The sequence below is a fragment of the Larimichthys crocea genome, chromosome X (assembly GCF_000972845.2).
Source record: "Larimichthys crocea isolate SSNF chromosome X, L_crocea_2.0, whole genome shotgun sequence".
Classification (NCBI taxonomy): domain Eukaryota; kingdom Metazoa; phylum Chordata; class Actinopteri; family Sciaenidae; genus Larimichthys; species Larimichthys crocea.
Window position 1 is genome coordinate 2526261 of NC_040020.1, and position 143063 is coordinate 2669323.

Genomic DNA, 143063 nt, shown 5'->3' on the forward strand with positions numbered 1-143063 from the left:
TCAATGCTTTGATGCTTTTGTATTTCATTACTTTAGACTCTCCACTGAGGCATGAGTGAAGCCAAAAAAAGCCAAACAATTCATTACATAAAGCCGGGGATCCAGTTTAGTCTTCTACTGCATAAAACAATGTTTTTGTGTAATGTCTAATGTAATTCAGTGCAGAAAATGCACATCTATATTGATAAAGGCAGTGTTGTTTGGATATGTCTTACTCTTTTTACCAGATAAAATATTGGACATGGTTGTCACTGTGTTTTTAGTGAAGAGTTTGTGTGTTCTCCCCATGTCTGCAAGGATTCAAGTACTCTCGCTTCCTCCCCGACAGTCCAAAGACATCACTTCATAGGTTAAATGGTGACTCTAAAGCACCCGAGTGCGAATGCTTGTTTGTCTCTATGTGTTTGCCCTGTGATGAACTGACGACTGACTTGTCCTGGGTGTACCCTGCCACTGGCCCAGTGTCAGCTGGGATCGGTACCAGCCCCCTGTGACCCTGATGAGGATAAGCAGTTATTGAAAATACCAATATCCACACAGAAATATCAATTATGGAAAAGGACTCTGCATGTTTGTTTGTTTTTTTTTTGTGTGGTCATCACTTATCCTGGACTTTACTTTTTCTGTAGAGAATCATTCAGTCAGTGTATGTAACAGGTAGCGGACAGGAAAGATGAGCTGTGTGTTTTTTGTTGGCATCAACTCAGCCCCAATACCTTTTCTCTCTCCCTCTTTGTCTCTCTCTCTCCACACATAGACACACACTGCAGGCCTCTACGCTCTCCATCATTACATAGCAATGGCATGTAATCACTTGGTATGAGTCATCACCCTCAGATACCCCCGCCTCTCCTCTCTCCCTCCCGCCGCCGTCCCTCGACTCGCGATCCCTGCCTGACTGCGCAGTGACACATTTCAACTTAATGGTATTTTTCCAGAGTTTTCACCTCTTGCCTGATATCCACGTAGAAAGATAGGTAGGAAAAATGAGGTGAAATTAAACACCAGCCAAAGCAAGCAGCCAGAAACATTTGCCTTAAATAATGAGAATAAAGAACGCCACAGGTTAGACGAGGTTAAAAACACAGTTACAAAAGAGAAAAATGCCTCCTGCCGCAACATTATAGATACTAATCTAACTCTCGCTCGGTCCTCGAGTGTTACGGCTTAGAAATACACTCAGAGCTTGTGTATTTCACAGATATGCAGGGTGATGTATGGAGCACTACCTGGAGAACTTTATTTAGCAGAATCAGGCGCACGTGTTCTACATTTGTGTACCGAGCTCTGTTTAAGATGAGATCTCTGAGTCTTTTCTGAATCGCACCCTTTATAAATCAACGTCTTCAATTCACTTGATTCTCCCCTTTCATATCCTCCCTTTGAATATGCGCCTCTTCATGTGTTTCATCAGTGATTTCATTTCCTCTCCACTTTGTGTCTTACGCTGCCTCTTCGCTCTTTTCCTCTCTCTGGCCTGCCTGTTTATAGTTTGTATAGTTTGTATAGTTTGTATAGTTTGTGTGTGTCTGTGAGCGTGAGAAGGTCAGCAGCGACAGAGATAAACACTCTCCTCTGTACTGCTGATCGACATCATTCACACAAGTGGACTGTGACAGACTGCAGACTGGAGACACTGTTGTGAAAGCTGGAGCTCAAGCATTAAAGACTTGTACTGACAGGGTACTGGGAAATATTAAGCATGAACGCATTACACATATATTTATGACGCACATTGCCGAACAGAGGCTGACATTTATCTATCTACAAATGACTCAAATGATTCTGACATTACAACAGATAAAAAAAGGTTAGATGAATAAACAATTCAGAGTTCTGTGTTTTCATGAGGTTAGTGGTGTCATAGTGGGAGTAAAGAGTGATGTAAAGGTTAACAAAACCACAGATGCAGAATGTTTTAAGTTGGCAAAAACATTAAATAACAAATGTGAAGCTCAATGTCATTACCCCGCTAAACTGGATAATCAATTAAAATTGTGAATAGATACAACTGTTCAACACATTATTTGCAAAAGCGTATTGTCACCATTCTTAGTTTGATTGATATTCCCTGGAGTGCACGATTAAAAAAAAAAGAAGAAAAATAATAAAAATGGAAATATGTTGTTTTTGCAAATGAAGTCATCAGTGTCGTTCGCAGCATGATATCTTACCTTCAAGCTTCATTAATGCGATAATTTCAGTCTTTGTCTCCGAAAACAAAACTGTGGATACGGACAGATGCATCGATGAAACATGGGACTGAAACTTAGATCAGTTTTTTTTCCCAAAGCACAAAGTGAAAGAGCTGCGCTCCTCTGTATTTCAAATAGAAATGAATAATAAGAAGAATGTAGCAAACCAGATCAGAGATTAAAGTAATCAACACCTTACAGCACACAGTGTCCAAAAGTAGTTCAGCTTCAACACTCTTTGGGTGTTGACTCGTTCCTGTTGTACAATTAGCAGATGCAGTTTGTGCTGATGTTCTCAACTTAAATTAAAGTTTAAATGATTTAATATACTACCGTGGCATTGGCTTACACAAAAGTGATCCAGGCTGCCTGTTTCTGTTAATGAGCTCCTGTGAGACAAAATTTCAAATTCCACTGCACTCATATTGTTCTACAAACATTATCTGCATATATCTATGGAGTATGATTGCTCTCGAGATATACATAAAGCTTGTAAATTATTGTTGTTCATTTAAAATGCAGATTTTCTGTAATGATACAAGTTTGCTTTTGTTGTGTATAAAGGAGGTGGAGAGCTGAGGAGTTTTCAGACCACTGTGGCAAAAAATGTACGGCATGTTTCATGCACATACATGTAATAACCCCCATCATCTGCCATTGAAAGGTATATTCCTGTTAAAACTGAAGTGCAAACTAGAGACTGAATTTCAGTTTATTAAAAACACAAAGAGAATGTGCAGGTGGGGAAGCCAGTGGCAGGGTATCTCGGGTGGTGCAGAGCTGGTGGTGACAAGAATCCCAGAGTGCAAAAATGTGGCAGGAGGATGGCAGGTGGGGTTTTCTTGAAGCACGGGGGGCGGGAAATAAAACACAATTAGTCAAAAATCTCTTAAGAAAACAAAACACACAAAATTAGTGCTGTTAGTTGATGAGGCATCAGGTGCAGTAATCAGACAGGTGATGAATGGAGGCCACGTCCAGAGACTCACAAACACAGAGAGACAGGCAAAACAGAAACACAAGGGAGGGGAAAACACTATGAGGGAAGGAGGTGGACAGACTCTCCTTAACAATTAGCTTTGCATGATGCTGTCAGATGCTTTCAATCTGAGAGAGGTCCACCTCATTAAATGCAAAATATTTCATTACTATGTTCAGTCTATTTCAAGCATTCTGCATCACATTATCAACAATGCATGAAAAATGTCCCCGCTTACTGCAGTGAATGTCCTCTATGTGGATATTTTGTGTCTGCGTGTAGAAATCTTCCCTGTCAGGCAAACAGGGCAGGATATGGTGGATAACAACAAGCTGAAGGAAAATCTCTTGGACTAGAAAAAAAACAAGACATCTCGACACGTGGGAAGAATGTAGAATATACATGCAAACATTTCATTTATAATGTATGTTGTTGTTCGTGGCATATTCTAAGTGAAGAATTGAGTCCATACAAAGTAAAAGCTGGTCTTTTAACTGAAAAGATAACAATATACACAGTATAAAGAGCTTAAAGAGTACATACACATACAGAAAACTTAGTTTAAAATTGTCTGTCACCTGAAAACTGGGCCAAGAAGATTCTTCTTTCGTCGAAGGCTCATGTCATGCAGTTCACTGCAGAAATGCCTATCATTTTTTAAAGTTTGTAATCCAATTACCAAGATGTAATATACACTAATGCACTCCTGCATCCAGTAACATGTTCAGGTTCATACTGACTTTATGATTATGAATTTGACTCTCTCTTCAGCCTGAATGAAGAAGGATCACTAAAAGGTATGTCAAGGCGGCTCCACAAAGACTCACTCTGTAATCTCTTTTTTCAAAATGAGTCAGTGACTTCAAGCAATAATCTTTATTAAACCAAGATACATTGCTGACAAAATGTCGCTGGATTTATATGAGCTCCGGGAACTTCAGGATAAAATGTTTTCATAGCATTTAAATCAATGCTATGAAAATATTCCTCATTTGAAAGAAAAGGCTGTTATCATTACTATTGCATATAGTAATACACAAACTGGATAGTCAAAGCTCTTGAATAAAGCTCTAGGAATTAGTCTGCTCATTTGGTCTACCACGCTGGTCCAGACTGAAATATCTTTCTACGCATTTGGCAGGAGGGCAGGCACTAATGTCAAGTCTCATTCATGTCCCTTTATGATAATTTGTAATAACCATGGTAAGCCCGTAACTTCTTCTCTATGATCATTACCTGGATTTAATTTGCCCAATACTTTTTTTTAATTTCATGGCCAAATTCTTGCAGAACAAAAGACATTCTCATCAGCCTTGGCTCTATTAGATAGATAGATAGATAGATAGATAGATAGATAGATAGATAGATAGATAGATAGATAGATAGATAGATAGATAGATAGATAGATAGATAGATAGTCTATTATTTGTAATGCAATGTAGACACCCTTGCACAAGTATAAAAGTTCACAACAGCATAGGTCACTGGCATAGGCTATGGCGGAGGCTCTACATGTAACTATACTGTAAATCAGGCTTCAGTCTTGTTGAATTACAAGTAGCTTAGAGAAGCCAAGTCTTTGGGGGTCTTGACATGGGTCACCAGTTCAAGTCCAGCACAGACCAGGAGTGTGAACTGGTAGCTGGAGCGATGCCAGTTTGCCTCCTGGGCACAATCAAAGTACCCTTAAGCTTGGCCCCGAATCTCACAACTACTCTGGGAGCCATGCTAAGAGGCGACACTCTCGCTCTGACATCTCTCCATGCATTAATTATATAGGTCTTGTTTTTATTCAGAAATGACCATTGGTGGGGTTAGGGTAGATGATAATAACCTGCATGTGTTTACATGATGTCTAAGAGTTTGGAGAAATAGGAAAAGAGATAAGAAAACTACATGTGAGGGAATGTGTGAAAACAGTTTTATCAACCAAGTGAGACATCTTGGCAAGTCCCATCTACTGTAGAAAGAACAGGTAATTTGACATCTAAAATTGCAGCCATTTCCTGCAAACATTAGGCAGTGTATTACACAATTACACACATTATGCTGCAATGGTAAGTGGAGCTCAGAGAAATTCAGGGTAATATTGAGAAGAGTGCCAGAAGAAACGGTCAAGGTCACGTTTTATCTACATTCAGGGGCAGGATCCGTTCAACTGATCGCACGAAAGTGCTGACTGGGGAAGACATTGTCTGAATGTATATTAGAGCTTTTAAAGCACAGGACATTCATCTAGTGGGGTGGATTCAAAGGGCCAAGGGCCAGATACATTCTTCCAAAATACAGTCTGGTTAAATGCGGCTGAAAAAATGCAAAACTTTAAAAAACAACGCTACAAATTTGCATCAAATCCCACAGAGGGAACAGTTAGAAAATAGTGATTTATACTGTTCCACTATGAGAGATAGCTGTATTGCTTTGAAGTTACTTCTGTAGAATTTGTCATATCTGTCAGGGAGACGTTGCTGTCACAGCAGAAGAGCTGAATAAAACTGTGTTGTAGGGCTCAAAGCACTGAAAACTTAAATTTGAAAAACCAGCACGCAACAGCAGGAAGTCATTTGAGAAATGATGCCATGGTTACTCAGGATAATCCACAGACCATGATGTGGCAAGTTTTCACTATTTTCTAATGAAAGTTATTGAAGCTTGCAGATCAATGAAAGGCTTTTTCAGTAATTCAAAGTTTGGGGCCCATTTGAGACTTTTCTTAAGTGTGACTTAAGTGTGATCTCGCTTCAAAAGGTCCACAGAGTTTTGAGTTTTTAACCACATCTCCCAGCCTTCAGATGAGTTGCGTCAACACAAGCCAGATCTACCAGAAATTTCACTGCTGTTGTGCAAAATTATTGAATTATGTTGTAGTAGGAAACATATTCCCTGGTTGGATTATTTTCAGAAGCAACTTGTTTTGAGTTTTGACATTTGAGAACTGAGTAGCCAGGAGGTATTTGCCATGTATAGAAGCTTAAGACTTTTGAAGATATTGAAGAATTGTCTGGTCAAATAACATCCTATAACTACAAATGAAACGTTCTGTCTGATTTCTATTTGGTGTGCTGTCATGCAGAGAACATGTTAGAAGTCTCCTACTTGCCAAGATAAGCAGCAGATGATGTGAACACACTGTTTCAACCAGTTTCATGAACTGCAATATCTTGTCTTGTAAATTCAGCAGTAAATTCAATACATTAAGTCGTTTCTTTCATAAATGTACCATGTCTGATGTGAATCTTACCTGCTACACTGATTATATGGTGAAACCAATTTTATGGTGAAAACTGCCAAACCATAACAGTAAAAGGCGTAATCATTTACAGAGTGAAACAATCATATTTCAACATATTTAAGGGCGGTTTTGTCTTTTCCATTTCACGGTTTGGCAGTTTTCACCGTAAAATCTACAGACATTTTAAAATATGGAATAAAAAGGCAACCTTCAATGTAAAACCAATGGTACTAATTTCCTATTACCATAATATTAGCAACTATTTTTTTTGTACAGTGAAACATTTAGCACTGTTTCAACTGATTTCACAATTTAGACTGAATTTAAAGCATTTTACGACACTGATTTCTAACATGTCAAATGTTACAAATACAGTTAAAAAGAGACAAAACAGTAACTTAAGTTTCTACTTTCAGACAACTCTCGCAATTTTGTAAGTTGTTGAGTTCGGAGAAACTTTGTGAAACACTGTCTTTGGGAAATCCTTAGTTATTTGGACCATATTATAAGTTCAGCAAATGTTATACATTAAAATGTTTCTTTTTGTGTGTCCATTTGTCCCAGTGTGTTGGCTACTAGAGCTAGAAAGCGAGATCTAATCACAAGAGGTCACTTGAGACGCATGTGGAGACACATCCTAGTGTGTGAACTCACGTACTTAGAGCTGTCCACTGGTGATACGATCAGCAAAGATGGATGTTAATGCCAGGTATGAACAGGCTCTTTGACACCGACGCCTGGGGTTCACAACCAGATGTCAACAATGTCATGATTAGGCAACAAAAACACTTATTATTGAGAAATGGTAATCATAACACTGTGTTTTGTGATTCAAGAAAAATTTCCTGTATTAAATCAGACCCTGATGTGTCCCTGACCTTAACTAAGTCCAGGGATAATCATAAACATGTTTTGTACTGCTGTAATCACTGCAATCAGATATTGTACTGCAAAATCAGATAATTTGATAGAAAACAAATCAAATACCTTGTCATTGAACAAGTGATTTCATGTACAGTCACATTTTGATGATTATAATTTGCTTTTTCGGGAATACAAAACATTAAATCACCAAATATAATAACTACAAAACGCACTGAGAGGAAGACCCCTGGAAGACCCTTTAGCTCAGATAAGAAACCACAACAAAAACAACTTCTATGTCCTTTTCATTCTCTGTTAATGAGACTACTCATCTGACACTGTAATAACCTCCCATTCACAGCCTTCACATCTTCCTCGAGACACCCCCATCTTCCTTTCATCCACCTCCAGCTCTCTCTGCCCTCCAGACCCCGTAATCAGTCAGGTGTAGAGCCTCGGATGTCGACCTCCACACTGACACACACAGTGACGCATGGCCCTGCTTACATTCAGGTCGCACTCTGTCTTGCATAACTCATGTCTGTGAAACTGCCACTCTCTATCAGCCATTGTCTGGCTGCACACCATCCAGAAGGCAAAGGAGCCGCTTTAAGCTATTGAACATAGTAGAGGAATCCTGATTGAAATGCTGCTCGCTTGCAGCAACTGTGCAGCAGACTGTGATATGAATTAATGGCAGTAATGGCCATGATAGCTTGCCAGTGCTTGGTTTGTTCCCGAGTTGTTCCTAAATTGTGTTTAGAGTACTTTAAGATCTTGGAGAGATGTGTGTTGTCTGTAAAGTTTAAACCATCTATAGCGATTTCTGTCAGAAAAAACACCCATAGTGTAACAGATAACAATTTACGGTATGTGCCTGTGGAAATATGATTTGTAAAACAAAGTAAAAACACAAGAAATATGATCTATCTATGAAGTAAAGCCCAGTCTGGAACAAGATTATGATGGAAGATCCCAAGGAGCCCAGAAAACACACTACCAAAGTTAAATTCAACTCTATTTCTGGATTAAAAACATTCCAGCTTTCACAGTGTGCCACAATGTTATTCCAGAGTGAACAATGTTTATTTTATAAACAGTAGCAAAAACATCTCTTTCTTTCATATTAGCATTTGGATAATAAAAGGCTGATTCATAGCCAGGTAATAGCTAAAAGCACACACTCTGTCTTCAGTGTCACACTAATCACTGATTTGATTTCGTACATGGGGGAACAGAGCCACTCATCAAAAGCTGAGTAGAAACTGTTTTGGAACATTTGCTATTATCCAGATGTTTAAAATGATCTCTGTATATTTGCGTTAACAAGCATCATATGGACAAAAACATTTTTGATATGCGTGCTTCTGAAACTAATTAGCGTGATGGAGGATATCTGCTTTCAACTGACCCTTAAGACGGTCCAACAGTCAACCAGAAATCCACTTGAGCATCTGCTGAAGATCCATTACAGTGTAGAAAAAGCATATTGGCTATTTAGTCTCTCTATCTGTCTCGGGACACAGCATGATGTTAAGTGTATTTGCGAATGACTTGTGACTTATTGTAGGGACACGGACATCTGCAGAAAGGCCCTTGTCTTGTTTTGCCTCTGTGATATAAGATCATGCATTAAAACTGCGTGGACTACCTCCACGGATAATTGAAAATGAAAGTGAACATGCAGATACTGTGTATGTTGCTAAGTGCTATATTTATTACCGTAAGATAACAACAGGAGCAAAAACTTGTTTATATCAGAATAACATTGTGCATTTAAGACAAGACCTTGGAAAGAAAACCCTGAGCTTCTCTGGTTCTTCTCAACAGAAGGTGCATTTAATAATTCACACCTTAATAACTGTCTTGCACCGCAGAGTATTCCTAAACTGGAGCGAAAGAAGGAATATGCTGGAGGAGGTGGAGCTGAGAAATCTGCCTTCCAGTTGCTCCACACAGCTACTGCCCATGATGGAATTTATCACATAAATTAACACACTGAGTCAACCTGAGATGACTGTTTGCCTCTTTAAGGATTCAAGCTCTTAGCACACTCTCAAGGTTTTTATTTTCTTGGAGAAAATCTGTGTTTTCTTTTTTGTCATACAGCTTATCTTTTCGGTTGATGATTTTTTTTCTGCAGCCAATCGATAAAAGACAGTATAAGCCTCAAGTTAAATGACAATCAGTGTCGGAAAGAGTACTATTTCACTCAGGTAAAAGTAGAATTACAGCTGTAAAAATGTACTTGGACAAATGTAAAAATTTAAATATGCTCATAACATATTAAGAAGTGCAGTAACATGCCAGTGTACACACCACAGAACCCTCAACAAACTCAACAAACAAACACAAGTGAAATATAATTCTGAATACATAAATATATATAAAGAACCATGGAACTAAAGATGCATACAAAGACAAGACTGCACAGTTTTTTGTACACGATCCTACTTTGGCTCTGATTGTTGACATTCTGCTCACTGCTCATTGTTGTTCTGTTCCTTGTGCATCAGTCCAATCCTCTGTGTCACACTGCAGAATGAGTCAGAACATCTGTTGGACACATCATGGGTGTAATTTGTTTCACTTCTGTCAATGTGGTAGATGCATTTTTTTTTAAACCTACAACCTACCTATATATATATTTTTTTTTAAATTATATTGCATCTATGTACTGTTCTCAAGAGTTGCTGTACCTCTCTCACCTCCTGACACTCCTGCTGACTGACATTGACTGGTGTGGAGTGGTGTCCATTGGCTACTTGATACTTGATAAAAAACTACTACTAAAAGTTCTAAAAGTAGAAGTATTAAAAGTAAAATGACTATTAAAAAAAAATCTGCCTACCATATACATAATCTACTGGTACAAGGTATAACATTTATTCTATCTTTTGTTTGACCATAACCTTAACTTCTTTTCCTGTGACAAACTGACTTTTGACAGTTGGGTATGGAGGCCACAAGTCTGAAAAAAAAAAAAAACCTCAGGGTCTGCCCGAGGCTACATTACCTGCTACTGGTAAAGATAATCTAACTAAAAATTGCTTGCCTGGGTTTGCATTGCACATGATTCTTAGTGTTTCCCCTCAGGCCCACCGTATGTGTCCCTGCTTTTCTAGACTCCAGGAAAGTTTCACGAATATAAAAGCCCCATGGATTCAAAATAATAATAAATAATAACAATACAATAATCGAGTAATAATAAAGCTTGTTTGTAGTCCAATGTGTCCTGTGGATGTTTTTACAGGTGTCTCTTTTGTAATGGTGGTCTATGATGAAAATGTTTTGTGCGTTACAATACTGTGAGTGGCCACTAGGAAAGATTATCGTGATTGAATTGAGCCACAATATCCAGTATGAATGAATCTCCAACCAAACCGAGTTGCGCTGTAGGGAATGTTATTTCTTCTCATATCAGTATGGGAATCTATGCCCCCACAAAACTATTTCAAAGAAGACATACTTATTGGTTTTTCCCTGAGACATCGCTGAGATTTAATTTCTTAAACTAACAGTAAATACATATTTGGCACAGCTCAAGCAATTTTAAAGACTGCTGTGCTTGGCAAAGACTTGGCACTTTATGGCAATCTGATGATGTCTTAAGTACTTAAGTACTAACCCTAACCCATAAGACAGTGAGTGATGACCAGTGACATGATACTTGAAGGTGGTTTTGGTCCCACTTTTCAATACCAACACAGTTTCCTTATGTCAGATAGAAAGTTAATAAATAAATGTTTCTGACAGGATGAAAAGTTTCACAAATGTTAGTCAAAGTTAGCCATACAGACAACCAGTCACATTTAATCTAAATTTAATCTGCACTTTAATGAATAGCTTATGAAACTAGATCTGCCCTGTGGACTCCCCTCCTGATGTTGTCTGAGAAGTTGTCTGTGAACCAGGAGTCTCATATTGCAGATTGTCAAGCACAAGTTCCAGACAGGGTCTCGGGGGATTCCTTGCAAATAAAGAATAGTTTAATTTCACGGGTTATAGCATTTTCGATGTAGAGGGCTACGACAGGAGCATGTCACTGTGAGTCCTGCAAGACAAAACACAAATGTCATGGATGCGGTCACTGTAGCAAAGTGTGGAACATAGTCGTCTCCAGAGAAAAATAAAATATGATTTATGGATGTGTTTCTCCTTTTATGCAGGATCCCAATTAGCCTGGACATTGATATGAGCATGATAGCTCCCTACCCTGGCAGCTATTAAATCCAGACACTTATTTGATGGTCGACTACTTTCACAGTGATTTCACCCACAGCAAAATGCACCATAAAAAGTTTTTGAATGTGTCAAAGAAAGTTTATTTGTACTTGTAAATGTATTTTTTTTAAATAGTTGAATAAATATAAATTGTTGGTATTTCAAATAAAAAAAAATGGCTACATATTTGTGTTGTGGTTTTGGGCTTCTTGTTTAGTGTTTCCTGTTTTATTTTGTATTTTTCTTTTTGTCTGTGACTTCCTGCCTTTGTTGTTTTTCCCACCCGTTTTTATTGTCTATTCCTTCCCACGTCTTGTTTTCTTGTCTTCACTTATGTATTTACTCCCTGGGTTGCTTGGTGTCAGGGTCAGTCTTGTGTTTGTTCTGTCCTAATGCTTCTCCCCATGTTTCTATTCCTGCTACCAGTGTAGAATGATGGATTTAGTTTGTTTTAGCTTTGACTTCTCAGTCGCTTTTTTGTTATTTTGTCTTTACCTGCCTCTTAAGTGTGTTATGGAATTTTTTATCCTTAGGTTACACATGGTCACGTGTGGGCCTTGAGGTCCTCAGTATTAATTGTTTGGCTTTGACTGGGTGCCAGTCTATCTCAACACTGAGACCTATTGCTGCCTTTCTAGACATAATAGCTTGCCGTTGACGTTCAAATCTGCGTAAACAGACATCTGTGTCTCCAGACTAGAATGTGTTGACAATAACACCTCCATGAATAAAGGCATTCTCTTTGACTTATTCTGGGGCGTGTAGTATTTCTGGTGTTATCTTGGGGTTTGAAGTCGATCCACCAGGACGAGTTTGGCAGAATGTGAGACCGGCTCAGGCACTTCTGATGAACTTTGAGAGTGTCTCTAATTCTCCTTGGCACAATTTAGGTGAGTAAAAGATATATTCCCCAGTACCCGTGTGTTAATAAGCATTTATGTGCAGGTACACATGCGACAAATATCAATAATGCACATCAATTCTGTCACTAGCCTGTTTTTGCTCACCACTTGCGTTTTTTGTTTGAGTACACACTGCTGTGCACAGTGCACACACTGCACACGCAAAGTCATCTGATGCGGATCGCAAAGTCATCTGATGCGGATTTGCTCCTTGATCAAGTGACATTTGTCCGGATTTTTGGCAAGAGTGCCATCAGATCATCACCGCAGCTGGATGGCCCGATTTACATACCCAGCGCAGCTGATAATCACCAGAAAAATTTACTAAAATTATATACACTTCTGTTATTAAGTCCAGTTCAGTCTGTTAATGTTGATAACCGTTCAAACAATTCAACAATATAACATATTTGACCACTTTTAATTGATTTTTCTAACTTTAATACATTGAAGTTAAGGCTATATAGCTAATTTCTAGTAAGTGGCCCACCCCCTCCTATATGTTTATATATGTGGCCCTCATTGAAAAAAGTTTGGACACCCCTGGCATAAGACATCAGAGGCTTCTGAACACTTTATGAACTCCTGACCTCACCATTGACCTTTGACTTCAGCAATTTCTCCACAACAAAGTGCATCATTAAAGTTACCTTAGTTTCATGTCTGCATTTGAGTTTATTTCTAGAACTGAAATGTGACAATACGTGTATATTCATTTTAATTTGCCTGTGCCAATTGCTGGGCCTGCCAATATCAGACTAGTCTTCAATGTATTATAATTTATGTTTCACACATATAAGCACATTTGACACTCAATAATGCAAAAACACTACATATTAAGACGACATTGACATCATCGTGTTTCCTTGCAATAGTGCAGGTGTCCTTTTGTCCAGGTAAACCATACAACAAAAGTAACCGTGCTCTGCAGTGTCAGAGACCTGATGTTTTAGGTCTCTTTTTGAGACAGAATAAAAGTCCTACAGCTTTTTAGTGCCATTAAAGGTTACATTCCTATGTCAATAGTTCATAGTATCACACACATCATCTTGTTTTTGATGTCATGTCTTGTTTGATGCGGCTTTTCTTCCCTAACAACTCAATTCTGGACCTTGTACAACATCATTCTGTATGGCTTATTCCCAACATCCACATCCACACATGAAGGCTCTGTGCATACACTTCCCTTTCCCCCCCAGAGCTACACACCATGACACAGTAGCTGTCTTTACTCTATTAATTCTCCTATAGCATATTTCGTCATTCACCAACAGAGGCATTCTGGCACTTTATTCGGAGTACTGCTTTTCTTCCTGGCTCCAGGAATAACCTCAAGATCTCAATTCAAGAATCCCCTGAGTGGAGGATTTGCTGTCACATTGCAGTTTAGTTTCTCTCATGTGTGTATCCTGGCTCATGTTATACCATATTTTGCTATTTTTCTCTCGTTTTAATGAAAATTATAGCCATCTGAAACCTCTCAAGGTTGGCCAAGTCAAGTGCCCCGTGTTTGTGCTCTATTAGCGTAGAGGGTCTTGGCGGGATCAGACCACAACAGCACTCGGTTGCCTTGGTGCTGCTCTGTAATCAGATAGGGTCTAATGGTCCGCTCTGTGTTAACTCCTACGGCAGCTCATTCACCACACATGCAGCGACCATATTGACTGTGTGATGAACTCATTATTAACTCATTTCAAGATCGAAGCCGTATCCAGACATTTTTATAGGATGGAAATCATAAGCTGCAGATGTTTGGAATGGCATGGTAAAAAAGCAAAAGAAGATGCATTTCCTAAAAACGTATACTTAGGCACATTTTTTGGCCAGACATTCGAGGCATGAGCCAAAGCAATGAGACAGAAGTTTAACCTTCACCTGGCATCAATACTTCATTATTGCCAATTTGTAATGGAACGAAATTGCTTTGAAATTGTTCCTTAATGACTTTGTGCTTTTTTGCCACGAGAAGTTTTATGGGTATGAGCAAAAGACATCAACTTCAGAATGAAAATCGAAGCGAGCACATCATCTCTATTCAAGCCTTTCACCGCGTCTTTAAAAGGCAAAAAGAAGAGATGTTGGTTCTGTTTGTTTCAAAGTTTGACTCTATTGGGCCAAAAACACTTTTGCAGTGTCTCTTTCCTCTCCCCCCCACCCTTTTCCTGAAAAAAATGGAGTTTTAATCATCATCTCAGTGGGTGTAATAGCTGCTTTCCTGTACAGGAAATTTCATCCAGCATGGCATGACATAATATACATGTTTTTTTCATTTGAAAACCAATGCTGCGGGGAGACCAGTGTTGGCTGGACAGACTGAACTTGTACACTGTTACGTGCCAGGCAGGGGCAAAGCATTTGTGTGTTTTTCTTCCTTCTTTTCTTTCATTCTTCCCATCCCCTGTTTGTTCTCCAGGTGCTAACCACTTAATTGGTTTCCACTTGTGCGGTCTGTTGATGCCATTCATTGGTTCCCTCAGAGTTAAAGCTGGTCAAACATCATTTGGGGCGCTCAATAAAGAAACATGCCTGAAGCGTTCACTTTTTGTGTGATCTGCAAAAACTCCTTTGAAAGGGGACGTAACATGCTCAAGATGACTTTTTATCTTCATTATTGCTATTGTCTTTTCACTCACTGCCTGCCTTGAAGCATCTCTCTGATTCGACTGCAGTCGCGCTATAAAAGCAAGAGTAAACAAACTAAACAAGAAGTCAATTCCATTCACTCTCAAACTGACTCTCAACATTTCACGGTCAAAGTTCAACCGCGTGAAACTTTATGCAGAGACAAACGATGTGGGGATCTATTCACGGCGGCAGAGAGCAAATGCATCTTGTCACCTCACGTCATTGAAATGAATGGGGTGTGCCTCCACACATAAGGGGAATTCAATACTGCTGCTATGTGCACTGGCAGCATTAAGCGCATTAGTATGCGATTAACAGCGAGATCAGCAGAAAGAAAGTGCTTGCACCTATTTGGTGGTGTGTTATGTAATTTTGGAATATGTTTGTTCTTTCTAATTTTAGGAAAAGCCGGTCGCCTGAGATGACTGTATATGGAGTGGAACTCTAATCAGTTTCTTTTATAAGTTATTTAATTTTTTTATCTTTTTATTTTGCTGATTAGACCTATTCTCTCGATGCTGGCACTGTGCTGCAGATTTGCAAAGGTTGTACCCTCATAAGAAAAACAAGAACAAAAATGTAATCCAGCTTTTATAGTGAAAACACAGGTCACGAGATGTTTAATAAAACTTTGGGATGATGTGCAGTATGCAGGCTAAAACTCAATATGAAGCAGAGGCTGATTAATGCTTGTTTGTGGAAACTATCGGTCCATTACTGTGTCCATTGTTAATGTTTTATATCTACTACGGATTGCAGATGGAAAATCGTACTTCCCGGTAGCATCGATGAATCCTCACATCTGATTATTGTCACTCTGTGCTACAAACAGACCCACAGCAGCGGTGCAAATTGATTTATGTTTGTTGTCTGTCAATATGGTGCCCGGTCACAAGCACAGGCAAGCACACTGGAGACGCTGATTATCTGTTATCAATCAGATGTTTCTTGCTCTGATCTGAATATGACGAGGTCAAGGTGTGCCGTCATCTCAAAACAAGGACAAAAAAAAGCTCTTTAGCAATTCTTCTCCAAACCTTAACAAACTAATTTAAACCGCAGCAGTGTGTTTTGGAAAGCACTGACAAATTATGCCGTCCTGTTGAAAGGGATACTAGATCAACTCAAGAGCGTATGTATTGTTTTGGAGGGCAGTGACAAGCTGCTGATTTATATGTTCAGTTTGGAAGGCTGAAAGATAAGAGTGTTCAGTCGAAGGCAGAAAGTTTGAACTCATTTCAAATGGCACTATTTGTAGAATGTTATGATGCTGACAGAATGCATTAAACGGAAAGCACCTTTCCCCAAATTAGTCTGATCTCTTAGGATAATTTATTTCATTTAGATCAATATTAATGTCAATTAACTGTGTATTGCATTTGCCAGATGTGACATTGGGTCAGATGGACAGATGTGGATAATATAAAGATTGGCAGACAGCTGCAGAAACACCAGCGTAGAGCTGTGAATGATTGTGACATGTGCATGTATGGTTTTTCAGACTGCTGTGGATGGAGGTCACAAGGTTGTTGTTTTTTTGGCACCCCGAACCTGCTGCTTGGAAAGCTAAAAACTTGGGGGATGTTAGTTGAGTTTCCTGACACTTTCTATGTATGGCCGGAAGGAGGAAGCTTCCCCTCATGACATCTATGGAATTTTCCCACAGCTGAAGGAGAGGGCAGCCAAGGGATTAATCACTTTTAGATGTTTGGACCGGGACAGGATGATGATGATCCCCAGTGCTCTTACCACCTCCCAGTCCTGGAGGTCACTGCCATTTTTTCACCTCTTCCCGTTGTTTGTTTTGTTTATGGAAAAATTTGGCGTCTGGTTCGTTGTATAGTGTCGTAAGGTCGACCGAAAATGTGATATTTATCTTTAACTTTCAGGGCCATCAGGGAAGAAATTCTTCCCTTTCAGTTTATTCCCAGAAAATATAGGTTCAGACAACTTCATCCGGATGAATAAGGTCTTAATAATAACACTTCAAAGCGAATGTTGAAACTCAGATTTGGCTCCTGGACAACACATGAGAGGTAAAGGGGCGATATGTTGATCTCTTTAAAACATGTTTTTCTTGGTGTCTGCCTGTCTGTGAGTCTTCCCCCTGGTCTATCAAGTACTTGGCAAGACGTTTCGTTTAGATTACCTTGGCCGTGTAGAAAAACCCCAGGCTTTATTTTTCTCTTGTAATCCATGTTTGCGTAAAGGAAAAGAGGAACAGAAACAGAACATGTGGGGTTCTCCCGCAGTGACTAAATGAAGCACATAGGGAGGTCGTTTCATGCTTCACATATCGTACAAACTACATACGGGTCGCTTGAGCTGCCTTACTGCGCGGCGTGTTTAGCCCCTGTGCCAGATGTTGAACTGAAGAGCATTCCCTCCACACAAACAACTCAAATCATCATTATTGTGCTCTCACTGTTTACTGTATATATTATGTGGGTCCTTATACGTAGGAATAATACTGATCCTATTGCAGGTTACAATCTTTTAAATGTCAATGAGCTTCATCGTTAGAGGTGATTTATTTTATTCACAGCAAAGGGCACATTCAGTTAAAATTACTTGCCTTCAATTAAATTGAATTCGCCTGAATCTATTAATTTAAAAGGTTCTGTGCTAACCTCAGACTAAACTATTTGCAGCCCTGTTAGATCCATTTCAATTGCACAGCATCTGTGAGGATAGCGGACGTGTCTGGCACTGATTATAAGTCATTGGCATAGACCTGGAACATTCACTGGAAACCTCTCCACCCTCACTTTCCTCTTTCCCGCGGGAGGCTTCCACTGCCTCAGAAGTACCTGTATCTGAGGAACTTATTTGCAAACAAACGGCTCCTGGATTTACTGTCAGCTATGGCCATTGATCTGACAGTTAATATTGCCAGCATCCCAGACAAATCTTTTCCATGGTTTGTCTGAACCCTCAGACTGCATTTAACCGAGATGATGAAAATCAACAAGCTATTCTCTCTGGTAAGCTCCCGACTCTCTGCAGAGCTGCCTGAGGCTGCAGCTCTCCCACTGCTGTGGACCTTATCTGAACCATATCCTCTTCCGCATTGCACTAATTTCACCGCTGGCAGCGCATCACAATACTCACACATGTGGCCCACACACACAAGGTGAAGTGAACTGGTATAATAAAGAGCACCCAGTCTGCCAATATGACGAATGCACTAATTAAATCACGATAAAGCGGAGACTTGTTTGCACTGGAGGTTGTTCAAGGAAAGAAACTCCGAAAATTGTAGTTAATCCTGTTCAAAAGAAATTTGCATGCAGTCTGTAATGCACCGTTCAGCATAAAAGGCTTATAGTGCATGTAAGGAGAATATGATGGGGTATGTGTATATATGCTAGCACCAAGATTTTAATAATTTATATTCTTGTAATGCAGCCTTTTATGTTTATGATGTCTGTATAGGGTAAAATATGAAAAAAAATACAATCAGTGAAAGATACTATATATAGTAAACTTGTAATTTTCAGTTTTAAAAGTACTTCACAAGAAAAGGGAATGATAGAGAGATCAATAAAGAAGAATCAAACAGACAATATAATCGTTTGCTTCTTTATTGTCTCTACTTTGTCGAGGAAAAATGACACAATCAGGTCATAAATGAGAAAACAAGCAATAACCAGAAGAAATTGGTTTTAAGTTGTACCTACCTCTGTTTATGAGACTTTGCAGTTTTTGTATTTCTGCAGTTCAGAAGATTTTTCTGATGCCGAACAGCTCATGGAGTGACCACAATTACACCCTTAAAAATAAAGATTTGAGTCAGAACCTATAGTGGTTCTTCATGGTGATGCCATAAGGGAACTTTTGCATCTGCAAAGAACCTTTATTACCTATATTTACCATTTATTATTACAGTAAGTTAAGTTTAGTTAAAAGGCTAGGCATATAGCAGCCATTAATGACAGCCACACATACAAATAAGGTTTTCTAAGGTGTCTCTTTAATTGTTTCTATCAAAACCAGATTATTTAACATAAAAAGGTTCTTATAATCACCAAAGGTGCCGCAATTGTGACTTTTTTTGCTTTCAGTTTCACAAAGAACCTTAGATAAAAATTCACCAACTCAAAGTGCTCCAGAGCCCCTATCAAGAACCTATTTTTCCTAGAGTATACATATACCTCAATCGCATATTCATCAACCCTCTGGGTTCCTATCAATTGCTTTTGCAGTCATGGGTGATTGCTCAGAACCCAGAGGGTTAATTCTGGTTGTTTGTGGTCATAAGAAGAGATGTCTAAAGAGGACACACTGAGCCAGCATCATTGGCTCACCTCATCTCTGCAATACTGCTGAACTGTCAACAGGATTTGAGCTAATTTTGCAGTTTTGAGTCAATGGCACTGTGTGTGTTTTTTGATTCCTCTGCAGGTTCTCACTTCAGCAAACGAGGACACACTAAAGGGCACTTTGTGCATGTTTCACAGGTTTCAAATTAAACACACAAACAGGAGCGCAAATAACAGCTCATTTCAGGGACTCAAAGGACTGCTGGGAAGGAACGGACATGTAAACACAAACACAGCTTTTTCTAGTACGAAGATATTAAAATGGGCTTTGCAGACAATTTCAAAAATAAATAAGACGTTGCAGATAATATGTTGACAAAAGATGACACATCACAGCAGCCATTGTCTTGCTGCAGGGAAATGTAGATGGACTGTGACAACTGTATATCTTATTGTTGAAATACATCAAAAAAGAATAAATGTGATAGAAAAATGTTGACATTGTTGTTTTTTTTGTGTGTGTGTGGTTGTGTCAGTGACCCTCAAGCAATGGAATATTTTTAGGTACATATACATATACAAATCCAGTGTAGAACATGGTATAGTTGTATAAAATAAACTCTTAGTATGGAGAGCTTCTCCAAACAGGATAAATGAGCCTAATTTGGGAGTTCTGATAACAGAGCTTACAGAAAAAATAAAGAAGTATTTCTCTGAATTTCTCTTTTTTTCCTGGTTTTATTCTAATGTGTTTTTTCTTCTTCATTGGTATGGACGTGAGGTAGTGTACTCTGAAGTGTCCCTGAAGTGAGAAGTTCATGGAATATCAATCAATACCTCCACATCATTTATTTAAACTTCACCCACAGCGGCAGGCACCATGGGACAAGTGATCACCACAGAATGACAGTCCATTGTGGTGCCTCTGTGCTGCAAATGAGGGATATAGAATAAAAAGAATTTAAAAAATAAAATAGGTGTAGAAGAAAACACACACATCTGTAATCACACTCACTGTTAACAAGGTTCAAGTCCTGCTGATGGATCAGCTCATCAAAGATTTGTAAAATCATCTCATTTTGAAAGTCGCTGTTACGTCCAGCATAAACTTAAACTTAAACTTTGATAATCAACTTTGCACTGTTAAATAATCATAGCAAATCATCTGAAAAGTGCATTCACCTATAGCATATATAACCCTACTGTCAGGGTATAAACAGTTACACAAAAGAGGCATGCTCTGTCGACATTTAAGAGATGGATGCAACTAAACTAGCTACTAATGTGACTTCAAATCTTCCTGGTTGAATGGCACGTTCTGTATGATTTCTTTGAAACCTTTGACCATCTGACAATCAACCAATCAAACCTGGTTGTTTCACATTAGCTAACCTTTGTTGATTAAGTTTGTCATGGTTTGGTGTTTCCTGTTTTATGTTGAAAGAGTTTTTCCTTGGGTGTCATGTGTTACGTTACTTCCTGCCTTTGTCTCACTTTGCTTGTTTTCTTTCACTTGTTTAATTAGTTAATTCGTTCTCTTGTATTTAGTCTACATCTCTTTCCTCTTATCAGGTTGTAACTTGTTTGGGTTTATTTTGGATGATTGGATTTAGTATGCGTTTTAGTTCTTTTGTGTTCGCATGCCTGTTCTATAAGTGATTAAAGTTGTCTTTTGTTCACTTCACCTTCACGTCTGCATTTGGCTTCACTTAGAACTAAACCATAACGTAGACCTGCTGTCATAGTCACTGTATTACTATAATGATGCGCCTGTCCTAATCTGGGTGAACAAGAACATGTATGAGTTGACCAGCATACAAAACATGTTCAAGGGCCTGTAACAGTACAACGTGTAACCTTCCTCAAGGGTCTGACTTTAGGAGAGCTTGCTGATTATAAATCTATCACAACAAAAACATGGTGAAAAATGGACATTTTGATGCTCGATAAGTGTCCAAAATGACCGTGAACACACCTCATGTAAGTTTCTCATGTCACTGTCAAACAGGACCACCAATTTTTTTCTTTACCATGTCTCTCTACAGACTAAAAGTGTTTTCCCAAAAGTGGTTATGTTCCTTCCGTTTGTCACAGAGAGTCTGAACTGACTCCAAAACGATTTCAAAGTGTGTGTTTATTACCTCCACCGAAGACTACTAAGGACAAACTTTTCCCTCTCCTATCTGATGTGGCTCCTCACAGTCGCTCTCTCTTTCTGTTTGACAAAATATTCAATCACAGTTCAGCTGCAATCACATCTCTGCCAGCTTCTTTTTTTTTCAAGACTCTGTGTCATTATTCAACGAGAGTACTGCGGAAATTGAAAGTTTATTGTTTTCAGCTCGGCTTTTTTTTTTTTTTTTGCCGCATCTCTCGGCTTCTCTGACTGACGACACCTAATTATACAAAGTGCTGTTTCATTATTGTTTCTGGTGCAGAAATGAAACATAGTCTTGGTGAGTTCATTCCTCTGCTACATGTCCATTAAAGCTGGAGCGGTGCCATGTGGAATTTCAATGACTGACCTGTGCTATTTTTAGTAACACTTTGACTGATTTGTCTTTACCACTTAAGTGTAACACTAAAGAATTATACACACGCACTCACACACACAGCTGCCTGTATATAAGAAGCATGGTCAATTACCTGTCAAGACTTATGAAGCAGACAGAGCCGGTCGATCCTTCAGCATATGTAATCCTGTTTCTCCTGTCTCGCAGACCTTTATTATGCATGTCTTATCAACTGCAGGTCTACAATAAAAGGAACTGGATTTAAGTCAGGAGGGGAGTACTGCTTTAAACCAGGGAGACAAATGCTCCTTTTAGCTTCTGTGCAAAGCTCCTCAGTCAAAGATGCATGGCTGTTTAATGGAAAGCTAAAATGAGCTACGTAGATTAACAGAGCAGCAGCTCAGAGTTAATGTACTTGCCAACTCTCTTGGATAAAAACATTACTCCAGTCCAGTTTGCTGAGATTTCCAAAGTGAATCTCCAAAAGTGCTAAATGCACAGACGCAAACATAGATAACAGCTCGGAGCTGCAACCACATGCGGCTACGAAGGGAAGGAAAACATCACTGACGAGTTCCTCTGCACAAAGCCGAGGGTTATGTGAACCGACCTGTGTGAACACTCTAAGGCCAAGATACAGCGACCACAAAGGCTTTCTTCTTCCTCTGTAGGCTGAGGTTAGAGTGGCTAATTAGTGTGTTTGTTATTGTAAATGTTGCACGGCCGATAAAAGCAAACTGCTGGTTGGAACAAAAAGAAAGGAGCGGTGATTTCCCATAAGCGGGAAGTCCTTGTTATAAAACGTTTATCTTAACCTACAAAGATAAACTGTGAATTTATGAGAAAGGCCTCCCTGTAGCTCGCATCACAAGCACATGCATCTGTCAGTGAAACAATATCAAACGCCTTCGTCCAAATAAACATGTGACTGACAATATTAAAATCTTCAGGGCTGCAGTTTAAAGGAGGTTATGGGGCGGTTGGTAGCGTAGTGGGTTAAGCGGCCGCCCCGTGTGTAGAGGCTATAGTCCTCGCTGCAGCTGGCCCCGGTTCGAATCCCGCATCGGACGGCCATTTACTACGTGTCACTCTGCCCCCTGCTTCCTGTCTATCTTCAGCTGTCCTATCATAAAAGGCCAAAAAAATAATCTTAAAAAAAAAAGAAGGATATAATGAACAAAAAACACAAATAAAAGTTTCATAGCATCAATAAATCAAATGAAAAGACCAAAACCAGTGCCACAGGGCTGTACTGTTGACCAAAATCTATTAGAAACACATCAGCGAGCTGCAGCACTGCACTGCGTAACATGTTCCTACATTGTGATGAGCATGGCAGTGTAGTTCAGGATCAGATTACAGCAAAATTACAGCATCTTGCTGCTGTAAATACTCACTAGAGCGCTAAATGTGTGTTCGTCTGAAGGCATCTCCAACAGATGCATTTATTTTTTACTCCTTTTTGTTTGGAAGCATGATGTTTCTGTAAATTATTCAGTCTTTTATATAAAAAAAAGAAACTCTACATACTTGTGAGATGTTTTTAAAGATGTGTGCTTTCAGCAGAAACAAATGGAATTGAGGCTGAGCGAAGAGTTGGAAAGTATTGAGATGGATGGTTTTAGCCTTTTCATTGGACGTGTTTACAAAAAGAAAAATCACCAGTCGTACCATATAACTCTAACAAGAACGAGGTTTTTTTTCTCTCCATTTCAAACACGTCTAAACTTATTCTGACGCTTTGGCACGTTTGTTTATACTCTCGCAGTTAGTTAGGTAATGCAATTTCGGAAGCATTTTTTTTGTTATATTTGTTGAAATGATCCTTGCATTCTGACAGCGATAATAAATCAAATGTTCTGGAAAAAAAAAAGAGAAAAGAATCTGTGTATCTGTGGCTGTCGCAAGCCTGCAATGAGCCCTGGCAAAGATTTTCATTTGTGTATTCATTGCACATGAAAATGTGTTTTGGTGGAGTGGCTTTAGATGGAGGCTTGAAGGGAGAAGGGGTGGGATTCTTCGGTTGGATAAAAATCTAGCTGTCTGTTCCAATGTAGGCTACCCTATTTATCATTAAACCATTTATTGTTTGACTATGATTTCTTATATTTGTGACAAATTGTGACACAAATTAAAACATCCATAAAACTTGATAATGAAACACAGAAATGTGGAGTTATTAAAATGATAAATAGTTTGATTTAGAGCAGAGCCGACTGGGAAACTGCACTCCAGATTCCAAGTATTTCGGATGCTCTATGGAAAAAAAGCCTTGGAAGCTGTTAACTCCTCCTCTAGCTGTGCCAGACTTTCTGTTATCCAATTTAAAGTACTCTTTAGACTGCACTATAGCAGAGACAAACTCTTCAAACTCTATCCAGACAAGACTACTGAAGCTTGTGACAGATGCTCCCAGAGGCCCTGCAATCTGCCACACATGATCTGGACATGCTCTAAACTGTCTAACTACTGGCAATCATTTTTTAAATCTATTTCTGACAGCCTAGGCATATCTGTTAGTCCTTCACTACAGATAGCTATTTGTGCCTCCCGATGAACTATGCAGGAAAATGTTATAGCTTCTGCGTCCTTGATTGCACACAGAAAAATTATAGAATTCTTATATAGAAAAATGGAAATGTGACTCTTTTATTGTTTACAGATACTGTGAATCAATAAAAAAAAGACAGTTTGATTTAACTTTTTATAAAATATGTGTCTCATCTGTTTTCAGAGCATGCACTTCAGTCTGGAGATAGCTCTAACTATCGTGAGCTCGGGCTTGACAGCAAATTGGGAGGATTAATAATTTTGCCGTTACATAACTGTCATGGCTTCTTACACATGTCACTCTTCCTAGTCGGGTGTGAGAGTACGGGAGGAGAAATTTATTTTCAGGCAATCAGCAAAGGGCTGAGGAGAAATGTAATCATCGAATGAAAACACACATCCGTCCACCCATGAGTTCAAAAAGTCACAGTTCTATTTTTACCCTCGAATTTAGATGATTAAAATGAAATCTCTTATTAAATCTCTTCTGTCTACAAAATACAGCTATAGTTTGTGGCTCCACAGTCACGTCAGGAATAATCAGACAAGCACGTCAGTCTTCATCAGAGTGTCAGTAGGAGCAGACGCTGGAAGGCTGAGGGACGTTTGTCCTCCTACTTCTCTCCTAACCACTAATTACTGACTAATCAGAAATTGTTCTTTGTCTAATTACAGTGACAGCATGGCTAAATTTAGGATAATTACTTGATTACTTGATGATGTCGGTATGTTGTCTTTCATTTTTACTTTAAAGCCCTAAAAAAAAAAGTATTCACTGCTTTGTAGACAAAAACTAGACAAAACTTTAAAATTTCAAACGGATCCGAAGTGCTGATTCTGGATCAGTTCTGGGTTCTCATTGATAATCTGATCTAATTCTGTTAGTGGCAGCAATCTCTCAACACGTTCTCATCCCAGGTTGTCAAACACTGACATTGCTTTGTTCACCAAAGGCTGCCTTAAGACGCCTTTGGTGCTGGTTTAGGCAACAAAATGACTTGGCAAGGTTTAGGAAAAGATCATGACTTTATGTGACAACAAGTCATGAGATACAAGTATACAATGTTATCTAACTGAAACTTGACTTTCACATGGGACACGAGCCCTATCCACCTCAACCAGCCTCCTTATACAGACTTATTACTGTACGAACTGTACTGTATTATTTGGTACCCTTTTTACCATCCAGTTAAGACTCTGAAGGCCGACTGCTCCCTTTAACCTTACAGGTGTGCTTATCGTTATACCTCACCTGTCTTTTTGCATCAGATTTCAGATGTAAAGTCTTTAAGATACCAAAAAGCAACCACTATGGTGGTATGTGAATCCTCTCTATGCTTTTAGTTAATATAAATGTAGTTGTGATGTATTGTTGTGATGTAATGACTAGTATGTTTTTTTAAAAACTGGAAATATAATTACTTGTTTTTGCACTATGCTGTTATTCTCTCAGAAATATGCAACTTCCAACATTATTAGAGCATGTTAATGTATGTTAAAGGCAAACAGAGGTAAGCAGCCGTGTCATTTTTCCTGCCTACGCCTTTCACTGCCTGCAGGATTATCCAAATTCAAATCATAAGAGACTCTCTAAGACTGATCTATGCGTCAGTCAAACTACAAAGACATTTACCAGCTAAATGTCACTTGCCTTGTCCTTGCTGATCTCATTTTTGTGACACCTTTTGGCTGCAGCATGTAATGAATTCAATCTTGTATCAAAGGAAAACATATTCAGCTTTTTATATGGACTTTCAAAGCTGCATCTCTTTAATCGTGCTGACAGGATATTTGCTTATAATAAAAACACTGCTGGTTTGTCCAGGGCTGAGAGAAAAATGTATGTTCTGCTTTAACACAAGTTGCATGGGAGAATACAATCTATTTCAACCAAGCTGGAGTTTGCATGTCATATGTGAGGGAGATAGCAACTATTCTCACAAAAGAAATATTTGGAGGAAGTAGATGAGTCATAGTTGAGTTTTGCTTGGTATGAACTTTGACTCTGTGCAGAGCTTTACTCATCAGCATCTCCATGAGCTTCAGAGACTAGTCTTTATGTTCCATTGATCCCATGGGACAGATTGTACAGTTTAAACCAGGATGAATATACATACTGTTTGCCTTACATCTGACTGACATGTGACGCAACTCTGGATTACATTACATCCTGATTAAGATGAAAGAAATCCCCACGTTTTGTTCTTTTTGTCTTGTTTTTTACTTACTTACTACTTACTTTACTGTCTTAAATGGTTCCCATGTCTAGAGGCAAGCATCTTTCAAGGGAACAGAAGTTAATCAAATCTTTTTGTTTCTCAGCATCAGGCCTCAAAGACACTTCTTGTAGGTTCAAGAAAAAACTCCTTTCAGTTTTGCTGAGTAGTCAGCGCAAGGATCTAACAACATCCTAATTTATCTGCCCACAGGCTTCCTTCAACTTTCTCCTCAAACAAACAGCAGTTGTACGGCAATACTGAAGTTTTTTGTCTTCTCCGGCAATGTTTTTCTCATCATAGCAGAGATCAGTTTCAGCCAGTGTCTGCCCTTTCTCAACATTATCCACCCTGTTGGGCATTGGTTTTTGCCCTCTCTTGCCCTTGCCCCAACTCTTTTCAGTGTCATTTCAGTCAAGTTCCGACACACAGTTTGTTCTGCTATCTGACCCTCATGGCTTGTTGCAGTCCTGTTACACTAACATTCAGTTCGCCAGTGAGAAATGTGAAAAACACAATATGAACAGCTACTAATTGTGCCACCGATTTAAAACTGCTTTAAGCGTGCTGGTGACAATGGTGTCGTGACATTACATAAGCCGGCTGCTAGAGCAAATGTGTCATGAGTTCTCAAAGACAGAGAGTGCAATTGTTTGTCAGACAATTGCCTCAATTAGAAGTTAAAATTGTAGAAGATATAAAAATCACTGTCATGTCCGTTCTTAACTCTTACAAACTGTTCATATTCAGTGGCTTCACAGTATGGTCGTCTGAGAAAATCCTCATAAAAAGTATCTATACCAAATTCTGAACTACAGATCTTTTTAGAACATATAAATAGCCTATCTGACATTAATAAATTCATTGTTAATCCTTAATTTATGATTCAGATAGCATAAGAGCGTATGTTTTTAGGTTCTTCACCACTCGTTGTTGGAGAAAAAGAACATTCTGGAACTGTTAAAATATAACCACATATAACCATTGCAACCATTAGACACCGTCCTTTCTTGCTGACACATCCTCCCCAAAATCACTATCATATAGAGTTTCACTGTTACAAGATTCCCTAGAACAATCATTTACCTTGATTTAACTAAAATCCATCTTAATAGATCCAGATCAAATTTGACCCAGTACAGCCTCAATGTACAAAAATTTGTAGCATGTGTGCAAAAGTATAACATTTCAAAATATTTTCCAGTATTTTGTGTCACAAGTTATCAAATTTCAGGTTACAAGAATGACATGTAGGGTATTTTTTTTTACTGCTGTCAAATGACAAAATGGGTCATTTTGACCTGAACAGTATGTAAGCGTTAAGCTGTCTGTTGTCCCAGACAGAGAAAATATGCATAAAGATCAACATGTTACCCATAATAGCGTAATTGTCCAAAATCATTTCAGAAATGTCAAGCTGTTATTTTCGTGGCAACCAGCCCTGCTGTTGATATGACCACAGTGACAGGACAAATAGGCGAGCGCAGATTTTAAATGTTACATGTAAATCAGCGTTGATCCGCAGTCAGATGTGGCACCTGGGTGAGGCAGGGGGTAAACCATCTCAGATCTTAAAAGCTTAGCATTAATTACTAGCTGCTGGTATTAATGGTACTAATAACCAAGACGTGACACAAGTGAAGAAAAAAGGAAGCGCTGTTTTATTGCATTGTCCATTTTTGCATTCGCTTTCTTACTGTGAATGCACAGGAAAGTGGTGATGGATATTTTACACAAGCACTCATTCCTGCCCTTTAAAATCACAGTGATCGCTGACACCGATGATGGATCACTTGCATTTTGTTTTTCAGTCAAACCACGATGCCATAACGACATATATGTAAGTTGAGGTGTCAGACACACAGTTTCAAAACATGATTATGTTAATGAATTATCTGATGAGATCCTATAGTTGGATTTTTTTTAGTTTTGTCTCTATTTTGTCTTTCATCACCGCAAACACCCTCCTTTTGTATCTGCTTTCCTGAGATGTAGTAAGGAGTAGGTGCCTGCAGATTTTGGTATATAACGCATAAAGCGTAGAAATTGCTGAAACAATGTGGATTGCTTTTTGAGCTCTGGATCTCAATATGCTACTTGACCCAAATAAATAAACCTTATTTGGTTCCAGCTTCTCAAATTTCAGCATTTTCTGCTTTTCATATCAGTGAACTGAATATATTTGGGTTTCAGACTCTTATAAGCTTGGCTTCCGATAAATTATGATGGGTGTACTTTTTATCATTTCATAAACTAAATGATTCATCAATTAAGCATGAAAGCCAAGTAAGCTGCTGTTATTTTTACTAAACTTGCTTGTCCTGCCAGAACTGATATTGACGGGAAAAGAGGAAAATGGAAAATATTACCATATGTTGATCTTCACTCGTGAACAAGACCCCGAGATACTTGAACTTCGCTTGGGGCAGCAAATCACTTCCAACCCGGAGGGAGCGTTCAACCATTTTCTGGCATAGAACCATGGCCTCAGGCTTGGAGGTGCTGACTCTCATCTCGGCTGCAAACCACCCCAGTGCGTGTTGAAGGTCATGGCCTGATGAAGCCAACTGAACCACATCATCTGCAAAATGCAGAAATTTCGGAAGATATTGTCCCTTCTTCCTGTGTTCTCTGTCTTCATGCTATGCCGTTATATAAATATCGATTTTCTTTAGATGCTTTTATGGAGCTAATTTATTCCCTCTTTCTAGGGAAGATGAACTGGTGTGCGTGGTGTTGTGTTTAAATTTTGGTTTAGATTTTAAGAGAAGAGGGTCTATCTACGTTCTGACCCTCACCTATGGTCATGAGCTTTGGGTAGTGACCAAAAGAATAAAATCGTGGACACACAAAAACGCCAAAATGAGTTTCCTCCACAGGGTGACTGGACAGACCAAGATCTTGGGTGTCTGGAGAAAACCCAGAGAAGAACTGCAGCTCCTTTGTGACAAAAGGAGCCAGCTTAAGACATCTGGTTACAGTAAGATGCCTCCTGGGAGCCTTCTTTTGTGTCCCTGGGGTAGACCCAAAACCCATACAGCCTGAACTGAGATTAAAATTCTCCAAGAATAATGCAACGTTGCTAATATTATAAACAAAAATACAATAAATCATATTGATGAAATGTAATGAATTTAGAAAACAGATGTTAGCTGTGGGTCAGGTGATTCTTCATTCAGCACAGAAAGGAATATGTATGAAGCTATTTAAACTTTTGCTGCACCTCGTACAAAATGTCTCTAATGTAAGATGTGTTTGTTTTTCTCCATTTGGAAAATGAGGGAGATGTAAAAAATAAGAGTCCGTCTGAAAAATGTTCGTAGTCATCATCTCTGCCACATGTCAAACTGTTTTATACCTTACACCTCTAATATATATTAAACTGTCAAACCAATACTGCTGCCACCTGTGACGCAAAGTTCAAATCAAGTCACTGCAAGTCAATTTTATTTATGGACCAATATAACAAATCACAAATTTGTCTCAAGGGGTTTTACAATCTGTGTATATGACACCATCTGTCTCAGTAAAAAATAAAAACGTCAAAGAAACGCTTCAACGGGGAAGACGTCCCTCAGAATGAAAAGATGTCATGTCTACAGAAAAGCATAGCAGAATTAAAGAACTATACGCTATGTCATATCCACTTTCTGAACAGCTGCTTGTCGAAGAGCTGATATTTTAATAATGTGACAACATTTTGAGCCAAAGATTGTTAAAGGAATTAATTTCTGCCATGAGGAGAAAATGACCCCGGGCAACACGACTGTGTTTGTAATTAGGCAGGAAGGATGAATTCTAATTATGGAAGAGGTGATTAAACTACAAGACAGAACTGTAATGGATGTAAATAGGAGATGAGTATCCCCTCATTGCATTGCAGTCTTCAGAAAGTGAGCACACACACACACACACACACACACACACACACACACACACAAGAAAGATTTATCATGGTAAACTGGGTCCGTGGTGAGCAATCAAATGAGATTTAAGCTGAGTGCTGGCCAAGAGGATATGAGAGTGTGCTGTGTTTAACAGTATTTTAGCATGGATCAGTGTTGATTTCATCTGTCCACACACACACACACACACACACACACACACACACACACACTTCTCTGAACAAAGTGCACGTAGCGTGAGAAAGACGCCGGAGGGTCTCTGTGTTTTGGAGGAGACTCAGAGTACGCAGAGCAGATCTCAGGGGAGTTGACTCAGTAAACTCAGTCAGTAGCTCATAATTACGTGAGATTCAAACAGTGTCAGGCAGGGGCCAGCAGAACACGCCGTTGTTTTAGTTACAGTAAATGTGTGTTTGCGTAATTTCCATTTATGTGTATGTGTCTTAGACAGAAAGGAGGCAGAGATTTCCATTGTATGTTAGGTTTATTATTTAATAAAACAAAACAGGGATAGCGATGCATGAATATTAAGAACCTAATATAGAGTATGTGTGCTTTTTGCCCTGAGACCAGGTTACTCAGAGTCGCTCAGTCTCTTTATAAAATATTTTTGGTAGTCTGAAATTTATTTCTTAAATTCTCTTTGTTTGTTTTCAGATCCTTGCATGTCCTTGCTTCTGGCTATATTTCACAACTTCTGAACCAGCCTCAGCATCGTTAGCCCCCTCAGATCCACCTCACAAAGACAGCTGGTAATCCCAAAGTCTCAGCTGTAAAAATTGCAGGAAAGAAGCTTTTTTCTTTTTTTTCTATAGCACTGCTGAGACTTCAGGATCGTCTAATTAGCCCACTCTGTTCTGTCTTTTAAGAATTGCCTGAAAACACATTTTTGCTATGTTGAGACGTGTATTGTTTCAATCCCGTGCATTTTTAAAAAGCTTACATTGATGTTTATGAGCATCTCTCTCTGTTTATGAAGAAGATTCCTCTATGTGAGGCCCTTTCCGTGGCCTTTTCGCCTTTTTGTTTTGAGACGTTACAAACATTAGAATAACTTTCGATAGACGTGTTTGTTGGTTTTCAAAGCTCTGAAGTTTAGAGTGACATTTTTAATTAGCACTGTGAAGACCTGTTATGACCCTTTCTTCACACACGGGTCCTTCTATGATTTGCAGTCCTTGCAGAAGTCATTTGTGTTCCTAATATCTGCCATATTTCTCCGGCTGAAGAAATGAATTGAATGTTAATTTTTTTTTAAAGAAATGGCTGTAAGTGTCACGGCTTCAGCCTCCACTTAGTTTTGTTTTTGTACATTCTCCTCACATCCCACACATGCTTTTCCTAGTACTGAGTCTTTTCTCATTTCAAGCCTTGCTATTCCTCATCTGTCCTTCCTGCTGTTCCCCACATACCTGCCCCCTATCACCTAATCCAGAGATTTACAAAGTGTGAGCTGAAGGTGGGAGAGTCGAGACAGACCTCAGGCAAACGTACTGCCTGGGGAAGTTAGTTATTGTAGTTTGGCCGGCTTATCAACGCAGTAAAAAGTTGGAGCTGCAGCAGCTGCTGTGACACAAAGCTCATGGAGGCAGTTAAGGTATTTAAGAAACCCTTAGCGCCTCAAACAGATTAGATTTGGAAGTGTGAGTTACACTTCCAAAGGATATCTCCAATGTCCATCGTGACTATAAATCTGCACAGTAGCTCTTTATGACTCCAGAACATATCATCACATTTTTCTTTTTTTTTTTTTGTATCACTTGTAATAAGCCTAAAGATAATATGAGGTGCTTAATGTCTACTCACATGACTGAAAGTGATAATAATACCATCATTAACATATTTAATGTTAGATATAGTTACATATATATAGTCAACTGTTAATAAACGCATACTTAGATTCTTAAGCAGTCTATAAACTATTAAGTTTTTCATAAGAGCTTATAAATGTCTTATAATCTAACAATAAATCGGTTTATTGTGCTATTATTATTAGCACTTATATAGCCTTATTAACATATATAATATTGTGTCTTAAAAACATTTTAATATAAAGTGTCACATTTTTCTTTAATTAAAAGTAATCCAGCAATAGTTGTTGTTATTGTTCTTGTACATCCATGCTGCTAGTTTAGATTAATATAGGATAAAAACACTGAAAAAACTCATGTTGGTCCCTTAATTTTATGCTGTGGAGTAGTTTGTGTGTTTGTGTGTGTGTGTAGTCTTCCTGATGATCACGCCTGATCATCTTTTCCGCTTCAGGCTTCACATTCCAGCCTTCGTCCCCGTCTGCTTGTCCTGACCTCGACCTGCTCTAAGTTAATTCCAGACCGTCCCTTTGCGCCTCTTTTGGACCAATTTGATGCAACTGATTAACTAATCCAGGCAAAATCTCTGCTGCAGTTAAGATACAACTCACGCCATGAATGGCCAACCCTGTTGTGTCCCTTACCCTCTCCATCCAAGCATGGAGGAGAAACTATGGTGACAAGTGAATGTGCAAAAAAGTCACTCCAGACAACAGTTTAGCATAGCAGTGTAGATATAAAAGTTCATGCAAAGGTAATAAAAATATGATTCTTATTTTCAGGGGATTACCAATGACAGTAAAAAGAACAGACAGTGCATGCGTGAAATACCCATAAATTTCCAAAGCTTTTGAAGTTGAAAATATGTGGTGCTAGCTGGCACCATGTTGTCCTGACTCTTCCGCCCTCTGGCTAATATAAACATTGGAACAGACATGAATCAACAGTGGACTTAAGGCTGGCGTCTAGACTATTATTACTAGTATACTACTATTATCTAGTAATGACGTCTGGGTGCTCAAACTATCTCTAGCATCATCCACCTGTCAGTCAAAGCGGCCATGCGGTTAATTATGCGTAACTTTAAGCCTTAACATCATTCGAACAGGTGAGTTTAAAAAAAAAAAATCATACCCGGTACACTACAATTATTTATAGAGACCAAAACCATATTTTTCTACCACGCTGTAAACATGTTTATTTCTGTTGTTAAGTTGGCGCTCATGGAGGTTGCTGTCTAGAGATAAGACACTATTTAAAAACATATTTATACATATTATATTTCATTTATGGCATGTTCTGTGAAGAGCCCCCTAAATCTGAGATGCTGGACCTTTAAGCCTATCCATCTCTAATTCTTGAACACTTAAATGAAAGAAAAACACCACATTTACTTCAAGTAGACCTAATATCTAAATGCTAATCTATCTAAATTATTTCTTAGCAATACATTTATAGTTTTCAAACATATCTGTAGAAATTCTTCAATTGGATCATAAAATACAATATTAATAATAATAATACAAATTTACTACTTGCTGTTATGTGCTTTCAACTTCATTGCTAAATTATAGTGGATGCACTGTTTGGGTACTAAATGTTTCACAGGGGCTGTTATAGTGATTTACAACTCCCTGTTTTGATTTCCTGTTCCAGGTTGCACTGAATCACCAACATATTCCCTGAACTATAATCTACAAAGTATAAAGATTTACCGCATGTCTCCGAATAAGAAAATTCAAGGACTATTTCACCTGCAAGCTGCCAGCACTGGTTTTATCTAGATGGGAATCTGAGAGGACAGAACCCCACAGTGCCGTTTCTATTATTTATAGTGGAGTTGTGTGAACAGAAACAAATTAGGTTCAGGTTAGATGTCTAAGTCTAAAACAAGGAGGTTGCTCCATTTTTCATCACTCTGTGTTGGTATTTTTCTTTCATCACACTTCAATCTTTTCTGCTTCTCCACTTTTTCATTATCAGTGTGGTACCAAAGTTTAAAAAAGTGCACCCACACAGAGAGAACATAGCATGTGTAGTAACAGTGTCCTTTTGTTATACATCCTTCATTATCATCTGTCATTTTTTTGGTTGAGGAACATTCTGCTACCTTCTCCCTTTGTGTCAACATATCCAAGTGGAAGCTGTTCCCAATTCTGGGCAAGATTTTATTCTGTACAACCATCATGAGTCACCTTATTCCAGGTGCATTTTAAAACAGCATGAATTTCCAATTATCCAGGTATCCTGACCTCAAGATACACTTGTTTGTACAGCCTCAATCAATTAGCAATAGCCCAGGGTGAAAATTAAAAGCTCCATCTGGGAGAAAATACGAATGCATATATACCGGCCTTTAAAAAATGTGAGCATGCAGCAGTAAATAGTCTAGGAAAAATACATCTGTTTCAACAAGCTGTAGTGCAATCTGAGATTTTTCAGAAAAAACATTTCAATCAAAAAGCACTCATTTTGCCATAGGTGCATCAAGCTGTCAACAGGACGCCAAAGTCAAGCTTAACAACATAAATCAGCATTTTGAGTAAATATCTGCCAAGCACTGTCTGACAGCACTTACCCCCCAACTTGTCCTTCTTTAAACTCAACTACGGGGGACCATGGCAGATTGTATGTGCTGGTAGATTTATGTGACATGGCTGTTTTCCAGTAAACAGATGGTGTCTCACCTGTGTATCACGGACTGTCCAGTCTGCTCTCTAGAGGAAACTGACCTAAGATAATAGCAGTGTGTGTGTATCATGGCAGACAGTGATGAGCTATGATCTACCGCACACTCGCCTCACCTGTTGTGTCTGCTAGTGTTAAAGTAGTATCCATGTTTAAGTACCCCCACCCCACACACACACACACATCCTAATGGTCCCATTAAATGTGCTGGACTGCTACCACCAGCCGTATGATTAAATAACCCTCCCCCACCTGAGCCACAGCTGCCCCATGTGTTTATTAGCCAAGATTTATTTCGAGCAAGCCATGGCCAGAGGAAGCTGGCAATCCAACCCGAGACCATCAATGAGGTGCAGGCTATCACCGCCTACTGACTTTATGGAGTTTCATACATTCCCTGTCAGAGCAACATTGTAGGCTGAAGACCACCAATTGTCAAAACCCCAGGGGCCTCGAGGAGAAATGCTTTTTTCTTTTTCTTTACTTTAGGACGTGTGTGTGTGTGTGAGTTTATTCAGCAGACTGTTGGATGTTTATGGCCATATCTTCCTTAAGTGTGCTATGATGATAGGCTACTTATTACCAGTAGAGGGAAGCAATATTTTTCTCTAAAGTATGTACTAAGTATTACATACAAGATACTATATGTTTTTTAACGAAATTGCACAATAATGGGAGGGATACCATGAGGTGTCCCTATAACATTCTTTGGATTTATCCCAAGCACACAGAGCTTGGCATTTAAGGGGACTGACAGAAATTTTATGGCATCCTTCCAGACGTTTTGGATCTTTGAACAGTCCCATAAACAGTGAAAACAGTAGCTTTGTCATTCAACCATTTAATCAGGACTATTTTGGATAGATATATTGTATGAGCATAATCTTATTTATGTCCCTGACGATATCTGTTATCTGCCAGACAACTAGCAGAGCAATCACCCTCTGAATTGTCATATTAAGAATTAATTCTAGTGTATTTATTTATATTTTTGCAGCCTGTATTTCTCCATGTCCTTAACATTGTAACATATTCAATCCCCCAACTACATTTGGCCTGTGGTTACATGTGCAATGGTTACATGTGCAATGTGACTTCCCAGATAATATCTAAAACAGTGTTACCTCATTGCTAATGCTTAAAGAATATGACTCCAAAAATGATTCAGACTCTCCCCTGTGTGCGTGCTGGTACTCTGGTCTATCTCAGGTCCAGTGCCATGGCCTCTACAACTCCTACACAAACAGAATAATCTCATAACATGCCAATCCAAACGGACGACCTAACTATAAGCTCTATCAAAAAGGAAAGTCTTAAGTCTACTCTTAAAGGTGAACAACCGTGTCTGCCTCCTGAACCCAAAATAGTTTGTACCACAGAAGAGGAGCCTGATAGCTGAAAGCTCTGGCTCCCAATCTACTTTTGGAGACTATAGGAACCACAAGGAACCCAGCGTCCTGAGAGCGCAGTGTTCTAGAGGGGTAGTAAGGTGCTATGAGCTCTTTTAGATATGATGGTGCCTGACCATGAAGAGCTTTGTAAGTAAGAAGAAGAATTTTAAATTCTATTCTAGATTTAACAGGTAGCCAATGCAAGGAAGCCAGAATGGGAGAGATGTGATCTCTGATCTTGGTTCCTGTCAGAACACGTGCAGCAGCATTCTGAATTAACTGCAAAGTCCTAAGAGACTTATTAGAGCAGCCTGATAACAAAGAGTTACAATAGTCCAGCCTAGAAGTAACAAATGCGTGGACTAGTTTTGAGACATGATGCGTCTGATTTTGGCGATTTTACGTAAGTGGAAGAATGCAGTCCTTGAAATTTGTTTTATGTGGACGTTAAAAGACAAATCCTGATTAAAAACAACTCCAAGATTCTTTACGGTGGAGCTGGAGGCCAGGGTGATCCCGTCTAAAGTAACTAAGTCTCTAGAAAGAGAGTTTCTGAGGTGTTTGGGTCCAATTACAAGAACTTCAGTTTAGTCTGTGTGACGGAGCAGCGCCGTCACTGACTGCGGCCAGCGCACACACACAGACACACACACACACCACACAAAACAACACACCTGTCCCGTTCCCTTCTGCTCTCCGCCCTAAACTAAACATAACAAAACACACATCCCTCTTCCCCTCACCGGACAATAGCACAGCCAGGGTGCACACTTGGCAGCGCTAATTCAATGTATTCATACACACGCAGATGAATAACTTACGGGGTGTGTGGAAATCGCCCGGCACCCACTTACCTGTCCGCTTCCGGCGGAAAACAGGGCGTGCGCATCACCGTATTATAAAGGAGGATGACGCGCGTATGGACACCACGTGATGCGGAGAAATATGTTGTTTATAATGTCGATTATCTGAGTACAGGAGTCCTTTCTATGGAAAAAAAACAGTGAACATACTGATATAATTTTTACAATTGTTGTCATGATCACTGCATATGAAATGGCTGTCATAATGGGGAAAAGATGTTGATGTTGTTTTTTAGAAAGGTAGTTGTTCCGAGTGGGAGGGGCTACCCACTATAAAAGGGGCTGCCTGGGCCCTATCGGGGAAAGTGTGTGGTTGGTTACAGACAGCGCTGGTCCTGGCCACATTTGCGCCCTGGGCCTAACTGACTGGTGTGGTGTCTGTGCTGATGCACTCTAAATCCTGACTGAAAATCCTCAAATACACTGTTCTTTATGAGAGAGAAGTCACACAGCTGACTGGCTACACAGCTTTCTCAAGTAATCTTAGAGAGGAAAAGGGAAGGTTTGAATATCGTCTGTCAATTGGCTAATGCCTCGGATCTAAAGTGAGCTTTTTAAGAAGAGGTTTGTAATTACAGCTACCTTACAAGGACTGGGGTAGCGGTGGTTCCCTGAAGAGAAACACTGGGGTTAATTCTTCAATGATCATAAATACAATAATAAAAATAATAATAAAATTTAACTACTCTATACTACAGAGATCCTTTGTTTAGTGCTTTCAAATTCATTGCTTAAATTATCAGGGATGCACTGTTTGGGTCTAAATGTTTCACAGGGGCTGTTTTGAGGCACGATAGCAACAAAATATTACCAGAACAAGTTTTGCAACATGAAACAACACATGCGGTTGTCAATCTGAAGATAAAATAGAATGAACAAGAGTTTTCTAGCTGAAATAGACTGTCCTTTTTTTTAACTTTAAATGTTTTTTTATGATCAGTGTGGATTTTTTATTTTTTTTTTTTTTGGTTCTTTTTTTTAAAATATGTAGTAAAGAGGAAGACGACAGAGAGGATGAGAGAGAGAGTGTTGTGTGTGTGTGTGTGTGTGGTTGTGTGTGTGTGAGGCTAAATTTGTAACTATTATTTATACCACTACTGACCTTTATTTTTTTTATGAAATACAGAAGAAAGTGTCCACGCAGTGCATGAATGTAAAAAAACTGGTTTTTAAAAGAAAAAGACAAAATCTCGACGGCGAGGAGACACAAAACGAGCACAGTCTGAACGAACCCAGGTTTTACCAGAAACTCCACGTTAATAAAGTAAGTACAAAACCGAAGTACAGAACAAACTGAAGCTGAAGAAACCCTAACCGGAACGGAAAAGACATGCGAACCTGAGGGACCTGAGGAGAGACAGAGAAGCGAGGAGTTGTGGGTGAGTGGGCAGAGTGGGACCAGCACCAAAACAGATCGGCGGGTGGGTAGGGGGGGCGCGCGGTGTACTATCCTATCACAGGACCAGACACATGTCAGACCCAAGGGAGGATAGTGACCGGTATTTACGTCATAAAAGGTGACGCTGCGAAAGTGCGTTAGTCCAAACCGGATGACGTCGGCGGGAAAGCGGTACAGCAGCACGTATACAGTCATCTCCAGCGCAGCAGATGGCGCAGTCAGCTCATCCAGATCATCATCAGTCATTCAATTCATCCATCCTCATCTCATGTCATCGGCTCAACATCATTATCATCATCATCAGCACAGGTCACAGTCATCAGTCAGCATCCTCATCACTATCATCCTTCATATCAGTCAGTCATCAGCACTCACATCATCATGTCATCATCCCGTCAGCAGCATATCCATCAGCAGTCACTCAGCTCGCGCATGTCACTCAGCATCCACATCTGAGCACCATCGTCATCATCAGCTAAATCTTCCAATCATCATCGTCATCCTCATCATCCTCCGGTCATCGTATGCCATCATCATCATCATCTTATCATTCCATCATTGTCAGCAGTCATCTCATAATCTTAATCATTTCCATCATCGTCATCATCATCATTCATCGTCATCACATTCATCATCCATCCTCAGCTAAATCATTCCATCATATCAGCATAATTCACATCGTCCTATCATTCTTTCATTCCATCATCACGCTCAGTCATCTACAGTCGTCATCCATTCATCATCATCATCACCATCCATCATCCTATCTCAGTCCGCGTCATCATCACATCATCATATCGATCACATCATCATATTCACCAGATCATCATCCACATCATGTATCTCATCGTCATTCCATCATCCATCCAGTCTCTCATCATATCAAGCATCATCGTACGAGCAGCGTCATTCGCATCACTGCATCAACCAATCGAGCATCATCTTCCAGGCTCATCATCGGCATATCATCTATCATCATTCGATCAACTGGATCTTGATCACAAACATCCATAACTTCATCTCCATCATCATCATCAATCCTCATCAGGTAAATCATTCCTCAGCATCGTCAGCATGTTCCAGTCAGCGTCAGTCATGCATCATCATCATCTTAGACAGCCAGTCATCGTATCATACATCAGATCAGAGCTCGCATCATAGCAGCGTCATGCCATCACGCATTCATCAGCATCAGCATCACAGTTAATCAAATCATCATATGATTAAACTGATCAGGCGTAGATAGGTAATGATCATACGATACGTTGAGTTGCATCATCATCATCCGATCAGTCAGCAAGTCATCACAGTCATCAGCATCAGCAAGTGTGCATCCCAGCCACGGCAGAATCCATCAGCTCATCATCATCATCAGTCACAGCAGTCATCCGACAATCGCCAATTCTCGATCATCATCACATCATCATCATCGCCATCATCATCCCATAGCATCCATCATATGGTCTCATCTCATCGTTCATCACTCATCGGTCAGCTCAGTAGCAGCGTCAGTCCACTAAGCGCGGCACAGCAGTGAACACACATCAGTCAGCGCCATGGCACAGGCTAGAGAAGGCAGCGCGGAGCGGGCAATAGCACCAGCAAGGACGCAGCCGCGGCAGGACAAGACACAAGTGAGCCAGACAGAAGGAGGCCCTGAGAGCTGAGTCATCCGTATTCGCAACACAGGGTAACAGCAGCGGTCATTCGCACATCAGCATCCACGCACAGCGTGAAAGTCAGGCCGCGGCATCATCATCGCTCAGCATCGTTCAGTCAGCATCACATAGTCAGCATGCAGCACACACTTATGCAGCGCAGTCATACTAATCAAGGGTCACTCATCATCATCATCACATCTAGCATTCGCAGTCATGCATCATCATCATAAACATCATCAGCAATCATCACTCCATCCATCATCATCAATCATCATCACTTTCATCTCTCTCATCCATGTCATCCATCGTCATTCCATATCAGTAGCTACTCATCGCTAATCGATCATATACATCATCATCATCATGCATTCATCATCCTATCAGTCATGACAATCATCATCTCATCGTATTCATCTTATCATTCATCATCATACATACTCAGCCATCATCCATTCAATCTCACCATATCACCTCATTGCATGCAATCCAGTGATAGTCTTTAGTATCTTGTATTATGAAGACCAGCACGCATCACGACCTTTTCTTGTTCATACACACAAATCTTCAGCGCAGAAGCATGCATATAGCAAAGCCTTTCTGTTTTACACCCGATGAGGTTTTCTTCGATAAGCAGTGCTCTTTGAGTCTCGTTACAGTACACAGGTGTGATAGCATCTCTTTTGATATGCAAAGAGGCTGCGAGGATGATTTGCTCGCTTTCATAATCGACCCTCCAGGGAATTTCACCAAATAGCAGTGCAATAATGTTGAATTTAAACATTTGGTGAGCGTGCATGATGTGTTCGTTTATGTAATCACACACCTTGCTGGTCACATTGTCTCGTGTTTACAAAAGCCAAGGCGCAGTAATGAGAAACTTTCTGAACGTTGACCTTTTCTAACATGTGAGCCTTGGAACAGTCATGTATACAGTGGATATCAAAGACCCACGTGACTTGTGCTGAATCCCAGCGCTTTGCTGAGGACTGATAAGATGGTCACACAGTCACCAAGTTCGGGTAGATTACCATATGGAGAGCTTGAGGGCGGAGAGTGAGTGACGAGAGAGCAAGAATGAATATGTGTGTGTGTGTGATGTTCAAAATCTGGGTTAGGACCACAACAAACGGAACCAACATATGAGAATCACAAATGCCTCTCCTTCCGTCAGCTCCTTAAGACACTGATGACCAGCTTTTTGATAAATAGCATATACAGAAAGCTTTAAGCAAAGTTTTGGAGGGTTTTGTTTTTCTTGATTGTACCTATATACAGTACCTATCAAAGAATATTACCAGGCTTTTTGATGGAAGGTCGAAACCTTGTTGTGAGTGGTAGTCCAGACTGGGAGAAGGCTGTTGTTATGATACAGAATTTCTGTTTACAAATGATGATACACAAAAATCTAACTGTGTGGAAATGTGGTGTGGACGACATGTGGGACTTCCCCATTCCTTCACACTGAAACATACCAATATGATAAATACACAAAAGGACCGAATACTACAAATACACATTACTACCCTTTGTGAACTTCCTTTTACAGCTTTTTTGGGAAACCTCGATTTGACCATTTGTAATTATGTTTTCTGAGTATTTTTTAATAACGTGTGAGTCAGTCATACTGCTGGGAATGAACAGCGTTCACAAAAAGGGGAAAATGTGTTCAAAAAGTTTCGTGTTTGGCGCTCAGTATAATAAAGAAAACTAAGCACATGGTACACTAAGATTAAAGTCTGGGTTACGTGTCACTACCAGGTTTACCGTGAACACTGTTTGATCCATCAATTTTAGAGGACACGATGTGCAATCACTTTTTTGCAATCAGTCACCACCCGCTGTCCTAATCGAGAAGTACCCTATGTTTGCACAAGACTTGAATAGCAGCCTAACTACACATCTTGTTTGTTTGATTGGTTTTTTTTTTTCTTTCTCTTTACCATTCAAAAGAGAACTCTCTTTTGCCTCACAATACGTGTGTGACTATTATAAGAAAAATGAGGTTACCAGCCCTACACAATTTACCCAATATGCAATGTGTGGACACCATGCAAACAACCTTAAAAGCAGAGAGTCTGAATTTAAAAGTGGCCCATATGTCAACTATTAAAGTAAATAACAAGGGATTGACAAAAAAAGGGTCACTTGTATTGTAGAATGGCGGCACAGTTATAGTTTCAACCTAAACCACAAACAACAAAGGAACAGTAATGAGCGTGTTGTCCTAAAAGCTTATTTTCGGAAAACATGTCTTAGAAGGTTAAGTCGGAGCTCGAAGTATTCAAATCAAGAGTACAGACAGGAGTGCATAAATCTTAACACTTGCCATTAGCGACCTCCACCTCTACAATTCATCTCACATATTATCTGAAACATCCTTGTCTTTGAACACGTCCAGGCTCTGTGCCATCAAAAAGTGTCTCCTGTTATGGGTGGTGACCTATTAAAGCTGGCTCGGCATGACTGCAGATTTGGCCCGCTCTTCTCATAAATAGGGAGCAAGGTGGGGCTGGATGAGGTTGTTAGCTTTTTCCTAACTCCAATAAATGAGGATCGGCTCTGACAGCTGAGGCAGACGCAACCATGGACTAGAAAACATAAGTGTGCTCCAAACAGCCCACAGCACTGACTCCATATTAGACCCGTTTTAGTGATTATATATCTCTGTGCTTTTAGCAAATGAGTGCAGTGGCATGGTTTGTTGGAGATACTTATGAAGCGCCTAAATGGACCATTTGTCATTTACCATAACCGTAAACTCTGCTCCATTTACTGGTTCAGCTCAAGTCGTAAAAGCTGACTAACTGACTGATAAAAGGTGAGCCAGGTTTTACCAGCCAAGCTCAGTCATCGTCTTGGACTGACATCCACATTTGACACAAAACAAGATCGTCCATCTATAGTGGCAACTTTCAAACACAAAAAAGTCGGACGCTGGTGGCCAACCAAATCTCTTAACTTTTTCTAAATGTAACCATGCCAGATAGAGTGTAGAAAACAAGAATATAAAACTAATCTATATACATTTCAGGCCACGATATTTAAAATTTGTGCTTCTTGTTCTTTTGCCTAATGCTCTTTTGGCTGTCACGACCACCATTTAGCAAAACTCAGTGCTTGAAATGAAGCCAATGGAATGCAGATAAAATCCAAAAACCAATGCCACTATGCTGGCAGAGAATGATGTCAATCTCCATCAAGTTGCATGTTAAAATGTCTAATTTCACAAGCCCAAATAAACACGTTTACAGCCTGGTACAAAAGGGTTGGTTCGGTTTTGGTCTCTATAGCTAATTTCCCCTTTATGAACAAATTTAATAGAGTCTCAGATGTTGAATTTGCCACAATAAGGCAGGGCGCTCTGATTGGACAGGTGGGTGCCTCACCACGGCTGTTCGTGCCTCGCTCCACCCACACGTCCATTGTTGTTGGCCATTTGGATATCTGGGGAGGACTCGCCAAGACAAAGTATGAGCTTCTGAACTTGGGTGGTGACATCATGGATTTACTATGTCCAGTTTTTACCGTCTATGGCTTGACCATCCTTCAGTGTTGTCTACCCGATATAGGTATAAACTTAGCTCTATGTTAACGACTAAAAAACTAATAAGAAGATATAAATGCGAGACTTTGTGTTGCACTCTCAGTAGTAATCATGGAGCGGAAGTGGAAGCTTAATGGTCGTGGTTGATATCCACCAATAGACATGTATTACTACACAACAGGTTTTACGGTCGGTAGATAATTTTAAACAAGTGGATTAGCATAAAAACTGTAACTGCCCACTGGCTCAGAGAATTTAGATCATTTCATTCAATCAAAATGAAATTGTGATGGTGCAAACCAATAATTAACATGGAAACAATCAGTATGAGGTTTGCAACGCAGGAACTATAGAACTTCTTGCTGTTCATTGGATTTCACCCTCCGTACACATTGTAAATGATTGGAACACGACTGTCAGAATATTTGTTATCTTTAACATCACATGTTTTAAACATTCATCATACTGGATGTTAATGTATAGGTATACACACGTTGGATGTATGTCATAACACCACTGTGTTGCTGCAGACAAAGTAGTCATTTTTGCATCCGGCTGTGTTTTCCCATGCAGGGATGTTCGTCCTCTCTGTGACTCTGCCTTTTGACCTTTCCTCTCCTCCGGGCTCCCTGGTGGTTTGCACAGCTGTCTTTCTACTTTAAGTTATGCACTGAGATTGTGGGAGATGGCAGCTCTGGTTGTCACTGGCAAAATGTCACAGCTTTGCCTGAAGGCAACTCACAGAGGTGAGTGCCGGCTTGTGGTGCCCTGTTGGCTGCTTTAGATGCTCTGACGATGCAGCTTTGCCTCACCTTTTGCAGGCTTATGAAAGAGAGGTTACGCTGTTTATAGAGGGTTGTGTTTTTTTTCCTTTATTTTCCATGAGGGTATTTAAGCACATCAATCTTATACAATGCATCAGATACCAGAAAATCCAAGACACATTAACCACTGTTTGTCAATGAAAAAAGTGTCTTTAGTGCTAGTTAGGTCCTCTTATAGGCCTAGAAAATCGTGACCAGATTACGTGACGCTCTCTTGTGGAGACGGTGAACGCAACAGTAAGTATGGACGTGTGGGGTGGAGCTGGTAGGGTTCAGACCTTGCGGTACCAGTCTGACTCTGCTGGATTCACTTAGAAAGGCGATGCCATCAGTGGCAAACCAAATGATTGAAGAAATGCGTGGAAATGGAGCTGAATATATTGATTAGTTTTGTTATTATTATTGTATACAATGATAACTTTGAATTCATCCCGAACAAAAAACTCTTTTTTTTGAGTGAGAATATTTATCATTTTTAAACTAATCAATGCATGTGTGGTGATTAAATGGACTTTTCTTTTTTTCATTTTGTAGTTTTCGCTTGAAATGTTGAAACTGTTAGGGCGCCTGCCTTGCTTATCTTGCAGGAAAACAGAGACTGAAAACAATGTCCGACACGCTGATTGAATTAGCTGCAAAGTCCTAAGAGACTTATTAGAGCAGCCTGATAACAAAGAGTTACAATAGTCCAGCCTAGAAGTAACAAATGCATGGACTAGTTTTGAGACATGATGCGTCTGATTTTGGCGATGTTACGTAAGTGGAAGAATGCAGTCCTCGAAATTTGTTTTATGTGGACGTTAAAGGACAAATCCTGATCAAAAACAACTCCCAAGATTCTTCATGGTGGAGCTGGAGGCCAGGGTGATCCCATCTAAAGTAACTAAGTCTCTAGAAAGAGAGTTTCTGAGGTGTTTGGGTCCAATTACAAGAACTTCAGTTTTGTCTGTGTGAAGGAGCAGCGCCGTCACTGACTGCAGCCAGCGCACACACGGAGCGCACACACACAAACAACACACCTGTCCCGTTCCCTTCTGCTCCGCGCTAACAATAGCACAGCCAAGGGTGCACACTTGGCAGCGCTAATTCAATGTGTTCATACACACGCAGATGATAACTTACGGGGTGTGTGGAAATACGCCCGGCACCACTTACCTGTCCGCTTCCGGCGGAAAAACAGGGCGTGCGCATCACCGTCATCATATAGGAGGATGACGCGCGTAATTGGACACCATGTGATGCGGAGAAATATGTGGTTTTTAATAATGTCGATTTATCTGAGTACCAGGCAGTCTTCTATGGAAGATAAACAGTGAACATACTGATATAATTTTTATACAATTGTTGTCATGATCACTGCATATGAAATTGCTGTCATAATGGGGAAAAGATGTTGATGTTGTTTTTAGAAAGGTAGTAGTCCGAGTGGGAGGGGCTACCACTATAAAAGGGGCTGCCTGGGCCCTAATCGGGGAGAGTGTGTGGTTGGTTACAGAGGAGGTAACAGTGGTTGATTTGTTGTTTGCGAGCTGAGTTATTGAAGAACTTTGTTTTTCCTTTCTTTTGTTTTTTTGAAATTGTATATAGAGCATTTTTGGTCCATTCACTTTATTTTTTTGGTTTGTACATATTGGCACTGTTTGCACCTGGTGAGGTGGAGAATAAAAACCCAGAAAACCATCATTTTCCGACTAAGCCTGGATTTTTGGAACGAAAGACGAGGTTAGCAGAAGAACCCCGCAACAGAATTTAACATAAGAAAATAAGTTTATATCCTTAAGGCATTCTTGTAGTTTAGTTAACTGATTGGTTTCATTAGGCTTGATCGATTAATATAATTGGGTGTCATCAACATAACAATGAAAATTGATAGAGTGATTCCTAATAATATTCCCTAAAGGAAGTATATATAAACTGAATATAAGTGGTCCTAGTACAGAACTTTGTGGGACTCCGTGACAAACTTTGATATGCATGGAGGATTCATCATTAACGTGAACAAACTGAGATCGATCTAAGAAATACGACATAAACCAGCTTAGGGCGGTTCCTCTGATGCCAATTTGATATGTGTGTGTGTGTGTGTGTGTAGCTTAATTTGTAATATTATTTATACCACTACTACCTTTATTTTTTTTATGAAATACAGCAAGAAAGTGTCAGACACTCAGTGCATGAAGTAAAAAAAAAAACTGGTTAAAAAAGAAAAAGAAAAAATCTCAGACAGGCAGAGACACAAAACGAGCACGTCTGAACGAACCCACGTTTACCAGAACTCCACTGGTTAATAAGTAAGTACAAACTGAAGGAAGAACAAACCTGAAGCTGAAGAAACCCTAAACGTTAACGGAAAAGACCTGCGAACCTGAGTGACTGAGGGAGAGACAGAGAGCTGTTCTGTGTGTGAGTGGGCAGAGTGGGACCCAGCAACACAGTACATCTGTATGTGTGTAGGGGAGGGGCGCTGTACTAGCCTATCACAGGACGCAGACACAGTCAGCTACCCAATGAGGATATTGACTCGTATTACTCATATAATACTTGTACTCTGCGAAAGTGCTTTATCTGTACCGGATACTCGGCTGAAACGAGTAATCATCATCAACATCATCATCATCATCATCATTATCATAATCATCATCATCATCATCATCCTCATCATCATCATCATTCTCATCATCCTCCTCATCGTCATCATCGTCATCATCATCCTCATCGTCATCATCGTCATCATCATCATCATCCTCATCATTATCAACATCATCATCATCATCCTCATCATCATCCTCATCATCATCATCGTCATCATCATCATCATCATCGTCATCATCATCATCCTCATCATCGTCATCATCGTCATCATCATCGTCATTGTCATCATCATCCTCATCGTTATCATCATCATCATCATCCTCATCATCATCATCGTCATCATCATCATCCTCATCATCATCTTAATCATTCCATCATCGTCGTCATTATCATCATCCTCATCATTATCATCATCATCATCATCTTAATCATTCCATCATCGTCGTCATCATCATCATCATCCTCATCATCATCATCATCATCATCATCATCATCATCCTCATCATCATCATCATCATTAGCTAAATCATTCCATCATCATCATCATCATCATTATCATCATCATCCTCATCATCATCCTCATCATTATCATCATCATCATCATCATCATCATCATTCCATCATCATCATCATTCCATCATCATCATCATTGTCGTCATCATCATCATTATCATCATCATCATCATCATCATCATCATCATCATCCTCATCATTATCATCCTCATCATCATCATCATCATCATCATCATCCTCATCATCATCATCGTCATCATCCTCGTCATCGTCATTCCATCATCATCATCATCATCTTAATCATTCCATCATCGTCATCATCAGCTAAATCATTCCATCATCATCGTCATCATCATCATCCTCGTCATGGTCATTCCATCATCATCATCATCTTAATCATTCCATCATTGTCATCATCATCATCGTCGTCATCATCATCGTCATTCCATCATCATCATCATCATCATCATCATCATCATCATCATCAGCTAAATCATTCCATCATCATCATCGTCATCATCATCATCGTCATTCCATCATCATCATCATCATCATCGTCATTCCATCATCATCACCATCATCATCATCATCGTCATCATCGTCATCATCATCGTCATTCCATCATCATCATCATCCTCATCATCATCATCATTATCATCATCATCATCTTTATCATTGTATCATCAACATCATAATCATTCAATCTCCATTATCATCATCATCATCATCAGGTAAATCATTCCATCATCATCGTCATCATTTTCATCATCATCATTATCATCATCATCATCATCATCATCTTAATCATTCCATCATCATCATCATCATCATCCTCATCATCATCATCATCATCATCATCATCATCATCATCATCATCTTAATCATTTCATCATCATCATCATCGTCATCATCATCGTCATTCCATCATCATCATCATCTTAATCATTCCATCATCATCATCCTCAGCATCATCATCATCATCATCATCATCCACATCATCATCATCATCATCGTCATTCCATCATCATCATCATCATCGTCATCATCATCTTAATCATTCCATCATCATCATCCTCAGCATCATCATCATCATCATCATCATCCACATCATCATCATCATCCTCATCATCATCATCATCATCATCTTTCCATCATCATCTTTATTATTGTATCATTGTCATCATCATAATCATTCCATCATCATCGTCATCATCATCATCATCTTTATCATTGTATCATCAACATCACAATCATTCTGTCTCCATCATCATCATGAATCCAGTGAAGTTCTTTATTTGAGCAGAGCCTTTTCTGTTTAAACAAACCAGCGAATGCAACAGGTTTTCCCTGTCTGATAAGAGTGCTCTTTGTTACAGTACAAGGTGTGAATCATCTCTTTTGAATGCAAAGAGGCTGAGAGATGATGCTGCTGCTTTCATAATCGGAACCTCCAGGGAATTTTCACCAAAATGCAGTGCAATAATGTTGACATTTAAACATTTGTGAGCGTGCATGATGTTTCTTTTATGTAAATCACACACCTGCTGGTCAATTGTCTTCGTGGTTACAAAGCCAAGGAGCAGTATGAGAAACTTCTGACCGTTTGACCTTTTCTAACATTTGAGCCTTTGAACAGTCATGTATGAAGTGATATCAAAGCACAACGTGACTTGTGGCTGAATCCCAGCGCTCTGCTGAGGACTGATAAGATGGCACACAGTCAAAGTCTCGGGTAGATTACCATATTGAGAGTCTGAGGGGAGAGAGTGAGTGAGAGAGAGAAAGAATGAATGTGTGTGATGTTCAAATATCTGGGTTAGGACCACAACAAACGGAACCCAAAATATTAGCAAGCAACAGAATGCCTCTCCTTCCGTCAGTCTTAAGACACTGATGACAGACTTTTTGATAAATAGCATATACAGAAAGCTTTAAGCGAATGTTTTGGAGGGGTTTTCTTTTTCTTGATTGTACATATACAGTACACTATCACAGGAAATACCAGGCATTTTGATGGAGGTCGAAAGCCTCTGTTGTGAGTGGAGTCCAGCCTGGGGAGAAGGCTGTGTATGATACAGATTTACTTTTTTACAAATGATGATAACACAAAAATCTAACTGTGTGAAGTTGTGGAACTACACTGTGCTGACTTCCCATTCCTTCATCACTGAATACATACCAATATGATAAATAACACAAAGGCCGAATACTACAAATACACATTACTACCTTTGTGAAATTCCTTTGTACAGGTTTGGGAAACCTCGATTTGACCATTTGTAACTTATGTTTCTGAGTATTTTTAATAACGTGTGAGTCAGTCACACTGCTGGGATGAACAGCTGCACAAAAAAGGGAAAATGGTTCAATACGTTTCGTGTTTGGCGCTCAGTATAATAGAAACTAAGCAATGGCACTAAGATTAAAGCTCTGGGTTACGTGTCAATACCAGGTTACCAGTGCAACACTGTTGATTCCATCAATTTTAGAGGACCACGATGTTGCAATCACTTTTTTGCAATCAGTCACCACCCGCAGTCTAATAGAAAGACCCTATGTTGCACAAGACTTGAATAGCAGCTAACTACACATCTTGTTTGTTTTGGAGGGTTTTTTTTTTTTACTTTCTTCTTTACCTTCAAAAGAGAACTTCTCTTTTGCCTCCAATAAGTGGTTGACTATATAAGAAAAATGGGTTACCAGCCCTACACAATTTACCCAATATGAATGTGGACACCATCAAACACCCTTAAAGCAGAGAGTCTGAATTTAAAGTGGCCATATTCAATATTAAAGTAATAACAAGAGATGAAATAAAAGGGTTCACTTGTATTGTAGAATCGGCAGCTATAGTTCAACTCAAAAAGTAATGAGAGTGTTGTCCTAAAAGCTTATTTTCGAAAACATGTCATTAGAAGGTTAAGACAGGAGCTCGAAGTAATAAATCAAGAGTACAGACAGGAGTAGAATGAAATCTTAAACATTGCCATTAGCGACCTCCACCTCTACAATTCATCTCACATATTATCTGAAACATCCTTGTCTTTGACACGTCCATGCTCTGTGCCATCAAAAAGTGTCTCCTGTATGGTGTGACCTATAAAGCTGGCTCTGCATGACTGCAGATTTGGCCCGCTCTTCTCATAAAGAGGAGCAGGTGGGCTGGATGAGGTTGTAGCTTTTTTATAAATCCAATAATGAGGATGTGCTCTGACAGCTGAGCAGACTCACCATGACTAGAAACAGAAGTGCTGCTCCAAACAGCCACAGCACCGACTCCATATTAGACCCGGTTTTAGCTGATATATATCTTCTGTGCTTTTTAGTCAAATGAGTGCAGTGGATGGTTTGGTGGAAGATACTTATGAAGCTAATGACCATTTGTATTTTACCATAACCGTAAACTCTGCTCCATTACCGTTCAGCTCAGAGTGTAAAGCTGACAAATGACTGATAAAAGGTGAGCCAGGTTTGACCAGCCAAGCTCAGTATCTCTTGGAATTAAATCCACATTTGACAAAACAAGATCTTCCATCTATAGTGTCAATTTTCAACACAAGAAAGTCAGACGCTGGGGCACCAATATCTTACTTTCATGTAGGACATTATGCCATAACCATTGTTTATTTTTGACCATTAACTTTTTCTAAATGTAACCATGCCAGATAATGTACAGTAGAAAACAAGAATTAAAACAAAATCTATATACATTTCAGGCCACATTTTAAAATTTAGCATCTTTGCTTTTTACATAATGCTCTTTGGACTGCACTGACACCACCAGCAAACTCAGTGCTTGAAAATGAAGCCAATGAATGCAGAATAAATCAAAACTCAAATGGCCACTTGATGCTGGCTAGAGAATGAGTCAATCTCCATAAGTTGCATGTTAAAATGTCTAATTTCACAGCCCAAATAAACATGTTTACAGCCGGGTACAAAATGCGGTTTTGGTCTCTATAGCTAATTTCCCCATTTATGACAACTGTTCTGAGGGGGAATTTTGATAGAGCTCAGATGTTCTAATTTTGCACAATTAAGACCATGGCCGCTCTGACTGACAGGTGGGTGCCTCACCACGGCTTGTTTGTGCCTCAGCTCCACCCACACTTTGTGTTGTTGCCCGTTTGGAGATCAGTGGGGAGGACTGCCAAGACAAAGTATGAGCTTCTGAAACCTCTGGGTGACATCATGGATACTATGTCCATGTTTTATACCGTCTATGGCTGACACACATCCTTCAGTGTATCTACAGCATAGGTATAAAACTTTAGCTTTATTTTAAAGACTGAAAACTAATAAGAAGATATAAATGGAGACTTTTGTGTTGCACTCTCAGTAGTAATCATGGAGCGGAGTGGAGCTTATTGGTGCTTGGTTGATTATCCACCAATAGACGACAGTTTATTACTACAATAACTTGTTTTACCGGTAGAATATTTTAAAAGTGCATTTGCATAAAACTTTAACTGCCCACTCTGGCTCAGAGAATTAGATCATTTCATTTCAATCAAAATCGAAATTGGATGGTGTGCAAACCATAATTAACATGGAACAATCAGTATGATGTTTGCAACAGCAGGAACTATAGTACTTTCTTCTGTTAATTGGATTCACTCCTCCGTACACATTGTAAACGATGAACATGACTGTAGAATATTTGTTTATCTTTCACCATCACATGTTTAAACATTCATCATACTGGATGTATATGTATGTATACAAAGTTGGATGTATGTCATAACACACTGTGTTGCTGCAGACAAAGTAGTCATTTTGCATCCCGGGCTGATGTTTTCCCATGCAGGGATGTTTGTCCTCTCTGTGACTCTGCCTTTTGACCTTTCCTCTCCTCCGGGCTCCCTGGTGGTTTGCACAGGCCTGTCTTTCTACTTTAAGTTATGCACATGAGATTTGGAGATGGCAGCTGCGGTGTCACTGGAAAACTTCACAGCTTTGCCTGAAGGCACTCACAGAGGTGAGTGCAGGCTTGTTGGTGCCCTGTGGCTGCTTAGATGCTCTGACTGATGCAGCTTTGCCTCATCTTTGCAGGTCGATAGAGAGGTTAGCTGGTTTAGAGGGTTGTTTTTTTTTCTTTTTTTTTCCATGAGGGTGTTATACGACATCAATCTTATACAATACATCTAGATACAGAAATCCAAGACAATTAACCACTGTTTGTTCACATGAAAAAAAGTGTCTTTAGTGCTATTAGTGTCTCTTATAGGCCTAGAAATCGTGACCAGATTTACAGTGACGCTCTCTTGTGGAGACTGTGAACGCAACAGTAAGTATGTGACGTGTGGGTGGAGCTGTAGGTTCAGACCTGCTGTACCAGCTCTGACTCTGTGATCACTTACAAAGGATGCCATCAGTGGAAAACCAACATATTGAAGAAATGCGTGGAAATGGAGCTGAATATATTTGATTATTTTTGTTATTATTATTGTATGAAAATGATACTTTGAATTCATCCCGAATCAAAAACTCTTTTTTTTTTCTTGAGTGAGAATATTTATATTTTTAAACTAATCATGCATGTGTGAGTGATTAAATGGACTTTCCTTTTTTTTATTTTTTATTTTTCGCTTGAAATGTTGACTGTGAGGGCGCCTGCTTGATTATCTTGCAGGAAACAGAGACTGAAAACAATGTCCGACACGCTGATTTCTTGAGAGAGAAAGAGAAAAAAACTTACTCTAAAGTTTTTCTTTATGGCGTTTCAAAATGACAAACTCTAACTTGAGGAACGAAAGCAACTATGGGATCTATTTTGCTGAAGCTTTCAATGGATCTGTTCTGGATCACATATTTCCAAACGACAGCATCACGACATGCAGGAACTTCACCATGGACTCACAGGTTGTCGGAGTTGGGATCATTCTCTCCGTTTTTATTCTGGTGGCAATTGTTGGGAACATTTTGGTTATCCTGTCTGTGGTATGTAATAAACATTTGCAGACAGTCACAAACTTCTTCATTGTCAATTTAGCCATGGCAGACCTGCTGTTGAGCATTATCGTGCTGCCTTTCTCTGCATCCCTGGAGGTTTTGGGATGCTGGGTGTTTGGCCGGGTTTTCTGTAACATCTGGGCTGCTGTGGATGTGCTCTGCTGCACCGCATCCATCCTCAGTCTCTGCATCATCTCCATCGACCGATATATAGGAGTTAAACACTGCCTGAAATACCCAAGTATTATGACAGAGAGGAAGGCAGTAGCTATTTTAGTCCTAGTTTGGGTGTCATCCACGGTGATCTCTGTCGGACCGCTCCTGGGATGGAAGGAACCGCCGCCTGTGGACGAAAGCATCTGCAGGATCACAGAGGAACCGGGCTACGCGCTCTTCTCCTCTCTGTTTTCTTTCTACCTCCCGCTCATGGTTATTCTCATCATGTATTTTAGGGTCTATGTGGTGGCCCGGAGAACTACCAAGAGCCTAGAAGCGGGCGTCAAACGAGAGACAAACAAGTCGATGGAAGTGGTGCTCCGGATACATTGTCGTAGCGTGCTGGAGGACGCGCGCCCGGCCAGCTCCAAAAGCAGCAAAAACCACCCGTTCCGAAGTTCGCTCTCAGTGCGGCTGATGAAGTTCTCCAGGGAGAAAAAGGCTGCCAAAACCCTGGCCATCGTTGTGGGGATGTTCATCCTGTGTTGGCTGCCTTTTTTCTTCTTTCTGCCGATGGGTATGTCTTATAACTTTATATTTCTGCTCTCTGTGCTCCGTCATAAAATGCACCACAGTGCGTCTCTCATGCACCCTCTCCAACATGAGGTGCAGAGCAAAGAAACTGATTGATTTATTATATGATCCATGTCAAAAATTGTGATTTTCAACACATTAAATGCTTTCAAGTGACTTACTTGAATATATGATTTAACACCCCGACTGATTATGTGACAAATGATCAGTAGTGATATGAGATGTTTCACAACAAATTAATTAATGTTTAATATCAGTAATTAATGCATTTGCATCCCTTGGGGTGACACACATTTCCAACCTGCAGCCCTTCTCTAAGATCCCCGACACTGGCTGCAAGCACAAGTCAACAATAAACCAATAAAATACAGTTAAAGAAAACTTACAACATCAGCCACAAGAGCCTGCACTGTAAGATTTACAGGAAACTGAAAATGGCATTCTGGATTTCATTTGCTCTGTATCTGAACCATGCCAGAGACTGATAAGATTGCTAGAATGTTAGAAAAAACAAATGTTTTGGTCAGAGTAGATCAAATCTTTAACTTGACCACTGATTTGGCTTGTTTACATGAATTTCATTTGTCAGGAACTCATAATACACTGGCATTCTTCAGAAACGAGCACTCTGAAAGTAAATGCTCCCAACATCTTGCAACCATCACATAAGCCCATTCCAAGTACCATTTCCAGTGCGGCTGTTTTAGTCTCATATTGAAATATTGGGCATGATACAGAGACACTATTGGTGTGTTAAGGGCTTCATTTTATGAGCTACATTTGTAGCAGGGAAAGGTCACTGCTGAATTGTAACACTGTGAAAATAAAAAATATATATTTGCACTGAGAAGAAAGGATGAGATATGTGAGTTAAGATGAGGGAACAGTCACTAATCATGAGTGGTTGAAAAGGCCCTTCATTGACCAATGCAAGTCATTATGTCTGTACATAAATCACACTACAGAAGGCAAGATGCATATGAAACTGCACTTACAGACTGTAATAGAATTCACACCACACACACACACACTAATGTGTGTAGCGGACTCATGAATTTTAATTTTGCATATCTTTTCAGATGATTTATTGAAAAAGTCATTATGGACAAATGGCCAGTATCTTATCAGGTGTAGCACTCACAGCACTCACAGTCTTGCTGCACCTCCAAATGTATTGAATTAAATTATTAGGGAAAAAGCCTGCAGCCACAGAGAGTGCAAGAAATGAAATGGGTGCTGCTAATCACTTTATTCGCTCAATGGGAGTGAAAAGGGCAAGTTTATTTGTATCCAGAAGTCGAAGATAGATAGGTAACGCGTCTCTTCTTGGGATTGAACATTAGTAAAGAAATGAATGAGTTTCGAGGAAACAGTCAGAACACAAAACACATACATACAAATCTGAAACATGCATATTGAGATGATTATCACAAACAGTCTCTGGTTTATTTTTATTTTCATTAAAATAAAATATGATGCCTCTGTGATCATATTATACAGGCTACTCTTGGAACTATTTACAAGGTCTGAAATGAGTCCACAATTCTTCTCAGTGTTGCTCTCTGCTGAAAAACAGGGAGAAAATAACAGGAAGCTCTGCCAAAAGGAAGACTTATCTCAGAGAAATTGGTTTGATGATATCTCAAGGTTTGAATTTATGATGGTGGGTGGTAGAGGGCCTCTAATTTGCATGATAAAAAAAAAGGCCATCAAAAACACCTTCATCATCTAAACTAGTCTCTTCAGTATCTCCTAATGGCTGCAAGAGACTGTTAAATCCAAATAAAATGAAGGACTCTCATGTCCTTAGGAATATGAGCTCATTGCTGGAGACAATCTGTCCTGCAGAATCTATTCTAACATGCTGTTCTGCAATTTGATCCTGAACTGCGACTGCCCCAAAGGAAGTAGTTTAAAGCATAAAGTCCCCGTAGGGATCAATAAAGGGTTTCACCGTTGTTTTCATGATTTCATCCCTATGGGAGGCTGCTGTTTGTTTGTGTGGAGCAGTCACGACTTCCCTAATTCCTAGCCCTGCTCAACCATACTCGGTCAGTCAGACAGAGCGTGTTGATACGAGACACGTTATTAATGAGTAACCTTTTGCATAGAGACAGACATGTACTTTTCTCTGTGATGATGCAAATCTAGACGAATCATAGTCTGAGTCATCTGTAACTCCAGATCGGTATAGCACAGTGAGTATAGAGTTAGCTTTTTCATATGAATTATTCAACATGTTATAATTGGCTGGTTTGTCTTTATTTGTTGCTGTCAGTCACACGTTTCAATCTTCTGTTTATTCATTTGTACTCTTTGTTTTAAGGGTGTGTTGTGAATTATCTACTTGGGAATGTTGAAAGAACACACTTGTTCTGATGTATATGTTTTCCAGTTCATAACATGAGACTAATGTATGCACTGACATCACTGAGATTGATATCATCATCAGTGTAATTGCAGATATGCTTAGATGAATTGAAATTATTACCATGAGTTTTATGTGGTCTTCAACTCATACAATTTACATTTGAGTGTGTTGAGTGTATTAAACTCATGGCTCTTTCCCTTTGATGGTAATATTCCATATGTTCGTATTGTCAGCCCATCAATTAATTAATTCAACTTGCAAGTATTGTAGCTTATGCAGCCAAAGATAGATAGATAGATAGATAGATAGATAGATAGATAGATAGATAGATAGATAGATAGATAGATAGACTTTATTTATCCCAAGCTGGGAAATGCGTGTCTGTGCCAGAGATCTGGACTCTTTTCCAAAAACTATAAAAAGCACATCAGTAGGCCACACTATTAGCAAAATGTTCCTTCATTATGATGAGTAATGGGCACTGTAGTTTATTTTGAGTTGATACCGCATCCACAGCAAATTGGCAGCTGAAATTAGTCCCAAACAAAGATGCTGTTTATTCCGGTTAGAGCAATTTTTGTGCCAGCTTCTTTAGGGAATGATTCAGCCTTTTAAAAAAAATGAGAGTATATATTTGTGATCAGCCACTCTAACCGTCTCAATATGTCATTTATCATAACATGTAAATATGCCTTATTATACATGCTAACAGTGGTTATGCAAGTATTCGCTGAACTATCCTTGGTCTTTGGTGGCTATATGTTGAGTGAGAGTTGCATTAAATGTTGACCTTCACACAGAATATTAAAAGTCAAGGAGAGAATTCCCTAAGCTCTGCAACAGATCAGGATTCAGTCTGCTCACACAAAAGAGCTGTCACAAAATTTAGTCTGAGAACCTGGACAGGTCCCCAGACTCCTTGACAGGGTTTAATGTGTATTCAGTGCATTGATTTGTTGCTTCGCTTTATGATTTGTACTGGGATATGAGCCAACATGAAGTTAAAAGAAAAAGAAAAAAAACATGTTCTCAGAAAAGATTTAAAATGGTAATCATCATGCAGACATCAGACTTGAAAGATTCTAAGACATAACCTGTTGTCATGGTGTTCCGGGGGTGTGCGTCAGAGTGGTGAATCACTTTCTGTCTTGCCTTTGAGGTGATATCATTTGAGGGAGAAGAATCAATGGAGAAATCACATCCTTTAATCACAGTGTTTATCTTAATCTCTATCCACGTTGAGTCAGAACTGATTTCCAGATGAAAAATGAAAGCAGAATGAGAGTCACGTAGCAAACGTCGCACAAAAAAAACGACTCGAATAGAAGTTATAAGTCAGAGTGAGAACTCTGTTTTATTATTCAGTTTAGTAAATGGCACAAGCTTCCTGTTTGAATTTGTTCATAAGTGCAGAGTATATTGTTGGTGGCTGATGTCAAAGCAGCACGAAATCATTACTTTGAAAATCAGAGACAAGCCATTTTATTTATTTCTACATTGTACTAACAGAATTGAAACGAAAATGGACTTCTGGGCGCAGGCAGTGCAGACATGACATTAGCACTTTGCTATGTTGCCTCTGCGTCCAGGGTCAACACTGTGTTATATCCAAGCCTGGGGAGACGAGAGCACCAAGAGAGCAATAGGAAAAGGCAACATCCCGTGAAAAACAGCATGTCATGCAGCTGCATGCCATATGAACATTGCCACTGCAAGTGGTATAATAAAATGAACAAAGCAGCTAGTGCCTTGGTTGATCGAAATCTGTATATCTTGATATAATGTTATTCTAATGTTTAATATAAATTTGAACATGTGACATTATCATATTTGTATTATTAGAAGTCTGTTTAATGTTAGACAATTGTGCAACATTTAAAAGCATTAAAAAAATAATTTAAAATCCTTATCGCTGATAAGAAAACATGTTGTCATCGGTGATTCTACACAGACAAAAGATTCATAAAAGTAGTCATGCACTGGAGCTCGAAGCATGTTCTGTGATTATCTATCTCATTAATAAAAGTCCACCAAATGTCAGAACCCCCTCTGTTATTATTAATAAACACAACCAAACATTGACTTCTGCACAATAAATCATTACAAAAAATAGTGCTGTGAACACTCTGCTGTCAGAGGGATGAGAAATGTCTACATGTAGCAAAGTAGCATTATACAGCTGCATATGCAATATGTTATTTGTGGTTTATGGCTCAAACAGCAGAAGAGCAGATTTGGGATCCATTAAAAATGTTGTAAAATGTAATTAATAGCAATTCCAACAAACTATATGTCAAAGGAAATTAAGTTGTAACTACTCAAATTAATTACTTTAAAAACAAAACTCATACTTTGTTTAAATTCTCTTTAATGCATTAAAATGGTCTTGGATTCCTAATGATATGATAAAAGCAACATATTGTTTTCTTTGTATTGTGCATGTATATATATGTACGTTTCCTTACGATGTTGGCTCCATCTCATTCCAGGTTCCTTCTTCCCAGCACTGAAGCCATCTGAAACTGTGTTCAAGGTGATCTTTTGGTTGGGCTACTTCAACAGCTGCATTAATCCAATGATCTACCCCTGCTCCAGCAAAGAGTTCCAGCGGGCTTTCACTCGGCTCCTCAGGTGCCAGTGTCACCAAAGACAGAGGGTACTGCGTCGCTTCTATGACCAGAGGTGGCGGACAGCTGTCAGGGGAATGACAAGAGATCCGATGGGAGACTATAAGCCCGGCTACGCCGTGCACGAATCCTGTGGCAGCTCTTTGTTGCAGAAGGAGAAAGGGCGCTCGCTAGGTTTCAAGAGATGGAGTCTGTTTCCACCGCTGCAAAAGTCCTCCTTCCAGCTCAAGGAGAAAGTGAACAATCTGTCAAACAAGATCAAGGGTGGGACAGGAAAAAGTACCACACCTGGAGTTGGTCGTATTGATATAGTAGACACAGTCTCCATGGGGATTTACAACTCCTGTGAGCAGAGCAATTATCAGTTCTATGATCTGGCAGACTGCTATGGCCTGAAAGAGACTGACATTTAAAGACATCTTTTATTTATTTTCAAAGAGTCATATTGGACTGTGATAGGGAATCACTTTGCTGAGAATCGAAGCTTGCAAATAAAAGCTGTGTACTGAGAAGGATGGTTCGATTCCAGCACAAACATTTATCTCAACGTTCCCATCGTGTGTATTTAAGATGAAACTTTTTGTGAGATGCCACATTTTGGAAGTGGACACAAATGTAGTCAACTCCTTGGACCCTAAAGTGACTGCTTGAAGCACTGTGCATTGACATTTTACAGCCCGGGCGCGTTGACAGTTGTACGCGCTTTCGGGTAAGATGTGTAACATACTGTAAGCCTCATTATTACTGTTACACTTCTTTAAGATTTTATATCAGACAGTCTCCATGTCTTTAACTATTAGCCAGCTGACACTGTGTGATGACCACCAATGAATGGTGACCGCTTTGTTTGATATCGAGCTGACTAAACAAAAACAGGCGACTGCAATAGATTGAAACAAATATTTCGATTCTTTGATGGAACAAAGTTAGGCAAAAGTGCAATTTTTTATTCTCACCAGAATGTTTGGATTTAATCAAATGTAATGTGTCACGATGAATTATGATACTTCGTCTGTTGCCATTTTTGTATGTTTTGACAAGGCATTGTAAAGATTGTAAGAGGCCGGCTAAGAATAAAGATGCTGCACAGTATTTGTTCTAAGTGTTGGATTTATGAACTAACTTTTGGCATTGATATGTACCACTAGTTTGATGAAGAATCCATGAGTCTGCTTGGCCAAATGAGTGCTAATGTGAAAAGATCATGCTTTTTTTTTTTTTTTTTGGTATTTTTTGATGTTATGTTTGTTTATGTAAGATGAAAAGCAAAATAAAAAGTAGAGAAAACAAGATGAACCAAGGCACCCTTTGGAATGTATTTATTTTTTCTTTAAAAAGCTCGCCGTGCCACCAGATGTCAGTATTTCGCATGTCTTATCTTCTGCACTTTTTCACCTTCATGTCAAGTTTATGTTTTGTTGTAGTCAAGACCAGAGAAAGTCATGACCAACAGCATATCAAAACAAAGTCAATATCCATACACTTTTGATGAGCTAACGATAAATTGCGTGCAAACCATAGAAGCTTCTTAAAATTGATCTAAAAGTTCTGCATTCCCATTAAAACACAGATAGAAAAGAAGATTTCTCTTGTATTGCTATGACATTTTAATGAGATCCCCGCAGCTGTGGTCTCAAGTGGGCAAATCCTCTGTCTAAGAGTTTAATTCCCTTAAAAAAAAGTGTTCTTGAGACCAAGAGCAGTCTCAAAAACTACAACACTGGCTTTTGAGAAGATGTTTTTAGACAAAATACCAATTAAATTGATGGAAATAAATCAATATCTACGTGTGATAAGCACATTTAACAGAGTAGTGACAATCTGCCGACTGCCAAACAAATACAAATAAAGATTTTAAGTATTCAAAGTGAGAGTGACAGACACACACAGTCACAAGGTTTCGAGCTGTAGGCAAGAGAAACAGAGAGAGACTCTATCAGGACCAATAAATCTCAATTACTTCCTGTCATTAGCATCATTCCACTGTGAGTTTACCCAAGTCTTGACCTGGGGGAAAGTCAAACTTGTAGTTTTTTTTCTCCCTTTTGTAATTATGACCAAAACTAACACACGATGCAGAAAATCTCCATGAAGAGAAAGAAAGAAATGCATTAGTACATTAACGACTAAAACACAGAGTGAACAAACACATGGTGACAGGGCTGTAATTAAAGCACCAATTACTGCGAGTATATGGGATGTACTCTCAAAATTGAAACATGAACAGTACAAATATATATAAATGTATATATGTATATATATAAATATAAATAAAGCAGAGTTTGTTCTCATGGTTCAAAAGCTCTTTGTTCTGTTCTTCAACAAATGTCCTTGGAAACATTTGTATTCTCACGCACGCCTCTGTCCCTCAAGAAGAAAACATACTTGAAATAACAATATAACTCCACCAAAGCCATTTCATAACTCCAGTGATAAAAGTCACCGGTTCCCACTGCCGTGTTTCGGTTACACTTTGACAGTTTGCCGCTTCACAAAGCAAAAAGAGCAACGCCAAAGAAACAGCCGCTGCCTTGACTCCTAATTGTGTACTGACAGCACTAGCACTAGTTAAACAAAGACAGACTTCACTACAAGGTAAAAGACAGACTGCAGATAGACATCTAAGTTCCTTATTTGCATCTGTCTTGTCCTTGATTATCTTCAGTAAGATTAATTTACTATGCATCTGGGCACTGGGTATGTCTGTGCCTTGCAGGATTAAGTTACAAGTAACAAGAAGTGTGAGTGAGGCAATAGCACAAAATAATATATACTTTCAGTTTCTAGGGTTTCCAAATACTCTTTCCACTCTCATTGCTCACTTTACAGCAATGTTAAACCACAAATGGAGTCATGTTTTCTTCTTTTTGTCAGTTGTCTGCAAATGTGATTGTGCGTTACCATAGAAACACAGCCCTTAGCACTGTCTGATAGAGCCTTGGGTTAGTTTGGCTGCCTTTTTTAACCTTGAGACTAAAGCTTTTTAGCATTTTGGCCAAAAGTGTTCTGCATTTATGCTGCCTTTAAAAACTAAAATGCTAAACCAATGCCAAAAATAAATAACTTAAATTATACAGTGAATAAGAGCACAGATTAAGGTTGTAGGTAATGTAGTGGATGAAGGAGAGAGAGAGAGAGTGGGTAGAAACCTGAGCTATAACAAGACAAATAAACCTCAATTAGCTCCTGTTATTAACCTCATTCTACCATGGATGTATGTGTTTAGCACTCTGGCAAAACTAGATACTAAAACAATAATCCTGTTGAAGTGAATGTCTTACTGAGTAACTTGAAAAGATCAATCTGTCTGCTGTGTCAACACAGAAGAGCAAATGAATGTGTGAAAGTTACAAATGAATGTTTTGATTTCAAATGAACACCCCCAAAACGTGTCAGCTGGCAGGTGTAATTTCAGGACCAGAAAATGCAGTTCCCAAACAACTGAAATGGAAAGGCACATATGGCACATATGGAGGAGGTGTCATTGGAAATTATGTCCTCCTCTGTAAGTCGCTTTGGATAAAAGCGTCTGCTAAATGCAATGTAATGTAATGTAATGTAATGGAAATCACATAACATCCCACAAACTTTCCCACCAACCTACCCAGCATTTAGTATGCTATGGTGTAAATGTTTCTGTGTGGTAAATTGTGTTGTAGCTCTCAGCTAACAGCGATTAGTAGCTGTTATCAGGCTCTCCTGGGTACTGGGCACACACAGAGTGAGCTTTGATAGTCAAAGCACACAATGTTTCTGTGTGGTAAATGCTGAGATAGCAGCTGAGAGAGGCTATACATCTCCACTGTGTGTGTCTATCTTGGAGTGTTAGTACATAGTACAGCTATGCAGCAGGCCATGGTGTGTACAGTCGAGAGTGGTTGGTGATGAAAGCTGCCACCATATACGTCACCTGCTATAGACGAGCCATTCAATTGCAATGGTTTCAAACAGTAGAATGAGGTCGCTATGCTTATGTAGCACAATTAAATGTCAAGATTTGGACCTGAGTCAAGGTATATTTACATATTAATAATTTATGTGATTTGGTGTAGTGTTGTACCAGTGGCCTTTATCTCATGCACAATGAGTCTATGCATGAACCCTTTTTGGATCACATTAGCATTTCTATTTCCACATAATTTGTTTTTTATCTAATATTTCGTTGCCTACAACCTGTCACAAAAACCGAGGGCTTAAATGAAGGGCTTATCTTACGAGCATCTACAGAGCAGAATATTAATGAATTCATAGTTTGTGCAAGATAAAAAAAACATTGTTCATACCCTTCATTTACAGCACTTTGTCCCATCATGCTGGAAGTAGTACGTATCATTATGTCATAATACTGGTGATGGGCTGTGCATGAATGTGTCAGTGCATTTGCAGTAATGATTTGAAGAGTGACATGTTGAAAGTGACAGATTTAGAAATGCATTTGGTTCATCTTTCCACAAGCAATTCCCATGTGAGACGCTGACAGTGTAAACACATTAGTGATTAATAATGTAATTTGTAGTAATTTCACAACAAACATTTCAAATCACAACTCATGTCTTAGTCATTCAATGTTTATTTTAAAATAAATAATATATATATTGTTTTGTTTTAAAAATGAATCTACTGCATGTTACACACCATAACACAATCCATGAACAGTTTAAGGTCTAATATTACTTTTGTCACTTTTTAGTGTAGCTACAGAACAATCAAAACAAAACTTCATTTCATAAATTTATATTGCCACTAGATGCAGCTGCCGATACTGTCGGCTGACCCATCCACGACAGCAGTCGGCTGGCGGTGGCAATTCTGAGTGACAAAAGCAATCTTTACGATTACACACTGACCACTGCTTTATTACAACAATCACAATAATGATAATAATAATTAATAACACAAACATTTTATTGAAAAGTTGAAAAAGTTACTTCATATTAAATATTTTAGCTTGTAGTCTGAGTTGATTAACTATAAACTAAGAGTTAAGGTATCAAAATATTACACAACAGAAATAAATAAAATGTTTTATTTCAGGTTATTTCAGGAGGTTGGCATAAATTATTAAACACACTGAATGTGAACAAGTCTCATTATTATTATTTTTTAAATATATTATTATATATTATATTTTTGATTTGTTTATTAGTGTATGAGTTGTTACATATGGCTATATCAACGCAGAAGCAGAAAACTGCTGCCGCTGCACTGCTCATTTTTCAGACCTGCAATGCAATCATATCAGCAGCTGGCCAACAGCTGTCTAAATACTTGATTTATGTTAGTTAGTAGGTTTTGCCAGAAGTACTAGCTGCATGAAAAGAAAGAGTTACAAATCATGCAATAACTTTTGCTCAGTCATAAGGAGAGAAGAATCACTAAGAGTTTTACCTGAGATTTAAATCTTGCTGCATTGCGTCATGAAGCTTCACGTACCTCGGTGTTTGACGCACATCTTGCACGTCTCTGCAGTTGTTTTCTCTCCCATAAAACCTGTTATCTTCTCTGTGTTATCTTATCTGTGTGTTTGAGCCTCACCCTCACTAATATGTAGATTGAAAAAACACAATTTATTTTCCGTTGTAGCAATTTCTAGTCTCTGCTCCCTGCTCTGTCAGTCTCCTGGATCCATTTGAAGCTTTCCTTCTGATTAACGAAAATGTGTTTACAAGGAAGCTATTTCGCAAAATGAACATATGATTATAGACATGTGACTTTTCATCTAATATTTCCTACACTGGGGAACTGTTCCTCCAAGGCGAGAGCACGATATGGACATTATCCAGAAGCTAATTTACTGAAACAAACCAGACTCTTATTTCTGTAACAAAATCGAAAAGGTTGTGCCACACAGCACACTACATGGAAGGAACAGAGGTGATTTCATACGTCATGGTTAGAGGTATGGTAGGCAATAGTCCCACCTCACTATTATCTATTATAATTATGTGTGATTCAAACTTATTTTTCCAGGCTGCTGACTAAAAATTGTGGTTGGATTCACAAAAACATAGCCCTTACTATTCACCAAACTTTTTTATGCCTACACAAAATATACAGATCATATCTTTATTTTATGGTTGGTCTGCACGTTCATTTGCGTCTTTGCGAGTATGCGATAGCTCCATCCCAGGGGAGGATCCAGGCAGGCACACCCTGCAGCCCATGAACATGAGAAATGCCCTACGAAAGGAACGGTTAAAGAAACCATACAGGAAGGGATTTAGAGATGAATTGATATATCCCAACCACAAAAATATGTCCCAGACAAACACCTCTGTGCTGTATTCAATGAACGGGTCCACAATGTTGACTGTAAAGAAAGGCATCCAGAAGATCAGGAAAACTCCCATGATGATACCCAAAGTTTTTGCTGCCTTTCTTTCCCTCTTCATGGCGTTTCGATGTCTTTGTTTCTTGCTCGAGTCTTTACCCACGCCAGCAGCCATCTGGCTTTCCATGGCGCTAATCTGCCTGGCCTGTCTTTTGGCAGCCTTGAAGATTTTCCAGTAGGCAACTAGCATGATAGCCATCGGCAAGTAAAAGGCTACTAAAGAAGCCATCACAGCATAAATGCGATTGACCAAGAACACGCATACATCTTTAGGGAGAATGACGTCCACACCAGCAATATGAAGATCGAGCATTATGGGGCCAAAGGAAATGAGCATGGGAACAGCCCAACATACAACAATAAGGAGAGCAACCCGACTGTGGGGCATCTTTAAAGAGTAAAGTAGTGGGTTGCAGACAGCATAGTAGCGGTCAAAGGCAATGCAGCTGAGATGGAATATGGAGGCAGTGCAGAGCATGACATCGAGGCTTGAGTGAAGCCGACAAAAAAGGAAACCGAAATACCAACATCCCTCCACAGTTCGAATCATACTATAAGGCATGACTAACAGGCCAACCAGGCAGTCAGCCACTGCCAGGGACATGACGAAAGAGTTTGTGGGTGACTGCAACTGCTTGAAGTAGGCGATGGACAAGACCACCAGGAAGTTTCCCACCACTGTGCAGACGATAGCAACAGAGAGGAAGGCATATAGGAAAATGCGACAGGCCGGGCTCCTCACTGTAGCGCAGGATGTAAGTTCAGCCTGAGATGTGTTAACATCTCCGAGCAATCCCGAGCTGCCGTTATCCATGTTCTGATCAAACCTGTCAAAACACACAGATACAGTTATAAATAACGAGAGTATTGGGCTCAACTGAGTAAAGTCGTTTGCCTACACTCCTCTATGGTACATTGACAGTGAAAAAATGAACAAACCACCCAGAATTCTGTTTGTTTTAGACCCAATTGTTGCTCCATGGTAACTTCTCATTAGTAAAAGCTTTAGTTTGACGTCACAGGAGACTGTGAGCCTGAAAACCCCTTGTTCCGGTGGAGTTGGCATATCTAAAATGCCATCTTTTTGTTTGGTGTAGAGAGTAAAACTACAGTATCTTACACAACAGAAACTATTTGACAGTAATTAGCAGAATAACATTTCATTTCCATTGGCAGAGGTGTGAACAGGGAACAGATGTTCCAGTTGACTTGGAATAGATTCTAATGAACACCGCAGGGACCGGTGGTGACGGGAAAGTGATCCTGGGTTAGGCTTGTTGACTTGTTGAGTTGAACCGGCACGCATCAACGTGGCTTACAACATCAGTAACATCAAGATAACACATACAGATGCTGCCACACTCATCCACTCTGCAAAAAAAGGCTGGTAATAGTCATCTCAACCCACCACTCCACTCACCATTGTTCCCTTTCATCCCCCTAATTTTCCATTTATCTTAGGAGCATTATGTCTGCACAAATCAGTCTTTTAATTTTGTACCTTTATTATCCACAAAATAATTGTTTTTAATTACTCAATTCAGTACTTTATATATGAAGTGAGTTAATTTAGTTGTCTATGCCTGATAATAAAATAAAAACCTTAATATGTTTTGTTTAACTATAGAAGCCGTATATTAGTTTTGTCATAGGTAAAATGTATTCTTGATGGTTATATATTTTGTTAATGCAGCTCTATTGAAAAATCAATGCAATTAGTATGATATTAATGTCATAATTGAAATGAAATTTTATTCAGTGTCTGTCTTCATTCATTCAAAAGATATAATTACTGCAGACATTGAAAGTAACAAATTTAGCAGCACTCAGTTTTGCGTCTCAATGAAGAGAAGTTCAGTTATGACGGGACTCAAATGACACAGTTCACAGCTGTTTTGTCTTTCCCGTTCATTCTAAACACAAAGATTTGCTTCTTGTATCAGCTGACAGACAGACATTAACCAGAAACAAAACAAAACAATAAGACTCACCTGTACAGAAGAAGAGAGATGCTTGTCTGTCCTCATGTCTGTATCACACTGCAGGTCTGTCAACCTTGGTTTTACACAGAGACGAAAGAGATGGGTGGGCTGGGAAGTGGGCTGTAATGAACACATGCAACAATAATCACAGTAACAAAATACAGTCTGCTGCCAACTCCCCTGTCAACTCGATTCAAAAGACTGTAGAAAAAGACACTTACACTGTATTTAAAAATGTTCTGATGGCGCCATTGTGGTGTGATTAAATCAGGGTATCACTGGGGTCCATCAACAATCTATTGCTTGGAGCCCAGAGGGTTAAAATGTTTACATTTGTACAGAAGACCGTGAAAAATCATGTTTCTCTCAGAATGATCTGCCTGTAATTAAGACTATTGATAAATCCATAAACTGCATTGCTCAGGGTGAGCACACAGTATGTACAATACAGTACGACACCATTCATTTTCTCTAGAGAAATCATTACAAACTCCGCTGGCCAAGGTATTGTGTTCGTTTTTTTAACGATGCTGTCAGTGTGGCTCTAACAATCAGCTCATTACTTTGTACCAGACTGAAATTATTCTATAGAAATAAATATTGGAGGGATCATTATGAACCTGTTGTACAAACATTCACCATAAGATGTGTCCTACTGAATGTGGCGACCACTTGATGTTTCCTGTTTGTTTTTTTCAGGAAAACGTCTCAACAACTTTTGAGTGATTTCCAAGACATTCATGTCCCCATTTAGATGAAGTGAAATATCTTTAGTCTTCATCCTTTAGAGCATCTTTCCCCATGCTCCCCTTCTCTGCTTTTCCACATATACATTATACCATCTTTGATTGCTGTGACTGTTATCTGAATTATCGTGTATTCAGTTACATGAATGCCATGAGTGCATCTTAAATATGGCTGTTTTTGGATTTATAAACCAGCAGTTGCACAGCTGCTAATTTTGACTTGGTGAGCAATAATAGAAAACACACTGGTATGTTAAAACACTTAATACATTTAATTATTAGCACTGAAAGTATGAATGCAAATAATACAAAGGCAAAACAAGAGAAGACTTACAACGGCAACAATTTAAATACCTGATGAAGGAAGCATATATACTTATTATATGATTTTATATTTCACTTTCTATATACCCTATAAACAGCTTTCGTCATCCCTTTCATGTGTTTCAGTGTGCAGTAGAGCGCAACCAATCCTGCGAAGCTTGAATACCTTGGGCCTCAGCCAGTGACAGACGTATCTCGAGTGTGGCGGATGTGTTCTAATTAAACATGAGGGATTTTTAATGAAGGGTGCAATAAAAGGCACATTGGCTCAATAACTAATGTTTTTTCAGACCCGTCATTCATATGTGTAATGCAAGTGTACTTTACAAACAGGGTAGACTGGCTTGCACATCTGTTCTTTTGTTTCTGAAAGAGGAGTGAACAGAGGTTGATTCCCGGGCTTTGTTGCATTTACTGGGGGGGGCAAATAAAGTGGCCTATCTAATATGATTACACATTTCATTGCCAACAGTGCAACACTGACAAATGCTACTATACCCCCATGTGATAGTTCAAATCTATTTATTTATTATATCAACCTAATGCTGATTTTTATCATTATTATTTAATGAATTAGTCTGAAATGCTGCAAAATGAAAAAGCAAAAATGTTGATTGACATATTTGACATATTTCATTTCAGGCCCTTCCTGTCCAAAGGTTTCTGGTGAACATAATCCAGGTGGCAATTACTTTTCCTGGGGGAAAGTGAGAAGTGAGTAATAGTTGCCAATGGTCGATTATGTGGTTATGATGTAGCAAAGTGCAATATGATGGGAACTTCCTAACATTAAGTATACCAGAGAGCCCATGGGGGTGAACTTCCTCTGCTCCACATTGCCACAGATTTGTAAAGCAGCAGGCACCGAGGCAGTGTACACTTACCACTGCTTGCAAAGCACCACTGTATAAAACATTTGTAATCAGGCCCTAGAGACAAGAGAAATCAGCCCAATCTAAACACACCTGTCCAGAGTCAAATGCCCCTGAACACTGCTACAACAAATGGTAAATGGTAAACGGCCTGTACTTATATAGCGCCTTTCTATTTACTGTATGAAAGCTTGCCAGGTATATGTGGTAACTGTTTCATGAAAGCAAAGAGTCCTCAGTACCTCTTACTCTTCATCCTCACAAAAGTTGATTTTGTGTATCACAAAACAGAAAATTATTTTACAATCTGATCAAAACACTATATTCTATTTACTTAACTTTAAAAAAACTAAACTAAAAAAAGTGGAAAAAAACACTCGTCTGTGTTCTGTTTTAGATATTATCCACATCCAATGCATTCCCTATCTTGATATATTACTTTCTTTTGTAAAAAGTTAGAAATGTTGAAAAGAGGAAGACACAAAACACTAACATTTTTATGTAAAGTATAAGTGGATGCTTTTTGGACCTTTCGTTGGAGGAAAGAACTTCTTTCTTCTTTGTTTTACATGCTCTGTCTCCATAATCCCTGATTAATATTAATCAGCTAATTACTGTGATGGCCTTTAAGATGATCTGTAGAGTCTGTGTCTTTATCCACTGAGAGGACGAGAAATATAATGGAATAAATTTACATTTTAGATTTGATTTAAGATTTTTGGAGGGGTTTATGTGGGAGACTAAAAAAAAACACAAAAAAGAACGCAGAGCTGGTCCCTCTAAGCCAAACAAATTCAATCATTTTGAAGTTTCTTTGAGTGTTCTTTTTCTTCTCGTTGATTCTTTTTTTTTTTTTTTAAATCAAGTTGTGGCCATGGCCAGAAGTAATGTGAGGGCTGTGTGACCTTGACTAACAGAGCACAGAAAACTGTAAATAAAACATTTTAGGAATGGAAGTTGTACACACACATACATTCCTAAATCACCAAGAGTGGACTGTGAGTCTACACAGACCAAGTGTAGACATTTGTTTCTAGTTATTTTGAGAAAACCAAATTAGAACTTATTTTATTTATTGTTTTTATTGCCAAGCGGGGGTTTATTCTTTAATCATGTCTACCTGTCTCCATACTGCAACTGTTTGTTCACTGCAAAGACTTCCTTTGTTTTCTTTCTTTCTTTTTTTAAATGACAGTTTAACTTTATTGTTTGATATTTAAACATCTTACAATGCAAATATTGCAAAAGTAATCATGTCTTCTTTTAATTAAGAATAAATAATGCTTTACTTGCATATCAGAAGAAACTTGACTTCATGCACTAATATCAAAGACTGCAGTATAAGTAACAAAATTGACTTTATCTAGGCTCTTATCATATAAACTATATTATTACACTGCCTTTTGGGGGATATAATTCATATTCCTTTGTCATTTTTATGACCTGTTTGGAAAGGTGATGTGTGTATTTTAAAGAGGAATCCTTTCATCCTGTGGATTGCACCTCATATCTTAAATTTATTTTTTTATATGTCCATATGAATCCTTCAACTTCCATTCTGCTATAGAAGAGTGCTTTAGTCCCAAAGCTTTCCAAGTTGCTTGTAACTTGTAACGCATACAACAGAGCTACTGTATGCCGTATCTATAAATCCTTGCTGTTTGCTATCCCCATGTGGACGACAGTGTATACTGCATGGTTGGAAATAGCAGGGTTTTCCAGTGTATGACTCTGGCACAGAACAAATCCAGTCATGAAAATCACAAAAATAGGATAACTGAAGCCAATATTTTATTTGAGTTGAATGTCAATATTATCATTGGCAATATTTGTCCATTTAATTACTTTCTTTAATTTTATAACATATATATACAATGGCAATACCCTTTGAAGACCAGTTCCAGTAGGTACCTCAGGCAGTTTCTAGTGTCATGTTTTGTCTTTTGGTGTTTTATAATCTGTGTGTCACTTAAGAAGCAAGTCCAGTAAGAAAGAAAGATTCTATTGTGGCTAATTAGGTAATAAATGCTAAAGGTTTTACATAAACTATTTTTTCTCTTCTTCTGTAGTCTCATCTTTTTTCTCCTCTTCCTTTGTCTCTTCACCCTTTCCTTCTTCATCTTTTGTCCCTTCACCTTTTTCCTCCTCTTCCTTTTTCTCCCCATCTCCTTTTTCATCTTCTTTTTTGTCTCCTTCTACCGCTTTCTCTTCCTTTTTCACCTCCTCTTCCTCCTCCTCTTCATCTTCTACCTCCTCTCCTGTTAGGCGCTCCAGATCTGCGATGCGATGTCTGAGTACCTTCTCGGCACTCTTGTAATGTTTGAGAATCTTCTTTAGTTTGATCTGCATCAGGTCCATTGTGCTATACAATTTACTGACCTTCTCCTCCAGCTCCTTGACCTCAGGCTTAATGTTAGCTGGGTCCAAGTCTATCAGATTATCTTTCATTAGGATCTGCCGGCCTTTGTCCTCGAGCATGCCTTTGGCATCTGGATACTCTGTCAGTGACTCCATCAGGTCATCCTTGGACAAACAGAAGAGGTCTGAGTATCCAATGCTGCGGATGTTGGCTGTTCGTCGGTTGCCTGCTTTGCTGCCTTTAATATTAAGAATACTGATCTCACCAAAATAGCTCCCGCTGCTCAGCACACAGAACTGTGTGACACCATCATCAGCAACAACTGCAAGTTTTCCATCTTTGATGATGTACATCTCACGACCAATGTCGCCCTTTTTGCAGATATAATCTCCAGGGCTGAACACTTGTGGTCGCAGCTTGAGCACCAGCTCGATCAGCAGTCCTGCCTCACAGTCTGCGAAAATCCGCACTTTCTTCAGCGTATCCATGTGGACTTGGATGGCGATCTCAGCCTTTAGTTTGTCTGGAAGATACCTCAGCACCTCTCTTTCATTCTGTGCCTTGCCATTATTCCACAGATAGTCAAACCATTTGATGACTCGCAACTCGAGTTCCTTGTCGACCTTTCGGACCTATGGATGAATGAAAAAGCATTCAAGATCTTTTTTTGTCATTATGCAATTCATAACGAAATAAGTGCAATACTTACTACATAAATAAAACAGATAATCAAGGAACAGATGATTGCAAAGTGAAAATAATAAAGCCATCCTACCTGCATGTACTGCTTGATGTTGTCAATCCGAGCCTGAAACTGAGCTTGGGCAGCATTCATATTGGAGATCATGGTGGCGATGTTTCCTACAATGGTGGCAAAGACCAAGACCCCAACTAAAAAGTCACCTACGTGGAAGAAAAATTCTGAATCCAAGGCTGGTGGTGGCATTTCTCCAATGGTAGTCAGGGTCAATGTGGACCAGTAGAGACTGAATGAATACTTCCTCATGGGCATCCCATAAGCAGGCTGTTCAGGATCATCCACAGCTGGGTAAACCCAGTCGTCAGCACCAAAACCAATGTATTTGGAGAAGGAGAAGTAGAAGCAAGCGTTCCAGTGGATGATAATGAGGATGTACAGGATCAAGTTTGCAATGCGGAAGATGTTGGGGTAGTTGGTTTTAGTCTCCGTCTTTGTGAAGAACTCAAGCATGCGGCCAATTCTCAGCAGCCTGTTGAGGCGGATCTCTGGGTAGTCAAGACCCAAGTATAAATAGAAGATGTCAGTGGGCAGCAAGGAGATAAAATCGAGACGAAACTGGAAGCTGGAGGTGTAGCGCTCCCTGAGCAGCTTCTTATCCTTCACAATCAGGCCTTGCTCAAGGTAACCTGTATTCAAAAAGGTAGAAAGTTTATAGACACAATATGTATATTTATATAAATATATATATATATATATATATGTGTGTGTAATATGTGTTGGAATTAAATACATATCAAAAGCATTCCCTTCTATTAATATAATAACCCCTTAATTACACACAGACGATCACCATTCATATTCAAATGATTCAACTTTTAGGAACGGTTGGCTGCATCATTGATGATTTCGGCATCTCAAAGCAAAGGGGTGTCAAAACCTCATGCAGTTTAGTGCTTTATGGTTCATAATTGAGAGCAATTTGTGAAGAAATGTTCTCATGTTGTAATTAGTCTTTCATATCATTCAGATGTGTTAAACAATGAAACATGACATTAATACAACATATGTGCATTGATCATCCTGTCCATACTGGCTAGAGATTTTATTAAAAGTGAGGACAAAATCCACTATTGTTGTTATTGTATATGCAAAGATGTTCAAGTGAGTGTGAGTGACTGTGAGTGAGTGTATTGGTAGGTCCGGTCAGTTCTTCACCTGTTCTGGTCCTGAAAGCCATATCAGCCAGGTAGAGTAGATCTGCGGCGAAGTCCAGAAAAAACCAGTATAAGAGGAAGGTATGCTGCAGCTCCTCAAAAGAAGCCCTGTTTGCAGAGAAGACCAGCACTGAGTGAGTTTTGTAAATAAATAATGTTGACCACCTTCATCACTGTGCCCTACTATGCGACTGCTTTAGGTGTTGCCAAGCTCAATAGTCTCACCAAACAAAAAACTATATTCATGATTGGATTATATTATAATAAATTAAATCAACTTGCCACAAGCTTTTGTCAAACGTCAAGGCTATTCCTCTGCACAAAGTCAGTTCACTGCTAAAAACTGTTGATTGTAACAGCTTGCATTGACTTATAGAAGTCACCTGGCTATGATCGTGGTCCAGTTGTACATGACTGGTATTGTGATGATGAACAGCCAGTGGTAGTACAAACTCCCAGCAGGATTGATGACAAATAATTCTTTGGGCCTACGAAAGTAAAGAAAGAAAGTAAATGAAATATCTAAACGTGTATTTGAAAACGTGCTTTGAGGAAGTTGCTCTAAATGTTGCACTCACTTGTTTTTTTCCTTTTCTTCCTTTTCCTTTTTTTCCTTTTCTTCTTTTTCCTTTTTTTCCTTTTCTTCCTTTTCCTTCTTTTCCTTTTCTTCCTGTTCAGCCTTTTCCTTTTCCTCCTTTTCCTTTTTTTCCTTTTCCTCCTTTTCCTTGGCCTCCTTGTCTTCCGTTTCCTCCTTCTCCTCCCTGCAGCGTGCATCAACACATTTGAAAAGCTCATTTCATAGTCCATACTAAAATTACTATAAATCAGAGAGAAACTACTTTAAAAAGGGCTGCACTTATCTCTTGACTCATACTTACTCTTCATTGTTATTGTTGGTGTTCATATTGAACAGATGATGAGAATTTGATTGAGGCGCACTTCTGGAACAAACAGCACATTACATGTAAAGTTAATTAGCTGAAGTGTGTTATTATTTCTCAGTCATGAATTGTAAGCTCTCTGCTTATATTAGCATATTTTACTCACAGGTCATCCTCGCTGTTCTCGTCACTGTCTGTGGCAAGTTGTGGTGCAGTGTGAGGTGGCACGGTGAGGTGAGGAAGGGTGGTTGGAGTGGTCATGGCAGCAGATATGCAGTTTACCCTGCAAAGATAAATCGTCAGAAAATGAGAGCAAAAAGGAAAAACGAGCTTCTTCAAAACCGTGCATCAAACCATGAAGCTCATCTGCAGTCATTCAGTGACAATACATAAAACAAGGATTGTAAGTTTTACTCCACATACATCCAGAGATGTACTTCAGGCTATAGATTTTATTCACATCACACCTACAGAAACATTTTTTCATCTTCAATACTGCAAAAAAGAAAGAGAAAAGCGAAACAAAAACCGTGTAAAAGCAACTACAAAGCATTAAATATTAAGCAAATGCATTTGAAGTGATCACTGCTTCACTGCATTTGCAGTCCGAATACACAGTTTGCAGAAAAGAATTGAACGAATGGAGAAAAACTGTATTGTGTGTCATTCAATCTGCTGTAGCTACTAAAAAAAGTTTCCAAATGGTATAATGCTTGATGTGAATCAAGCATTATGTGATGCATAATCCATTACCTTTCATGCAACTTACCTTTTTCACTTGTTATTGTAATGCGAAGTCCATTTTTTCTTTGATCCCTTTGTAGTGGCCACTCACAAAAAAAGATTTCTCGCATCAATCATTAAGACGATAATTAAAAATATTATTAAAATGTAGCTAGACAAGCGTCACCTATGTGCATTGAGTTGAACTAACTGTGTCATAGAGTCTCAGTGACCCTGATAAGGATTTGTGGATTAGAGGCGGCTGAGAAGAAGAGAGGCAAAGTCACTCATCCTCGTTATTTGTCCACCACCGGTGGGAGATGAGAGGCGTTAAAGTGAAGTTGAGACAACCCTCAGTTTAATCTGTTGAGTGAGCATCCAGAACACTAAAAATTATTTTGTCTTAACACCTCTTGTTTTATCTGCGACAGGTTATAATTTTCCTAACCGTCTGCAGAACAGCAGAGGATTTAGTCTGTTTGCACACACACACACACACACACACACTGGGATGTCCTGCTCACTCAGCACTCTCAGCCATATCTAGCTCTGATCCTATTACAGTAGGACCTGTCGGGTTTCAGATCAGTCGGATCAGTCTCCATGTACATGAATAAGAATCGTGAGAGTGAAATTAAATCTGAACCTCTATCAGTTGAGTGCTGTGTACTAATAGCAGGAGATCCTCCCACCTTGTGTGCTGTAGACATCTTGTGGTTCAGTGGCACTCCCTGTTGGCTGATGTGATGTTTGCAGTTTTATTACAACACGATTCAGTGTGTTCATGTTTTATTATCATGGAACAAATTCAAACTATGTTGGCATTATATAGTTTTGTTGTGCGAGTGTGTGGTGACAGAGGCACCTTTCACACTGTGTGAAAACAAAGGCAAAATAATGATCATTTTAGATACCATGTCATTTATTTGATTTGTTTCACAGCAAACATGTTGACATGTCACAGTAGGAAAAGCTCTCAGGGTCCTGATATTGTGTCTATCATGACACTGAAGTCCTGAAAGTTTTATTTTATCTTGTGTGCACAATCGTGACTAATCACAGTAATCACGATACAGGATTGCATTTGAAAACAGTAAAAAGAGCATAAAGAAATGTTTATTTGTCCAATTCTGAGTTTGCTTTTCAAAGAGAATTATAAATCTTTTTCTTTTTCACTTTTTTTTCTTTAGTCCTTATTCAAAAGACCACTCCTTTTTGTGCTTCACATACATTACTGTTTCCAGCTATTATTAGCAGCTAACAGAAAGAGCACTTATAGTTTGGTAATAAGAGGAATAACTACAGTGCAACAGGATCTGCTGCTGCTCCAGCCATGTCAGTCTCAGCTGCCACTGGGGCACCCGCATCAACATCAGCAGGGGCATCAGCAGCAGCATCAACGGGAGCTTCTGGGGCAACATCAACAGGAACCACATCAACAGGGGGCACATCAACAACAACAGCATCAACTGGTGCAGCATCTACAGGGACGTCAACCACAGCTGGCTCGACAGCTGCTGCAGGGTCTGCTGCTGCCGGTTCTGCTGCTGCCGGCTCTGCTGCTGCCGGCTCTTCTGCTGCCGGCTCTGCCGGTGCTGCTTCAACCACAGCCGGTTCAGCCTCGGCTGCCTCCACCTCTTCGACTTCCTCTGCTTCATCAGAGTTTAGGGGGGCAGCAGGAGCACCAGGTGCTGCAGCTTTAGGGGCAGGGTTGCCATCCTGTGGCAAGGATAGGGAAAGAAATGACTCTGGAGTACATCTTTACAAATGCTACAAATAATATACGAATGTGATGTGTTTCACCCAAACCATTTGGAATACATTTTGGAACAAATATCTCCAAAAAGACAGCAATATATGCAAAGAGATGTTCACCTCTGCCTCCTCCTCTGATGCATCTTCATTAGCAATGGGAGCAGGAGGAGGAACATCAGCAGGCTGGGCTGGTGCAGCATCCACCTGCATAAATAAAGCACTTTTAACTCAAGCAGCATATTGAATTGTATGAAATTAGAAGTTGTTGTCCTGTATGTGTACTTACTACTGCTGCAGCAGCTGGAGCAGCCTAAACAAATGCATAAATTACAAATAAATAACACAAAAACATGAGTAACTATGTTTTTTATATATACACTATTTTTTTTATTTATTTATAATTTAACAAGATAGAAACTTACAGGAGCATCAGCAGCAGGAAGGAAGGGGTTTCCGACTACTCCCTGAAAAAATACAAATTAATTATTGCAATTAATGATTAACATCTGAATTAATAAGCAGATGAATTATGTTTCTTTTCTTCCTTTTGTTGGTCAAACTACAATGAAACCCCCACTACCTGCTGCTGGTACATCCTGTACATCTCCATCCACCTCAGGGCTTCGTTGGCATGTGCCGCAACCTGCTGAGGAAATACCAGACATCTCCAGACATGTACTGCGAATTAAGCCACTTATCCTCTCTCTGATAGACATCTATCATACTGTACATTTGATGACATGGCAAAAACACGGTATGGCATGCCACGGGCAGACAGAAACGAAAAACCTCACAGAAAAAGCAACAGCTTGACTTACTTTTTCCTCGTTGCTTTCGCTCCCCGGAACCTGCAAACCAAAGGAAAAGAAATGAGGAAGCAACAATGGCTTCATGTATTTTGTCCCCGACAGAAAACAGTGGTTAAAATCTTTAAAAAGGGATCAGTTGGAAATCTCAGTGACAGATGATGCTTAGGAAAGACTTACAGGAGCAGTCAAGGTAGTGACCACCAGACACATCATGAACACCAAAAGCTTCATTGTGACTGTTCCTAGAGAAAAACATATAATTATATACATATATATATATAATTAAAGGATCAGTGTGAAGGATTTAGTGGCATCTAGAGGTGTAGTTGCAGATTGCAACCCGCTTGTTTCACTTTCTCCTTCCTGGTGTAACGAAGAAACTACAGTGGCTGCGTGTGAAAAATGTAAAAGGCCCTATGCGGAGCCAGGATTTAGTTAGTCTGGATGGGATGGTGTAGAAACATGGCAGAGCAACATACCGGACTCTGTAGAAGAGGAGCTGATACATCTATAGATATAAAAGTGTTATTCTAAGGTAAAATCACAGTGGTTTTTATCTTTTAGGCGATTATACACCAATGAAAACATAGTTATGTGTATTAAATTCTATTTCTGTCAAATTCTGTAGATGGAACTAATTACTAAATCTAAATAACTAAATCCTACACCTTGGACCTTTGAGACCTTTTCTGAATAAAAGAAAACACTTTGGAAATTCAAATAATTGGAAGATAATTGGCTATAAGATGTACTGTATATAAGATAATAACAGTTTCTAACACAGTGTAGAATTGCAAATCAAAAATCCATCTTACCTTTTTCTGTGGCGCAGAGAGAAACTGAAGATGTGTCTCCTCAGGGATGAAAAGTCTAAAATCTACTTCATCTCTAACATGGAGACCATTTATATACTTTACCATCCCCTGACAGCCAATCACATCCAGTAAAACACGCAAAGCTATGTGTTTGAAGAAATCTGATTACACTTCAAAACTGGAAAAAAGAGACATGTAGGGTGAAGGCCCCTCTTTAGTTAATTACATGCTGTGCAAGTATGCTTAGCACACACGCCACTGTCTTTATTGCCCCAACACCAAACTTAAGAGGGAAAGAAAAACAAGATGACATAAAAGGGACATGAGAACGGAATGATAATGACACCACTTAGTTTGGCTTGAAAAATATTACGAAGAAAGCGTTTCTTTGTTACAGTTCACCACTGTAATAAATAATATTTAGTGCTTTCAATGTATCAGAATTAAAAGTACTGATGATACTGATGATAGAGACGAGGGGAAGCCCGCAGATGAGACAAGAGATATTACAATGCTTTTCCTCTCTTACTCACGCATGCAGCTGCTCATAAATATGAGATGATACTCAGGAGACATTTGTGCAACAGTGGAAAATCCATTTACTGAAGTACTGTACTTAAAAAGGCTACACAGGTACTTTTTATTTCGTGATAGCATTTTTACCTCTTCACTAAGAGAAAATATTGCACTTTTTACCAATTTATTTTGTTCTAACACTGAGAAAACATAGTTTATCATAGTTTAAATAGTTTACATAGTTTACCAAAATACCATTAATTGTTAAAGATACATTTTTTTTATGTCTTGTTGGCGTCCCTTGTCACATTTCAGAAGTTGTTTGAAGTTCAACCAAAGAGACATTCCTCCTCCAAACATCTCCCAAGGTTTCATTTATTTAGACCCTAAGAAGTAAAATTATCTTTTATTTCAAAGAAAAAGATGCAAAAAAAGTGTCGCAGGACTTTTTTTTTGGAAGGGGAACCACTACACTAAATTTCACTACACTCCAAAATAAATCACTACTACTACTTACACATCACCAGGGAAAATCCCTCTGAAGAGAAGTGCTTTTACTTGATGCTACATGACAATATATCTGCACTTTCACGTAAGAAAGAATTTGAATGCAGGGCTAATTTTAGTTCCTTGCACAGGTACCTTTAGTGTAAATAAAAGATATGAATAGTTCCACCGTTCCACTGAGTGAAACAAAAGTTTTCCAGACATATCTCCATAAGCACTGAAATTTACTATGTGTACACAGCGCCAATGCAAAGCACTTCTTTTGTGGTGTCTGACTTTTCACTGATCCCTGTGTTTGTTCAAGCTGGTGTGGTTGTACATCACAGCGATTTTGAGCATTGTAGGTGTCTTGTGTTTATTTAGTGTGGTTCCAAATCAGATAATGAAGGACTTACTCTGTAATCTGCAAAACTGAATCCCAGACATTCTTGCCTCCAACTTGCTGAGCTAATGAGTTTCCTCACACAAGATAGGCTTTCAGAAAGTTGTCGTCTTGGCACATGGTGAGATTCTTCCTTTCTTTGCCACCTTAAAAAAAAACAAGACAGAGAGAAGAGCAACGAGGTTATAAACTGAGTACGAACAGGAAAGTCGAACTTTTGCCAACTCAAATAAATTGTGCTTTGTGCCTCGTGTCATCACAGAAACCACAGCGATGATAGCTAATAAATAACTTATAACTCTTACAATTTCAGAATGCAGCATTTATATCATACATAGGGTTGAATGAGCAAATAATAAAAAAAATATATACATTTGGGTAAAAAAAAGTCCACATGAATGTAGAATTGATGTCTAAGTGTTTTTATTTCATGTCTACCACTATATGTCACCTACAAATCAGTGTCTCTCCCAACAATGACTTTGTTTTTTATATATATATTTATTGGTTTTCCCGCTGACGTCTCTCGGCTCCTGAGCTTCTGCTCAGTTTGACTGGACCAGGTTCGAGTACAGCCTCTGAGACCAACAGGAAACACTGTTACACTGCCAAAGTGATTTACAGACTTTCCCTGATGGAAAGATTGCTGTGTACTTCTGCAGGCGACTGTATTTCCTGTCAAACTGGCCACCCCTTGTTTTGAAGGTTGTGTGTGTGGTACCAGGTCTGGCTGTGTTCACTTCAAGGTAAGGCAAGGCAAGGCAAGGCAAGTTTATTTGTATAGCACAATTCGTACACAAGGCAATTCATAGTGCTTTACATAGGCAAGGAAAAACATTTGACATTAAGACAAGCAATAGCAATAGAAATAAAAAATTAAAAAGAGAAGAAAATTTAATTAAAAACATCAGAATGTCATTTAAAATCATTAAAATAGCAAATTTGAAAACAATTTAAAACAATAAACGAATCACTGGATTATGATTAAAAATTCTTTAAAAGTTCTTTAAAAGAGCTCAGCCATAAGCACGTGAAAATAGAAAAGTTTTTAACCTGGATTTAAAAGTGCTAAGAGTTGGGGCTGATTTCAGTCCTGCTGGTAGTTTGTTCCAGTTGTGAGCAGCATAACTGCTAAATGCTGCTTCACCGTGTCTGGTTTGAACTCTGTGCTCCACTATCTGACCTGAGTCAGTAGATCTCAGAGCCCTACTGGGTCTATATTCTACTAACATTTCATTTATGTATTGTGGGCCTAAACCATTCAGTGATTTGTAAACTAGTAGCAGAACTTTAAAATCTATTCTGTGGCTAACTGGGAGCCAGTGTAAAGACTTAAGAACTGGGGTGATGTGTTCTGATCTCTTTGTTCTGGTCAAAACTCGAGCTGCTGCGTTCTGAATGAGCTGCAGCTGTTTGATACTTTTTTGGGGGAGTCCAGTCAAAAGACCATTACAGTAGTCAAGTCTACTGGAGATGAAAGCATGGATCAGCTTCTCCTGATCTGTTTGGGACATAAAGCCCTTAACTCTGGATATGTTCTTAAGTTGGTAGAAGGCTGTTTTGGTGACTGATTTTATGTGACTGTTGAAGGTCAGATCTGAGTCTATCAACACGCCAAGGTTTCGGACTTGGTCTTTAGTTTTTAGAGACAGTAACTCAAGGTGTTTACTGACAGCAACCCTCTTCTCTTTATTGCCAAAGACAGACACTAGCTCATAGCACTGCATTGCATTGTGGTGGGGCTGTAATACACACTCAAGGAATATCCATAAGTCCATCCATATCTGACTGTATTCTGTTAAATATCTTAACATCCGATCCTCTGATATTGCTTCTGAAACCACCATGATGACCATGTCCAATCCTGACAGCTATTTGACAACTTATTTCAAACATTCCTGTCCTCATCAGCCAAAAATCATTTTTAAATTGTCTGATAAGGCCAAAAATTGGCAAAAATCATTTTTAAATTGTCTGATAAGGCCAAAAATTGGCAATTAATGACAAAAAAAAACTAAACTAAACAAACAAAAGAAAACTGTTGACCTTTTTATTATATGTTTCTGTATTTGTACGTGACTTCACAGAACGGCTGCAGTGCAAAGGTCATCAAACTGTAGTTGTGACAAGTCTAATTGAGGCTATTAAACCTGCTGTCAACATCTCCTCTGCTGTGGGTGATAGAAGGTATGAATTTATGCGATCTAAAGTTCCAGCAAAGAGAACTTGTGGAAAACAAGACAGTCATAGCGTGAGAGGATGGCGCCTGTCTATTTTAACTGTCTTTGAGGAGATAAGTGTTCGGTCGTGTTGAGACAGGTTTTTGTCTCCCAGGGGAGCGAGAATCAGGAAGATCTTTTACCTTTTGCCTTCATGGTATTTATTTTTTCCGAGACAGTTACATTTGCTCAATCACCATGGCAAATTATGTTCACTGTGTGCTGTAATTATGATGGACTCTGGATAGCCTGTAGTGTTTAAGGCTCACAAAGGCTACTGTATTTACATTACAGAACAGAAGTCTTATGGAGTTCTTGTTATTTTTACCTTCAGTGTTAACCATCAAAATTCATTGTGTGAGCTGAATTTAACAGGTGAGTTAGAAAGAATTCACCAAAATGATTTTTTGTACCAGGTTGTTTATTTCTGCTGTGAAGTTGGACACTTTATGACAATGTTTACTGCGGTTGAAATGTTCTGTAGCCAGCCTAATGTGGCTGCTTGAGAAATTACAGTTTTTGGCACTTTCGCATTGGCTTCATTTCCCAGCCATGGAAGTTGTTGCTTGGTCCACGCTGGACCTCGAGTGACCTTAACGACTGTCATTTACACCCTTACACCCACATACCCTAAAGACTCAGATGACAGTCGTAATTAACCAAGTGGAAACACTGGTCTGGTTAACGAACCAGCCAAGGCTAAATAGCTGGGTTTTCCCACCAGTCAGTCAGAACTGAAATAGTCTCTTGGATGAGAGGTGAAACATATTCATGGATGGGCATTTTTGTACTATTTTCTGAAGTTTAATAGACCAAAGTAATGATTAATTGATAAAATAATTAGGTGGTTCAATAGCTCAGTAGTTGCTTTCAGCCCTAATGTTGAGTTACTAATCACAAGTTGCTTATACTATAATACTACAAATATTGAAACAGAGAAAAATAAGCACATGAAAATCAAAAATTGCTTGGAAACTTTTAATTCTTTAAGAAAATGACATGTAAGGAAAAGTTAGAATGAGTTAATTAAACATATGCAGCACGTTTGTTATATGCTGTGGAAATGCAGCATTACAAAGTGCGTCATCGACATAATATCTATGAAGACTATTGAGTAAAGCAGAGGATTCTTCAGGAATATGTTTCACTCTATGCAGATGTCATAATTTAGTTTACTACTGTAACAGTATTCTGAATCAAATAAGTGGTTATGTTATGATCATCTCGTTTTATTTTAACTTTAGCAAGAAAATCCATGTTTTGCAGTTCAAATTATTTAACCAGTTGCAGATGTCTGAATGTTAAGAAGGAAGAAATTTTCTTTTCATGCCTCTCATCCACTTCAAACCTTTGGCGGCACCTGAAAAGACAAATAAACAAAACAGCTCAGTCATTTAACTTTATATTCATATCAACAGTTAATTTCAATATGCGCATTCATTAGTATTAGTATTAGCAGTATAGATATATATACTGTAGATTGCAGTACCTGGCTCGTCTGTGCGGGCTGGTCCTGCTGGAGAGGCTGCAGGGGATCCTGGGATGGAATAGGATTGGCATCAAATGAGGGAATCTGCAAAAGAAAAGTAAAACCTCATGAGAAAAGTGAGAGAGAAGTGAAGAAATATCTCTCAGAATCAATCAAATAAACACTGTCAAAGATTTATTTTTTATTTGTCTCACATTTGGGATTTGCTGGGGAATATTTTGTTGGGGGTAGTCGAATGGAAGCACCTGCGAAAAGACAAATAAACATGCTCGGTCAAATATGTTACTTGAAAAATATGAAAACAAAAGGCATAATTTAGAACAAATAATGTCTCACATTTGGCATCTGAGGGACATTTGTCATTGGAGGCATGTTTGTCATTATCTGGAACAAAAGCAAACACATTCAATGTAAAAAGTCATTTCATATTTACATTATGCATTATGTATGATATGATATATATCTCAAAGTTTAAAATGTTTACCCTTTGCTGGGAGAAGTCATAGGGGTAGTACTGCAAAGTGCACAAACATTTCAATAAATCACTCAAAATGCGATTCCATCAGCAATAACTGAAGTCTTTTAAGAATCTGAAAATGGAAAAAAAAGAAAACAACACTTACGACTTCCACACTCTGTCTGCCTGGTGGCTGAGGAATGGAGTATTTGATGAAACCATGAGAGGGAAAGGGCTGCAAAAAACGAGAGAGGAGAGGAAATCAGTGAGTGAGCAGTTTGAATCACATTTATTTTAAAGATAAGATGCTTCTGTGAAACGTTGCTTACCTGTGCAGGATTTGATCCACCTGTACCAGGAAATCTGTGAGGATAAATCTTAGGGAAAAAAACAGAAAATAAACTGTAAGAATAGGTCAAAATCACAGCAAGAGCAACATTTCCTTAACAAAAAAAATTAATCTCATCATATGAGAAAAGGAAGAGTGTGACGTACTAGTTCCACACTGTAAGCTCCAGGTATCGCAGGTAGAGCCTGGCCAGCAGTGAAGGGGTTTTTCACCTGAGCGGATGTAAAATCATCAAATAGACAGTGAATTTTTACATAGCAATATTTCTGCTGTGCTTCATCACATAAAAACCTTTGCCCACACAAATGTATGCATTTGTAAAAGCAATAACCTTTTGACACGAGCATGCATGATTACCTGTGAAGGTCCTTGTGTTCTGGAACCTGCATAATGAGGCAGGTAATGAAAGAATGACTGAAAATGAAGACAAAAACAGAAATAGTTAGATCACGAAAGATTACAACTCTGCCCATACTGAGAAAATTAAGTCACGTGAGCAACCCGTTTTCTTTTTAAACTTACAGGCGCAGCTGAGACTGTGCTAGCCAGACATAGGCACAAGATGGCCAATTTCATTTTTGCAGATTTTCCAAGTCCTGAAGACAAAATTCATCACTACATTAACAAAGATCCAGTCGAGGTCATACCAAATGGTTGCAATCCTATAAGGAAAGTTCTTCATAGCTCACCTTCTGTGAGGGAAACACCACTGGAGAGGATGATGGATGCCGATGTAGGAGATGATGCCAGTCGATCGTATCTTCCACAGAGTCACTTTGTCTTTTATAGGGCGCCAGCTCACCTGAGAGCCAATCACAGTTGATGGGAGTGATGTTGCCCAATGAGTAGGTACAGTGCAGGTGTCTAGTCTTCAGCTTTACTAAATGACCAGTGGTCAAATCCACTTTCTGCGTAATAGCAGACTCTGCTTGATTACACTGTCTAGAGCAGCGCACACCTTCACTCTGCTTGATGTTCATTCTGCCAGTGTAACAGCTGCAACACTGGTGCATAAATGCCTGAAACTGCAATATTGTGTCTATTGAATCATGTAAATGTAACATAAAATATAATATTGTTGCTTGCATATTAAATGTATTTTATGAAAGCAGTAGAACAACTTGTTTATCCATGTCGAAGAAGAAGAATTAGACATTTGAAGACAGTGACACTTTTATTCACATTTATTAGCTTTTATAGTCTTCAGATGTTATTGTTGATGGTGGTTTTTAATTTTTAATTAACTGTACAACTTATAGAGAGTTAAAATTCATGATTTACTTTTGCTGGTACTGCAATTATATACACGAGAAGTGGGTTAAACACAGATATATAGTATAATATTCAATATGCATACTTATTGGAAGCAAAGAATCAGAGGAGAATTGCTGGGTTATTTCGTTTTATTATGAAGCATACAAAATTTGATTGAGTAAACACTGTGAGAGAAAACACACTGATATTTCACTGCAATGCATAATTGTTTTTTTTTTTAATTTTGAGTCACAGCACTTTTTCCACTGTCTTTCATTGAATAGCATAGCACCATTTTCCCTTAAAATACACGAAACAGTTATTTTTCAAAGGCATAGGATCATATTTTTTGTATTTTAGGAAACTGCAGTGTTGGCAGGTCATCTCTCACTGACTGCTGGTTGGTTATTGGTCACCTAAAGTGGGAGGTGAAGCAAATACATCAAGAATAAATGATATACATCATCTACATAGGACACAGAAGGATGCACAGAAAGATACTATATGATCCTCAGATTTTGTTTCATAAATGATTTTGTTGTAACATAAAAGTCTGAATAATTGAGAAATACGGTGCACTCTGTGTGTGCATGTGTACCTGTCTGTGCCCAAACGTGTGCACGTCCTGCTGACTGTGGTTTGTTTAGTCATCGTCATCATCATCATCATCATCTCCTTTGGGTTTGGCAGCCTGAAATGACAGAGGCGTCTGATGAGCCAATCAGGAGCGAGGACCGTCTCTCACATGTCTGCTGATGAATCGATGTCTCTCAACACCCTCAGCAGAAATAACTGGAAGTCTGCCTCTCTGACGCAATACTCGAATGAACCTGTTGCCCTCATCACCACATCAGTGCAATTCAGATTACTACCTGCTGCAGCCATTTGAGGCTATTATTGTACATTAAAATCAGTCCGACCACCCACATGGCTGAAAGTCTTCTTTTGTTTCGTCAATAAACTTCAATTTCTCAAAATGCAAATCCATAGTCATTCTTACGGGGGCAGCAACAACAGGTGCAAATCCATAGTCATTCTTACGGGGGCAGCAACAACAGGTGCAAGAGGGGCAGCAGGAGCAGCAGGAGCAGCTGGAGCTGCACGAACAACAGGAGCTGCAGCAGGAGCTGCAGGAGCTGCAGGAGCTGCTGGAGCTGCTGGAGCTGCTGGAGCTGCAGGGGCAGCGGCGGCAGGAACTACCACGTCAAAACCGAAGGGGATATACTAGAGCATGTGAGAAAGTGAAAAAGATAATCAGTTCAATAATATCTCACACAGCTTCTGTCAGAAAAAATAGTAATCTGCAGGCCCTTACCACATCCTTGGACTCTCTACCATTTGGCTGTGGGATCTCCTGCTTGATGAAGCCTCGGACCTTTCAATGAAAACACGTGCAGGCACACACATGCACTTCAAAACTACACTACGTCAGGTATAATCTAGGTCTACTCTGTGGTCTTTGAAACTACCTTTCGGTGGACCACTATTAATTATCTTTCATTCAGATGGCAGCACAGTCTTTCATTGCATCTTTTGGATTAAGCATCTGTTAAGTACTATATGCACACACAAATCAAAGCAAATGCAGTGTCACTCACGGGTCCTGCAACCAGATGTTTCTGGGCATCGACAGGAAGGATCTGGAAATGAAATAAATCAAGATTAACACAAGAGTCATTATTAAACACAATTACTAAAGAAGGGCATAAACATTATAAATGAGCTCTTACAACATCCAGTTTATCAAATGGGACTCCAGCAGGAATAGCCTGGGCTGCCTGTGAGGACCAGATGAAACATTTTAACCTTCACATGAGTGGATGCATTACCATCAGTGGTGAACGCATAATAGCAGACCTGTGTGCAGAGCTTATTCAGTTTGAAAATGTGTCTTTTTACTGTGGTTTTTGTGTGCATGTGTGTCACGTTGTACACCCGAGCTGTGTCTTATTGTACCTCAGCCGGAGCGTGACGGATGTCAAACTCCATGTACATCTGTGGCTGTAAAGAGGAAGAAAATACTGCAAAATCAATGGAATGAAGGTCAGCGCAAAATTAAGCAACATTTGATTCAACAGGCAAAGTAGCACCTGCTATTAGGGTTATGATTAAAAGCTCCAAAACAGCCACATGGACCTTGAGGTAAGATTTTCTAATCAGATATTTACAGTATTCAGAGTTAATATACAGTACATGATAGATAAATAAGTAGAAATATTTTCCTTACAGGGGCACAGACGGCCATCCCAAGGATGCAGGCAGCAAGCAGGAATAATTTCATTTTGAATGAAGCTGTCAAAGACATTTTATGAGTTATTATTCAACGCATTTGAACAGAAGTTAAACAGAAAATTATTTAAAGTTTTCTCCAAGAATGTCATGTAATATTAGCTGCCTACCTTTCCTCTCTGGCTGCACACAAGTCCTGAAGGATTGTTGAGGAGGGGTGTGAGTACGAGAGTGAGATTTACTCCTATTTATTTGCTGACAGAACAAAGGACGAGCAAACGTGTGACAGCTTTTGGTGATTTGCCAAGGATTTTCATTTTTTATGATGACAAAGTTGGCAGGTATAACTCCGTGAGAAATCACGGAACGCATTTTTGGCTTGAAATGCACATTAATCACATTTGATTGATCACTGATGTGCTGTATCAGGTGGGCCCCCCTTGCAACATCTTTTACACCGAAAAAGGTGTTGCACGTGAAGTGGAGTCAAATCTGATGAGTGAGTCTTTTCAAACTAACATCATACTGTAGCTGTCATTCTGAAATGTCACATGGACCTCTTGTATACTTGCTATAATCTAATTCATTGTATTATAGTTAACATTTCTGCGTTTCATCAATCACAATCAATTAAAACAAACAATATCAACTCAAATTCGCTTTTTGTTGATAGACTGGTTTAATAGCTTCGGAGGAACAGTAAATTTGTGGCAGCTTGAAAACACAGACCTCAAACAGTCACTTGTATCTGAGCCTGTGGGAACACTTAAGTGCTGCACTTGACTGGGTCAAAACCCATTTACTGTGGAAAAAAAGGTCTCATCATGATGATTAGACAGACTCTTACATTATGGTGTTACTGGGCAGAAAAACACTTTCCCATGCAAGGCCTTTGAATGAAGGTAAATTCATAGAAAGGGTTACACAGACAGTCATGTGTGTGTTTTATTGATGTGTGCCATATATTTATTGCAAAGACTGCTGCAGGGAAACTTTGTCCCGCTGTAAGAACATGATCAGGATTGTTGTTGTTAAGAGATTCTTTTAGCAGTTTGTCTTTGCAGAGAGCTTTAGTATTTTTCTGCAGGACAGCAGACAGAAAAAGGTTTTTGTAAAAAATGTAAAAACCTTTGTAGAAAAAGAGCCAGACATTTCCCACAGGCTGGAGAAGACCATTGACCATGTTGACAGAAACATGTTCACCATTTCCACTTAAAAGGTGAGATATGTTTGTTTTCAGTACTCCAAAGTGTTAAAGGTTTTCCAGAAGAATATTTAAACCAAAATCATGAAAACACGCAATGGATGCACAAAAAATTCAAAACTGTTCATAGACTTGGTCTTTGGATTTTGTTTATTTTTATTTGATATCATTCAATAAAAAGAAAACAGCAATAACGATAATACATGAAATAACCACTAAGATAAAAGATAATGCACAAGAAACTTCACTGACTCGTTGTTAGTCTACGGATTTCATTACTAATGTGCTGTTATGAGTTGCCTCTGCAGGTGGCTGCAGTCTCAGATAAAGTTTCCCGGTTCGGGTGTGAGATTGGGTTCAACAGGTATTTGGACAGTGGCCGCCTCCTGCGTTGCTGACTCCAAACCTACAGGGATTGCATTAGTGTTCGGCTGTGGTCCAGAGCTGGCCAGCCCCGGTGTCTGTTGGACTCCAGCTGACGCAGCCCCGACAGTTGGCACAACGTTTTGCTGGACCGGGTTTGCAAGCCCAGCGGCCTGGTTCACAGTTTGCACAGTGCCTTGATGCTCTGTGTTTGTGACCCCAGCGGCCTGGTTCACAGTTTGCACAGTGCCTTGCTGTTCTGGGTTTGTGAGCCCATTGGCTTGGTTCACAGGCTGAACAGCTACTGTAGACGGGTTCGTGAGCACATGGGGCAAGTACACACCCAGTTGGCCCATTGTAGCTGCCATCTGAATCAGAGAAGAGAGGAAATATATGTAAGAGGTGAGGGAGGGGGGACAATTGGATCACTGAGTTCACTGAGTAGATTGTTTGAACAAGCTGACAGATAGATAAAAATCTTGGCTTGGTGTTACCTGGAGCTCCTCTGAGCTAAGACTGCCAAGTGCAGCGCTCTAGGAAAGATTGACAGAAAATGTCAAATAATTAATAACCAGAAAAGAAAATGATGAAACCTGACAGAGAGTTAATCATGATTATATCTTTGCAATTTACAGAGCATTTACCATGGGTTGCTGGAGCATGTAAACGATTTGAGGATTCTGTGGACGAAAAGAAGAGAGCCTGAGTATAAATTTTGCCTCATTCTGAAGTAGAATATGTTTATGTTTATCTTTTGATTATAAGAACACTGCAGTCTGACTCAAGTTTATAATGACACCTGTTGCTGCTGAATTGGCTGAGGTGGTGCATTAAGTGCATTTCCTGAAGGAGCAACTCCAGAAGGTGTTTCTGCAGGTAACACTAGACTGTTTGGAGGTTGATTTGCTGGAGTTTGTTGAAGAGGTGGTGCAAAGATCATCTGGAATCCATATGGGGACAACTGTGGGAAAGGAAAAATAACATTCACGTTCACATTTTCTGCTCTGGGACATGACAAAACTGTCATTTTAGCCTTTTCCTACTGCAAACGTCAGATCATTAGATCACAGGAAAGTATCATAGGAAAAACACGCTGAAGGCAAAACTGTATCCACGTTTCTATCCCAGAGTAATAAATTAAGTGTCAGTCTGCGGCTGAGGTATGGATGTCTCTATGTCAGCAACGATGTTATGGTTTCTTCAGCTGTCCTATATAATACATGTTGACAGCACATGTAACGGAAAGACATGCACTCTATAAATATGTTAAATACACCTCCGCCCTTCCAGGAAAACTTAGTAGCTGGTTGTGGTTGGAAAATATTCTTGCATTCTACCGTAACAGTACATGCACTATGTTTGACAGTGGATGGAAATATCTGTCTCAGAAAATATTTGTTTATAATTTCTTACCGCTTGATTCCTATAGGGTGATGAGAAAAGAGGTACGTAAGGAAAAGTCTGAAAAATACAGCAATAAAGCATTAAATTCTAATTCACTGAACAGTATCTGTGTGTTGTTTTTGTCAATAAGACACTGATAACATTGAAATATATAAAAAAGTACAAGTAGTATACAAAAAAAGTTAAATATATTGTTTTGTTTGGAATATATATTTTTCTGCAGATGTTTTATCTTCATGTCCTACCAGAGGCTGCTGTGGGAACGTTGGCAGAGATCCATGCACGTTCGGCTGCAGAGGCATGATCATTGGACTGCCCCCTAGTGTTGACCACACGTAGTATTGTGTGGGAGGCAGGAACTGGGGGCCACCCTGGGGAGCTGGCTGCTGTGGCACCCCAGGCTGTGGTTGCCCCACTTCAGGAGAAAGCGGTGCCGGCGTCTCAGCATTAAGTTTCTGGTTTGCGGCTTGAGTGGCTCCTCCTCGTGATAGGAGCGGAGGTAGAACACTAGGACGAGCCTGAAAATATGAAGCAAAAATTCCCAATTGAATATTGTCTCAGCAGATTTCACATCATGTGAAAATGTAACATTTCAAATGTTGTTTTTTAAAATATCGGCAATAAATAACCGTACTTACTGGTACCGAAGACACTATTAAGGTAAAACATGACAGAAAGATTATGCTAATCATTTTAAAAACAAACAAACAAAAAAATCAATATGGTTTTGGAATTGGTTCCCACAAGATCAATGAAATCCGAGCGAAACGTCCACTGAGAGAGTAAATTCAATGAAACACAGTGAGAGGGAGCGTTGACTTATGGGCTGCTCGCAGAGCGAAACAACCAATGACAGAACAGACATGACAGACATGACAGAAAAAAGCAAACAAATTTGACCTAATCTTCCAGTTTGAATGAAACAATGAAACGCAAACCAAAGAAGATCCACTGAATTCCCTTAACTGCCTGTTTGCCTACAATTAGAATGCTGTAACGTCTACAGAAATGAATAAACAGACACAGAAGAACCCGGGACTTGTGGTTTTCCTGTTGCTCAGAGCACCCGTGGGTGCGGCTGATGTGTCAGTGTCTCGTGTTGTAATTACGGTCAAACCAAACATGTATAATGTGCAACAAACCTGGGAAAAAGATGAACAAGGAAATGGTAGAAAAGTAGGTTTCAGTCGTCGACCTTTGTTAAGCATCAAATTCTTCTGCAGAAAAGTTGCATAAAGGGTAAATAAATCAATAAAACGCATAAAGTAATCAATGAATCTCCATGCTTAAATCTTAATCTCATATATAATCACAGAATTTTAAACTCTACTAAAATGTTGTGGTATAGACTCATGCATGTGGACACGGGAAACTTCATAGTGTGATGTTTTCTTCAGTTATAAAGAGGATAGAGCAGAACTATGGCCTTGACACTAAGTGGTGCGTTTAAGAATCTAAACTACTCTATTATGTCTTTTCAGTCAGAGGTTGCAAGTATACACATGTGCACAAGGGGGCAGACGACAGCTGGGGGCAAAGAGAGAAAAAAAAAGTTCAGTCAATCAGTCAGTGATATACATTTCATCCAAGAATAGCTGTGCGGCTGGAGGTTTCAGTGTTGTGGGTAAGATGAAGCAGGATACCTGTAAGATATGGTGTTAATAATTAATGTAACAATCTTAATAGTTTTTAGAGGTTTTAAAATGTTAATTTCCCAAAAAAAATCCTTTAATTTTCTACACTCATGTTACCCTTTGCTGTTTTTCCGTCTGCAGTTTATTTCTGGAGCCCATCCCTACGTGCAGGGTGACACCCTGGACAGGTAACCAGTATATTACATGGTCAACAGTAATAGACACATGCACACCCGGTCTTATTCATAGCTATGACGGTAAATTCCACCTAACTGTTATGTGAAATATAAATCACTGCTACTGTACGTGGTATTGTACAGCACCAAATTAAATTACTCTTTGCTTCTGCATATGTATATTTGCACACATGTCATATCACATACGTACATGGACAGGGATATATTGTAATGTATTTAGTGATTTACAAGCTGTATGTATATACAGCTATTTCTTGTACTGTTGTAACATGAATTTCACCTCTGGGGATCAATAAAGTCTTAGAGTTCCAGTATGTAAGAATTCAAAATAGTCCAGGCTATCATATTTTACACACATATATACGTACTGACGTATAAAACATCTCTGTTTTACTGAACCAATAAAGGTATTATAGTACCTTGACATGACAGAATTATTTTTCTTTATTGCTAAACATCATAAATGGTGGCACAAACACAAAACAGGTTTATTATTGTAACTGAAATGGAATGCATCACCCAACATTAATATGAACTTTTTATTATTTTATTAGCAAGGTGCTGAACAAAACATTTCTCCCATGAGGTATTTAACAAAAGTTGATCTATTATGCTTTACCTGAGTTTCTGTTATATACTGTATACATATTACAATGTCGGATGTCAAATAATGAGGTAATCAAAAGTAATCCCTCTGAACGAAAGCTCAGGTTTCAGACAGACTCTCAGACTCGACACAGAGATGAGCTGATGTCAGCTTTGATTGATCACATGCTTCAGGCAAAGCACAGCCGAGCATGCTCATGAAGTACGCCGGCGGGTCAACTCTGACCCACTGGATGACTTTGCAAGGTTTCATTTAAATGATATCCCTGATGTCTCCACTGGACAAAGAAATAAGTCAAATACTGTTGATCAGTTCCAAAGTACACGTGACTGAACATTTTGTTCATTTGAAGATCCACGGTAATCTGTAATTGTGATGACGGTAGACTGACAGAGTTTTTCTCAGGTTGTTCATCATCTGTTTTGTAAATGGATGGTTTATCATTTTTATTTAATTGTGAATGTTTCCAGAATGTACTTTTTACACTAAGAAAGAAAGAAAAGTCAGTTTCACCAAGGATTATCTAGAATAACTGAACTATAACCTCTCAACTGTCTCTGACTCAACACAATCTGCTTTCATTTCATTCATCCGCATGACATTCACAACACTTCCGAACAAAGTGGGTCACCTTGTAACGTGTTATCTTCTGTTACAGAGTGTCTTTGCCTGTGCTGTAGCAGCTTATCAGAAGAAAGTGGGTTTTTATGGAGGAGGTGGGCTTAAAGAGATGGCTCGTTTGTGTATGTTGGCTATTGGGGATGAATAGAAGGCCTACATGAAGATAAATGTGAATGTTTTTGAGGAGTGCATAATCTCACACTAAGAATATAGAAACAGAAATGATGCATGTGTCCCTTTGAATTTCTAATTTCTCTAAAAAAAAAATTCTTACTCAAATGTCTTTTTTTTTCTTTTCAAATAAAATTGTATTTTTCAAAACAATCATTTCATACAAATATATATAGTTATTATTCAGTGCATGGACAAAAGTATAGATTTTTACCAACATCTACTTGTTGTTTGGCGGCTTTACATTGTGTAACAAAGTTTGCAACTTAAATTGACATTCTAACAAGCTTGGAAATAAGATTACATTCATGATGAGTAACTGTGCAAAAACCCAATATTTTGGTACAAACATACCACATGGCAGGACTGTAAGTTGTGAATTAAAAAGCAGGCGTTAAAATGTTAACGTGTTTGTACGTATTTCTGTAAGTTTCTGTCAATAAATTCAATAGAGTTGGCAGTTCAGTGCGATGAATGGGAATATCGGCCAAGAGGCTGAGTCATGCAAAAAGTACAGCATGACAGACTTCACTGATGAAGCGAGGAGTCTGGTATTAAAGTCTCTACACTCATCCCTTTCTTAAGCTGCGTTGATCCAGGGATGGTGATGTGCGTGCCCACTGAGTGGATATTACATCGGCGTGTCGTCAGCATCCTCCCACAGGTGTCTCCAACGTTGTCCTGAGACCAACCTCCAACAAAACTCATAATTACACCCTGAAGAAGTTGCCAGCCTCGATTGTACTTGTTCCAGATCATAATATATCAGTACATTCTTTCATTTTTTTTACAGGAATTGTGCATAAAAAAAGGAGTTCAACAGCATTATCCTGATTGGAATTGATGAAAAGTGACACAACAGGAGCCAGAAAAACACACATGAATGTGGAATGTTGCTGAACCAATACTGAAATGTGAAAACACGCAGATACATTATATGTTTCTATAAAAGTCAATAAAATCTGGTTCAAACATAACATGATAAGATACTACAAAATATAAATGCAAAAAAACACACACTCACAGCACACATTTCCATCACTGAGTACTCTATCTGTTGTCATTGCATTTAACCCGCTATCCCTTCTCTCAAATCAACGCAGCTCATCCGCTGTCTCCTCGGCTCTCGGTGGTAGCAACGACTGTGGTCTGTGGGCTTGTTGTAGTCGGGGTTGTAGTTGGGACTGGGGTTGTAGTTGTAGTTGTCGTTGGCCTTTGTGTTGGAGGTGGAGGTGGGGCAGTAGGTGGCGGTGGCCACAGACCAGGAAACAGAGGCCAGAAAGGGAAGTTAGGCCATAGGTAATGATTGTACCTCTACGGGGAAGACAAAATGAACACAATAAAATATCTTTAAAAAGATGTTTTGCAACTACTTTGACTATAGTTTATAGATGATAGGATTAATTAAGTTCTTACCTCGTGACTGTCAGAGTCACTGTCTGATTCACTGCTATCACAATTCTGCAAAAATTAAGATAAAGATGAAATAAAATACTGGTTTGTTTTTCATATTTGCTGTAAATTATTGCATTAAATAAGGTAAAATAATAATAATAATATAATAATAATAATAATAATAATAACAGCAAGAAAATAGTAGACATTTTTGTACTTACAGCTATAGAATAATTGATCAAGAAGAAAATCATCAGAAGAAAAAACTTCATCTTGCTCTTAGGGTCCCCTGATAGTCAGAGTATGGTAAAGTAGAGTACGAGTGTAAACAGCCTAAAGAATAAAATATTAAGCCTGTGTTCACAACCTACAAGCTGGTCCCTTCAGGAAACTCCATTAGCTTTTAAACAGCCTCGCTGTGCCCACATTGCTCTCACGCTTTAGAGGTGTGTTACTTCATGTCAGATGTGGTCAGTCTCTCACAGCCTACGGAGACAAAACAAAATAGGCGTGAACGCAATTTCATACTTGACTAGACTGTGTTTTTGTAACATTAAAGGCCCACATCCTGTTTTATAATCCCGATCGACTCAAAGTATTTTCTGACACACTGTGGGATGAATTAACCGCTAAGCCCAATTTGTACAGCTGATCACACACCCACACACACACACGTACACACACTTCCTTTTGTTTAAAGAATATATAGTTTGAATTCAGAGTAAAATACAGAATATTAACATTCAATAACACATTACAGTTATATTCGGGGAAGAATTTCAACTATTTGTTCTGCTTAAAGTGTAAGAAGATTGATGTTGCTGAAGTGCCGTACTTACGAAACAGTAATATCTGTTGCCTAGGGCTACATTCCCACCTGCAAAACAATAACTTGCTCAATCCTTTCCAAATACTGTAATCATCTTGTTTGCTCATGGTGGACCTCTTTTATTTCCTCGATAGCTGTCATTAATTTTTATGACCTGTTGCGAGTGACATCCAGAGATTTCATCACTGATTATACAGTATAGAGATTTAAAAAGTGTAAGACTATAAAGACCAACAGTGGTATTAAATATATAATATTTGATATATAATAGGAGAAAAGTGATGGTTCAAATAAAAGAATTTGTGAGAACTAGTATTCTAAGTATTATTCTAGTTATGTGCGGCTTCAAACCGTGATTTGTAACAAACCTTGTAACTTCATCTGAAGGCTGAAATTTTCTCAGATGTCAGTTTGCTCTCAATGTAATTTGTTATTATGAACCTGCAGTACATTCAAAAACACTGTCTGTGACCTCCAACTTTAATCACATGTGCAAGCACTACCCTCAGATCAAGGTTCAGGATATATGATTTTCCACTGAAAAGAAAAGAAAAAACAAAACAATCTCTGACTAGAAAAGAGACACTTTAGTATGTATATTTTTCCTGTTGGACAAAAAAAAAATCAACAGCATCAACAAGCAGCTCATAAAAACATAATCTTGGCAACAGGCTTCATGATGTGTAGAATCCTCACACGCTATTCAGCAATGCAGCAGTCACACAATGTCTCACATATGGTGATAAAAGTAGGAATTTTATTCTCTTTACAGTCATGGCACACAGCCAGGTTTTGCACAAACTAAACTAGAATTATTTTATTTATTGTGGAAATTCCAACAAAAGACATCTACAATTTTTCTTTTGGTGTAATTGTGCACCATTTAAGGGTCAGATTTAGGAGTCTCAGATTTACAGAATGACAGAAATTAAATTATATACACCACCATGTTTCTACAGTGCCCCCCTTTAATGTTTTTTTTGCACCTTTCATGGCAACCATAGTTTCTCCTGCAGGCTTGGAACAGGAGGCCGAAAGGAGGTGGTTGCAATCTGCAACTGCACCACTAGATGCCACTAAATTCTATACTGGTCTTAAAAGTAAGATTAAATAGTTAGAAATAGAAATAATATACTGTATGTCAGGAATATATCAACATAACCATGCATGTTGTTTTTTTGACAGACTTAGATCCTCAAAAAATAAATGTACAAGTATAGGTAATTTATTGCATTTATTGGTATTAAACGTTATTTAGAGTTGGAACTGGTTGTTGTAGTTGACAACAGATTCTTAGGTTTAGTGAAAAGGATACAAAAAACAAACAGGGAGACTTCCAGAGTGTTGTAACAACCACAACAGAACAGGCATTACTCTAAATGCCCGCTAATCTAAAAAAACAGAAACCAACCAATTTGTCACTTGAAAATCACAGCAAACTACTGTCGCAAAGGTCGTCTCTTGGCCATGTTTGTATTGCTACAGTATATATGTACAATTTGTAGTTGTTGTACACAACCTACACCATTAACTAATTTTTAATCTGTAATAAACACAACAGTTTCTTTCAGCAAATCACAGATGACCGAAAATGTTTTGCAATGTAGGAATGTCATTACAGCACAGGCAGACAAACCAACAAATCCACACTACTGGTTGCATGCATCGAATAATAATTCATCTAGACAGCTACAATGCCATTACAAACTCTGCATTTCAGAAGGAAAGGGTGTGTTGTGGTTCCTAATTGTTGACTGATTGACTGAATGATGTACAAACAGATAAACTGAGACAGAGATATAATATTTATGCACTTTTTAGAGAATACATAAAGTACGAACACTGAAATTTAATATGCCATCTGCCTGCATTACATGCCTGCAACTTTTTTTTTCTTCCAGATAATTCGACCTTTGAATAACTATTGGACTACGAACTGTCCAAAATGGAAATATCAATGTAGTAAATAATAATAAATAAATAATAATAATATTTATAATAATAAATCTTGCAATTACCATGATAAAAAGTAGTCAATATAACAGCATTAATTACATATACACATATAAATAGGTAAGACAAAATAATAACTTAGATAATATTTCATGATGATAAATGTTAATACATGTAATTATGCACGTAATTATATGTCATTATAATTATAGTGATAACTGTAACTGTATAATTAATAGTTAGGGCTTAAGTTGTTCACTGTACTTAACACAGATTATTAGTGGTTTGTTATTTTTCATGTCACTCTAATGTGGAGGTGTTAACCGTCAATGGATGTTGTAAGGTCATTGTTATGTAATTGTGTTGTTGTTGTTATGAGGTGTGTTATTTCCCAACTGACGCCACATTTAGTCTCTAATGCAGCTGCTGTGCAAATACTGATGTATCAGGGTTAACGCACACACACATACGCGCATCTATCTATATCATACAACAACAACAAAAAAAAAACATTTGGTCCACGTTTTGCATTTCAGAAGTTTATTTAGCAGATAGTAGTACTACAGAGCATGAATGATGAGAGAGAAAACAATCTGGTGAACAAAACATCACCGAAATTTGAAAAGAGAAAGAAAAAGATGGATTTCATCCATTCCTGGTTGTCATTCACTGATTGGTTGTTGGAGTGGCAGTTGGAGTTTATTGTTGCCCGAAAAGGAGTTGGAGCAACTGGAGCAACTGCAAATTTATAGATGCTGCTGTTGTCGCAGCACCAGGAGCTGCTGTTGTTGTTGCAGCTGTTGTTGTGGTTGTACCCTTGGTGGTAGCAGAAAATCAAGAACATTGATTGTCAGATATATTTATAGGAGGTGATTTCCTAGGATATTGTACAGTAATTGACATGGAGGTGTGTTAAATATTGAATGCCTAGATGATAAAGAAAGGACCTACCTCATTGGAGCCAGAGTTGGATTCAGAGTTAGACCGAGCAAATCGTCTACGCTCCATCTGTAGAAAATCCACAAGTCACGTCTTTGATATTGCCTAAATTCTATTATTACAATAGTTTTCATATGAACAGATAAGAACACTGCCATAGATACTGTGAGAATGTTACACTTACAGGCTGAGCCAGAGCGAGGCTCAGGAGGCATCCAAGCACAAGTACTACCTTCAGCATGTTTGCAGTGATCACACCTGTTGAAAAAGAAAATAATAAAGACTTGTTCACATGAAAATGTCAGCAAAATCACCATTTCACCGACCTCACACAGAAAATACAGAAAGAAAAGATTGATATAACTACCTTCAAGTTGATCTCACAGATGGTCGAGGAGGTTGTTGTAGTGTTGCTCTGAGTACTGGGCTCTCCTTATATACAGTTACAGGAGGGGATGTGATCTCTTCAGCATACATCGTTGTTGGGAAACTGCAAATCCTCAACCTCCTCCACGTTTTAAGGTGTGGAAATAGGTTGTACCAGGTAAAGATCAAAGACACACACGGAAAATATGATTGATACAATATATTTATTACTTCATATCAGAAATAAGTCAACTGGATTTGTCTTTAATCCTAAGTCTCTGGGGTTCTCTGAGTAATAAATAAAACTAGAATCCCATTTATATACACATTAAAAAACAGATTTTTGTCCATACTTCATAGAAAAATTATGTATTACATTGTAAAATCACTGATAATAATTCAATTTCAAACTGAATTTCTTTACAGACTTATTGTCTTATTGTTTTACTACTAATACAGACTCCAGAGATTCCAAAAGTCAATTTAGAAAATCTGTCACATAAATTCACATTGCATGCCTTTTATCCAAAGTGAAAGCAAAAAAAAAAAAAAGACACATCCGTATTTAAACTTTGAAAATACAGAACCTTTAAGATGACAGGTCACAGCTGACACTGGTACGAGAAGACATAACTTGAGGCAATAAAGCACAAAAAAAGACAAATTCTTGGAGACAAAGAGAAAACTAAGCTCTTAATTCACACCCGGAGGTGGCACTTCTGGAATATGAATAGTCTCCAGAGATGAGAAAAAGAAGAAGCGACAAATCTGCCCCAAGTCATTCAATCAGCTGTCAAAGGTCTTTTGCTTTTCTGTTTGTCCCTAAGGCGTGAAATGTGAAGAAATGATGTATTTGAAGAGATAATCCTAAAAACTGGTCGTCAACTGTCCTCGAAGACTTAAAACTTCCCTCACGGCTGTTAAGGAACAGTTAAGTGGTGTTTACTCTTACTCTAGATATAATTTGTATTTTGAAATTGATTTAGATTAATATCCATGTCAGTGTCAAAATCTTTTAAACACTGTACGCTAACCACCCACCATCATCATCTTTGATGACTTTCCAAGGTTCATGGTGTCTGCACCAGTATCTGGCCTCACCAGCTGATGTGTGAGTCGTCTTTGTAACAGGTTAGTGACCAAATGTAGCACAAATACAAAGGGAGAAAATTGAAGAGGCCACCTGCAGATGGAAAGAAACTATTCTTGTGGCATCAGGTTTTGGTCCTTATGGACGACAACCTTCTTCCAGAGGTAAGTGTTTTCGAAAGGTTTGCGCCAGCTTCCAGAAAAGCTTGGTGCGCTTGCAACACTCAGATCACTGGGCTTGCTGGGCTTAACTAACAATTAGGCTTGATTAGTTTGTGAGCCTGCGGCCTTCCTGTGCCAGTTACTCCATGTCCTGCCAGTCTTGAACCAGAAAACCCAATCACTCTTTTGCCTAATTCAGCCAATCACAGATGACATAGGATCATATGTTTCGCAATGCAACAATGTCATTTCAAAACAGACAAACCAACAAATGTCCAAACATTAATGTGAAACCCATGTGCTGCCAAGCCAAGCAAATAAAACCATTATGTTTGTTTGCTCTTCTGGTTGCATGAACCAATTAATAAATCATCCAGACAACTAAGATATCTTTAAATACCCTGTATTTCAGACGAAAGGGTGGTTCCCAGTTGCTGGCTGATTAAATAAATCGTGCACAAACAAATACTTATAAAGCAAGCAGATAATTTTTATGTGTGCTTTAATTGAGCTTAAAACCCCCTGGAGGTGGGTGCTATAAATTTCAAAATTAAATCGTGATAAATTGATATTCCTCCTAGCTCTTATTTATCAGACAGTGCCATTGGCTCAGTTTATCTGCCAAGACCAATTGCTTGCTCAAAGTGTGAATTGTTTGGTCTCTGTAAGTAATGTCATAAAGAGTAGAGTCTAGACCTGTTCTGCGTGAAGTGTCCTCAAATAACTTCTGTAATAATTATAATCATGGGTTCGCTCAGAGCATCTGCCCCATGTATGAAGGCTCAGCCCTTGCCGCAGGAGCCCAGGGTTTGAATCCGGCCTGTGGCCGTTTGCTGCATGACATTCCCCATCTCTCTCTCCCCTCATTCCTCATTCCTGTCACTCCTCAGATGTCTGTATACAGTAAGCTTGAAAAGGCCAAAAAAAATATCTTCATGAACTGAATTTTTATATAATGTTACAGTTTGTACATGTAGCCACATTGTTGCAGCCTGGCTCTTGACTGCAGAAGAAACACAAGACAGACTAGATAGAAGTAAACTAGATAATGTAAATTATTTATAACAAAATAATCAAAAACAAACAAAAAATGATTTTTCTTGACTGCCATAAACAAAAAGAAAAGAAAAGAAAAGAAAAGAAAGAAAGAAAGAAAAATAGAAACAGGAGAGACACGAGTGAACTAAATAATATAATTTATTTACAACAAAATGATCTATGCAGTCAGTAATGTGGGGAGAAAAGATGTTCTGTTGTGCTGCAAAAACAAAGAAAAGCCACAACGCAAAAGGTGTGTACGGTAAAGAGGTCCACCCAGGACTGGCTGCTGCTCTGGCTTTATGCAGGGAGCACACCAGGTCCAGGTGAGTCGCATGCTGCTGATTAAGCTCCTGATTTGGTCTGGAGGAGCAACAGCAGAGTAAACCAGAGGGGGAGAAGAGATTTGATGTTGATTCATTTGTCCATGTCTGTCACATTTTCTCTCTCTCTCTCTTTCTCCTTCCAGTTTTAATGCGTTATTTCAGCGTGGTGGACTGTAACTGAAGAGGCTGCTTTCACGTGCAATGTGTTAGTGTTCAGGTTTGCTGTCTTAATTTTCATTAAATGATGAAGACTGGAGCTTACCCCCTCAGAAATATAGCAAGCTAGGCCACAGCAACATGGTAAAGTATTTCTTTTGTTGTACATTGAACCAACTTATTTCCAACTCAGTATCTTAGTTATCAATAAAATATGTGCTCCATATAATAAGAAAAGATATGAGAGTACAGTATGTTCATCTATGTTTGTGCATCTTATATTAATGTTTCCCATAGACACAGATTAGACAAAAAAGGCTTATTCGGTCCATGTTTTTCATTCAGGAAGTTTATTGAGCAGATACTACAGAGAGTAGTGTTTCCACATGTTCAATTTCAAATCAGAATTTAAAAAGAGAAAAACAGCTGTCAGGACAAACCAACACGAAACAAATCTGATATCTGATTAACAATCTCTGGTTGTCATTCGCTGATTAATCTCTGGTCAAATTGCGTTAGTCTATCCTAATGCTAGGAAGCCAAAAAGCAACTGGATCAACTGCGCTTGGTTCAGGTTTCCACCCGCTGCTGCTGCAGCTGCTGCTGCCGCCAATGCAGATAATGCTGATGATGATGTTGCTGCTGTTGTAGCGGTTCTGGTGGTTTCCTTCAAGAAAATCAGATACACTCATCGTCAAATATACAGAGGAGTTTCTAAAGCGATTCAAATGATCATGCAGGTGTGTTGATTTTTAGGGAAAGCACTCACCTCACTGGAGTCCGAACGAGCAAGTCGTTTGTGTGCTTCCTTCACCTGCAGAAAATCAAGTTACACGTTTAATAAAGTCTACATTATACTATTACCATCAACATATAAAAACACTGATACTGTGAGAATGTTACACTTACAGGCAGAGCCAGAGCGAGGCTCAGGAGGCATCCAAGCACTAATGCTACCTTCAGCATGTTTGCAGTGATCACACCTGTTGAAAAAGAAAATAATAAAGACTCGTTCACATAAACAGTTTTTCCAATTCACCAACCTCACACAGAAAATACAGAAACAAAGGATTCATATAACTACTTTCAAGTCTTCACAACTTCAGCAGACGGTCTCACAGATGGTCAAAGAGGTTGTTGTAGTGTTGCTTTCAGTGCTGAGCTTCCCTTATATACAGTTACAGGACCGGATGTCATCTCATCCACATTGTTGGTGAACTGCAATTATTAGGAAATCTTGCACCACCACATTTTAAGGTGAGGAAATAGGTGGGTCAGGCAATGATCCGTGACACACCTGGACAGTATGATAGGTACAATGAATAATTTTCACAGTCAACTTGGTTTGTCTGAAATTATCATTCTCATTTTTTCAAAGTAAAACAGTATAAAGCTGCCAGGGACCCAAAAAGCAGAAACTGGATGCAGGAATTGATAAAAATGTGCAAATAATCAGTGATAAAACAGTAAAGCAATCCAGTTTTCCATGCATAAATATTTTTTATTCAAACTGAAAGCACTCTAAAACACACATAAGCATATACATGTATTTAATTCAGAACCTTTAACATGATAGGTCACAGCTGACATTGTATAAGAAAAGGCATAACTTGAGGCACAAAACAAGAATCATCAGTTTCACTGTTGGAAAACATAAATACCTCGTAGAACAGAAACAGAAAGGACAAAAAACTAAGCTGTTAATTCGGAGCTGGAGGCAGCATGTGTGAAATCTGAATAATCTTCAGAGATGAGAAAAAGTACATTTTAGTCGGAGGTACTTTTTTTTGCCCATGTGCACTTTTAAAAGAGAAAAATCTGCCCCAAGACATCCAGTCAGCTGTCAAAGGTGTTTTGATTTTCTGTTTGTCCCTAAGGCGTGAAATGTGATGAAATGATGTATTTGAAAGGGATAATCCTGAAAACTGGTTGTCCACCGTCCATGCAAGATTCAGAATTAACCTCACGACTGTTAGGAAACAGTTAAGTGCTATTCACTGGACATGATTCATGCTTTATGGTGTTTGCGCATGCTTCTGGAAGAATGTGTCAGATATTAAATGATTAACTGATTTTCTTTTTGCCTTTGTATTTTGAAATTTGCTTCTGCTAAGCACAATGTATTGCTCATTTTGCACCGAGTTGTGGTGTCTGCACAAGATGACTTCGCCTGAGTCATCTTTGTAACATTCAGCTCTGAAGTCAGAGGAAGTTATTATATTTCTGTCAGCTCACTGTCTTACGTTTTGGGATTTGTTGAGCGATGACAATACATATTTTTGATTGCAACAAAGAGCTTTAATTTTCTTCTTTCCTTTTTATTGTTATTTTCATTTCTATTTCTGTTTTGTTCATATTGATGAATTCATTCATACTGTACCAAACAAGTATTGTTTTACCAGGTTAAGTATATCAGGCTCAGGGCCGCATAAGGGCCCGGGGCCAGGGGCCAGCCCAAACTAAAGTCGACTGTACTTTGAGTTGTATTTAGGTTTGGGGTCATTTCTCACCATTTGACAGAAGTTACTGTTGTATTCTGATACATAAGTGTTGTTAGCATTTTAGTGTTGTTACAGCTACTGGAAATCACTGAAATTTAATTGGTGGCATTCTGCAAAAAAAGGCTGTGATAAAGCAAAACAAATCCACATCTGAAAAAGATTACTATATAGTTTTTCAAATGATTTAGTGCTGAGAACGTTAATACAAAAGCTGTCATGAAATTGTTCTAATGTGGTTTCCTTCTAATGTTTCAGGCACATCCTGTAGACTGTATCAAGACTAAATTTAAATAAATAAATATTTTGCAAAAGCCACAAAGAATAACAGATATTTGTTCGATGATATTTCAGAATATTGGTTTCAGGGTTAGACTACAGTACAATATGGTATACGAAACCAAGGAAGGACTTAATAATTATTACGTGATTATAACAAGCAGTTTTTACTTAGTAAAATGACTTCTAAGTCTTAATATGATGTATCACTTTACTTATGAAAAAGAGTAACTAATGATTAAATCATTATTCATTAATAGAGAGAGCACATTTAAGTGCCGCTCCCTCCAGCATGGAGATTAAATGCAAACTAATTTATTCTTTTCTGATTTTATTTTTAAAGCTGCTTTACAAAATACTGTGATTTGGTTGAAGGAACTTTGCAGATGTTGGCTACATTCATTTTAACGTCTTCTTCCTGATCGTCATTCACTCAATGAGCCGTCTTTGTCTTATTTTCCTCTTTCCATAGCTCCGCTCGGAAATTAAAGTGAAATGCTGTCTGGCATTGTTTCCCCTGTGTACTCACTTCCATTCATGTCATTGTTTTATTAGCTGCAAGTGGATTCATGTTAAGTTCACCAAAACCTAAGCACGCTCAATGAACGACGCTTTCATGCACAAAACTCTTGCAACTTGTGTTCTAGAGAAATGTGGATAAATCAGTAAGATGTGCAGTATGTTTGCAAGTGCCTTAGAAAACTAGACTAGAACCTAGAAAACTTTGATGCCTCCACAAAATCTGAAAATGTGAAACAGTATGCTGACCTTGGTCTGACTTGAATGTCATCTTTTCAGTTGATCATTCAAAGTGTGTCCCTGTCAGATGAGTTATGTCCAGTAAACATCACTTTTTCTTTACCGCTATGAGATTCAGTTTCAGATTCAGATTCATTCAGTCCAGTTGGCTGTTATTCACTATTTTGTTAGGAATTATTATATATTGTACCTATCATACTTTCCACATGTGTCTCTGATCATTACCTGGCCTTCCTATTTCCTCACTTTAAATGCGGAGGTGGAAGATTTCCTAATAATTGGAATTTCCCAACAATGCTGATGAGATGACATCCGGTCCTGTAACTGTATAAAGGAAAAACTCAACATTCGGAGCAACACTGCAACAACTTCCTCAAACCATCTGTGAGATCGTCTGCTGAAGTTGTGAAGACTTGAAGGTAGTTATATCAATCTTTTCTTTCTGTATTTTCTGTGTGAGGTCGGTGAAATGGGGATTTTTCTGATATTTTGGAAAAACTGTTCGTGTAAATGAGTCTTTATTATTTTTCCTTTCAACAGGTGTGATCACTGTAACCATGCTGAAGGTAGTACTTGTGCTTGGATGCCTCCTGAGCCTCACTCTGGCTCATCCTGTAAGTGTTCTTATATGTTGATATCATTACTATTATTGTACTAATATGATGTCAATATAAACTTGTCGATTTTCTACAGGTGGGCCGCAATCGACATTCTTGGTCACGCTACTATGAGGTGAGTGCTTTCCCTATCCTTTCAATTCAACATTCAGTACCCCTGAATGATAGTTATTGGAAAATTATTCAGAAACTCCTCTGTTGTATATTTGATGACGAATGTTTCTGATTTTCTTCAAGGGTTCCCACATCCGGCCTCGACTGTCTCTGCAACGGCAACTATGGCTGAAGTTCTTTTTTGACTTCTTCTGCCGAACTACCACAACTACTACTGCACCTATCACTTCCACTACTGCACCTATCACTTCCACTACTGCACCTATCACTTCCACTACTGCACCTATTACTACTCCTGCACCTATCACTTCCACTACTGCACCTATTACTACTACTACTGCACCTACTACTACTACTGTGGCAACTACAACTCTTAGGGGAGACGGGAAGTAGTAATAGTAATACTTTTTGTCTACTACCTATAACTCTGCTCTCAAAATTACTATTGTAACTATACTACTCCCAAACAAAGGATTGGTTACTGTACATGTAAACATTGGTAGTTATGCTACAGATGTTCATGGAACACGATCCATGACTTGAATAATCCTGTGCTTGCTAATTCCAATTTATATATTGGCTATATCTAAAACTCTTTTAGATCCATCTGTTGAGTTATTAGTTAAAGGCTTCTTCCTCTTTAGGAGGGACAGAAATATACGTTGTGGGTAGGTAACATCTCCCTGTTAAACTGCATCCAGATTTTATGCTGAATGGTATGGCATTGTGGGTTCCAGTGCATCTATCCCACCTTCCAGCACAGGATTTTGGACCTCCCAGATTGAGACCAGACTGGATCCAGTATCTCCTTTGTCACTATCATAATCTCTGAATAAAATTTTAAACAGCTTAGCAAGTGTTGTGTTGTCAAATTGGTGAAGTGATGAGAGGTGAGTGTGTGTGTTTCAGTGATGTTTCTACATGTGACACTGATGATTTTGAGGGATTGTTGTGAATTTTCTGATTAATAACCTAGTATTAGTACCTGAGCATCGTCTCAGGCACTGTGGAGGAGTTTTGATGCGTTAAATGACTTTTCTCCACCTGACCTGCTGGAACATCACTCTCTGTGTACTGGGGCTTACTGATTTACAAATTTAAAAGTACCCATTATTGTTCAACATATAAGACTGTACTTCAATTAAGGTCTGAAACAGGCAGCAGTTGCATTATCTTCAGTTAGAGATAACTTTTAGATTCAGCCCTTATCATTTCAGAAGGAGACTGGCTGCACCTTAACGGGCAAAATCTGTTTTCTCTTCTTCAAAAAATTATGTTGTTACCTCTTTTTGAGATAAATGAACAGCTCCAACCTGGGTTCAGGCCCTTATGGGTCACTAAGCAGGACCTGATACGCTTAACTTAATTTTTGTTTGGTTTAATGTGATTAATGAGTATAAAATTAAAACAGAAATGTCAATATTACAGTAACAGCCATGGCAAATTAAAGATTTGAGATACACTCAGTCGAGCTGAATGCTACAAAGATGGCTCACACTTTAGTGTGTCCTTGGTGGAGACACCTTTATCATATTCTGTTGCATATTAATACAATGTAGCGTTACAATTTTTACAGTAGTATCTGCCTCAAAGACTTTCTGCAAACACGCAATAGCTGATTGCAACCACCTCGCCTCACCCTCCCATTCCAGCATGAAGGAGAAACTAAATCTAATGTTTTTACTACTTAATAATAATCAACACATGGTTTGTTGATTTTTAATGGACAACCTATAATATTAATGGCAACATAAATGATTGGCTAACATTCAGCAATTAGTGAAGCTGTGTCATATTTATGTAAAGCAAGTTACAATCAATGAATACAGATTAAAAGTCTGCTTTGACTCCCACAAATAACTTACTACTTTTTTAATTTAGTGGCAACCTATAATCCAATATAATGGCGTTTATTATTAAAGCTAGATGTTTCTAAATATGACAGCACTCATTTCAGCTGGGAGAAAATGGCTTTGTGGGGATGCACTCATATCATCCTCAGATGTAGCAGTTTTCATGTATGTATTGTTTTTAAATGGACACAAAAATGATATGAACACTAAACATTTTCCCAGATGTTGAAATGTGAAGAAACCATTTATGTGGTGACTAATCCTGACCACAGTATTGACAAGAGTCAGAGAGACACAGGGACAGAGGTGTTGGGAAACGGTGAAGGTGTTGAAACTGTTTGTCTCTGTCTGTCTGTCGGTCAAAAAGCAGACATGTTCTACATTTTCCATTTAAAATATTTATTTAGCAGATACAGTTTTGATCCACATTTCTTATTAAACAGGCATGATGATGGTAAAAATGTGGAGAGTGAAACATTCTGGGTAAAAAATAAAATGACACAAAAACAAAGATGATGTTAAAACATTTAATACTGTCATTCACTGATTGACCTCGATTTTAGATTTTATTTTGCTTTTTATTAGTTTCCTGGGGCAGGGGTAGTAGCAGCTATGGTAGTAGTGGTAGTAGGTGCAGTAGTAGTAGTAGCTGCAGTAGTAGTAGTAGTAGTTGTTGTTGCTGTAGTAGTTGTGGTAGACTGGAGGATGATATTCAGTAACTGCAAGAAGAACTGTAGATTTTGGGACTCTGCGGTGGAGGTGGTACCCTTCAAGAAAATCAGAAACACTCACTGTCAAATGTACAACAGAGGAGTATCTAAAGAATGTTACAGTCATTATCTCTCAGGTGTGCTGAATTAAGAAAACACTTACCTCATTGGATTCAGAGCTAGAGTCTGACCGAGCAAGTCGTTTGTGTGCCTCCTCCATCTGTGGAAAATCCACAATTTGTATTTTTGATATTGCTTACATTAAACTACGATAATAGTATTGATTTCAACATATAAGAATACTGATACCGTGGGAATGTTACACTTACAGGATGAGTCAGAGCGAGGCTCAGGAGGCATCCAAGCACAAGTACAACCTTCAGCATGGTTACAGTGATCACACCTCTTTAAAAGAAAATAATAAAGACTTTTCCAAAATATCAGCAAAAAAAAAAACATTTGAGCAGCCTCACACAGAAAATACAGAAAGAAAAGATTCATATAATTACCTTTAAGTCTTCACAATTTTAGCAGACGATCTCACAAAGGTTCAAGGAGGTTCTGTGTGTAATGTTTGTAAAGCTTTCCTTTTATGCAGTTATGGGAGCAGATGTCTCATTATCTCATTAGCATGCAGCATTGTTGGGCAATTGTTATTGTAAGAAAATTCTCCACCTCCGCATCTAAAAATGGGGAAATAGGAAGGTAATGATCAGAGACACACAGAGAAAACCTTTAAAAACCTCAACTTTTAAAAAAGGAACAAAACAAAGAAGACAAATGATACAGGCACCTGTAACATTTAACACTGTAAAAAAAAAAAATCACTATTTTCCCATACAAATAAGGCAAATGTAATAAATGAAAACTATACTACCTAAAGTTGCAACCTGAAGTTTATGTATGTAGAGAAAAACTGCCACAAGTCATCCAGTCGGCTGTATAAGGCGTGAAATGTGATGAAATCCTGTATTTGGAGGGATAATTCTAAAATCTTCTTGTCTGTTCATGCAAGACTTTGTGACTAAAACAAAAGCAACATAATAAATTAATCTGTAGTGTGTAAATCAGTTGTGGTGGCTGTATTGAATACAGTATGTAAAGAGGAAAACCAAACCAAAATGGTCGAAGGTCACATGGAAAGAGAGAGACAGGATGCAGAACCAGCCTAATTAACCTATAGGCCCAACCTGCCAAGTGCAAAACATCAGGCTCAATCCACCTTTACCTGCAAGCAACTTGCTATGTATCTTACGCTATAAGACAGTAACAAAACAAAAACCTAAGATGTGATTGTGGACATCAGGAGACAGCTGGGCGGTGGACACCCCATCCACATTGGGGATGATGTGGTGGAAAGGGTCAACAGATTTTAAGTTCCTGGACAGCACATGCGGACACTGTGGTCAAAAAGGCTCGCCAGCAGCTCTATTTTCTGAGGATACTGCGGAGCTTTGGCATCAACTCCAGCATCCTCACTGGCTTCTACGGTTGCACTAACTGGGTATGGGAGCTGTTCTGCCCACAGCTGCAAATCACTACAGAGAGTGGTGGAAGCTGTACAGCACTCTTATAATAATACTCAGTTTTCATATATTTAAATAGTGCAGTATATCCTAATTATGTGTTAGGTTCATGGATATTCATACAGTGATAGCTCCCCAGTACTTGTACACATTTGTACACACAACCCTTAAAATGTATACACTAGTACACTTATACATATTTTATTGCACTGTTGACCCTGTGTTAACCTATATTTAACTAATAAAACTGAAACTGAGATATCCATCCATCCATGTTCACCTTTCTACACAGCTTTATATATCACTTATAGCTTATAATAATGACCATACATAAGAATTACAAAAACAAACATATTTTCCTTATGCTTTGCAGTTATGAAGTTTATTTAGCAGATAAACAGTGGTTGTGACTGATAAGAGTGAAAACAATCTGGTGAAGAAAGCATCACTGAAATTCAAAGAAAGAAAGAAAAAGAGAAAGAAACATTTGTCATGACAGAGGCTGATGGTAAAAATCTATGTCATTCATTCCTGTTTTTCATTCACTGGATTTATGGTGCTGCAGTTGTAGTAGTAGTTGCAACAGTAGTAGTAGTAGGTGCAGCAGTTGTCGTTGGAGCTGCAGTAGTTGTAGTAGTCTGGAGGAGCAACGTCAACAGCTGCAAGAAGAACTGTAGATTTGGGGACACTGCGTTGGAGGTGGTGCGCTTCAAGAAAATCAGAAACGCTCATTGTCAAATACAGCAGAACAGTTTCTAAAGAACTTTACAATAATTATCATCCAGGTGTCGAATGTTGAGGATCAAGAAAACACTCACCTCATTAGAGCCTGATTCAGAGCTTGACCGAGCAAGTCGTTTGTGGGCCTCCTCCATCTGTGGAAAATCCACAAGTGAGACGCTTGATATTGTCTACATTGTACTATTACAATAATAGTAATGATATCAACATAAACTGATACTGTGAGAATGTTACACTTACAGGCTGAGCCAGAGCGAGGCTCAGGAGGAATCCAAGCACAAATACTACCTTCAGCATGTTTGCAGTGATCACCTGTTAATAGAAAAATAATAAAGACTCGTTCACATGAACAGTTTTTCCAAAATATCAGCAAAATCACCATTTCACCAACCTTGCACAAAAATTACAGAAAGAAAAGATTGATATAACTACCTTCAAGGCTTCACAACTTCAGCAGAAGATCTCGCAGATGGTCGAGGGGATTGTTGTAGTGTTGCTCTTAGTGCTGAGCCTTCCTTATATACAGTTACAGGAGCAGATTTAATCTCATCAGCATACAGCATTGTTGGGCCATTTTAATCATAAGCAAATATTCCACCTCCACATTTTACGATGAGGCAATAGGTAGGTCAGGTAATGATCTTCCAGTATGACAGGTGCAATATATTATTCATTCATATCAGAATATGTATTGTAGTCGATTGGATTTGTCTAAAATTCTCAGTTGTGCCTCATTTCAGTTATGTTTTAGTGACTTCTTATGCATTCATTTCAGTCTTTATTTAGCACCTTTTAAACTGTCCTCTCCACACCTGCATGACATCCATTTATTCAGCACAATGGATCTAACTCATTTTTAGTTTAACGCTGTCAGGAACCCAAAACAAAGAATGAAAATGACCAAAGCTCTTGTAAAACATGGCGTTTTATTGTAAATACATTCAGTGTATGATATCTGCCCAGCAGAGTTTCCAAAGTTGTGCTGTCTGCACCGGTATCTGGCACAGACGATCAAACGAACAGCTGATATCTGAGTCATCTTCTGTAGCATTCAGCTACAGTCAGAGTCGGTTATTGCATTTCTGTCAGCTCACTGTCTTACATTTTGGGATTTGGTGGGGCTGTAACAAATTTGGGGATTTAGAGAGTGGATCAGGTAGGGAGTGTATCAAAGAGCTTTAATTTCTCATTTCCCATTTTTTTTGGTTGATACTTTTGGTTGATGAGTATTGTTTGTTACATCCTCACAAAGGCCAAAGAAACCATTTAAGCTCCAATTGGGTCTGATGCAATCATTTATGGTGTGCAGCACTGAAAATTAGTGCTGTTACTAGTAAAAGCTGTCATTGCTGCAAAAAAGGCTGTGAAAAATAAACTAATTAGTAAAGGTGAAAGGTTATTATATCGATTTCAAGCAAGTTATACTAATTTTAGCGCTTCAAATGTTTACAGGAAAGCTGTAATGACATAGAGTGCATGTGGTTTCTGTCAAATGTTACAGGCATATCCCTAATACTTTTTAATTATGGACACGTCTAGACACTGCGAGCTGAGTGGTGACAGCTTATTTGCTACAGCCTCAACAAATAATGCTTGAAACACTTTGGTTATGGATACCACACAGCCTGTGCAATTGTTTTAAAACTCTGATGAGCAATCAGAGCATAGTCCCCCACCCCGTTTATGTCCTTTCTCATCTGTATCGATGAATCCATAAAAGTTGCAGATTGGATGAAAAACACACCAGGGGGTCTTCTTTTTCTTGTGCCCAGCACTCTCCCCTCGGTCTGTCTGAAAGACACAGAGTAAATCATGGTGAAATGGACATTCTGTTCACCATATGTCACAAGCTGGTTGTAACTTACACTACTACTAGTGAATGTAACTTTATCACTGTCATATTATTACAAATAATACTAGTTACTGAATGCATGATTTCTAAATTTTAATATATTGTACCTCTCATATTGCCCAGGTGTGTGTCAGATCATTACCTGACCTACCTATTGCCTCATCGTAAAATGTGGAGGTGGAAGATTTGCTTATGATTAAAATGGCCCAACAATGCTGTATGCTGATGAGATTAAATCTGCTCCTGTACCTGTATATAAGGAAAGCTCAGCACTAAGAGCAACACTACAACAATCTCCTCGACCATCTGCAAGATCGTCTGCTGAAGTTGTGAAGACTTGAAGGTAGTTATATCAGTCTTTTCTTTCTGTATTTTCTGTGTGAGGTTGGTAAAATGGGAATTTTGCTGATACTCTGGAAAAACTGTTCATGTGAACGAGTATTATTTTTCTATTAACAGGTGTGATCACTGCAAACATGCTGAAGGTAGTATTTGTGCTTGGATTCCTCCTGAGCCTCGCTCTGGCTCAGCCTGTAAGTGTATCATTCTCACAGTATCAATTTATGTTGATATCATTACTATTATTGTAATAGTACAATGTAGACAATATCAAGCGTCTCACTTGTGAATTTTCTACAGATGGAGGAGGCCCACAAATGACTTGCTCGGTCAAGCTCTGACTCAGGCTCTAATGAGGTGAGTGTTTTCTTGATCCTCAACATTCGACACCTGGATGATAATTATTGTAAAGTTCTTTAGAAACTGTTCTGCTGTATTTGACAATGAGCGTTTCTGATTTTCTTGAAGCGCACCACCTCCAACGCAGTGTCCCCAAATCTACAGTTCTTCTTGCAGCTGTTGACGTTGCTCCTCCAGACTACTACAACTACTGCAGCTCCAACGACAACTGCTGCACCTACTACTACTACAACTGCAGCACCATAAATCCAGTGAATGAAAAACAGGAATGAATGACATAGATTTTTACCATCAGCCTTGTTTTGTGTCAGTTTTTCATACTGTTTTTCTTTTCATAACTTTTCCTTTTCCAATATAGTGATGTTTTCTTTTCTTGTTCATGCTCAGTTAAACATGTGGATCAAAACCACTGTATTATCTGCTAAATAAACTTAATACATGCAAAAATAATGAAGCAAATATGTTTGTTTGTCTCCATACTGTATGTATGTATGTCAACATTATTATTTTTATTATTATTATTATTATTTTTAAAGCTGTTTAGAAAGTTGAATATCTTAGAACAGACAGACAGAGACAAAGGACATGCAGAGAGCATAGAAACAGGATGGAGTGGCGCTTCTGGTAAATGGCGAACATGCATGTGCTGGGGACCTGTTGCTGCCAACAGTGGAACAAAAGCACTATGATCGCTTGACCCTATGGGGGTCCCAGACATGCTTTAAGCTTAAATTTTTTTTTGACGAGACATTAAAATAAATAGACACTAAAATACATAACAGAAATCAAAACATAACACAGTAAGTAAAAGTAGGAAAAAGCACCAAACAGGCTAATTCCAGATTTATTTGTTTTCTACCTGTAATTAGAATCATTACTGCATGTTGGTAGGTCCTTACTTCCACTTGTTCCACACTTAATGCAAGTAAACAAATAATTTGTTACTTATGAAACACCCAACGCTGTTGTATTATATTACTTTTAACAGTGACAAAGTAATATAACATGTAATATATAGGAATTTGGTAATATTACTGCATTTACTGTGTTTACCACTGTTTATTGCCTGTTTTTTTTTACATGGCAGAGAAAGAAGAGGCTCATGTGAGAGAGGAGCGAGAGGGAGAGCATCAGAAGTGGCGACAACATGAAGATCCAGAATATTTTTAATACAGACCCTGTGAATTAAGGATTTATTCAAACCTAATGAGAATTGACCTTAGTTAGTGAAAAAACTAACCAGTTGTTATGATGAAGGTTTTTGCCTCTGTGTGTTTGTGTGTCTGTCAGTCTCTGTCGATTCTGCATATGGGAGGTCGAATAGCTGGTCCTCTGGTGAGATCAGAAAAACCCGGAGCTGAACACGCTCACAATCATGAAGATGACAGTGAAGTCCACCAACACTGCATCCTATCACCATAATCAGGAACACTGTATCTGATGCTGTGAAAACATTCAGATTTCCAAGATCAACAATTTCTCAGGACCTGAAGTGGGAGTCCAACACAGACACCATCATCAAAAAGGCCCAGCAGAGGATGTAGACCATCATTACAGTCGCCTGTGCATCCATCACTGTCTAGTTTGGATCTGCCACCAAACAGGACAGGAAAAGACTACAAGGGACAGTCGGGACTGCAGAGAAGGTCATTGGTGCCAACCTACCCACAGTTCAGGACTTTGACATGTGCAGTTAGGAAACAGACAGGAAACATCACTGTGTATCCATCACACCCCAGACACAACCTGTTCCAGCTTCTCGCCTCTAGGAGGTGCTACAGATCACCATATCCCAGACACCCAGCCTGAGGAACACTCAAACATCCACTGTACCTGTAAACTATTTAATCTCACTATTTAATTTTTTCTTGTTCTTTAAACGTGTAAACATCATCACACCCAACCTACAAATGCTGTTCATATACTGTCATATCACACACACATCATGTATATAAAGCAACCTGCTAGATAAATTATATTTTTTTAGCAGCCTTTGCACTCACACATTGCACTGTTGGCTTATTTTATCTGTACATAACAGTTTAATGTTTATGTTTACCTATCAAGCGTGTTGTCCTTACATTGAGCTGTATTTATGGCAAAGTAAAACCAAAGTTGAATTACACATACACATGTACCAATGAAAGTGATTCTTTCTGATTATGTAGAAATTGAATTATCAAATATCAGACGACTACTATGGAGTAGTAACCGTTTGCTCACCTATTGAATGAATGAATGAATTGCAAAGATTTACTTGTTTTTGTTGTTGTTGTTGTTTTTGCCCTGCCATGTAATTAAAACATAAAATTTAATCATGGGTCTATGTGTTGATAATCTGAACTTATTTGTTTGAACTCATAATTGGCAGTTCCTTTAAATCGAGAAAAAAAGCCATTTCAAAACACAACTGGGCACAATTTTAGTCTGAATTAACTAAATCAAACTGGGAATATATCAAATTATGATGATCTCAGTAACTACAGCAGTCACCTTGTATTGTATGTGACAAAAGTCACATGACAAAGGTGAAGCTGTGAAGAAGCTGCAACTGCAGACTGGACTGGAGAGCCTGAGAGCTGGTTATATACTGGTTATAGTGGATCAGTGTCCCCAAGGATTGTATTTGTTATTCTTAATCTTAATGTAAGAGTAATTTTAATACATTTACAACTATTTTGTAGTAGGGTACTACAAATACATGCCTATAAGATGCAAACTATTTTGCTGTTGAGATGTTTCCAATGCAAACTCCTTGTTTTTGCCTGAATACATTGATAAAAATAAAATTTCTCATATTTGTATCATCAAGCTACTGTCTCATACTGACTGCAGTCCTCACAAGACAGGCACAGACTCAGAGATGTTAGGAAACAGTGAATGTGTTGAAGCTATCTAATCATTTCTATGATGCTCATATTTCTACACAGCTTCATTATGTTTACCATATCAGAAAAAAACATATTTGCCACACAATTTTCATTGTAGGTGTTTATTTAGCAGATACTACGTCCACATATTTAATCAAACGTGAATTAAACAATCGTAAAATAATTGGTTGACACAAAACGTGATGTTAAAATTCAGCGTCATTCAAAACTGGCTGTCATATCTTTTAAATTTCAGATTTTATGGTGCTGCAGTAGTAGTAGTAGTTGCAACAGTAGTAGTAGTAGCTGCAGTGGTGGTTGTAGGTGCAGCAGTAGTTGTCGCTGTAGTAGTTGTAGCTGCAGTAGTAGTTGTGAGGAGGTTGTAAAACAGTTGGAACAACTGGAATCGCTGTTGTGCAGACAACCCACCGAAGCCACCCTGCAAAAAAAATCAGAAACACTCATTGTCAAATGTACAGCAGAGGAGTTTCTATAGAATTTCACCATGATTATCATTCAGGTGTGTTGAATGTTGAGGATGAAGAAAACACTCACCTCGTTAGATCCTGAGTTAGAGTCAGACCGAGCAAGTCGTTTGTGGGCCTCCTCCATCTGCAGAAAATCCACAAGTTACAAATTTAACATTGTCAACATACTATTACAATAATAGTGAGAACAGCAGATCGATACTGTGACAATGTTACACTTACAGGATGAGCCAGAGTGAGGCTCAGGAGGCATCCCAGCACAAGTACTACCTTCAGCATGTTTGCAGTGATCACACCTGTTGAAAAGAATAATAATAAGACTTGCTCAGATGAACGGCTTTTCCAAAATATCAGCAAAATCATAATAGAAAACTCCCACAGAAAAAAAAACATAAAGAAAAGATTCTTACTTTCAAGTCTTCACGACTTCAGCAGATGGTCTCGTAGATGATCGAGGAGGTTGTTGGAGTGTTTCTCTGAGTGCTGGGCTCTCCTTATATACACTTACAGGAGCGGATGTCATCACATCAGCATGCAGCATTGTTAGGAAATTGCAAATATTAGGAAATCTTCTCCACATTTTCAAGGTGTGACTAATTCTCTGAGATGGAAACCACAGCTGGACTGTTTGATATGTAGCATTCATTTAAGAGCTCATATCGTTATAATGTACTATAATCCAATCGTCTTTAATTCAAATCTATATATTAATTATAGCATGGTCATAAAACATTTTATATTGTCACTGTTGCAGAGGTTTACCTGTTTATTCTCCACCCATACACATTAGTACATCTGGACGTAGATGCCACACTTGGATATACCTGGTCTTATGGTTACAAATCAGGTGACTAAGTGGCTAAGGCAGGTAACAGGCAACACCCAAAAGAAGCACGCACTTCTTTTTGCCTCCTATAGTTTTAGTGTCTCAATGTTCGATGTGTGATATAAGTATCAATGCATAATGTGCCCTTCACATACTTGTACAGCACAGGTGAGTGGTAGAGCTGATACAGTAAGGGAAGAAATGTTAGGTCCGGTTTATTTTCAGACCTAAGTTTAATATTTATGATTTGCAGGTTCTTCAAGTGAAATGCAGCTCTTGTGTGTCATCGTTTTACTTTTGATGATAAAAAAATATAAATGGCTATATATATATATTCTTTGGGATGACCCTAAAAAATGTATGTTGTTCTTTGTTGCTCTTTCTCTTCGCAGGATTATGGTTACAAATCAGGTGACTAAGTGGCTAAGGCAGGTAACAGGCAACACCCAAAAGAAGCACGCACTTCTTTTTGCCTCCTATTGTTTTACTTGCTGCTAATACCTCCCGAAAAACTAGCACAATAATTTGAAAATCATCTAAAGAAGTCTCTATTTCAAGATTTTCTTTTATTTTCTTTCATAATCATTAATAATTGCTCCCAAACATCATTGCTGTCTTTGGTTCCTGTTGCTAAGAACAGGGATCAAAGTCAAGAAAACATTAGCTAACAATGCGTGAAGTAATTTCTGTTTTGAACATCATTAAGTGTGACTAATGTGTCATTTTGACAGATGAGTGATGTGTCTCAATGTTCGATGTGTGATATAAGTATCAATGCATGATGTGCTCTTCACATACTTGTACAGCACAGGTGAGTGGTAGAGCTGATACAGTAAGGGAAGAAATGTTTGGTCTGGTTCATTTTTGGAGTTTAATATTTATGATTTGCAGGTTCTTCAAGCGAAATGCAGCTCTTGTGTATCACCGCTTTACTTTTGTCAGCAGTAGCTGCTCAGGTGAGTATTACTTTTGATGATAAATATATATTCTTTGGGATGACCTTAAAAACCTTTGCTGTTCTTTCTCTTAGCAGGATGAAAAATTTCAGCCTGGTGATAATGAGCAGTCAGTCACAGAAGCCCCGGAAGATGGTGATGAATGGTCAGGTGGAAATTGGCCACAATGGAACTCTGACCACCCAGTATGGGTATGTGTCTTTCAAGTCCTATAGTTAATATTATTAAATTAAGATGACATGGAGATAATTCATGAGTCTTTTACTTTCTTGTTTGTGGTAGACACATGAGATGCCCCCCGGGTTCCAAAACAGGCCCACTGGAAGACCAGGAAATGGAAACCCACGGGAACCACGGGAACCCATGAAAGGGACTGACCGCCGACCGGGGAGACCTCAAGGTCCTCCTCGAGGCAAAAGACAGGTATTTACCACAACTTTCTTATCCAGTTTGGCAGATACATTAACAGAGTTTAGGTTTGTAAATGTTTTTGTTCATGTTAGTTCATGTCTGTTAACCTGTTGCTTATATTAACCACAAATTGTTTAATGTGTTAAGAAGGTGTTGGAGGGCATATTCTATAACTTCTGCTTTCCCGTGTCTTATTTTCTGTTTAGAAAAGAGCCTGTAGATAAATGGCTTGTGTGTTGTGTTGGTTGGTAATGAAGATGCCGAGACAGAGGATCTCTTTGGGGATTACCTTGGTTGATCCTTTTAGTTAACTTACCACAACTCTAATCTAGCTGTGTCTATAGTGTCACACATTATTCGTCAGTAATAAAAATAATATGTTGAAATCTTAATAATACTCTACAGGTACAGACAGATATTGTGATACTCGGGGAACAAAGTGTAGGCTAAGCAATAAACTGCGATTGATATAGAATGAGAAAAAAACAGCTGTTACATTATGTTTTACACTGTTACACTAAGCTATATAAAAATCATCTCGTGGCTCCATATTTCATTTCAGAAAAAAAGAAATACTTCCCAGAATGTCAGCCTATTTCTTTAATATTTGCATGAAACAATATACAGTGGTTATCGAGGCTTTAGCAACATACACTGGCGGTTTAGTCACTTTATCTTTTGCTTCATACAGTTTCCTGATTTCGCATCTGGAGTCCCTCATCCTGGACCTATGGGGCATTCTGGGAGACCTTCAAGAGGTAATGGGTGGCCCAACAAGAACCCCAGTCCAATGGTGAGCTCACACTTACAATGCAGTGGCACAATAACTGTGATGGAATTAAAATTCCTAGAATACATTGGATCATATAAGAAATATCAACAGTATATAATATTATACAGTATAACATAAGGGCCAATTGTAACAAACATGATTTGACTTTTCATTGTATGTCTGTTACCTTTGTCTTTTATTGTGAAGCACTATTAGATGGCTGCTTTCATAAGCATCCAAACTAAATTGATAATGTTCTGAATTATTATAAAATATGACATACAACTATTTCTTTCTTGTTTCAGGTGCTTTCTCCTGTTTTCAAGGTAGGCCCACTGTTATTTCTCTGTGTCATATTAATAATTTATTTTTTCCAGAACAGTTGGCATAAACTGTAACTTTCTCATATTTCTTGTTCATTTTCAGGTTGACAACGTGACATTTCAGGTAATAATGAGTAGACAAAATGTTTTTTATATAAAATATACTTTAGCCTACATTTGACATGACACACTTTAGTGAATATTACAGTTTGTCAATGTTGCTCTCATCCATAGAACGTCACTGATGTAACCCTGAAGGAGGTAAATTATATGATTTCAATTTTATTGAGGAATTATTCACTTTAAGTTGTAAATTACACCGTCTTATGAATGGTTATGGTTTCACTGACTGTCGGCATGAAAATCTTGCAGGGGGAGAACGTATTCCTGAAGCCAATGGTAGGTGATTCAGTTTTTAAGTGTTGAATGTTTTAAAAGTTTTATCACGGTTTAAGAATCAGAACACTTTAAAGATCAATAAATAGTAATGACTGGCAACATATTCACAGCATGGTGGAAGAGGACATCATCATCATCATCATAGAGTAAGAAATTTAATTTTACTCACAGAATCAGCAGAAAAACTATGAATATTATTGTCGTTATTAATGGATATAAATGACTGGTAATCTATCCACAGCATGGTGGAAGAGGACCTCATCATCACATGGTATAAAAATTAATTTAACTACTTTTAATAATTGTTACAGTATCACTCAGATAGTTTATTTTTTGCTGTTACTTGTTTTACAGGGAGGAAAACACAGTCCTCCAGAGAACGGGGTATACTGGCTCTTTATTTTCTAAATCATTTGATGGTTTGCACAGAATTAACTTGAATTTATTTTTAAGACAGCTGTCTTTTAATTTTTCCTTCTCTTTATTTCAATTGCAGCAATATGTGAAGCTCATCTACAACTCCACAGAGCCGGTAAGCTCCTCGCCCAGAGATGACATCTGTGCTTACTCTACATTATTTGTTGTCTGTGTATAATAATTATAATAATTTCTCTTTTCTTCTGAAGAACACTGTCTCTGTTGAGTTTGGGGTTGTGAAACCTGTAAGTACAATAACATTTGTCTAAATCTATCTTTTTATTGTTGGTATGTGCTTATTTAATCATCAAGTTCTATTTTCTTTTCTATCAAACAGTGATATTAAGCACATGATATGACATCCTCTCTAATAACAAGGATTCAAAGTTTTCCTTCTAATATTTTACAACTTTTATGATATCTCTAACATGTGTTTAGCTTGTGTAATTAATCGAAATACATTTCTTATTTTCAAAATGAAGCTTGGTGAGACAGGCGGGAAATAATCCAGAAGAAGTTTACTCACGACTATCAAAGGTGATTGCACAATGCTACTTAAGTTTAATTATACGATTGGAAGTTTGTTGATTGCTGCTAAACACACTTTTTTTTGTCAGGAAGACACCAACAGTTTCAAGTTTGATGATGAAGAAACTTTAAAGAAGATTATGTTTTTCTTTGTTGTGGCTTTGTCTGCAAAATCAATCATGTAATCTGGAATTTTCCTGTAAAATTCTATCTGCATACCACAATAAAATTCTCAGACAAATGACTTTGGCAAAGTTTTTTATTCGACATAAAAGCGAGGAGCAGATTCCTGAAAATGAGTTTCAATGTAATATAAAAAGGATTGAGTACAAACAGATTTCATCTGGGGAGACTCGCACACTCCAGTGCACTTTGCACAAGAATGAGCAACAGTGGCCAAACAGTGACGAAATTATTAATTTTTTTCCTGATCATCTTGTTGTTATTTCCAAAAATGAGATCTAAGGCTCGAACAAGAAGGGGAAGTTGGAGTGACCCTGGAGAAACGTGAACAAAAAACCAATTAAACGGTAAAACTGAACTGAAACCAAAGTTTGTGTGAGGGCATACGCACATTAACACTTTAAAACTTGAGTATCGTATATATAAAATCTTACCTCATCAATCCCTGGACCAGATGCATCACCACGAGGATCAGGAGGAATCGTAGTAGACTCTTTCTGTGTCCCCATTGGCCATGTCTGATATAGACAGAGAGTTACAAAAACACAGAAATTAGACTTAACTGGTGTTTCTTTCCCTTTCCCTGGTTTTACTGGTGAAATGATAGAAATGAAGAGGTTAGTCTATGTAGTGGACTCACTCTTTCTGTTTGCACCTTAGGCTGGGAAGCTTGCTGAAATGGGAAGATATGCATGAAAGTTATATTACAATAGTAACATATTTTGTATATATTAAGTGTTTAATAAAATCCTTTAGATGTGGACATTAAAAGATAACAAAATAAAATAAACAGAACTGAAATGAAATGAACTGAGGTAACTTCATTTCTGTGGTCAATAAGGCAGACAGTCAAAATTGCTTCACAGTTGCCGCACATGATTCAACATCTGCCGCTGTGTTATTAGCATTCAGTCTTGTCTTTAGTCATCATAGACTGCTGCATCAGCTCTTAACCTTAGTTCAAAGTGGCAGAGCTCTTTAACATCAACGTCATCTTGCATCCTCACCTGCAGGGGGAGCTGTGGTCTCTGTGTGGTTCTCTCCAGGGTTTGCTGCTGACCGTTGTTGGGCTGCAGCACTGCATTGTTCCTCTGCTGAGGATATGTGCCGTAAGAAGGCATAAAGTAAGAGAAGCCCTGTGGATGATAGAATCAAGTTAAATTTTGAAGGGAGATATTGAAGTTAGCACACAGGGCAATATGTTTTACTTCATACCTGCTGCCTGGGAAACTGAGGAAATCCATAAGCCGGGTACTGGAAATGTGGAAACATCTAAAAGGACATTTAAAACAATTATTCATTTCTCCATATGACTGTGAGGAGTCTTGCAGCAGAGTGATAACACAAAACAAATAGACATCACTGTTATCTTAATGCTGTTTATCTGTACCTGAACAGGGTTTTGGGCCTGCTGAGGGACATTAGGAGCATTTGGGTCCACTGGACCCCCAAGCTGCTCTTGCTGGCCATTGGGAACAAACATAGGTGTAAATGGGTTGCCCTGGTTGGGCAGAAACAGCTGAGGCCCCTGAGGACTGAAAGGACCGGCCATTTGAGGGTTCAGGTTCACCACTTGTGGAGTGAGCAGCACCTCAGGCTGCTGCTGCTGCAGCACATACTGGGGTAATAATGAAGACGCCTGGAGAAGAAGGGAGTTGGTTCAGTTTGCATACTTGATCTGATGAATGCACATAGTATTAGTGGTAACAGACTTCCAGTACCTGTGCTTGTCCAAGAGCTGCCAGAGTTAGTCCATTCAGTCTCAGGATCTGAACATACATAAAAATGTAGACATATTATATACTTAATCTGGTAATATTATTCCTGAATGAAGGGTGTTTGCAACCAACAAGTTTTGACAGATATTTACCTCATTGCTGTTGCTTGCAAGAATTCCAATCTGCACCTTTGAAACATTAAAAACATTTAACACATGTTAATCTGCCATTTTTAATACGATATGAGAATACTGTAGAAAAACAGAGGTGTTAACTCACTGGAAGACCAAAGCTTGTCCTGAATAGACAGACCAACAGAAGGGAAGTTTGGAGCTTCATGATGTCTTACAGTCTGTAAAAACATATTTTTTAAAAAACGTACAATCCTACCGTAAATTTCACAATGTCACAAATAAAACCTTTACTGAAACAACGAACGTTAAAATCATTTTACCGTTTCTCTGGTTCTGCTTTCACTGTCTGTGTGCCTGCTTCCTCACCTTGTCCAATATCCCTTTTAAATCCTGAACATGTGAGCTGTTATAGTCCCCTGCCAACCCATCCAGACAATGTGTGGTCAGTGTGACAGACGTTTCTCATGGCATCAGACTCAGACACTTACAACACAGAACAGCTAAGTATGTCATTAGGTGTAAGTCATGTCTCTAAACACCATGACATGGTCTGCGTCAAGTTGTTAACAAGTCTCTGAAGATCTGACTTTAAAAGCGTACGTGCTTTCAGCATACATTACATACCAGCTTTTCACTGACTGCCAGAAATCAATGACTGAATTCATTTTGGGGGCTCTATAAACATAATTCACTCCTTATAGGTTATCTTAAGTAAAGTTTATGTGCATTTGTTGAAGTATGACACTTCAGGGTGTAATTACAGACAGTTAAGACCAACAGGATTTTTGGCAATGTCATGAGAAAAAAAAAAGGAAAACAGGATCTAGGAGCTTATAATCAGACATTTGTCAGAGGTTGTTCATTGTGCGCTGACTGATGTTGGTATCTAATTGGCAAATCATGACTGTTAATTGTTGACTGAGATATGATTTTTGTTGAGGACACAGAAAAAAAAAAAACTGAAAAGCTGTGTATTTTTTTTGAGTAAGTTAGTTCAAATATATATTTTAAAAAATCTAAGAAAAAGAGAACTTCATTTAAAATGAAAATCAATGAGCTCAGTTGAAACCTCTTTAGATTAAAATGATGAAAACTTGTTGTTGTTTTTAAACCTAAAATGTTACAAACAGACCAACGGACAGATAAATTAAAAGTGAAATATATTAAGGTCTGCAATAAATAATAATAGATCGCAGATCGACTGCAGATAATCGCAGTGGAATCAACACGACACAATCATACAACATAAAGACTTCTGCAGTCAAAAACAGGTGTAGACTAAAGCAGCAGCTCATAATGCCAACCCTTTTAACAAGAGGTATAGTGCATATATACAATATACCTATGTGAGATCAAGAACTTACATCAAACAAAAAAAAAAGTGACACAAACAGTATAATGTATCGTCTCATCATAATGATATTTTACTTTAACATAAAAAAAAACATTAATGATGGCTCCATATCTTAGATTTATGTTGTCACAACAGCACAGCTCATATTTGTAAGTCCTCACTCATGAAACTTTAACTGTCGTGAGTGAAACCCAGAAAAGTTTCTCTTTCTTTGGGTTTTATTCCAAAAGTTTCCAGGTTTAATTCAGTGCAATAATCCAGATTTTATTCTCACTCTTTATGAGACATTGTGGTATCATGTTTTATTATGTTAGATGGCAGCAGAAAAACTGCTGATGATTGTACTTTATTGGTAATCTTTGTGAGAATCAGTTCATTGGTGTGAAATGACAGAGTTCCACAAAAAAAATTAAAATCAAAGAATATTTTATTTTCATTGGACAGTAATCACATATTTTCTATTGGAATTCATTCCAACGTGAGTTTCAAAGTGATGCATACCACACAAAACTTCCATAATCATTTGTGATGATTGGTGCAAAATCAAGTTTTAATTTATTCTTGCATATTTTGAGTAAAAACTGTTATTCACAGAGTCATCTTATTTAGCTGTATAACGAGCTTCTCAGTTGCAGGGAGTTGGTGTCATTGTTTCAGTAGGAGCTGGAATCTGAGGAAATTAAGACAGAACAGTGGGTAAATGATGAATGACACCTTACATGTTCATATCAGACAGAGATGATTGTTTCTTTGTTTGTAATCTTACCTGAGTATCCACGGTGTTCTTAGAGGTGCTGTCCTGTTTCATTATTTGACGCTGTAGAGTCAAAGAATAACAATTAGCCAGTGTAGCTTTCATCAGTAACCACATTACACATGTACAGTTTAAATACAGTTTCCTACCCTGAATCTTCTGAGTGGATCCAGCTGAAGTGGAGGCTGCTGTTGCATGGCGCCACCTGGGATCCCCTGAACAAAGACAGAAAGTTAATAATTCTAGTGATTTGTTATATTTCTACAGGTCATCATGTAACCTGTAATAAAAGTGTGTTACGGAGTGACAACAGTGAGAGATTACCATCTGAGCCTGTTGGGGAGGATTCACCGGTTGCATTTGTTGAGGGACTCCAAATACAGGAATCTGCCAGTAAACAAGAAAGCAAGGAATTTATGTTGGTTTTTTTTGTGTGTGTGGTAATCTGAACCCCGACACAATATAAAATGAGTTTTAACAGTATATGCAACACTAACCCCATTGACTGCAGGGACAGGGTACACATTTGGAACAGGGGCCGGTAAAGCATAAGCCGGAAGTCCAGGAACAAACTTTGGGACAAAGAAAGAGAGGGTGCAAATGTTATTGTTTGCATCAGGGTCATTGTAGCTTAGTATTATTGGAACATTGTACAATATTGTTGTATAATGGCATCCATTATCAACTCAGGAAACTTTAAATGAAGAAGAGTAACAACAGGACAGCACCATCTTGTGGCGTATGTTAGTTCATCATTATAACCTATGCTCAATGGAAAAATAAGAACCTGATAGACTGACCTGAGCAAACTGTGGCTGCCTAAAGAAACCTGCTCCACCACCAGCTAAAACAGGTGGGTTCAGGCCTCCCGCCATGATCCCAGGGATTGCTCCATTTGCCAGTCCTCCATTCATACCTGCCAGCAGTCCTGCGTTACCTCCAATCAACCCCCCGTTACCTGCCAGCAATCCTCCGTTACCTGTTGCCAACATAGCCGCCAACAACCTCTGTGTCTGTGTGAAAGGGGAGAAAGAAAAGAGCATTTGTTCTAATTCTGATTATTGCACTAATCATGCATACATTATTAGTATGAAGGTTTATTACCTTGCCTGCATTGACCTGCAGTGAGTAAAGAGATCAGAAGTTACATACACTGCTTTGTAAGATAGATAGATAGATAGATAGATAGATAGATAGATAGATAGATTGTACTCACGTAGCAGATGGTTGCTACAAATGTTGTGATGAGAAGAAACTTCATTTTTTCACCTGAAACCTGTAAAAAACAAACAGAATTGATATATTTCACTCATAAAATCTAAATATGTTTGGTAATATATGCATGATATGTTAGTTTATTAAAGCTGAATTATACATTAATCACATTATTATAATATCTCACAATATACAAAACATACCCTTGTTCTTGTTGTACTATGTGCCAAGGTGGACTATAGTTGCTCTCTGAATTTAGAGCACCTTTTATCAGACCCAGAGATTATTACGAGCCAATTAGAGAGGAGAAAACCAACTTGTTCATGAACTATATTTGTCACCTATGTGTCATTGCAACCTGCGATATGACATCTTTTTTGACTCTTTCCAAAGATTTAGAGAAATCTAATGCAGTGAGCCGCTTATTTTTTTCAAAGACACTTCACCCCATTCAACCGTCTTACATTGTTCTTAGTACAGCTGAGCGACCACAAACAATAACAGAGTGATTCAGCGTCTCGGGGAATGGTTTGTGGAGGTTTCTGGAAGCTACCGGCTAAAAAACCAGCATGTGATCCAGCTAAATGCTGTGGGTTGCGGTCACAGGAGGCAAACAACTGACATCAACAAGTGCTTTTATGAAAGAAGCATGAAAAACAAGTGTGCACGCTTAAATTTAACATTTACCTAGAAAGCAGTGCATTCTTTATGAGAATGGACTTCAGGGAAAACCCTAGGCGAGAATAACATTTGTTTGTTTCATGTCTGGAAGTGCACATTTCATGTTTCCTGCTTTGATAATATATTACAAGTTAAAATACTTGCCTCAGGCATGCATGGAGGCCTAACTGTAATATGCAAGTTGCTAAAAAAGCTGCTCATACCACACAACAGAGGTGACCACAAAATGCCTGACCTCTTTTAATTAGCAAAAACCTCTCACGTTACTAATAACCAGGAACAGATATCTGTCTGTCATGTTTCATCAGCACATTTTCTCAGGATGTTTAGAGCCATTACACTTATTCCCATGTGTCTGGCTGGGTGTGTTGTCACGTACCGAGGCTGTCTGGGGCTTTGTTTTTTCTTTGCTGCTGACATGGCAGCCCGCAGCAGACCAGGTAAACACCCTCTGTGTAAGTCTGGTCTGGAGCTTTATTCTAATTACACACTGTCATGCAGTTCAAATCAAAGAACATTTTCTTCCTGTTTGCAGTTTAATGTTTCCACATATGGTATTTCCCAACATAATTATGTAAATGTGGTTTTCATATGTCTGATTCTTGAATTTATAGCAACTGATTTTGTCCCACAGGTTTTATAAATAAGAATCCGGGTCGCTAGGAATTCTGCCATGATGTGAGTCAGATCACCATGTTTACAAGTAATTGCAAGCAGTATACTGTAAATAGGAATTTGTGCATATTTGTACCAGAGCCACACCCATGACACTGCTTAATGTTATTTGTTATTTTTGTGTTTTGCTCAATGACACTCATATTTGGGCTTCAGGTGATGTGAATTTAAAAAAAAAAAGTACTGCATTCATATGTTTGAATAAAGACTCAGCAAAATTCCAACAACTGACTTCAATCATTTATTGATTATAATGACAGGGATTCATAAATGTTTGAGCATGAACAGCTCAGGAGACAGGATCTGGATGTAGGAATTAATCATGAGATATCTATGATGTCTGACATCTCATTGTGCTTGCTTCTCCTCCATCTCCATCCCAGAGCATTCTTCCTCTTCTTCAGCTGCCATCACCTTCATCACCGGAGACTGTGTCCTCCTGAGGCGAGCTGCCACTGATCGCTGAAACCTCAGTCTGCCAGCTACCGGCCCACCAGCAGCAACCGGCTGTGGCTGGTTGTTCAGCCCGGCCAGCGAGATCAGATGCACTTGGCCGGAAGCCAACAGTGCACCCTGCGGGTCTGCTCCAGCATTTCTCTGTGGTAGTACAGCAAACAGTGTGACCGGCCCACCCCTGGCAGCCTGACCCGCCTGCCCTTGTTGATTCACATTGGCTCCACCTCCTTGCCCCACAAGAAATGCCCCAGCTTGTTGGAGAGCGCCAATGGGAATTAGCTGCTGCAGGGGAGCCTGACCTACTTGATTCCCACCTGGTTGGATAAAAAATGCGCCACCAAGTTGGACTAAGCGTGCCACAAGGGGTTCGCCATTAAGAGGGAGCCCATTCTGAGCCCCAGGGTTGACATTGTTGCCAGCTGCTGCTCCATTATTTACCACTCCCCCATTGGCAAGCGCCTCAGCACTCCCTGAAGACACACCACCCTCCACAGCCAAGGTCTGAAAGATAAGCAGCAGTATGCAGAACATGTTTTATCGCAGTCACAGCAGACAGTCAACAGGTGAAGAGCTCAGTCTTTGCCGCGCTTATATAGAGAGCATCACATTCAGTGATTACCAAGAAAGGTCCAATCAGAAAGCAGCATTCGTCTCAAAACAACAAGTCACTGTAATCATCATGACCGTGCTGCAAGCTATTTTTTGCTTTGTTACCTTACAGTGGGCCATTACTCGGGATTATGTGGCAAAGCTAAACCAGGTATCAGTGACATTCCCCAAACCATTGTAGCAGAGGTCATATTTTCATGTCATGGTGGCATCAGGAGAATTGACCAACCAATAAAACATGATTTTAGAGCATGAACTGATGTTTCCCAGAGCCTTTTGGAGTCGACTGGGATCCACCAATATGATGCAATAACTTTATTTCAGGACTGTAAAGAAACAAAAGTCATCATTACCAACAGGGTGCACTGAAATATGTGAAGTCCATAAAGCTTTAATGTGAGCTACAATGAAACATCGACAAACATTTACAGCATTTGTGGCTAAGATAAAGACAGTTATTGTTTTACATTACATTTGAAATCATCTACTGAGTAATTCTACTATTAATCAGTCTAACATACAAACCACAGTTCCTTTGAAGCCCGGTACTATGTACAATACCTTTTCTACCAATAAGCTGATGTAAACTTTTCCCCAGTTTGGAATACATAAAAAAACATTTTCTGGACAAAACCAGCTAAAAATAATGATATATATTCTAAAAAAAATTAATCTAGCAGCTTAATCTAAATTACAGAACAAAGGTATGAATGTCCAAGCTTAGCCTGACACAAAACTATAGCAGTGACCACCAAAATTTGCCCTCTATAGCGGGAGGTAAAAATAAGTTTATGTATGTGTCAGAGCTGCTTATATTACAGAGGTTCATGGAGGCTTTTCAACAAGCTTGTGTAGTAGTAGACGAGGAAGAAAAAGAAGCTCAGAATAACAGGTTGACGTCCGTATCCTCTGTGGAGAAAACAAATAGTTGGTATTAGTAGGATGAAAATATATATGACAACAATATTTGCCATACGCTTTGCCAGACATGCATAAATCACGGATACATTGCATTACAGAAACTAATTACTATGTACATTATGTAATGTATGAGAAAATATAAGGTCAAATGTTCACTTCTGAACTTCTTCTGTGTATACCCTGCACTACACCTGTGCTTATACAATAATATGTTGGTGTTCCTGTTGCTCTTACCATTCTTGATACCAAAACAGGAAGTCCACTCTTTAAAAGACACCAGCTTGTCCTTGTCAGCGTCACACTCTTGGAAGAAACGGGATGTGCAGTGCTCCATTGGCACCAGAGGGACTCGAAGTGGGGCCAGCTCTGAGTGGGTCAGGAATCTGGATGGGATGGATCAACATAATTTAATTTCATTATAATTTTGAGGCAAACGTTGGACACTATACATTTATGGTACATCAAATCAAAGGTGATTTCAGTGTGGTTTCCAAAACCTACAGGAAGCACTCATGAGCATTTTCAGTGTAAATTAAAGGGCACAGAAGAATGAATACCTGTCAGCTGGGTGTTGGTCCAGCTGGGCAAACTGCCAGTGCACTGGGTAGATGTACATGTTGTAGTTCTTCTCAAAGTCCTGCACAAGGAGCTCAACAGAGTGATCACCAGCATGAAGACGTCTCTCACTCTCAAAGATTTTCTTCACCTACAGAACACAGAACACCACAGTTGAATTGACTCACAACATACATTTTATATGTTTTTCTCAAAGGTGTTATGTGACTTTCCGAGTCTGAGAATCTCAGTTATCTCAGTACAGTACAATACTGTTGCACAGCACATCTTACTCTAAAGCGTTGTTTAGGAGTGAGGAAGCCAGAAGACACCGAGTCGTGTTCGTAGAGCTGCAGCAACACATTCTTAAGCCAGTCCCTCATTCGCAGAGGGAACTGAACCAGCTCACTGTCCTCACATGCAGGTATTACTGAGAAGAGAGGGAAAATCAGGCTCATGTAAATGTTTCCTACATCATACTTCAACTAAAATCTTGTTATTCAAACCATAAACTTTGTACAGTGCTACATTCTTACATTTGCATGACCCAGTGTAGTCCAGATGCAGCCTGTGTCCTCTCTTTGTCCCTTCAAGGTTGCATTTAGTAGCAAAGAGTTCACATGCTGTATCGTATGTTTTGTTGTCCGTCCCACAAACCTACAGATATTGGACAACAAGCAACAATGCAACAATCAAACAGCAGCTGTTGAAAGAGTTGAGCAGTTTTAAGCAGATCATCCGTACTCACGTGATCAAACTCGTTCAAACCGGGAGGACATTCAGACGGCTCTTGACACACACAGCCCGGCTTATTCTCCGCATCGAGTTTACACGTCTTTCCACGTTTGCATGGGAAATTGTCACAGGGATCTAGAAAGAAAGACAAGCACTGCAATGACCTTTGACCTATACTTTGTCTTTTTAACCCAGGAATCATTATTTACCAGGACTGGTTGTTTTGCTTTTATTTTATCATGCGATAACTGGAAAACAACGAGCTATAACAACTACATACCATCCCCTACATTCCTCTCCTATTTGAGTTTGTACAATGATTAAATTCAACTTGATCTCTATTATTCACTCCTTAAGCCCACAGAGCTGTGTTTTGGTAATGACCGTGAAGCAGAGGGACGCTATTCATGCAGAAGTTTTTGCAAAATGATCCAGTCAGCAAATTCCCCTGTGAGGCTGTTGGGATAGTGCATTAGTCAGTATGGTGACAAACCAGCAGGGGCATCTGGGTGACTGCTGGGAGAGGACCTGGAACTGGGGTAGAGATCCGCTGTGGCTCTTATCTGCACTGGATTCATTCCTACTAAAGGACCCTGGGAAAGTACACAGGAAACACGAAAATACAATGCCGTGAGACATGGGGGAAATAGTTGCAACCGCTTATAAATGGCTAGAACAGATTTCAACATCACAACTGAAGTAAATCACATTTTCACCCATGTATACCTGCAATAACAGACGTTTGGCCACTTAGGAGCAACAGATCTGAACACTGACATAAACCTTAGTTAATATGGATAAGTTGTCACCAGCACCACCTTTTAGCTCTGTTTTTGGTCTCTACCGACTTATTGCTATGAGAGTGGTGAACCATGTACAGCAAAGTTCTGGGCCGTTAAACCAAAACAGTGAGCTGAAAGACACTAAAAAGGTCCAGAGTTATTGTTCATTCAAAAATATATTTTTTAGCCACTTCTGTGCAGATTGCATTACCCATTTTCCTGCCCTTCTCCTCTTTGCTTTTTGGACTGTATTGTCAGTGCTGCTGCCCTCAGACTCCTGGGGATCCTGTTGGCTCTGTTCCTGTCCGGTCTGTGTCTCCTCACTCTGTGGAGAGTGCTTCCTTGCCCTCTGGTTCTTCTTTTGCTTCCTTGTCTTTCCTTTGGTTTGACTTCCACTGTCATTCTTACTTTTCTCTTCGTCCTTTCCAGCCACTCGGGTCTGATCCTGATCAGACACTTCCTCACTGTCCACTGCCTCAGTGTTTTGTACGTTTTGTTCATAGTCATCTGCAATGGTCTGCAGTCCTTTCTCACTGGTTTCCTTCTCTTTAACATCTGGCTGGGTGTCATCAGTGTGTGGGGTTTTTTCAAGCTGCAGAGGTGATAAGATGCCACTATCAGCAGCATAGTCAAGATCAAGTCCAGTTTCCTCCAGAAATGCCCCTTGCTCCTCTCTGTCTATCTTTTCCACCTCCACTTCTTCTTTCTCCAGCAATTCAGCATCTTCCACACTCTCCTCCTTTTCTTCTTCTTCCTCTTTAGCATCTTCCTCTCTCTCTAGTTTGTCATCCAACGTCTTCTCCTCCACCTCATCCTCAATGATCTCGCCAGACTCCTCCTCGCTTTTCTCTGTCTTGACTTCTTCTTCCTCCAGCACAATTTCTTCTGCTTCCTGCTCTTCTTCTGCCTCTTTCTTCAGGAGGTCTACCAATTCCTCTTCACTCAACAGGACTGCAGTGCTTTTGTCACTCCCTTCAGTCACCTCAAAGTCTTCCTTGTTGGCATTAGCATTGTCATCGGAGCTCGATTCCTCATCTTCCTGCTCATGGCTGCTGACCTCAAGTGGGACTAAAGTGGGTAAGATCTGTGGTTTGTTGGCCTCCTCTGTGACAATGTCCTTATTGAGGAGAGAAAAAAATATTCATCATCTTGTGTTTCAAATGCAAGTTTTAAAAATCAGTTTAGAGTCCTGTTGTACCTTTTCTTTGGCTGTGTGTGACGTCTTATGCAATCCACCGTGTTTTCCATGAGGTTTACTTTTTACCTAGATATAATATGGATAATTTATAGTTAACATCCATCCAGTTAACGATAAAGCTGCAATAAACAAGTCACATCTTTTGTTTGGCAGTTATTTTGCTGTAAAGTTTAGTGTAAAATTTAAAAAATGTAAATAGCTTTACTACTCACAGACAAGGCAAATGTTGCTGCCAGTAGGCACAGGAATACCAAACAGGCCCTCATACCTGAAACATTCAAATCAATAGTTTAAACATCAGATACTTGGAAATTAAAATACAATTTGATTACTACATGGGAACAAAAGGCTTAAAGGACATTATAAACTATTAATACATTCTAATCTGACTTCTAACTGGGCACAACACAAGACATGAACTTGGCAAATCCTTCAAAGTCAAAACACATGAGTGCATCTGTATGCTGCCAACACTTTCATGACAAGCAGAGCCGCAGGATTGGCCTCCACTGTCGTCAAGGTTACAGGCCTCTGAGATGCGCCGCTCTCTCTCAAAAGTCACATTCAGAGCTAAAGTAAACATCAGAAGCTACCAGACTGGAAAAAAGTTGACTAAGTCCACAAACTTTTTGTCTCTCTGGACGGAAACAAAACAGACACTACTGGGCCTGTCGAGTGGGACAATAGCTCACTGGTTAGGCCCAATAAACCCCAAATAGGTGTAGACAAGGGGGGTCTGTGTGTATGAAAATTCACCAGAAGTATCATACAATAACAAGGCAATGTCACAAAGAACAAATATTAACTTTAACTTAACTGTAATCATCATAAAAGTGACTTTCACATTATTTATTACAAATTATTTGATCTCTTACAATGATTTGCAAATATGAAATATATGATGATATACAAATTCTACACATCCATCAGTAAGCAACATATTATTTACAGTGCATGAGTAAATCATTGTATAAACACTATATTAATAGCCGCTATCTCTTTATATGCATGAAAATAATTAAGGCATCAATATCAACATTGATATAGAGCATCTTAGTAAAGTTTTGATCATCACAAAAGAGGCTACAGTACAAATAAGCCAGCAGTGGCTGCATACACAACAAGTTCAATTGCAAATTAATTATGGAGCAAAATGTCGCACACAAATTACGCTTCAAATCTCTGGAAAAGTCTGATTTTACCTGAGGCTGGCCGTTTCAAAAGAAGTGAGAATCCCGTACAAACACCAGTATGTGCCTGTGTTGAACCAGCGAAGAGCTCAGACTGTCCACACAAACACACAAAGTTTTTTTGTGCTTTTTTTTACTGGGTCCGTGGTGCCAACACTCAAAGCTTTGGGAGGGTCTCTGGGCTACAGAGGTATAGAGGGAGGGAGAGAAACAGAGAGAGAGAGAGAGAGAGAGAGAGAGAGAGAGATCCTATAATGAACTTTATGTTGGTTGAACAACTAAGATAAGATAAGATAAGATAAGGATATGATACGATACAATATGATACGATACGATACGATACGATACAATACAATGCGATACAATACAATACGATACGATACAATACAATGCGATACAATACAATACAATACGATACGATACAATACAATACAATACAATACAATACGATACGATACGATAAGATAGACTTTATTGATCCCACACCAGGGAAAATTACAGCAACTTTCAATGCACAAGTTAAATAAGAAAATACTCATAGATTAAAAAAAAATAACTTCATACATAAGATGATAAGAAGAATTTGAGACAGATTAATAAATAATAGAATATGAAGTTCAGTATTTAAGCTTGCTTTATTGCTGGTGACTGTGGCTGAAATTTCTGGGAAGCAATTCACCGACACAAAATAAGGCTCTTGAGTCAATCAATTGGTCCTTAAAAGGTTTTTTCATTTTATTCTTGCAAGAGGAACAGTTCTACAAATGCACAAGACAGTCTGCAGAAAATGTTCCGGGTGGGGCAGTCCCATGCTGATTCTTTTACACTTCTAAGGAGTATTCGTCATTATTATGATTTACTTATCTAACTGTAGCAGGTGGCTACAATGGAATGTGTTCATCACTATCAGACCTTGCTAACAAGCTCTGCTGGACCGTGAGAACCAAGGTCAAGTTTATACATAAAAAAAAAAACTACTTCTACAAACAACTTGCGTAAATGAGATAGTGCAAGGTACTGAGTGAAACCAAACAAGACTATAAGGCACACAGTGTTATACTTAAAAAACTTTTTGAATATTACTGAGATCAAACATGGCTATATATGATTATATGCTATATACATTTTCCATTACATGACCTACTTGTATTGTCTGCAATCAGGAATTTAATTCTATGTCTCACGTATAGTATTGAATTTATTGTTTTGTTTCTTCTTCTTTTTAAATTTGTTTTGTTTTATGAATATTTGATTATTATTGTGTTATGTATTTGTTTTGTTTTATGAATATTTGATTATTATTGTGTTATGTGTTGGTCGTTCATGGTGAAGTTTAAAATTCAAATCCAAACTGTGTGTGAAACTTGACACTTGAAACTTGATAGGGCAGAAATGATGCAAACATTAGACCACTAGATGTCAGTCTGTCACAAGTCTGTGTTCCTGAAACCACTAACAAGAGTTAATATTGTTTCATGTTTAACAGCACAGCAGCTAATTTTAGACACTGGTAACTTAATTAATTTCCACCCACTGCTTAGTACAGTAGGAGGAGCTACAATAGTTACATATGTTCACTTTTTAACCATTTTCTCTCATTATAATGGATTACAGCTCATTTGACAGCATTTTCACCTCAAGGACCATTCAGTGATGGGTCTAGAGCTTGATGAGTTTGCCCAGTTGTAATATAAATAGACGTTTTAGACTGAATTCACAATTTATTATGAACACTTGCAGTGTGACAAGTGGGTGGTCTCTGCTGATGATGATCATGTGGTATGCGATGTATGTGCATGATAAAGCACCAGAACAGTTGCTAAATGGATCTTGAGTTTGTTTCTCAGCTACTGTGAACTTTACGTTTAGTAATATCAGAATATATACTCATACTAGTGATATTTATTTTTACAGCAAATGTATCATCATCAGCAAATTTAGAAGCACTTTTACTGAAGAAAAGTACCAAGTAAAAAAGTACAAGTCCTGCCTTTGAAATTTAAGTACAAAAGCAAAATGTACTTAAAAGTATCAATAGTAAATATACTTATTTTTCAGAATGTCTACAGAATAACAATTACAGAATAATATCATGTTACTGGGTTATCATTTTTGATGCATTAATTTGATAGTCTACCTACAGATAACTCAGTATTTGAAACATTTCAACTGTTTCTGTAGGTGTTTAACAGATTATCTATAGATTATGTGACAATTCATGAACATAATCTAATCAATATGAGAAAACAGCTGTTGAATCTCAATTAATAAGCTGTTTAAATATTAGAAATGTTATAGGAAGACGAGGTGTTATCCCGTATCTTTCTTTCTTGTTCTTTTAATGTGGCTGGTAACTACCAGCATGTTGGTTATATTCTGTATTATTCATGTGAATCTGCAAAGTAACTTCAAAAGTAGTAACTAAAGCTATAATTTAAATGTAGAGGAGTAAAATGTACAGCCATTTCCCTCTGAAATGTGGTGGAGTCGAAGTAGAAAGTGGGATAAAATGGAAATATCTAAGTAAGATATATCAAAATTGTACTCAAGTAGTTGAGTAAAGTTTACTTATTTACACCACTGCCTACAGCTGAGGGCGCTACACTTGAAGGTCAGTGTCCTACAGGTTACTGTTTCTCCTCGATTAGATAAAAATCCACAACTGGCCTAGAAAATCTGCAGATTCCTCAGTCCTGCCTGTCCTGCTGTAGATGTAAAGAAAGAAAATGAAAAACCTTCATGCATCAGATGAGTGACAGAAATACACCATAAAAACTTAAGTAACCTTAAGGGCAGATGTTGTTGACTGACTGTTGGCCTGCGTGCCACAACAAGCATCAATCATCCTCCCCTTCTAAAGCAGGACCTTACAACAACTGGTAGCTGTGGTTTTGGCGAACAGCTCCAGACTGGTGAACATCCAGTCTAATTACATGTTTCTTTTGCACGGCTGAAATCCCAAATGAGGTTAAACAAGGAATTCTGTAATCTTATTTTAGACCCGACCATATATGGACATCCCGGAAACAATTATGGTCCTCAGGGAGGAAATATAGAAGTCTTAATTTAGGCTTTCTACTGTACATGCCCTCTTTCCAAGAACAAGTTCTATTTTCCAATAACATCATGTAACACTGAGGAAAATATGTATTGAAACATGATTTTTGTGTTGTTCTAAGTCTATCATTAGTGTTTTTAGCCTTAATGTGAATGTATGAAACTTGTTAAGTGAAGTTGTCACATGTTTAAACCTCCTTTTTAAGACTTATATGCATATATATATTTCACTTTGTCTGTAGATGTTTAAATGATCTATGCAGTGACAATTCATGAATATATCCTAACCAAGATGGTTTTTGTGCCTAGATGTACCCAAACTTTAACCAGAGTGGGGTAATATGAGAAAATCAGATACTGAATCTCAATTATTAGGATGTAAAAATGTATTCTCTGCATGTGCATAATCAGAATAATGTTTTATGGAAAGAGAAGTTACTTTTTTCCATTTTTCATTGTCCAGAGAAGCCCTTTGAATCTACCCTTGAGCGAGTCACTACCTGCTCCTTGTAATAAATAATTAGACAACAGTAAAGCTCCAACTATTAGGAGACTAGATAGTAACGAAGAGAAAAAAAAAAAAGAGCACCCATTCACCGGAAACAGGCATGACCCCGTCTGGCCCTCCTTTCCTCTGTGAGTGGGTGAGTTTGTTTTTTCACCAAGCCACAAACCCTATGGTTTAGTATGCTGAACTATATTTCACTGTAGACTTGAGAGGGGGTGGAGGGAATGGAGTGACTGAATGAAACAACTCTGTGGTGTGTGTGTATGCAATCATTATCGTGTCAGGATGTGTTTGTGTCGAGCTCTCCGGAAAAAAAAAAAAAAAAAAAAATACACCTTGGCGTGTCGGCAGCACAGACACATCCGGAAGGAAGTGATGCAATCATTTCACTTAAGGTTACTTATATACAGTCGTCCGAGAGTTTCCTACAGCATATCCACACATGAGGCTTTTACTGACTCAACTGCCAGCTCCCATCTGAGGATCAGAATATACATCAGCTTCTTCTGTTTGCTGCCACATCTACTGAACAAGGATCCTTGAGACAGCATTTCTCACACAAGCTCTGAATATAACAGATAAAAAGGTAACTGATTTTTTATTTATTTTACTTTTTCTTGCATGTAATCTGACTACATAGGGATTGGTTGCACTTAGTTTACATTAGTGAAGTTAAAGTTTTTAACCTTTTCTTTACATGTTCAGCAGTTTGAGTGCAACATAAATCACAGACAACTAAACGCACTCTCTCAACCTTTTTTTGCATTTTTTTATTCATTTATTTATCATTTTGTGGCTTTATGTTTCTTGAGGGACAAACTATGTTTAATTGAATTTAATCAAATTAGTAACAATATAAAACGCACACTTGTATGTCTGTTACAGAATGAAGGCTATCATCATTGTAACATTTTGCCTGATTGGAGCAGTTTTTGCCAACCCAGTAAGTACAAAACTCAGATCATTCAGCTCTTAAGACAGACTTTTAAATGTACATTATGCAATTTAACATGCATTTAACAAAGCTTGCTTCTATAGATGTACTTACATCATATACTAATTGTTTATTTCCCTGAATAAACTCCATCCTAAACAGCATCAGGTTTTATGTTGATATGCTGTACATTTTGTAATAGTGTCCAATCACTTTATGTGAATCCGTGTTGATCTTTTGCACTTTAAGAAATCTAGAAACTAGAAATGAAACTTGTTCTAGTTATTTTTCTTAATCATGACCCTGTGACTTCTTTCTGACAGATTTTTTACAATGCCGTTTTGGAAACAAGTGAGCTCGATCCAAACACGGTGAGTGCTGACTGAAATCAGTCCTCCCTTCAAACTTTATCACATTTGACTCTTCTACAGCGCAATAACCCGACACTGTTTACACATTAATCATTTGACTGCAGACAATAGGTGTGGTTAGAAGAAGATTCTCCAGATCTCAAGACTAGTTCATAGACTATTGTTCACTATACTGTTTGTCTGGACACTTTGTGTAGCAATCGCTTGCCTGGGCGATAGTTGACATGAACGGATCTTAAATGAATGTGATGATTGTTAGTGGTTGCACTCATAAGGTATAATTAAATATTTTGTGGTTTGTGCTTACTTTGTTTTTCTTTTCCAGACTGAAAGTTTGTCTGTTTCACAATCATCTGAAAATGACACCTCAGAGATTCAGGTAATGCATATATTTCTTCACATAATTAGAAAATTATTATTTTCAGTTGCAGACGACTTTTTGAATCTTTTTTGGTTGTTGGTTTCACCTAAATGTGTGTGTATTCCTGTTTCTGTTGCAGAGCTCTGAAGAAACTACCTCAAGTCAAGTAAGTCATTTTGATTTGTTAGTCTTTCTGCACGACTCAAGAAGACACGTACAACCATTCATGAAGATGTGTTGTAAACATCTGAATTAACCTTATTAAATTGTCTCTTTTCAGAGTCTGAGCTCAGAGTCAGAATCGTCGGAAGAAACATCAGAGGACACGGTGGGTTGTGTCACTCTTTTTGAACTTTATTGCCATCAATAAACTACATAAAACATGTCAATATGGGTACAACTCTAATAATAAATGTAATGCTGACTTTTCACTTTTGCAGAAATATGCATTGTTTTCTAAAAGTGTGTTTTTCTTCCCCCACAAACAGACTTCAGAGGAGAGTGACAGTCAATCAGATGAGGACAATGAGGTAAGACCATTTAGATCTATGGTATTTGATCAAACCTATATTTAATATACAATGTGTGATTCAACATCCTCCTAGTCTCCACTTGGCTCATATTATTCACTCTTTTCCCACAGTCAAACTCTATGGAAGAAACCAGAGATGACAGCATGGGAAGTGAGGAGAATGTTCGAAAGGTGAGACAAACATTTTGCACCCTCACCTGGTTTCTAAACTCTGTCCTGCTTAAGTTGAGATGAAAGCTGAGTGCTCTGCTTCTTCTCCGCAACAGAGTTTTGTTCAAGAGTTTGCAAGTGTCATCAAAGTCCACAGTGCAGAGGATAACAGCACAGAGGTCCAGGACAAACAGCCCACCTCCACCAGCACTTCTGTCAAACAAGGGACGACCACTACTCAGGGTCAAACAAACCAACCACTGGTGGACAATCCCACCGACAGCAGTGAGAGCACCAGCGACAGCGCAGACGCCAGTGACATTACAGCTGTTACAGCTGCAAACAGTGACAGCAGTCAGAGCACCAGCAGTGAAAGCAACGAGACCAGTGAGACCAGTGACAGCAGTGACAGCAGTGATGAAACCAGCCAAAGCACAGAGAGTAATGCCAGTGACAGCACTGAGCTGAATCAGCTCAAAGCCTGTGTGAATGGCACTCAGAGCTGTGAAAGCGAAGAGGACTTCTTCCAGGAGATAGGAGACGATGCTCATTTCTCAGTAGACAACCTGATGGTGCCAGACGAGGAAGAAAGGGAGTTATTTCTAAGGAGATGATGACATGTGCACCTCTATTGTGTTTGCCACTGTGAACTATAACACCATTAGATCTGCCTGAAAAACTCAGGATGACACATTTACTCTTGCCCATAGCTTCTGAATGTTTATGTTGGCTTCATGTTACCTGTTGGTTTGTGTGTGTGATTATTATTGTGATGATATGATATAGCCTTAAAGCATTTACTTTTACTGTTACTGTTTTGATAATAATAAACAAATAATATAACCATGGTATTTGGGTGCTTGCATGCTTTCATATATGAAACTTTGCATTTCTACAAGTACTTTTTATAGATAAATATTGCACATGTTACTCCCCTGCATTTATTTATACGAGTAGTTACTATTATGTAGAGTACAATTATTAAATCAAATCTGTTAAAAAGACATTCATGATCTCCAGCAATAACAACTACGCATTTATATATATATGGATATATTTGCCCAGATCTCGTATGGCCGGTTAGCTCAGTTGGTTAGAGCGTGGTGCTAATAACGCCAAGGTCGCGGGTTCGATCCCCGTACGGGCCATTAGTTGTTTTCTTAACTGGTGTATTTATTCTCTTGTTAGATAATGATTTAGTCTCACTTAACAACGTATCATTAACTTCTTTACAGAGAGACGGGATGTCAAAGCTCAAATCCCAGAGTTTAGTTTATGTAACACTGCTTACATTTTTATATATGGACACTAGATGGCGACAGTTCTTGCTGTCCATGCAAACCCTCACTTGTGTTTTCACTTATTCGGTAAACCTCTGCTCAATTTTAAAGTAAGCAGAATTATCCTGGGAATTAACCATCCTAGTTGGTACAACAAAACTAACCAGGGAGTGAGAGAGAGGTCAATCAAGCACTGCAACCCACGCAGTCCAGAGAAGAAGCCAGCAAGTAATAATGATGTAAGTGTGTGGG

General features: G+C 38.7%; 10 protein-coding genes, 1 long non-coding RNA gene and 1 other non-coding gene across 15 annotated transcripts; 4 read left to right on the forward strand and 8 right to left on the reverse strand.

Annotated features, from left to right (window-relative positions):
- The first annotated feature begins 53059 nt into the window (after positions 1-53059).
- Positions 53060-60666, forward strand: adra1d (adrenoceptor alpha 1D). Its single transcript, XM_010744894.3, has 2 exons — positions 53060-54438; positions 59316-60666. The coding sequence occupies exons 1-2, from the start codon at positions 53481-53483 to the stop codon at positions 59864-59866; spliced, it is 1509 nt and encodes a 502-aa protein (XP_010743196.1). The 5' UTR covers positions 53060-53480; the 3' UTR covers positions 59867-60666.
- Positions 60667-65524: 4858 nt separating this feature from the next.
- LOC104930200 (5-hydroxytryptamine receptor 4) lies at positions 65525-67794 on the reverse strand. The gene is made up of 2 exons (XM_027282480.1): positions 67776-67794; positions 65525-66611 (listed from the first exon to the last, which is right to left on the reverse strand). The coding sequence occupies exon 2, from the start codon at positions 66596-66598 to the stop codon at positions 65525-65527; it is 1074 nt and encodes a 357-aa protein (XP_027138281.1). The 5' UTR covers positions 66599-66611; positions 67776-67794.
- A 3756-nt stretch (positions 67795-71550) lies between these two features.
- Positions 71551-75681, reverse strand: cnga1a (cyclic nucleotide gated channel subunit alpha 1a). The gene is given in 8 exon segments (XM_027283472.1): positions 71551-72699; positions 72843-73453; positions 73983-74089; positions 74365-74469; positions 74560-74699; positions 74856-74922; positions 75029-75145; positions 75632-75681. Coding segments are annotated over 7 exon segments (2070 nt in total). The 5' UTR covers positions 75124-75145; positions 75632-75681; the 3' UTR covers positions 71551-71754.
- A 1182-nt stretch (positions 75682-76863) lies between these two features.
- Positions 76864-79066, reverse strand: enam (enamelin). Of its 3 annotated transcripts, none has more exons than XM_027283490.1 (8): positions 78965-79066; positions 78327-78391; positions 78159-78188; positions 77921-77983; positions 77763-77804; positions 77627-77650; positions 77461-77544; positions 76864-77304 (listed from the first exon to the last, which is right to left on the reverse strand). In XM_027283490.1, the coding sequence occupies exons 2-8, from the start codon at positions 78378-78380 to the stop codon at positions 76885-76887; spliced, it is 717 nt and encodes a 238-aa protein (XP_027139291.1). In that variant the 5' UTR covers positions 78381-78391; positions 78965-79066; the 3' UTR covers positions 76864-76884. The 3 variants fall into 3 exon arrangements, with proteins under 3 accessions (XP_027139291.1, XP_027139290.1, XP_027139292.1); XM_027283489.1 differs by having other exon boundaries at positions 77921-77986; XM_027283491.1 differs by lacking the exons at positions 77763-77804; positions 77921-77983.
- Positions 79067-83660: 4594 nt separating this feature from the next.
- Positions 83661-85617, reverse strand: scpp5 (secretory calcium-binding phosphoprotein 5). The gene is made up of 11 exons (XM_027283801.1): positions 85573-85617; positions 85406-85479; positions 85241-85297; positions 85030-85095; positions 84864-84911; positions 84701-84769; positions 84562-84591; positions 84414-84461; positions 84272-84322; positions 84078-84161; positions 83661-83948 (listed from the first exon to the last, which is right to left on the reverse strand). Exons 2-11 carry the CDS (start codon positions 85457-85459, stop codon positions 83931-83933), a joined length of 525 nt encoding a protein of 174 aa, XP_027139602.1. The 5' UTR covers positions 85460-85479; positions 85573-85617; the 3' UTR covers positions 83661-83930.
- A 667-nt stretch (positions 85618-86284) lies between these two features.
- scpp7 (secretory calcium-binding phosphoprotein 7) lies at positions 86285-88581 on the reverse strand. The gene is made up of 9 exons (XM_019267476.2): positions 88537-88581; positions 88365-88429; positions 88094-88138; positions 87868-87915; positions 87736-87777; positions 87453-87512; positions 87179-87361; positions 86736-86828; positions 86285-86553 (listed from the first exon to the last, which is right to left on the reverse strand). Exons 2-8 carry the CDS (start codon positions 88416-88418, stop codon positions 86781-86783), a joined length of 480 nt encoding a protein of 159 aa, XP_019123021.2. The 5' UTR covers positions 88419-88429; positions 88537-88581; the 3' UTR covers positions 86285-86553; positions 86736-86780.
- Positions 88582-99336: 10755 nt separating this feature from the next.
- Positions 99337-100170, reverse strand: LOC109140515 (uncharacterized). Its single transcript, XR_002042479.2, has 4 exons — positions 100051-100170; positions 99868-99941; positions 99696-99752; positions 99337-99560 (listed from the first exon to the last, which is right to left on the reverse strand). It is a non-coding gene; the product is annotated as an uncharacterized LOC109140515 (long non-coding RNA).
- Positions 100171-102853: 2683 nt separating this feature from the next.
- LOC109140517 (nucleoporin NSP1-like) lies at positions 102854-107629 on the forward strand. Of its 2 annotated transcripts, none has more exons than XM_027283783.1 (4): positions 102854-102964; positions 106897-106970; positions 107050-107088; positions 107211-107629. In XM_027283783.1, the coding sequence occupies exons 2-4, from the start codon at positions 106914-106916 to the stop codon at positions 107478-107480; spliced, it is 366 nt and encodes a 121-aa protein (XP_027139584.1). In that variant the 5' UTR covers positions 102854-102964; positions 106897-106913; the 3' UTR covers positions 107481-107629. The 2 variants fall into 2 exon arrangements, with proteins under 2 accessions (XP_027139584.1, XP_027139583.1); XM_027283782.1 differs by lacking the exon at positions 102854-102964 and adding an exon at positions 106667-106775.
- Positions 107630-122919: 15290 nt separating this feature from the next.
- odam (odontogenic, ameloblast associated) lies at positions 122920-124860 on the reverse strand. Its single transcript, XM_010744928.3, has 10 exons — positions 124814-124860; positions 124639-124711; positions 124512-124547; positions 124363-124410; positions 124032-124280; positions 123857-123913; positions 123649-123777; positions 123282-123314; positions 123076-123138; positions 122920-122955 (listed from the first exon to the last, which is right to left on the reverse strand). The coding sequence occupies exons 2-10, from the start codon at positions 124696-124698 to the stop codon at positions 122920-122922; spliced, it is 711 nt and encodes a 236-aa protein (XP_010743230.2). The 5' UTR covers positions 124699-124711; positions 124814-124860.
- A 5752-nt stretch (positions 124861-130612) lies between these two features.
- On the reverse strand, positions 130613-135759 carry sparcl1 (SPARC-like 1). Its single transcript, XM_010744896.3, has 11 exons — positions 135631-135759; positions 134641-134696; positions 134429-134494; positions 133442-134347; positions 132942-133041; positions 132462-132583; positions 132250-132370; positions 132007-132143; positions 131716-131864; positions 131393-131541; positions 130613-131146 (listed from the first exon to the last, which is right to left on the reverse strand). Exons 2-11 carry the CDS (start codon positions 134692-134694, stop codon positions 131118-131120), a joined length of 1833 nt encoding a protein of 610 aa, XP_010743198.3. The 5' UTR covers positions 134695-134696; positions 135631-135759; the 3' UTR covers positions 130613-131117.
- Positions 135760-139557: 3798 nt separating this feature from the next.
- scpp1 (secretory calcium-binding phosphoprotein 1) lies at positions 139558-142345 on the forward strand. The gene is made up of 9 exons (XM_027282508.1): positions 139558-139769; positions 140069-140126; positions 140441-140488; positions 140814-140867; positions 140989-141015; positions 141130-141177; positions 141338-141379; positions 141439-141552; positions 141648-142345. The coding sequence occupies exons 2-9, from the start codon at positions 140070-140072 to the stop codon at positions 142143-142145; spliced, it is 888 nt and encodes a 295-aa protein (XP_027138309.1). The 5' UTR covers positions 139558-139769; position 140069; the 3' UTR covers positions 142146-142345.
- A 260-nt stretch (positions 142346-142605) lies between these two features.
- trnai-aau (transfer RNA isoleucine (anticodon AAU)) lies at positions 142606-142679 on the forward strand. Its single transcript has one exon. It is a non-coding gene; the product is annotated as a tRNA-Ile (tRNA).
- Positions 142680-143063: the final 384 nt, after the last annotated feature.

What these genes read in the sequence shown, in the direction of transcription:
- adra1d (XM_010744894.3), top strand. Translation starts at nt 53,481, where the DNA reads ATGACAAACTCTAACTTGAGGAACGAAAGCAACTATGGGATCTATTTT. An exon ending in TTTCTTCTTTCTGCCGATGG is followed by an intron (nt 54,439 to 59,315) that starts GTATGTCTTATA and finishes ATCTCATTCCAG; the next exon opens with GTTCCTTCTTCCCAGCACTG.
- LOC104930200 (XM_027282480.1), bottom strand. Translation starts at nt 66,598, where the DNA reads ATGGATAACGGCAGCTCGGGATTGCTCGGAGATGTTAACACATCTCAG.
- enam (XM_027283489.1), bottom strand. Translation starts at nt 78,380, where the DNA reads ATGAAGCTTTTGGTGTTCATGATGTGTCTGGTGGTCACTACCTTGACT. An exon ending in GCGAAAGCAACGAGGAAAAA is followed by an intron (nt 77,987 to 78,158) that starts GTAAGTCAAGCT and finishes GTATTTCCTCAG; the next exon opens with CAGGTTGCGGCACATGCCAA. An exon ending in CTCCAGCTGCTGCAGCAGTA is followed by an intron (nt 77,545 to 77,626) that starts GTAAGTACACAT and finishes TTATTTATGCAG; the next exon opens with GTGGATGCTGCACCAGCCCA.
- scpp5 (XM_027283801.1), bottom strand. Translation starts at nt 85,459, where the DNA reads ATGAAATTGGCCATCTTGTGCCTATGTCTGGCTAGCACAGTCTCAGCT. An exon ending in GCAGACAGAGTGTGGAAGTC is followed by an intron (nt 84,592 to 84,700) that starts GTAAGTGTTGTT and finishes TGCACTTTGCAG; the next exon opens with TACTACCCCTATGACTTCTC. An exon ending in ATGACTTCTCCCAGCAAAGG is followed by an intron (nt 84,462 to 84,561) that starts GTAAACATTTTA and finishes CTTTTGTTCCAG; the next exon opens with ATAATGACAAACATGCCTCC.
- scpp7 (XM_019267476.2), bottom strand. Translation starts at nt 88,418, where the DNA reads ATGAAATTATTCCTGCTTGCTGCCTGCATCCTTGGGATGGCCGTCTGT. An exon ending in CATTTGATAAACTGGATGTT is followed by an intron (nt 87,778 to 87,867) that starts GTAAGAGCTCAT and finishes TTTCATTTCCAG; the next exon opens with ATCCTTCCTGTCGATGCCCA. An exon ending in GTAGAGAGTCCAAGGATGTG is followed by an intron (nt 87,362 to 87,452) that starts GTAAGGGCCTGC and finishes CACATGCTCTAG; the next exon opens with TATATCCCCTTCGGTTTTGA.
- LOC109140517 (XM_027283783.1), top strand. Translation starts at nt 106,914, where the DNA reads ATGCTGAAGGTAGTACTTGTGCTTGGATGCCTCCTGAGCCTCACTCTG. An exon ending in GCCTCACTCTGGCTCATCCT is followed by an intron (nt 106,971 to 107,049) that starts GTAAGTGTTCTT and finishes GATTTTCTACAG; the next exon opens with GTGGGCCGCAATCGACATTC. An exon ending in CTTGGTCACGCTACTATGAG is followed by an intron (nt 107,089 to 107,210) that starts GTGAGTGCTTTC and finishes ATTTTCTTCAAG; the next exon opens with GGTTCCCACATCCGGCCTCG.
- odam (XM_010744928.3), bottom strand. Translation starts at nt 124,698, where the DNA reads ATGAAGCTCCAAACTTCCCTTCTGTTGGTCTGTCTATTCAGGACAAGC. An exon ending in GGACAAGCTTTGGTCTTCCA is followed by an intron (nt 124,548 to 124,638) that starts GTGAGTTAACAC and finishes AATGTTTCAAAG; the next exon opens with GTGCAGATTGGAATTCTTGC. An exon ending in GACCACAGCTCCCCCTGCAG is followed by an intron (nt 123,315 to 123,648) that starts GTGAGGATGCAA and finishes TTCCCATTTCAG; the next exon opens with CAAGCTTCCCAGCCTAAGGT.
- sparcl1 (XM_010744896.3), bottom strand. Translation starts at nt 134,694, where the DNA reads ATGAGGGCCTGTTTGGTATTCCTGTGCCTACTGGCAGCAACATTTGCC. An exon ending in CAGCAACATTTGCCTTGTCT is followed by an intron (nt 134,495 to 134,640) that starts GTGAGTAGTAAA and finishes TATTATATCTAG; the next exon opens with GTAAAAAGTAAACCTCATGG. An exon ending in CACACACAGCCAAAGAAAAG is followed by an intron (nt 134,348 to 134,428) that starts GTACAACAGGAC and finishes CTCCTCAATAAG; the next exon opens with GACATTGTCACAGAGGAGGC.
- scpp1 (XM_027282508.1), top strand. Translation starts at nt 140,070, where the DNA reads ATGAAGGCTATCATCATTGTAACATTTTGCCTGATTGGAGCAGTTTTT. An exon ending in GAGCAGTTTTTGCCAACCCA is followed by an intron (nt 140,127 to 140,440) that starts GTAAGTACAAAA and finishes TCTTTCTGACAG; the next exon opens with ATTTTTTACAATGCCGTTTT. An exon ending in AATCAGATGAGGACAATGAG is followed by an intron (nt 141,380 to 141,438) that starts GTAAGACCATTT and finishes TACAATGTGTGA; the next exon opens with TTCAACATCCTCCTAGTCTC.